Here is a 129,119-nt window from a genome sequence, read left to right as displayed (position 1 = left end):
GTCCTCCCTCACCACATCCATAAACCTCCTCTTTGGCCTTCCTCTTCTCCTCTTCCCTGGCAGCTCCCTATTCAGCATCCTTCTCCCAGTACAACCAGCATCTCTCCTCCACACATGTCCAAGCCATCTCAATCTTGTCTCTCTTGTTTTGTCTCCAAACCGTCCAACCTGAGCTGTCCCTCTAATATACTCGTTCCTAATCCTGTCCTTCTTCGTCACTCCCAGTGAAAATCTTAACATCTTCATCTCTACCACCTCCAACTCCACCTCCTGTCTCTTCATCAGTGCCACTGTCTCCAAACCATATAACATAGCTGGTCTCACAACCATCTTGTAAACTTTCCCTTTAACGCTTGCTGGTACCCTTCTGTCGCAAATCACTCCTGACACTCTTCTCCACCCACTCCACCCTGCCTGCACTCTCTTCTTCACCTCTCTCCTGCACTCCCCGTTACCTTGGACAGTTGACCCTAAGTATTTAACGTGTATTTTCCCACTTAAATACACTGTTCTCTTTGATGCACACAATGAATGTATGGAATGAAGATTTATGTCAGCCCAAAAAATGTAGGCAAACTGTAATCTGCAAATAACAAGGGGGATAAACTGCCTCTTGGTATGTTTCCCCTCTGCTGCATGGCTGTTGATTGACCGGTTAGTGTGGCAAATCAGAAATAATGCATAGCATTTTGCAAAATGTTGTTATTTTATGACAAATCAAACCCAATCAAACCCTATGATAAGACATCGTAAGTTTCATTTGTTGAATACATTGCAAACGTTAAACGAAACCTTTGCATCTTCAGCATGAATGTAATGATCATGTTCGGCAGTTATGTCCTATGGCATCAGTCAGTCAATATGGAAAAACACACACTGTCAATCACAAGAGGCCAGTGTATGTTGTGGGGGGAGTGTGACAGCAGCTTCTCACCCCTTTGAGATGCTGTAGTTCATCTAATTAAAATGTCTCAGTCTCGGCTGAGGCGGCGTGATCTCCCTCATTCGTTACCGGGTCTCTTTTGTAACTTCACGGCCTGTGTCTAATCCGTCTGTCTTCTCGGTTCCCGGACCTTATTGCTTTATCCACCCCCGCCCCATCCTGCCCTTTGCCAGGTGGAGGTGCTGATTGCCATCAGCAGCGTGACATCTCCGCTGCTCTTCTCAGCCTCGGGCTTCCTCTCCTGCAGCCTACTCAACTTTGTCGAGATCTTTCTGCATGACGTGCCCACCGAAAAGGTGAGTGCTCCCCAGATATGCACTGCAGTAATTACATGTAAGATTGCCCATGCTGTGCTACCGGAATTAAGTAATGTCCTACCATGTATGCCTTGAAATAGATAGTTGGATGAACAAATTAGCGCTGAACAATTTCTGGTTTCAGAACCGACAACGCAGTTTACACATATAGGCACGTTGCAGAAAGATGCAGTTTAAAGGCAAACTGGGCCCATCTGTCAGGTTGGGCTAAAACTCTTATTGCTCGTAAGAAAATGAAACCCAGCAAGGCCTGAGTTTTTATGACTGTTCTCAATGAAAAATAGACTTGGTGCATCTGAGAAGTAATATGGTTTAATCCGTTCTAATGACTTCTGGGATGATGGGCTTCGTTCCCCCTCTCAAATCACCTCAAATCATCGCCAGCGTGGTATTTTGCAAATGGAGCATTGACGTATGAAACCTGCATATATCTGGTGAAATTATGCAACTCCTTTTCATTATTTGATATTGCAATACCTATCAAAAAAAATATCATGCTGTTGATGTCTCTCAGCGTCACTCAGCCCTTGAATGAATAAATACATGCATGCATGCAGACATGCATATATACATATAGAAATGCATACATGTTTACATACATTCAAAAAAACAAATTTAGTGCAAAACTGAATATTTGTGTGTGTGTGTGCACATCCTAGCAATCCTATGACATCCTGCTGCTGATTCTGCTGATACTGCTGCTGGTGCAGGCAGTTCTGACTCTGGCCACTGTGGTGCACTGTGCCTCCTACAAGAGCCGGCTTCGCATGGGGGCTCCGGAGTGGGAGAACAGCCTGCACAACTCATCCCAACATTCAGAGGTACGAAGACAAAAAGATGTGATGCTCGCCACATGCACGTAAAAATGACACACACACACACACACACACACACACACACACACACACACACAGAAATAATTGGGGGAAATGCCCAATTTCCACTACATGGGCTCGACTCGACTCGCCCTTTTTTTCATTTTCCATTACTGGAAAGTACCGGCATTTTGGTAACTGTTACCACTTTTCTGGTACCACCTTTGTTGAGGTTCCCAAAAAAACTGGAGCGGGTACCAAAATCAATGCAGACCTCTGATTGGTCAGAGAAACACGTCAGTGCATCATTTTGCGTGCATGGGCTATCACCCGGCATTTTGAAATACCGACGCGGGCGAAGCGGAGATATCTTAAAAGTACATTTGGAAATTGAAAAAAATGGGGACCAGCTCCACTGAGGGGGTACTGCTAGGGTATTGTTGCGGTAATGGAAAACGACACAGAAGCCAGTCGAGTCGAGCTGAGCCGGTACCATGTAGTGGAAAAGGAGCATTACATGTTTGACCCGATCATTCGATCAGAAACAAGAAGCGATATGAATGGCTGCTTAAACTTTTCACACCATGCATCGCTCTCTTATTCTTGTCCTCTCCCTCCATTTCTCCCTTGTCTCCTCTCTTCTCTCTCCCCATCCTCCCTCCTGCAGCAGCATGCATCTGACGGAGTCATGCAAGATTTTGACAAAGACAAGGCCTGGAAGGCGGTCGTGGTCCAAATGGCTCACTGAGCGGCGCTAAGTGGAGTGACTAATGAATAAACAATTGCAGGAATTCTTTTGAAAGCAGATTGCGACGCGTCTCCGACAGTAAACATTAAAATACAGTCAAACAAAGAGTGAGGAGTTTTTCAGAGAGGTGCAGGGGGCGTAAGAGAGAGCTTGGTAGAGGAACCACAGCATGGGGTTTGCTTTCTGCTTATTTTGGGCAGATGCATCAGTAATTCTAAATGCAAATCCCCCCCCCCTTTTTTTTTTCTCCCCAATTTTTCCGGCCAATTACCCCACTCTGTCGAGACGTCCCGGTCCGGTCGCTGCTCCACCCCCTCTGCCGATCCGGGGAGGGCTGCAGACTGCCACATGCCTCCTCCGATACATGTGGAGTCGCCAGCCACTTCTTTTCACCTGACAGTGAGGAGTTTCGCCAGGGGGACATAGCACGTGGGAGGATCAAGCTACCCCCCCCCCCGCCCCAACCGATCAGAGGAGGCGCTAGTGCAGCGACCAGGACACGTACCCACATCCGGTTACTGCCAGTCTGCTATTGTGGGGTAGGAATAGATTCGCTGAACCGGAGGGCAAGTTGAGCCGCACTCTCTAGCGCTCTCTAGCTTTTAAACTGCAAACATAAATATGGAGGTAATGCCATGTACAGTAGTTACCACTGATAAAATAGCTGGGCTAAAGCAAATCAATGGTGTTCAATGCAAGCCTGCAACCCCTGCACAGGCGTGAACAAGGGATCGGTATCAAAACAGATATAACACCGCAACAACTGGTCGTCAGCTGGTCCGACTGAGTAAACAGTCGTAAGACACCGTTTTGGACTCTAGGAACTTGTAATGGGCATCTGTCGCTGTTTTTGATATTTTATAGTCGAAACGATTAATCGAACCAATAATCGATAGATACATCGATAGTGAAAATAACTGCCGGTTGCAGCCCTGTGAGCAGGTAATGACAACTTTGTACAGCTACTTCTCACCGTGCAGCAGCAGGGCGATCCAAAAATACCTTACAGCTCCAGTAACGATAGCTAATGTTCACACTGACGCTAGCACTAAATGAGCAACACCGTGCACCGTATCAATAACGTTCAGTTGATTTTGTCAACATCAAATTTATTTGTCAACAGTGGGTGGCTTGCTTTAGCATACCATAAAGGTCTTCCGTCCCGTGTATAGATGCAATACCATACCTGTATTCTGCAGCTAACATATAGGCAGAGACCACTGTATTGATTTGTATGTGCAGGTCCATAAGATGTTGTCAGGCTGGTAAAATGAAGCAGTTGGCACGGGAATATTTGACTCAACACGTTCTCGATGGAGACGTGTGCTCACACATCGTTTATGCTTCACGTCCTTGAATGCTGATAACCCCTGCACCTTGCACTAAGAGCCGAGCTATCAGGTTATTTTATTTATTCGCATCTCCTTAGATTTCTGCCTCCCAGAACATTATGAAAGTTTTAGCGTGGATGTAGTCTTCACTGCATTTTAAACTCGAGGGTAGCTGCATGTCGTCTTTGCACAGCCTCGGCTCACCTGTTAATGGCTCAAAGCACAAAGGTCTTCGGTCTTCATTTTGAGACTGCTGCATCCACAGGAAATATGCTAGGGGGGGGGGGGTTCATGGATGCCCCAAAATCCTAGAATACAAGATAAATGTTGAAACAGAAACAATGGAGCATCATGTGGGGTGACATAACCCGCTGTATTCAACCCATTCAACAGGGTGAGGGAACCCAGATAGCATCCGGATGTGGGCCACTTCAGGCAGTGATGCGGCACTGATGGCCTTCTTCTGGCCCTGGCAAAATGGATGTGAGCCTGAAGTGGCCCACATGTACAATAGCAAATATGGCCCAAATATGTCAAATCACATGTGGGCCTTTTTTGGCAAAGATGCGGTGCTCTGGGCAACATGTAATCTGGATGTGACCCTGAAGTGGCCCGTGTGGTAAATGGTGAACATGGCCCAAATATCACAAAACAAATATGGGCCACCTTTGGCAAATATGTGGCACATGCGGCATTGCTATGGCTTGGTTCTGGCCCAGATCTGACAAACAGCAGCGGACCATCCAAGTGCCATCATTCTACACGGTATGTGGACCAGATGGCGTGTTGGGTGTGGGACGGGTCCGGGCCACCGCAATTTTGCTATCTGGGAACATTTCATCTATTGTGTTATGCACGTGTGTGTGTGTGTGTGTGTGTGTGTGTGTGTGTGTGTGTGTGTGTGTGTGTGTTTGGTAGTGCAGTCCATGATCACAACAGCTTACTGTAGAATAATGGCCTAATTTCCATTTCAGATATTTACAGTGTAAAACTGTTAACCGTTTGTGCAAAAAAGAATAGCCAAAGTCTTGATGGCAGTTTCATTTCATTACATAAATGATTTTGTGTGCTATCACTTGCAAAAGTCGTGTTGTTTATGTGATTGTGTGGCTTGTGAAGTCTGCTGATTGACTGTTAAATGTTTCATACAGAATCAAAAAACATTTTTGGCTTTTTGCACCGGGGGCGACATGGCAGGGCTGTAGTCAGTACATTCAAAAGGGTGTTTTTTGTTTTGTTTGTTTGGTTTTTGGTTTTTTTCCAAGTATTAAGTGGGTCTTTTTATTGGGCCTGGCAATCGGCATGGACCTCCTGATTTCATATTGTATTTTTGCGAGGAGTTGATATACATTGCAATTTTTCAAATGTCATGATAGATATTATAAATACTGCAACCCAATATGGTTTTTAGAGGCCTTTATTTAGTATGTACAGTAAATTGTGCAAATTGTAATAATCTAAAAGAAATTGTACAACAAAATGCATGCATTTTATTTTATTGTACTACAAAAGCTTGAAACATGACTGTTATTCACTGAGGAAACAATAAACAATTCAAATTGAAACGTTCAGACATGTAGAAATCATTACAGCAAACCTCTTCACACCATCTGTTGATGATCAAGGGGAAATGCTGCAACATCGAAATCGTCACAGCTTGTCGTGATTTTGCACACTGATTTTTATTGCACAGCGGCACGGTGGTGCAGTGGTTAGCGCGGTCGCCTCAGGTCCTGGGTTTGAGCCCCGGGGGTTGTCCAACCTTGGGGGTTGTCCTCTGTGTGGAGTTTGCGTGTTCTCCCCGTGTCTGTGTGGGTTTCCTCCGGGTGCTCCGGTTTCCTCCCACAGTCCAAAGACTTGTAGGTCAGGTGAATCGCCCGTACTAAATTGTCTGTGTGTGTGTGTGTGTGTGTGTGTGTGTGTGTGTGTGTGTGTGTGTGTATGGGCCCTGTGATGGCCTGGCGGCCTGTGCAGGGTGTCTCCCCGCCCGCCACCCAATGACTGTTGGTATAAGCTCCAACACCCCCACGACCCTGAGAGCAGGATAAGTGGTTTGGATAATGGATGGATGGATGGATTTTTATTGCAAGCATAGAATTCCTTATGCAAGCCGGTGTTTGACCTTCCCTGTCGACACTGCAGCTTATAGCATACCAACACTTGTAATCCAGTGGACGAACCGCCCAATAATGGATATTTCATGCTTAAAAAGATGGTATGGTGGTGACTATGATGCTAGTTGGTTTCATTGAACACACTTTAGTTGCACTTTTTGGGGGGCTTTGAGGGAAGTTAACCCCCCCTTCTTTCTCTTGGTTACAGCCATCCATCCATTATCCGAACCGCTTATCCTGCAGTCGGGCATGGGGATGCTGGGGCCTATCCCAGCAGTCATTCGGCGGCAGGCGAGGAGACACCCTGGACAGGCCGCCAGGCCATCACAGGACTCACACACACACACACACACACATTCATACCTAGGGACAATTTTAGTAATGCGGATTCACCTGACCTACATGTCTTTGGACTGTGGGAGGAACCCGGAGCACCAGAGGAAACCCACGCAGACACGGGGAGAACATGCAAACTCCACACAGAGGACGACCCGGGACGACCCCCAAGGTTGGACTACCCCGGGGCTCGAACCCAGGACCTTCTTGCTGTGAGGTGACCGCACTAACCACTGCGCACACGCCCTCTTGGTTACAATTATGCAATATAGTGAAGAAGTTCTCATCATGGCAACACCCACTTGTCTCAGAACTGCCCTTGTGGGCTCACATTAACTGCCTCTCTGCGTTTCTTCCTGCTGCTGTGTTTGAATGCAGTCCCTGTTTTGCCAGCAGAGCTCCGTCCTCCCCCCGTTGTTTCAGAACCATGGACAGCTGAAAGTGGAAAGAGGTTCACTTTCACAGCTAAGGTGACATTTATAGCTGAGCACGCCTCGTTTAATTTATCATCATAAAGCATCTTTCTTTTCTTTTTTTAGACGACCCCTGGCAGGGAAATGTCTTCCACATAACTACAGGAAAGAGAAAAAAAGAAAAAGAGCATCACCTCTGCATGCATAGCCAGAGCGCCTTTATTTGGAAGTGTTCGTCACGAAGAGCTGCACGCTAAACCGGTGGAAACCGGCTCTCGGGATGCTGAAACGGACTCCGGTAGTTCAGTTCAGATGACGAACATCGGGAAGTCGCCACCCATGCATTTTATCTGCAGAGGTGCCGGGCAGCCATAGGTTGATGCATTTCGTATAACGCGCAGTCCAACTTGTAACGGTGCTGCAAAGTCTTCCATATTCATCTCCGCTAAACGTCACTTCTTCGCTGCCTCTGCAGTCTGCTGATGGTTTAGATGATGCAACAACAACAAAAAAGAAAGAAATGCAAATGTGGATAATGAGTGGATGCCGCGCCCATGGCTGTGTTACATGATGTGAAAGTGAGTTTGAACGATCTGAAGTGGCGCCACACACACACACACGACACGTTTTGTGGGGAGTACCTCCATAACGCGGTGTGTGAATGATGGACAGGTTCAAAAAAAGACCCATCGGCTACCGGAAATCGTGCCCGTGTCGTTGCCTGGTTAGTTAGGCTGCAGACTAAATGATCATCTAACGGGCCAACCGGCACCGTTATTCGCCCGATGGCTTGCAGCGGTCACGCGTCGTGACCGCCTCGCGTTAACGCGACACGAGTGCTACAGCCCCGCGAGCAGTGGGCCGAGTGGGGCGACTGAAACCTTGTGCGTTATCTCATCATGTGTCGCGGGGGAGAGACCGAAACGGGGAGGGGAGGGGAGGGGAGGGAGGGGGCATGGCGGTTTGGTAAAGGCGGAACAAACCGGTGCGCCCGGATGCACGCTGCACGGCTCGCCCGCACTGCAGATTAACTCCTGCAACTCCGGACACGTAAGCGGGGGACTGGTGAGTACACTATGTTATATTCTGCCCGCGTGGGCATGGTGCATGCGTTCGGTAGGGGTTTTTCTTTTCTTTTCGCTTCTTTTTTTGTTTTCTTTTCTTTTCTTGTGGCATGACAGGTTTGCACCCGGGACAGGGTGTGGGTTTTTCTCGACAAATCGCCACCACCGATGTGGACAGGTAAACATGTGGTGTGCAGATGCTGAGTATCACTGAACCCGGAGTGCGACAGGAGGGTCTCCTCCTCCGCTTTTTAACAAATCCTCCACACGCTCCACCTGGAGGTCCAGCACCTCCTCGTCTCGGAGCTACATCTATTGATTCTGGTCGTGCAACGTGCTTCATCGGCTGCAAGTCGCTGCGATGAGTCCCGTCTCCCAGAGGACTTTGAGTCTCTTTGGTTTCGACTGTCTTCCCCCCCCCCCCCGTGTCCTTGGGTGAGATCATCGTGGACTGACTAACGGATGTGTCGGTGGAAACGGTGATGTCAGACACATGCAGACGAAGAAGTTCAGCTCCGAATTGGGATTCCTTCAGTTCTGCCTCTGTCGCCAGACCGTGTTATGTACCGCTGGCCCTTCGCTAAGTGGCCCAGAGTAGCGAAGCAAGGTGGGATTCCCTCTGTAAACACTCGTGGCACAGGCTGGCCAACTGCGGGGCATAATCTGCTCCCCTGGATTAGTGCCAGTAGCCGACAGTCGCCACTTGCGCGCGGAGCTGCCTGTCTAAAATGAGAGGCTGTCCCTTTAATAGAACCACCACGACGGTCATTATGGCCGTTTGGGATTTTCAAAGTTTAATAACTTTGTGTGGGGGGGATACAGACCTGCCGCTCCCTGAATTCCCCTAAAATTGCACATATTTGCATTAAAATGAGCTTTAGATCAATCGCACAAAAAAGTTACGATAAGATCTACCTATGGCGGCACGGGACGCAGTGGTTAGCGCGGTCGCCTCACAGCAAGAAGGTCCTGGGTTCGAGCCCCGGGGTAGTCCAACCTTGGGGGTCGTCCCGGGTCGTCGTCTGTGTTGAGTTTGCATGTTCTCTCCGTGTCTGCGTGGGTTTCCTCCGGGGACTCAGGTTTCCTCCCACAGTCCAAAGACATGTAGGTCAGGTGAATCGGCCAACCTAAATTGTCCCTAAGTGTGTGTGTGTGTGTGTGTGTGTGTGTGTGTGTGTGTGTGTGTGTGTGTGTGTGTGAGAGAGAGAAAGATGGTCTGGTGGCCTGTCCAGGGTGTCTCCCCGTCTGCCGCCCAATGACTGCTGGGATAGGCTTCAGCATCCCCGCGACCCTGAGAGCAGGATAAGCGGTTCGGATAATGGATGGATGGATGGAAGATCTACCCAAAACGACCATGGACGGTCAACATGACCGTCTCGTAATTTATACGTCATTGTGTGCGTCATGTCACTATTTATGACGTGTTTTGGTCGCGTCATTTCCTTCGTGACGTTCGTTGCTCTGTCCTAGAAAAAAACGAGTGTTCTCCAGTGCAGAGTAATAGTCTAAATTTGATTTTTGATTATTGCCAACATGCCTGGTTACAGACGCGCCATGACTACCACCGACGTGTTGCAGTATTTACAGACGTTGGACAGCCGCCATTTTAATTCGTTTGAAAAATAGCATTAAAAGTTGTTAAAATGTTGATTTTGGTGTCAGTTAGTTTCATAACAGACACACTAACATATCTAATGCATTAATAGCTGAATTGGGTATTTATCTTGACAGAATATAGAGTTTAGGAAAACCGCGGCGGTCAAAATGACCGTCTATGGTCGTTCTAGTAGTTTTTAAGTTCCGGTCGTTGTTTGGGGCTGTTTTAATATTTATTTTCAGTTCTTTTTTACATTTCACGTTGTATGGGCCTTGTTACGTTCGTTAGATTAGCAATATCTGTTTTCCGTTTTGTTTTTCAGGTGATGTTTTCACCTTTTCAATTTTACTGTTCAAGTTCGACCATGTCTCTCTGAAGTTTAAATTGTTTAAAAATAGTATTATAGTTGTTAAAGGGCTAATTTGAGTGTCAGTTAGTTTCATAACAGACATAATAACATATGTAATGCAGTAATATCTCAGTTGGGTATTTATCTTGACAGAAGATAGAGTTTAAAAACTGGAGGTCATTTTGACCGCCCATGGTCGTTTTAGGTAGGAGTGAAATCCCGGTCGTTCTAGTGTTAAACGGAGACGATGACAAATTAATTTGTCCTCTGAGTTCCCCTCTAAATCACTGAGGTCTCAAACTTTGTTTTGCACCTGGCAATGAGTCGAAATGAATATTGCAAGACACGTGTTCTGCGCACCGTGAATTTCAATCTGGGCCGTTTCCTGTGTGGCAGCCAGGCTCCTCTGACTGGCCAAGACTACAAGCAGCCATCCTGCATGTTCCCTCACCCGCACATAGGGAAGGGTTTACATACGTCATAAAGCTTTTGGCATAACGAGTAAAAGCACTACGTAAGGAGAGGGAGGGAGGGATAGGAGGAGGGAGGCAGACAGAGTGGAGAATAGGGGTAGATGATGGGAAAGGGGGACTTATTAACACTCCCCCCCCAAAAAGACCTTCATCTAACTCTAAATATAAAGGAAACATGATGCATTATGGGGATTTTACCAGAGCACACTGAGCGAGAACTTCAAAACAAGTGAACATTCTCTCTCTCTCTCCCTCCCTCTCTTTCTCTCCGCTCTCTCTCTTTCTCTCTCTCCTCTCTCCCCCTTCGCTCTCTCTTTCCTCTCTCCCACTTTGCGCTCTCTCTCTCTCGCTGTCTCTCCCCTCTCCCCCTTTCGCTCTCTCGTCTTCATCTCTTTCTCTCTCTCCTCTTCTCTCCCACTTTTGCTCTTTCTCTCCTCTCCCTCTCTCTTTGCTTCTCAGTTCAATTCAAATGCCCCCCCCCGTCTCTCTCTGTCTCGCTGTCTCTCTCTGTCTCGCTGTCTCTCTCTCTCTCTCTCTCTCTCTCTCTGTCTCTCTCTCTCTCTCTCTGTCTCTCTCTCTCTGCCTGTCTGACTTCACATATTATAGAATTATTTCCAACTTGAAAGAATGTATTTGTGTTTGGGGACATGGAGGTATTCTGTGCACTGAAACGCACCAATTACTTGTTCATAACTTGTGAACGGGGAAGGTGTGTGTGTCTTTATTGTTTTTGCTGTGTATATAAAGGGGGGGGTGTATTATGTACGGGAGTATCTGTGTTAATTCTCCTGGTTTTCATGTAAAATTGGACCATTAAAGGATTGGTTAAAATTAAGGACAGGTCTTTCTGTCTGTCTGTCTGTCTCTCACTCCCTGTCTCTCTCTCTCTCCCTGTCTGTCTCTCTCCCTGTCTGTCTGTCTCTCTGTCAATTCAATTCAGTTCAGTTCAGTTGGCTTTATTGGCATGACAAATTGTTCATCTGTGTTTCCAAAGCTTTTGATACATTAAAGTGTATGTACATTGAAAAAGAAAGTAGAAATAACAATAAGTGATAGTAATTAACATTAAAGATCTGCACAGTAAATGAACATTAACACAGTAACAGATGTATTTGTGTGTGTGTGTAAATAATATAATATTAACATTAGTGACATTGATAATAAAAATAAAATAAAGAATAATCTATATAATATATATATACACAGTATAGCATCACTACAGTAATAGATATGTGTGTGTGTGTGTGTGTGTGTGTGTGTGTGTGTGTGTGTGTGTGTGTGTGTGTGTGTAAGTAAATAGGTGTGTTGTGGTGTTGTGTTCCATCACTCACTGTCCCTCAGATCGTGGCAGGCAGAAAGCAACTGTGCCGCAAGTGTAGAGCACTCTGCTCTTTCCCCCAGGAGTCATTTGGATTTTTCTGCATCAGGAAGGTGGTTGAAAATTGGGCAGAAGCGGTTGAATTTAGGGAAGTAGGTTTTTCTGATGGTTTTATATTTTTCACATGTGGTGAAGTGCAGCTCTGTCTCCACCTCCCTCAGACAGCAGTGATGACACAACCGTTCATCAACAGGTAGCCACGACTTTCGGTGGCGACCGGTTTCAATGGCCAGGCTGTGCTCACCGTCTCCTTCACTGTCACCCTGTCTGTCTATCTGTTTCACCCTGTCTGTCTGTCTCTTTCTCTCCGTCTGTCTGTCTCTCTCACCCTGTCTGTCTCCTTCTCTCCCTGTCTATCTGTCTCTCGCTCTCCGTCTGTCTGTCTGTCTCTCTGTCTGTCTGTCTGTCTGTCTGTCTGTTTGTGTCTGTCTCTCTCTGTCTGTCTGTCTCTCTTATTCTCTCACACACACACACACACACACACACACACACACACACACACACACACACTATTGACATAACATCCCACTGGTAAGTGTCTAGGTCCACCTGACATCCTTGTGTAAGCATGCTGTCTCCTCACATATATCTAAAGACCCCCTGCAGTCCTATGGGGACATGGGGATGGGAGGGGGGGGGTCCTCACAAACTCACAAGTAACTCTCAATAACGCCAAAGTGAAACCTTATTTTGCACCTGCGAAACTTTTGCGATTTTATTTTTCCTCACCGTACATGTTTTTAGCAAGGTGTTCTCGGCAGAAGGGGTGAACTTGCCCTTTAGTGATCTTTAGTGACCTTTAGTGACCTTGCTTGATCGGAGCCACATATCACTCTTAGACATGAACCAATCACACACTCCACTGACTAGTGAAGGTGCATCACGGGCACGCGGCTGCTTGGGCTGCATGACAGAGAAGGAAAGGCGGGGAACGGGGGCTTGCTGAAGCAGTCTAAATTCTCATTATGGCCGTTCAAAAGATGGCCACACTGATGTACACATGTTCTCCTTTTAGTTCCTTACAGTGTCTTACACACACCCTCCAATTTCTCTTCCCTGCAGGAATGAATTGGTCTGGGGCTGTATCGTCCGAAAGTCACAGACGAACCTATCGGCCACCTATCACAGTCCCCGAGGACCACAAGGACACCTCCTAAACTGGGCTCATTCTTCAAGCTGCCAGAGGAGTGTGTAGACTGTGGCCAGGGAGAGAGGACGGGGGCACAGAAAGCACAGGGATGCATGCAGCGGTGCTGGATCAAGGAATTCTATCCTGAACATTATGTCTTTTTCCTGCATGGAGGGGAGCCATCAGAAATCCCACAAAAATCACAGCGCTGCAGAAGACAGGCCACGTGTCCCACCCATCCTTCATGTGTGGTGACAGAGGCTGAAGTCAGCCACACATCTCTGTGTGGGTGCTTGTGGGTGTGTGTGTGCGTGCATGTGTGTGTGCGTGTGTGTGTGTGTGTGTGTGTATCGTGGAGGAGCGTTTGACAGCAGGAGGGAGCATCTGGTCTCCTCCCAACCCAGAGGGGGTCGCTGCGTGTGCTGTGCGCATCCCGGATGCAGAACATCCTTGATCAAAACTTAGACATGGCCACAGCTCTGCTCGCTGGGGAGAAGCTGAAGGAGCTGATCCTGCCGGGCTCCTCTCAGGATGAGAAGGGCGGGGCGCTGGCCGGCTTAATGGTCCAGCTGAAACTGGAGCTGCCCTTCGATCGGGTTGTCACCATAGGGACTGTCATCATCCCCATCCTGCTTGTCACCCTCGTTTTCACACGGAATTTTGCAGGTGAGGTATTCTGCCACTAGAGGGAGGTTTTAATACCAGCATGCATGGGAGACCCCCATCATTTTGCTGTGTGGCATTACCTTGAGAGGGTCCCAGGTGGGACAGCAGCTGTCTACTGTCACTTCCATCTCACTTTGGACTGATGCAAGGTTTAGACACAGTATCAATCAGTGGTACAGCTTTCTAAGGTAGTGTGAATATACACATACACTGTACTACAGTGACAGTTTCATTTTCTTCCAGCATCAGCAACAAGGACACATAGTGTCACCGATCTGAAGCGTAACTGTTGTGTGACTTTGCTGTGAACAGAATGATACGAGGTCACTGTGTTGATTTTATAACTGGAAGTAGCCTAGCCCTGGTATTGACTGTACAATTTCAACTGTTACTTATTATACGCATAACATCATAACATTGCACACTTAACACTGACATTGTGAAATACTTGCATTTTGCAAAGGTTCATAAGAGCTCGTTGGCTCATCTGAATCATATTTTTTAGCTAACCGACATCCAAGAAAAGCAAGCGCTACACGTGAGAAACACTTCAGAACGTTTATCAAAAGACTGACTTGTTTAAGCATGTTAAAGGTGATACAGCATGCCTTACCTACATCTCCGTTGATGGAGTTTCTGTGAACTCCTACCTCGACTGAAACCACATGGGCAATACCAAGTGACAGAATACGGGGTGGGGTGGGGGGGGCGAGAAAGAATAGTGGTGGAGGTGCGGAAACAAATATATGTTTCTGATTTTCTTACCAATGATGATTATAAAACTAATAAAAAATAAGCAAAATCCAAAATTTTTAACATCTTACAACAGCGTAGCTACAACTTTAGTTGCACTCACAACCCCGTGTGTTGACAATGCAGAATTTGTGTTTCTTCTGTGTAAAAACAGAGAGCGAAAAGGAGATAAGGCAGGGGAGGAAGGGAGAGAAAGATATGAAAGAGTACAATGAGAGAATATGACTGGGAGCAGGAAAGATGGAACAGAGGAAGTGGGGGGGGTCATTAGCTGGAAGAGAGCGGGGCAGAAATGCGTGGGAGGGGTTTCAGCTCATTGCTGAGTCAGGCTGTCTGCATAGCGGCACCAACCAGCTGTGACTGAGCATTTCACATGAAAAACAAGACGTTCGTCCATGTAACTGTTTTCTTTTCTTCTACTGTCTGTTATTCATGATGGATGACTCACAGCAAACATACATAGCACCTTCTGTGACTCCAATTAATTCCTATTTTTTCTGTATTATATAAAGGGCAGCGCGGTGGTTAGCACGGTCGCCTCACAGCAAGAAGGTCATGGGTTCGAGCCCCGGGGTAGTCCAACCTTGAGGGTCCTCTGTGTGGAGTTTGCATGTTCTCCTCATGTCTGTGTGGGTTTCCTCCGGGGGCTCTGGTCTCCTCCCACAGTCCAAAGACATGTAGGTCAGGTGGATCGGCCGTACTAAATTGTCCCTAGGTGTGAATGTGTGTGTATGTCAGCCCTGTGTGATGGCCTGGCGGCCTGTTCAGGGTGTCTCCCGCCTGCTGCCCAATGACTGCTGGGATAGGCTCCAGCATCCCCGCAACCCTGAGAGCAGGATAAGCAGTTCAGATAATGGATGGATGGATGGATAATTATATAAAGCCATTACCGTAAACTCTCCTCATCGGTTATAAGAGGAGAAAAAGAAAATACCCCTTAATAATGAGTATGTCAAAACTGTTGACTTGCAAATTGACATCTTATACCCAAGGTTTTGTTCCTTCTCTCTGATATCAGACCTTTATGTTGATTGCTCTGGGTTCCAAATACATTATACCGCAGGGCCCAGCTGTGACCCTAAACTGCTCAGACCTGTGCAGCTCAATGGACCCGCTCCACTGCTGCACCTAATGGGCAGAGGATTGATAGAATACAAGTTTGACTGGGAGGAGTGTGTTCACCCTCTCCATCTGAGCTAAGCAGGCACAAGCGGAGGGAATGTTTTCAAAGGGATGCAGCACTTTGTGCCGTGTGGGGGAGATCCTCATAGATAATGAATAACTCGAACCCAATAAAATAGATTACAAATACTGCAAAACAAGATTGGAAATCGTTACAAACTACACCAATAAACCATGCGAAAAATTGTGACTTTTAGAGGAAGGCTGCACATTTTAACTGGATCCACTATTCTTTCAGCTAATGCACTTAGATATCATTATGGCTCCATTATCATCCATCATGCTAAATCTCTGTCTGCTTACTTGGACCAATAATTTCCATCATTATTCTTCCCAGAGGAGTCAATATACTGTTACACGCCACACAACTTCACCAGAGACCAGGCACTGTACGCTCGAGGCTACTGCTGGACGGAGCTGCGCGACGCTCTAACTGGGGTGGAGCCCGAACTCCGACCTTCGCTGTTCGAGCACAAGTTTTTGCCCTACGCCCTCCTGGCCTTTGCCGGCATTATGTACATTCCTGCTTTGGGCTGGGAGTTCCTGGCCTCCACGCGGCTGACCTCAGAGCTCAACTTCCTGCTCCACGAGATTGACAACTGCTACCATCGCGCCGCCGAGGGACGAGCCCCTAAAATCGAGAAGCAGATACAGTCTAAAGGGCCCGGTATCACCGAGCGAGAGAGGAGGGAGATCATAGAGAACGCGGAGAAGGAGAAGAGCCCCGAGCAGAACCTCTTTGAGAAGTACCTGGAGAGACGAGGCCAGAGCAACTTCCTGGCCAAGCTTTACCTGGCACGTCACCTGGCCATCATCTGCCTCAGCTCCATCCCCATCTCCTACCTGAGCGCCTACTACGCCCGCCAACGGCAGAACGAATTCACCTGCGCCCTGGGCGAGCCCCCGGACACGAGTAGCTATACGGAACTGAAGCTCAGCGTGAACTGTAAGCTGCCTGCTGTGCAGCTTCAGCGAATCATGGCGGCGGTGGATATCGCTCTGCTCTGCACCATGAACCTCATCATCCTGGTTAATTTGCTACACCTATTCGTGGTGCGCAAGTCCAACTTTGTGTTTGACAAGCTGCATAAAGTCGGCATAAAGACGCGACGGCGCTGGCAGAAGTCTCAGTTCTGCGACATCAACATCCTGGCCATGTTCTGCAACGAGAACAGGGACCACATCAAGTCGCTCAACCGGCTGGACTTCATCACCAACGAGAGCGACCTCATGTACGACAACGTAGTGCGGCAGCTGCTGGCTGCCCTGGCCCAGTCCAACCATGACGCCACGCCCACCGTGAGGGACTCTGGGATACAGACCCTGGACCCCAACATGGACCCCTCTGTTCTGGGAGTGGGAGAGCTGGGAGGGGAGCCGCTGGTCATCAAACGGTCCCGCAAGAAGATTAAATGGATCCCAAGCTCAAATCCTCTTCCGCAACCATTTAAGGTGGGACAGCCTCCGCAAATACACAAATCTCTAACCATGCCGAGTTCTCCTCTGACGAAATATAACAAACGTCACTAGAACGACCAAGACGGCCATTATGGCTGTTTTGGCTTTTCAAAGTTTAATAACTGTGAAAGAAAAAAGATACAGACCTGCTGCCCCCTGAATTCTCCTAACAGTGCATATATTTCCTTTAAAATTAGTTTTAGATCAAAGGCACAAACAAAGTTACGATAAGATCTACCTAAAACGACCACCGGCGGTCGTCAACATGACCGTCTCGTAATTTGCGCGTGTTCGTATGCGTCATGTCACTATTTGTGACGTGTGCTGGTGGCGTCATTTCCTTCGCGAAGTTCATCGCTCTGTCCTAGCAACACAGCAGCGTTCTCCAGTGCAGAGTAATGGGCCACACTTGGTTTTTTTTAGTATTGCCAACATGTCTGGTTACAGACGCCGTTACAGACGCACCATGACTACCACCGACGTCTTGTAATATTTACAGACGTTGGGCAGCCGCCATTTTAAATTGTTTGAAATAGTATTAAAAGTTGTTAAAATGTTAATTTTGGTGTCCGTTAGTTTCATAACAGACATACTAACACATGTAATGCGTTAATATCTCAACTGGGTATTTATCTTGACAGAATATAAAGTTTAAAACCCGGCGGTCATTTTGACCGCCCATGGTCGTTTTAGGTAGGAGCGAAATCCCTGTCGTTCTAACAAACATGCTAAGCACATCGACACAGCGAATTTAACCAAATTTTAAAGACATACAATCGACAGAATAAAACAACAACACAGGTTTATGCTTAACTTTTCAGTGAGAATGTAATGCATTCTTTCCATGACACTTTCTCACACATCAGTTGGCCATCTAATGACTAGGTTTTCCTGTTATTGATACTTGGAAACGCAGCTGCTGTGAGTCAAATTAAAAGCCTTCTGTAACATTCTGTACTCACTTTGTTAATGCTTTCTGTGAGGAAATTATGCAGCACCACAAATCAAATTAAAATTTATCACGATGACTTAGCAAGGTGCTTTCAATCGATCAACCCCAGGGATTTGGGGAGGAAGATAAGCCTCTCAGCAAGGGTTGGCTCAATTTGAACCCACAAAAATACCTACCAAAAAAAAAACTGACGACACGTTCGACTTGCTCTGCTCTAATCGATATGATAATTACGGTTGATTGCCATGAGTTTTGAAAATGTGCTTGCAGCTGTGAGTCACAGACCTTTTCATGACTTTTGATGTTATCTGCATAGGAACCCCTGACTCTGGCTCGCATGGAGAATAGCACCAAGCCTGACAAACCCAAACCTCTCAGACGGAAGACAGTTGCAGACAGTTTCATTGCACCACTTGTGGACAGCAAGAGCACCCAGCATCCCCCATCAAAAGGTACACAGCACTGGGGCCAGGGACACATGACATGTTGACAAATAGTAAATAGCAATGGTCCTGTGCACATGAAATATCCACTGAGAAATATGCCATGTCTAAATGGAGACAAGTATTGAAGTGAGAAAATCCCCAATACGAGCAAAATAATCTGCCAGTGCAATTAAATATTTCAGCTTGGTAAGATTTCTTGAAGCAAGATGAAATTACTTGTTTACCTGAAAGACCAGAAATCTTGAAACAAGTTAAATTAAATTGATTTTGGGCGTCTGGATAGCGTAGTGGTCTATTCCGTTGCCTACCAACACGGGATCGCTGGTTCGAATCCTTGTGTTACCTCCGGCTTGGTCGGGTGTCCATACAGACACAATTGGCCGTGTCTGCAGGTGGGTATGTATGTGTGCGGGTGGGTATGTGTCCTGGTCGCTGCACTAATGCCTCCTCTGGTTGGTCGCGGCGCCTGTTCAGGAGGAGGGGGAACTGGGGGGAATAGCGTGAGCCTCCCATGGGCTACGTCCCCCTGGCGAAACTCCTCACTGTCAGGTGAAAAGAAGCGGCTGGTGACTCCACATGTATTGGAGGACACATGTGGTAGTCTGCAGCCCTCCCCGGATCGAGTGGTTGGAGCAGTGACTGGGACGGCTCGGAAAATAGATTAATTGGTCAAGTACAATTGGAGAGGAAAGTGGGGGGAAATCTAAAAAAAAGAAAAAAATGGATTTTGCGGTATTTGATCTAGTCTGAATCTTGGTGGCACAGTGGCCCAGTGGTTAGCACTGTTGCCTCGCAACAAGAAGATCCTGGGTTCAAACTCCAGGCCGTCCCAGGTCCTTTCTGTGTGGAGTTTGCATGTTCTCCCCGTGTCTGAGTGGGTTTCCTCCCACCATCAAAAAGACATGCATGTTAGGGTTAAGACTCCTGTCTGTGCTCCTGAGCAAGGCAATGGAAAGAAGAACTGGAGTTGGTCCCTGGGTGCTGCAGCTACCCACTGCTCCTATACAATAGGATGGGTTAAATGCAGAGAACACATTTGATTGTAACAAAAAAGAACTGTACAATGACAAAAATAAAGTGGCTTTCTTCTTCTTTCTTTCTTAACCTATTTAGTCATGCATTTATTTGTCAAAACCACTTAAAGCAGTTCTCCACAAAAAAAAAACTTTCTCGTTTTACTTCTAAAAATGCTCCTTTAAGATGGAATAACTAAGTTGGATAATGCAAGTAAAAGAAATTCTTAAATCATGATAGGTAATCTGACATCAATAATCTTGTGTCCATGTGTTTTCAAGACTGTCAGACTTGGTTCAGATGAACCATTTACTAACTTCCTCAGCGGTTGTCCTCTCTTTTTAAGATTTAAATGGGATGGAGAAGAAACATACACGCAACTTTTCTCTGGATGTCCACCCATACATGCTGACTATCCGAAAGCCCAAGGTGGAGGCCACCATCGCTGAGCCGCTGCCCACAGACCACTCGATGGATGCGGTGTTCATTGAAGGCACACACACTATTGTCCATGTGTCTACTGGAATTACAGGTAATGTCTCCACGACAGAATTAATTCCTTTACCGTTTGTTCCCTTGCACATTCATAGATACTTTAATAGTATGTACATATGCATACACTGATCAGCTAAAACATTAAAACCACTGACAGGTAAGTGAATAACATCTCGTTACAACTGCACCTGTCAAGGGGTGGGATATATTAGGCAGCAAGTGAACAGACAGTTCTTGAAGTTGATGTGTTGGAAGCAGGAAAAATGGGCAAGCGTAAGGATCTGAGCAACTTTGACAAGGGCCAAACTGTGATGGGTAGATGACTGGGTCAGAGCATCTCCAAAACAGAAGGTCTTGTGGGGTGTTCCTGGTATGCAGTGATCAGTACCTACCAAAAGTGGTCCAAGGAAGGACAACCGGTGAACCAGCAATTGGGCCATGGGCGCCCAAGGCTCACTGATGCTCGTGAGGAGTGGAACCTAGCCCGTCTGGTCTGATCCCACAGAAGAGCTACTGTAGCTCAAATTGCAAAAAAAGTTTATCCTGGCTATGATAGGCAGGTGTCAGGACACACAGTGCATCACAGCTTGTCACATATGAGACTGCATAGCCTCAGACCAGTCAGAGTGCCCATGATGACCCCTGTCCACCACCAAAAGCACCTACAATGGGCATGTGAGCATCAGAACTGGACCATGGAGCAATGGAAGAAGGTGGCCTGTTCTGATGAATCATGTCTTCTTTTATATCGTGTAGACAGGCGGGTGCATGTGCATCATTTACCTGGTGAAGAGATGGCACCAAGATGCACTATGGGAAGAAGACAAGCCGGTGGACGCAGTGTGATGCTCTGGGCAATGTTCTGCTGGGAAACCTTTGGTCCTGGCATTCATGTGGATGTTACTTTAACACGTACCACCTGCCTAAACATCATTGCAGACCAGGTACACCCCTTCATGGCAGCGATATTCCCTGCTGGCAGTGGCCTTGTGTGGCTTTAATGTTTTGGCTGATCAGTGATACGTATATTTGATAGATGCTAAAATTTTCACCTGTTTACTGTACATATGCCTTATATGCCTTAAATATACATTTTACTTTTACTCCTTATTTTGCCTTTTATGTTGGCTTTAGATTGCCTTTAAAACCTTTCGGTATACATTTGTCATGGCAATTGCTCAATCCAACTCACCAAAACAAATTCATAATACATGCAAATGTACATGGTGAATAAAGTTTGGATTCTGATTCTGATTGGGAACTTGATTCTTGGCTGCAAGACAGTATGGTCATGCCAACTTTTGCCAGAGCACGAGAAGTCCTCCTTTGCAGGTGAAATGTATGAGTTTGTATTTGAGTATAGGTCTCTCTTTTCCCTCTCTCTACTGTGTTTCATTATCCTCCTCAGAGAAAAAGGACTGCACCCCAGAGTCCACTAATGTTGCCTTCTCGACTGTGACTCTGCCCACCACCACCTATGTGAACGGTGTCAGCCCCAACCCGCCCTCCAGCGAAGACGCCCTCAGCCCCAAGCCCTCTCCTCCCGCTAATGAGCCCCTCGCCCAGCCAGAAAAGCCCGAGAGCCAGCCCCCGCCTTTAACCAGAGCCCCTGCCCATCAGCTGCTGAGTATGCACCATACTCTCTTTGAGGAAGAGGAAGAGGAGGAAAACCGCAGAGACAGACTGTCAGAGAGACCCGGGGAGCTCATCGCCGCCGGGGAATGCTGAAGAAAATGAACAGGAGGAACGAGCGTTTATTTCCCTCTGAATTTGTCCTTCTAAACACTCCGCTCTGCACATGAGACCACCACGCCAATCACCTCCTACCAACAGCCACCTCTATTTTTCGGGTAAACAGCTCACATGCTTCTGTAGTTGGGGGGGGGGGGGGATAGGCCGACGGATGAAAAAACTTGGACATGCAGATGGGCGAAGGGTATAGCTGTAACGGCTGACCAGTCAGATAAGAAAATGACCTGGGGGGGGGGGCATCTGGGTAGCGTAGCGTAGCGGTCTATTCCGTTGCCTACCAACACGGGGCTCGCCGGTTCGAATCCCCGTGTTACCTCCGGCTTGGTCGGGCATCTCTACAGACACAATTGGCCGTGTCTGCGGGTAGGAAGCTGAATGTGGGTATGTGTCCTGGTCGTTGCACCTGCGCCTCCTCTGGTCGGTCAGGGCGCCTGTTCGGGGGGGGGAGGGGGAACTGGGAGGGGGTAGCGTGATCCTTCCATATGCTACGTCCCCATGGCAAAACTCCTCACTGTCAGGTAAAAAGAAGCGGCTGGCGACTCCACATGTATCGGAGGAGACATGTGGTAGTCGGCAGCCCTCCCCGGATCAGCAGAGGGGGTGGAGCGGAGACCGGGACGGCTCGGAAGAGTGGGGTAATTGGCCGGATACAACTGGGGAGAAAAAGGGGGGGTGGGAATAACCTAGGCTCATACAAGTTCAGTGACACAGATATTATGTGGACGTCAGTGTAGTGTAGTAAGAAATGATGTCACATTCACATCTCAGGATGACTGTGTACAGCCAATCACCCTCCAATGAAACCAGCAGTGATATGATGTGCCACAGGGTGCTATACTGCAGGGCTACAGAGCTATATCTAACAGACAGAATGACAGGATTAAAGGAGGTAAGAAATGGACGACATTTCTAAAAAAAGGGGGAAAAAAAGGGATTTCAGAAATCACAACCCTCTAAGACGACTGCATTGTGGCTTCACACTTAATGTATTTTAACCGTGTATGATGATGCCTAGTCCCTTTACCCCCATAGCCAAGTAGACAGTTAGTTCACACGATACACTCGTTGAAATCTGCACAAAAAAATGAAAAGATCACAATATATTTGTGGCAATAATGTATGCGCTTAGAGCAATGTGTTCCACAGTTCACTAAGCTATATATGTAGACGCACTGAATACGACTCGGTTTGTGTGGTGTTTTAATTACGAGACACACAAGTTTCATGGATTGGTCATCGTCATCTCGCCACGAATTAGAAAGATTATCTGCTCTGGACTTTACCCCATCCATATTTAATCGCTGGCAGGGGGGAAAATGTATGTATTTCCTACTGTAAGGATGCAGAAAAAGAAAAGCAGCCTGGGCTGTGACCGTGCAAAAGAACTAGTAAGCATCGGGTATCTTTGGAGACCTGGTCAGTTGGAGGTTTCGTGTGTGGGTTTCTCTTGATGATAGCCAGAGCCGGACTCGTTGGGAAAAAGAACACAAGATGTTCGTGATTCGCTGTTTTCGTGTTGGAGTGCACTAAAGTGAAGTGATGCGTACACACAGAGTTTGTTCCTCGCTGAAAAGTCAATCATATTATGTTTTTTAATGTGCTTTACAACATATTGCAACTCCGCCCCTGTGACACTATTGTCACGACTGCTAATGAAATTCACTCTAAATCTAAATTTCATTTACTAAGTCTAACCTAACATTGCACTGACATCAGCTTGATCGCCAAGAAATAGATAGTAATTAGTTGGTATAGGTCCATAAATGTAGGTATTTAAGACATGGCAGCACCTTTCAGCGGGAATGAGCCAGTGGACAAGGGGATGGTTACCTTCTGCAACCTCCATAAAGATGTGTTGCAACACTACACAAGATCGCTACTGTGGCCACACCAACACACCAGTCTTACATATGCCACCGTATTTGACAAGGCTGTTGCCGGGGCTATATGCAGCAATTTCCCACCCTCTCCTTCTCAGATACTCAACGTTTTGCAGAAGAAAACATAAATAGTTCAATTCATTCTCATGAATGGTCTGCTCACTATCCCCTTGTTGGACTACTCAAGCACACTAAATGCATCCAAAAGCACTTTATGAAACGTAGCACAAGTATGTGTCGGAGCATGTTATATGTAGATAACACAGCTCCGCTCGATAGGTTTTTCTGTGTACTCTACCTTTATGGAATACTATGAAATAATTTGTCACAGAGGCAAATCTTCAGACGATGCAGATGTGACTAAAACGTGATGGAGGTAGTGTAGTAGGCCTATTTAAAATGTAATAATGATAATTAAAATTTTGTCTAAAAAATGAGTGGTAGAACTTTTTGTTCATGTGTACTGAATGAGTTTAATGTACAGATCCATGGTATTTCAACTCAGTGGAAAATGCATAGTAGGTAAGAACATCAGCTTTCCCGCCAGAGAACAGGGTTCAAACCTCGGTAAGGAAAAGTCTCCAGTAAGAGTCCATGGTTTAGACTCCTAATGCTATACAAGCCAACTACCTCAGACATGAGTAACACAAATAGAGTCCCCAGATAGCAAAGAATCTTTGGCCCAAATGTGGCCCACATCTGCAGTTAGTTATCCCACGGCCCACATTTGGCCTCGAATGACAGCGTTGACTCAGGTTGAGTGTGGCTGCCTCAACTCAACCACAGGTCCACCTCTGAGTTCAATTTGGGCCACATCTGACCCACATAGTATGTGCTGTAACCCAAGTCAAGCCTGGTTCATTACATTTGGGCCATGTCTGGCCCACACGACAGTTACCAGTGCCATAACTGAGCCGTAAGTGCCAAAAGTGCCCCAGATTAGCCCTAAATGTGTCTGCTATCTGGGTCTTATCAGTTCAGATGTTGCCCCGGGGTAACAAGGTCCACATCAGGTGTTGAGGACCCAGGACAACCTGATGAGAAATGGACTATGACAGAATAAGACATTCATTGACAAAGGTTGAGAACCTGAAACTGATGGAACGCTACTGGAACAGCAGACCTCAGGAGAGGTCTGCTGTTCGCTATAAGAAGCGAATGTGGGAACCTTGGACCAGTAGGAGACTGTTTATACCTGGCATTTACATGTGTCTTGGTTAATCCAATCACAAGTGGACAGCTCTATGTCAGTTCATTCATTCATTCATTATCCAAACCGCTTATCCTTACTCAGGGCCACGGGGATGCTGCAGCCTATCCCCGCAGTCATTGGGTGGCAGGCAGGGAGACACCTTGGACAGGCCGCCAGACCATCCCAGGGCTAAATAGCGTGTGAGAGAGTGTAGCTGAGAACTATGGCCCACACACCCTCTCCTAAGGCTGTGTAGGCCATAATTCATAATACATGGCCTTTCATCATGCAGTGTAGGCCATGATGAGAATTATGGCCTAAATGGCCTTTCACCAGGCCATGTAGGCCATAACTCTCATAATTCTCAGCTACACTACATAATTCTCATAATTATTATGTAGTGTATCATAATTAGCTACACTACATAATTCTCATAATAATTCATAATTCTATGCCAGTTCACACCTGGAATTAGAATGCGTCTCGAGTGATCGCTTGTGATTGATCTCACTTCCCCACTCAATATGCAAATAAACACCTGCGTCACTGTGGTAGAGGGGTGTGGTTTAGCCTCTGCCGCAAGCGGAGAGAGGGGGCGTGGCTTGTGGGAGAGCGGCGCACCGGCCGTCGAGTGAACGAATGAAAGACTTCATTAGATAAAGCCAGCGTTAACTGCCTAAAACCCAGAGCCCTACAAAGAGAGAGTTACGTCAACTCCGTAGACGTCAATGGGCCAATTATTTAACAGCAATGGCGGATCATGGGAGCCCCGGATAGTTCCAAACAGTGCGCATAGAATATGTGTCACGTTGGAATATATCTATATCTATATATAAATGTAAAAATCTGAAAATATTGGTTAGTAGTCACCAGAAATCGCGGCTAAGCAGTTCATTTAAATGACCCGCCAAGCTTCGTTTGGGACTATTCGGCGGCTACATGAACCACGTGACCCTCTCGCGTTCTGACCCCCTAATTGACGCAACTCTCTCTTTCTAGGGCTCTGCTAAAACCGTGTCTGTCTCGAACCCTCCCCGTGGCACGTGTCACAATCACGTGACTAAACACGTACAGAAACGCGAGGAGGCACTTAACAAAATGAGACATAATTTCTCCCTCGAGCCTCATTTTAATGCTCCGTCAAGTAGTGTGAAGTATTTCACATCTATAAATTATCACTGTCAATTATTCTACCAAATTATGTTGTCTTACAAAATCTGAAGTGCTCTTAAAGCAATCAAATAAATCATCCCATATCCCAACCGTACTTCTTTTCTTTTATTTCCATTCAAATTTGCTGTGAAGCCCTACGGAATTTTTAAAAAGTGCTGTGTCGATAAACGTTGTTATTCTGATGATGATGACGTAGATCTGTCTGAAAGCCGTCAGACCCCTGAGCTGTCATATCCATCCATCCACCCATCCACCCATCCATTATCCAAACCGCTTATCCTGCTCTCAGGGTCTCGGGGGAATGGTCTATTGAGGGTAAATAGTTTCACGTTATTACAATGGCATGGACGCAGCAAGCAGTTTGATGAGGGAAAGTAACTGAGGGAATTTTGAGCATCAGGCTCCGGGTTTGGTTTTGTTTTTGTTTTTTGCCTTCTTTCATTTTGTGCTCAAAATACAGAGCAAAAGTTGAAACTCGTTCTTAAAACTCGTTAGGTGGGAAAATGTAAACGTCTGCTGAACACTAGAGTTTGTGATTCTCAGCCCGAACCCTGTCAGGCTCGATCCGATCCCGTCGGTTCAGGTTATTTAATGATTCCAGCGGGTTTGTGGGGGTCGGGCTCTGAGCTGCGGAGGCTCATGAACCGGAACCTGAAGTTTAACGTGAATGTACAAGCAGGCGGGGGCTCTTCCACAGTTGTCGGTCTGATGTGTGTCAGAAATTACAGACGGGGTAAAAAACTAAAAACTAAAAACCTAAACTCAGAGAACCACAGAATGTCAGTTGATTAGGCGGTCCTTCGATGTGGCCTGGGACACGTGCGTTTCAAATTCCCTTGGACCACAATCTCCTCCTCCCTAAAATGGGAAGACAACTCCACCAGTATCCAGGAGAAATCTCACCAGAGGCTGTTCTTTCTAAGGCCGTTTAGGAAATGTGGAGAGTCCACGGTTGCAATGTTACAGTTCTGCAGAGCTGCTCACTTTCTCACTAACTATGGCAACACTACAGCCCACGAGAAAAACTGCTGAGCAGTCGTGCTCACAGCTTCAGAGATATTTGGCTACCAACTCCCCACCATTTCCGAATTATGCACTATTCATATTCAGCGGAAATGTTTTAATCTCCCCCCGCCCCCCCCTATCCTCTCCTCAGTTGAATCCGACCAATTAGCCTATTTTCCGAGCCGTCCCGGTCGCTGCTCCGCCCCCTCTGCCGATCCGGGGAGGGCTGCAGACTACCATATGCCTCCTCCGATACATGTGGAGTTGCCAGCCGCTTCTTTTCACCTGACAGTGAGGAGTTTCACCAGGGGGACGTAGCACGTCGTGGGAAGATCACGCCATAGCCCTAGAAAGAGAGAGCTACGTCAATGAGGGGTCAGAACGCGAGAGGGTCACGTGGTTCATGTAGCCGCCGAATAGTTCCAAACGAAGCTTGGCGGGTCATTTAAATTAACTGCTTAGCCGCGATTTCTGGTAACTACTAACCAATATTTTCAGATTTTTACATTATATATTGTTGTGTAGTCGGTTCATTCATTGTTCATGCATTGCAATACCACCACGACACCAGAGGGCGCAGTAGTCTAATGATTGTTGCTGAGTAGTACGGTGCTGAGGGTGATGAAGAAGTGAGATAAAAAGAAAGGAGTTGAAAAACGTACGGTGCTCGTCTCTTGCCTCGTTATTATTTTACAGCTATACTAATGTGATAAAGTCTAGTATATGTAACCAGGTTAAAATTAATGTTTTTATTTTATTTTGTTTGAGTATGAAATATCACCAAATCCTGTCTGTGTGCTGTTATTTGTGTTTACTACATTTTATTTTATGTCATTATTTACTTTTATGTGTTTTACAACGACCGTCATATACGTGTACTGTCGCTTTAAGAGAGAGGTCTTATGGGTACACGGAAGACGGAACGCGGGAGAGGCCATTTTTGTTTTGTGGGAGGAGGCTCAAGCAGCGATCGAGCCGAGCGACGCGTGTTTCTTAGGGTAGGACAGTTTTGCTGGTTGAGGAGAACGTAACCTTGAGTATCCCTGTAAGAAGATACTGCAAGCTGTGGGATAAAATACTTGTTTATCCTTTCTTACATCGGAGTCCCGTGGACGGTTTCTACTTCTAACGCACACAAGTGAAGTCCGGGCAGTGGTTGACCTTCGACCCCCACGTCCGTAAGAAACACCGCTCCCGCTGGAGGACTGGACGTTTGTCGAAGGGTTTGAAACCAAAATAAATGGCAAGGTGAGCCAAATAGAGTCCTGTGTGTCCCCGCTCCTTCCTTGATCATGATGATGATGATGATGATGAGAGACTGAGGGCCCCCCACAACACCTGGGACCCCACCGAAAATAGAACACAACGCAGAGCTGATGATGGAAGTGACGGGCGTGCAGCAGGCTGACCAGCAAAGAACAACATAGAACTGCCGCCGTTACATTGGTGCCGTGACCCTCCTGGATTCTGAGAGTGACATCAGTTGCTCGCCGCGGGAGGCTGCTGTCGTCATCAAGCCCCAGACGTCCTCAGGTATTTCTATAGACTGTACGCTCATGTTACAGTGGACTGGAGTTGAGCTGTGTGGACACTGGACAGTCATAGCTGTGGTTACCATGGACTGGGCTTGTGAACAGGACATTTGTATATACTGAAGGAAGAAAAACACACGAAAAAAAAAGGAAAAAAGGTTAATGTTGATGTGATTGAAGGACTCGTGTGAATAATCTATTGATGTAAACTACTGGATATGTGCATATGTGATTAATCTATTGGTGAATTTGTTGATTGTGTGTGATTGTTTCAATCGCTTAGTGATTTCTAGATTCAATTATTTAAATGAATTGAGCTTTTCACTTTTTTATTTTATTTTTTATTTTTTCTGAGTGTTAGAGGTAGGAACATGGCAGAGGGTGGTTCGTACGTAGGTGGGGGTAACATTGCTGATCAGGATCTTTTGGATCGCCAGTGTGCTATGGAGAGGGGGTACCAGTTAGATGTGAGTGGGGGTTTACGGCTAGGTGTAGGTAGGAGTTTTGGGCAGCTCTTAGAGGGCGGGGAACCAGACACCAGAGCACCAGGACCTAGAGACCCGACCACATTTGGCACTCCTCAGTTCACCTCCACACGCTACGTAGAACGGGCCAGGCCAGGTATCAGCGAAGGGGCTGTGCTAGGTAACAGCGAGCAGCCAGTGGGTGAGTTAGCAATGCTCATTACTCAGTTAGCAGAGAAGATAGGAGAGTCAATCACTGCTAAGCTGCAGGAAACACAAATGCTTAGAAACACACACACAGACAGTGCTAGGTCTGCTGAACAGTGTTCGGAGACAGTGCCTACTGTTAGAGTAGTAATGCAGACAGATGCTAGGGAGCCTCCTATTTTCAGGGGCGATAGCTCTGATAAGTTTACAGTTCATGAGTGGGAGAGCCTTATGACATTGTATTTGAGGAAGCGAGCCATTCCAGTTAGTGAGCAGTCACATGAGATTCTAGCTAAGCTTATGGGGAAAGCAGGGGACGTGGTGAGGATAAAGCTGCGCAACACATCTGTCGACCACATAGCGAACCCCCACATTATTTTTGATGTACTGAAGCAACACTTTAGTGACTTCACATACTCGAGCATGCCCCTGGCGGACTTTTACAGTACGCTGCCCAAGCCAGGTGAGGACGCTATGGAGTATTGGATTAGGCTTAATAAGACAGTGGAGGTGGCTGACGAATGCTTGAAGTGGCAGGGCCGTAGTATTGAAGAGCCAAGCCACGAGGTAAGCATGATGTTTATCAAACACTGTCCAGATCAGTCTCTTGCCAATGTTTTTAAGTTCAAGTCCGCAGGGAAATGGTCTGCTAGCGAGATCCAGGAGAGGCTTGATGAGCATATGCTGGAGAGGAAGTCCCGTGTTGCTGCAGGTGGACAACGTGAAGCAGGCGCGGTAGAGCATAGGTTCCATTCACAGGTTCATGTCCCTGTAGTCGACATGGCTCCCGACTTGAACACGACCGTGCCGGTGGTGCCATCTCCCGTCCCGGCTCATGCGTCATCTCCTATACCATTTTTTGCAAGGTCTCCTACACCGTCTCCCGCACCGTCTCCCGCACCTGTCTCTGGCGGTGATGACTATATGAGGAGTTTGGTGAGCTTGCTAGACCGTTTGGTCACAATGCAGACTCAGGTTCCAGTTAGCACTGCAGTCCGGACACCGACGCTGACTCAACCGCCAGCTAACGCCGTAGGGCGGGTGCCAGACACACCACAGAGGTTGTGCAGGATTTGTAAGTCTCCGGATCACTCCACATTTTCCCACTGTAGCCGGGAGAACCGATGTATAAACTGTTTGTCTCCTGGTCATTGGAAGAGGGACTGTCCTCACCCTCAGCCGCCCAACCAGCTCCGTTCTCAGCCTGGTGGAAGAGCTGGTCGTCAGTCTCATCCGTTAAACTACTAAACCCACACCTAGAGAGGGATGGTGTGGGTAAAGTAGATGTATCCCTCACTGATGTCTCCGACCTGGCTCACTTGTATGAAGACAAGTGTGCCAAAGCACCTCAGGGTTCACGTATGGTCATTCAGGCGACACAGAGGATTCAGGCTTTCAGTGACTTGTTCTATGCTCCTGTTCTTGTCAACCAGAGTGTGCAGCTTAATGGCATTTTGGATACTGGCTCTATGTCATGCAGTATCAGTGAAAATGCAGTAGAGAAGCTCCGCTCTGGGGGTGTTTTACCTGAGAAGCAGCAGCCTGAAGAGAACATTGTCTTGATTGGCTGCGGTGGTCTGGAGACTAGGCCTGATGGTTTTTATGACCTCAACATGCAGCTTTATGGTGTTTCCTTTGTCATACCCACTCTGGTCGTGCCCGGTCAGCATGATGATCTGATAGTCGGCACAAACGTCATTAAACATGTGGCCCATGTACTCAAGAGTGGTACTGAGTACTGGGACATCGCGTCCGGACAGGAACATCCGTCTAGTCCTGACGTTGAACAGTTCTTGTCCATGTTCACGAATGTAGAGCGCTGGAGGGGTGGTGCAGTTCCTGAGAAGATAGGTACTGTTAAGCTCACCCAGGCCGTGACACTCTTACCGAGGCACGAGCACTTAGTCTGGGGCAGACTTCCTGCTAAGGTGCCTATGTCAGCTGGAAGCACTGTTGTTGTGGAGCCGACAGACTCCAAGGCCATGCCACGCAGTGTACTCGTAGGTCGACTTGTCACACCGCTCTGGGGTGATAGGTGGGTACCCATGACTGTTGTCAATCCATCTGACAAAGCCATCACGCTGAAAAGGAACTGCAAGTTGGCTGATGTGTTTCCATGCTTGGCGATTGAGGACTTTAATGTTTTCCAGGGACTGCAATCAGTTGCAGGGAGGCATGAGTCCAACGCCACAGATAGTGCCTGTCCGCCTGTCCAGCCGGCTAGGAGTTTGTCAGAGCTCGGACTCAGTGACATTGACCTCAGCTCCTGTCAGGTTAGTGAGGCATGCAAGTCCCAGCTCACTCAGCTGCTCACCGAGTACCATGACATCTTATCCAGGGACTCTCTGGACTGTGGCGAGGTCACAGGATACACACATCGCATCCATCTGGTGGATGAGCGCCCCTTTCGCTTGCCCTACAGGAGGGTTCCCCCAGCCCACTATCAGAAGTTGAGACAGGTTCTCACTGATATGGAGGAGAAAGGGATTATCCGGAAGTCCTCGAGTGCATACGCTTCACCGCTGGTTATGGTGTGGAAGAAGGATGGCGGGCTTCGGATCTGCACTGATTTCAGATGGCTGAATGCTCGGACCTTGAAAGACGCTCATCCCTTGCCACACCAGTCGGACTGTCTTGCCGCGCTGGGTGGTAACTGCCTCTTTAGTACGATGGACCTCACCTCTGGCTTCTTCAACATCCCAATGCATGAAGATGACAAGAAATACACTGCTTTCACGACTCCCCTTGGGTTGCATGAATACAATCGCATGCCACAGGGCCTTTGTAATAGCCCTGCAGCCTTCATGAGAATGATGATTGGGATCTTTGGGGATCTGAACTTCACGAAGCTTTTGTGCTATCTTGATGATCTTCTTGTCTTCGCGCCGTCAGAGGTTGAGGCTCTGTCGAGGCTCCGCACTGTGTTTCAGAGGTTGAGGGAGAACAACTTGAAACTGGCTCCGAAAAAGTGTCATCTGCTGCAGAAGCGGGTGCGGTTTTTGGGCCACGTGGTTGATGGCGGAGGTGTGTCTGTCGATCCCTCCAAAGTAGAGGTCATCTTCAACATGACAGTGCAGGATCTCATGGAAGGTGATGGGTGCACGCTTTCTGTTCGTAGGATCAAATCTTTCCTTGGTATGGTATTTTACTACCAGCATTTCCTCCCGAACTGCTCCTCCGTGGCTAAGCCCCTGTTCGCCCTTACAGCTGGACAAAAGAGGAGGGGGAGGTCAGCTAAGGATAAGAAGCCCCATGGCAGCTTCCGTAAGCTTACCTCCGCAGACTGGACGGTGGAATGTGGGGAAGCATTTGATCTGTTGAAGACGATGTTACTGGAGTGTGTGGTGCTTGCCCATCCAGACTTTGAGGTGCCTTTCATTTTGTCGGTCGATGCGTCTTTGGACGGACTCGGCGCGGTGCTGTCTCAAGTGCCCCGAGGAGAGTCCAAGGCCAGACCTGTTGGTTTTGCAAGCAAGTCCCTCAGTGCCTCACAGCGGAAGTATCCAGCTCATAGACTGGAGTTCATGGCGCTGAAGTGGAGTGTTTGTGAAAAGTTCAGCCACTGGCTGAAGGGTCAAAGCTTCACCGTTTGGACAGATAATAATCCGCTGACTTATCTCCTAACGAAGCCGAAGCTTGACGCGTGTGAGATCCGCTGGGTGTCTAAGTTGGCGTCTTATACTTTCGATCTCAAACACCTGCCAGGGAAGAAAAACGTGGTGGCGGATGCCTTGAGTCGCGACCCTTTTTCCAAGCCCGTCAGTCAGAGGCTACTTAGGGAGCCCGACCCGGCCCTTGTTCAGGAAGCCGACGGGGTTGAGGGGGACTCTGTGCAGGATGTTTTCAGACTCAGTTGCCAGTCCCAAACAGTGAGTAGTGCGCGATCTGGGTTTGCTGGTGATGCAGCTGAGGTCAGGGCTTTTTGTCAAGCCAAATGTGACTGGCCTGATGCATCAGTATTCACAGCACTCAGTTTGGTCCAGCACGTTCAGCATCTGTCGGGTGGTCAGGATACACTGCCAATGTTATCCACCGAGGAGCTCAGGTTGAGTCAGGACCAGGACCCCTGCATCTCCAAGGTGTTGCCCTTTGTCGCTGTTCGGAAGCGGCCATCGAGACGTGAGAGGCATGGTGCTGACCAGAAGGTCCTCAGGCTGCTGAAACAGTGGGAGAAGTTGGAAGTCAATGATGGTGTCTTGTACAGGGTGACAAAGGACCCAGTGTCCAAGCAGAGGCGGTCTCAGTATGTTTTACCTCTGAGTCTGAAAGACAAGGCACTGTCTGGCATCCACGATCACGCTGGTCATCAGGGCCAGGACCGTACTCTCTCTCTTGCAAGGCAGCGTTTTTATTGGCCTGACATGGAGAGGGATATCAGAGCATATGTCAGATGCTGTCGGAGATGTGTGTTTGGGAAGACCCCAGAGCCAGCTGCTTGCGCGCCCCTGGAGAGCATTAAAACCTCCGCACCGATGCAGCTTGTGTGTATGGATTTCTGGTCCGCTGAGGACAGTAAGCAGCGGTCGGTCGATGTCCTAGTGGTTACTGACCACTTCACTAAGCTTGCTCACGCGTTCCCCTGCGCCAATCAGACAGCGAAGCAGGTCACCAAGAAACTCTGGGATCATGTATTCTGTGTTTACGGGTTTCCGGAGAGAATACATTCTGACCAGGGCACAAACTTTGAGAGCAACCTGATTGCAGAGCTTCTCAGGTTGGCGGGTGTAGCGAAGTCCCACACGACAGCCTACCATCCTATGGGTAATGGCGGGACAGAGCGGTTTAATCGCACGATGGAGAATATGCTCCGTTCCCTTCCGCTTCAGCAGAAGCAACAGTGGCCTCAGCAGATCCATTCTCTCACGCTCGCGTACAATGCCACTGTTCACGAGACCACGGGTTACGCGCCTTTCTTCCTGATGTATGGGCGTGTCCCAAGACTGCCGGTGGATGTTATGTTCAGGCAGGTTTTGCATGACCCTCACGTTGTTGATTATGACTCTTATGCTCAGTCTCTGCTTTCCTGTCTAAGGAGTGCAATGGAGATCGCTCAGAAGCACTCCACGGCTGAGCAGCAGCATCAGGCGCGACAGTACAACAGACATGCCAAGGGCACTGTCCTGTCTGTCGGGGATCGTGTTTTGGTTGCGAACCAGAGTGAGCGAGGGAAGAGAAAGTTGGCTGACAAATGGGAGAACGGAGTGTACACGGTTGTCGGTGTCAACCCCAATATCCACGTCTACAAGATTCAGGATGCAGAGGGGCACACCAGGGTGGTGCACAGGAACCGTTTGTTGGAGGTCAACTTCTTGCCCCTTCCTGAGTTAGATCAGGGTGAGGAGTCCAGTACAACCAGTCAGTTGCTTGACTGCGCAGGGTCCGATGAGGAGGACAGTGCAGATGGCCTGACGGTCTCAGGGGATGCAGTGGGGCTAGCAGTCTCATCACTTGGAGACTCACCTAGATCTGAGTGGGCAGAAGCGGAAGAGTTCATTCCGTCTAGTCTGGTAGTCAGTCCTGTGGGGGCCACTGCTCAGTCTCCATCCACACACACGCACCACACAACACACATGCACCACACATAGAGGCATCACACTCACTCGATGTAGGTGTTATATCTCACACTGATTCGCACACAGGGGCACCACCCTCACTCGATACAGATGTTGCAGCTCGCACTGTCTCACGCACACAAGTAGAGAGCGATGGTCGGGTTAGGACACGCACAGGGAGGGTGGTGAGGTCAGTGAACAGGTTAATAGAATCTATGGCTCAGATGCCATTTCTACGGAGTGTGAGGGTTTGAACTTTGATGGAGGTTGGAGTCATTCAAACTAGTTTAATGTGAGTTATTAGGTGTCTATCAGACAGGGTTGTTTTGGGCCAAGTGCATGGTGTGGCGTATCAGGCGTCACATTGATCTAAGGGAATTCTGAGACTTGATCAACCTCATTATTTTCTGGACCTCGTAACCGAGGTAGCTCCTAAGTTGACTGGAGGACTAGGTCCTTCTTTTCACTTGTGCCAGTAGTCAGTGATGGGCTTTTCCTTTCCTCTTTCTCTTTTTATCCTGCTGTCAGGATGTTGGTGAATTTCAGGTGGGGTGAATGTAACCAGGTTAAAATTAATGTTTTTATTTTATTTTGTTTGAGTATGAAATATCACCAAATCCTGTCTGTGTGCTGTTATTTGTGTTTACTACATTTTATTTTATGTCATTATTTACTTTTATGTGTTTTACAACGACCGTCATATACGTGTACTGTCGCTTTAAGAGAGAGGTCTTATGGGTACACGGAAGACGGAACGCGGGAGAGGCCATTTTTGTTTTGTGGGAGGAGGCTCAAGCAGCGATCGAGCCGAGCGACGCGTGTTTCTTAGGGTAGGACAGTTTTGTTGGTTGAGGAGAACGTAACCTTGAGTATCCCTGTAAGAAGATACTGCAAGCTGTGGGATAAAATACTTGTTTATCCTTCCTTACATCGGAGTCCCGTGGACGGTTTCTCCTTCTAACGCACACAAGTGAAGTCCGGGCAGTGGTTGAACTTCGACCCCCACGTCCGTAAGAAACACCGCTCCCGCTGGAGGACTGGACGTTTGTCGAAGGGTTTGAAACCAAAATAAATGGCAAGGTGAGCCAAATAGAGTCCTGTGTGTCCCCGCTCCTTCCTTGATCATGATAATGATGATGATGATGATGATGATGAGAGACTGAGGGCCCCCCACAACACCTGGGACCCCACCGAAAATAGAACACAACGCAGAGCTGATGATGGAAGTGACGGGCGTGCAGCAGGCTGACCAGCAAAGAACAACATAGAACTGCCGCCGTTACATATAGGACAAATTGGCGACGAGAAATGGCGACTGCAGCTGTGCCCTTACCTGATTTCTGCCGTGTGCCGGACAACCTACAATTCCGTTCGACATGTGCGCTAGGATGTTTGAGAACTATCTGCTAGCCATTGATGCGGATGGTGATGACTGGCCAGACACGAGGTTACGTGCACTTCTTTTACATTATCTGGGTACAGAGGGCCAGCGTGTGTTTTATACACTTGCAAATGCAGGTAGGACTTACAAAGAAGCAATGATGGCGCTGCGTGCACACTTCAACCCAGCCATAAATGTTGTGGTGGAACGTCATAAGTTCAGACAGAGAATACAGAGACCGCAGGAGTCTATTATAGAGTACGTTGCCGCGCTGCGCGAGCTTGCCACAACATGTGGGTTTGACAACAATAGAGACGAAATGATACGTGACCAGATCATCGAGCATATCCATTGTGCAAAGATACGCGAGAGACTGCTAGGACAAGCAGATGCAAATTTGACACTTGAAAAAACACTCCAGATTGCATGCCAGGGGGAAGCTGCCATCGGGTATGCGCGCACGCTAGGTTCAGAGTCCCAGGTTCCCGTGCAAGCTGTAACGGCGAAGCCTAAACGTCCATTCAAAAATAAAGGGAAATACAACCGCTCTGCAGAGCCTGCAAACGCCACTCCAAGACAGGACAGATGCTGTTTTAGGTGTGGGTCGTCTACTCATCTTGCAAATGCTCCAGACTGCCCTGCCCTGAAGATGACTTGTCGGAAATGCAATAAAGTAGGTCATTTTGCCAAAGTTTGTAAATCTTCTGAAAGGTCAGGTGAAAAGTCTACCAAAAAAGTAGGTGAAGTTGTTGTGCAAGTGCTGGGAATTAATGCAACCCAACCAGCTCAGAAAATATCATGTGAAGTGACTATTAATGCCAAGTCAACTTCTTGCCCAGTAAAGCTAGTGGTGGATACGGGCGCCGCTGTGTCCATCATTCCTGAACCCGTCTACAGAGAGCATTTCAGCGAGGTGCCCCTGAAAGAACCAGAGGTTAAGTTAGTGTCATATACAGAGTCAGACATCCCAGTAATAGGCTGTCTCTCAGCTACAGTGCAGCACGAAGATACTACAGTTCCAGCTACACTATACACTGTGAAAAAGACAGGTACCGCTGTCTTGGGGATGGACTTATTCAGGGCACTGAGACTTTCTATAGTAAATAATACTGTGCTCTCAACTGCGGCTCCAGTGACAGAGGTTAAAACTGGACCAGTGAAACTGGGCTTAGCCAAGGGTTTTGTCCACCGTGTTAGAGTGAAGGAGGGCAATGAAGCAGTACAACCCGTCCAACAGAAGCTGAGGAGACTTCCCCTCTCCGTGAGACAAGCTGTCTCCACAGAACTTGAGAGACTGTTAGAAATGGACGTGATAGAGAGGATTGATGCATCTCCATGGGTTTCACCCATCGTGGTCACGCGACGGAAGAACGGTGCGGTGAGACTGTGCGTGGACTTACGTGAGCCTAACAAGGCTATAGTGATGGACAGTTACCCACTTCCACACATGGATGACTTGTTCTCCGAGATGAGCGGTGCTACTGTATATTCTTCCATAGATCTCGCAAACGCATATCATCAAGTCCTTTTAGCGCCAGAAAGCCGGGACTTAACCGCATTCATAACGCACGACGGACTTTTCAGGTTCAAACGGGTCCCATACGGGCTGTGCTCCGCCCCAAGTGCGTTCTCCAAGATGATGTCGCTTGTACTTAAAGGCCTCAAGGGGGTCCAGTACTACTTGGACGATGTCATAGTGTATGGCAAGGTCAAGGAGGACCACGACTGCAACCTGCAGGAGGTGCTCGCCGCTATCAGGGGTGCCAGCCTCCAACTAAACGAGGAAAAATGCCAGTTTAACCGGTCCAGCCTGCGGTTCCTTGGGCACACGATCTCTGCCCAGGGCCTGCAGCCACTCACAGAGCACGTCAGAGCCATTACAGAGGCTCCAGTGCCAAGTGATGCTACAACACTTAGCTCATTTCTAGGGCTCACGGCGTGGTACCAGAAGTTCGTAAACAACTACGCGTCGCTCGTGGAGCCTATGCGAGCATGTCTGCGTGAGGACACATTTCAGTGGACTTCAGCAGCTCAGGAGAGCTTTGAGGCGGTGAAGGACCGTATTGTAAACAGCCCAGCGCTGTCCGTCTTCGACCCCAGCCTCCCCACCTATGTGTCTACGGACGCATCCGATTATGGCTTGGGGGCCGTACTGACACAACTACACCCGGATGGGACAGAACGTACAGTTGCATGTGCCTCACGCACACTTAACCCCGCTGAATGCAAGTACTCCATTGTTGAAAAGGAGGCGTTGGCCTGCGTGTGGGCCGCTGAAAAATGGAGGACCTTCTTATGGGGTACTAGGTTTACACTACGCACGGACCACCAGGCTTTGACCACACTACTTACAACAAAAGGCCTGGGCCGCGCAGGGATGCGTATTGCGCGTTGGTCTGCGAGACTACTGTGCTTTAAATACGACGTGGAGTACCGTCCTGGCTCACAAAACCAGGCGGCCGACTGCTTTTCCCGGTTGCCCCTCCCTGCAGACGAGGATACAGAGCCAGTGACCGAGCCGGAGCTTGTTGCTCTGTTGGACACAGAACTGAAAGCTCTTTCAGTAAAAGACTTTACGGAGGCATGTGAGGCGTGCCCTGAGCTCACAGCTCTTAGAGCACAGATAAACAGGGGCTGGCCTAAGACAGCTAAGTCCCTACCAGATGAGCTCAAACCATACTTCGCCACGAGAAATGAACTGTCAATACAGGATGTGATTATTTACAGGGGGCCTCACCGACGACTTGTGCCAGTTGCCCTACGGAAGCAGCTGGTGGACTTGGCACACTAGACACACCAAGGGGTGGTCCGCACCAAACAGAGGCTGCGGGACTTGTACTGGTGGCCCGGTATGGACACGTGTGCAGGAGACTATCCGCTCATGTGGATCGTGCCAGATGAATGATAAAAGTGCCAAGACGCATTCTGCTCCTCTCCAGCCCATCCCACTCCCGGATGCCCCATGGCAGAAAGTGGGGATAGACATAGTGGGACCGTTCGAGTCAGCTACTTGGGACTGTCGCTTTGCTGTGACGCTGACTGACTACTACACAAAGTGGCCAGAGGTCGCTTTCACTTCAACTATCACTATCGCTGCAATCACTACCTTCCTGTCTGCTGTGTTCTCCCGGTTTGGAAATCCTATCGAACTGGTGAGTGACAATGGAACACAATTCACCTCTACCGAGTTTGCAGACTACCTTGCAGTGAGAGACATTAAACACAGTAGAGTGTCTCTTTACTATCCACAAGCGAATGGAGCTGCGGAGCGCTGGAACCGCGTTCTCAAAGAAACACTACTCTCTGCCGAGCAGGAGAGAAGGCCATGGAAGCCATACATACAGGATTTCTTGTCCACCTACCGTGCTACCCCACATGGCACCACCGGGGTGTCACCGTATGAACTCATGTACAACCGACTGATGCGCACCAAAGTGAACATTGGCCCTGCACGAAAACCTGATCCACTGTCGGAGGAACAACTACGCAGTCGGGTTGCTGCCAAACAGGAGGCATCGAAAACCTACACTGACAAAAAAAGGGGAGCACGTGTGCCTAAGATCAAAGAGGGAAGCTTAGTCAGAGTGAGGAAACCTTTCCAGGTGAAAAAGGGACTGTCTAAGTTTCAGAGACCTACCCGAGTGATGCGCAAAGCTGGTTCAAGTGCTTATGTGCTAGAGGATGGGCATACATGGAACGCTGCCCACCTCTCTCTGGTCCCTGAAAGCGGAACAAACAGGGAATCCGATCCAGAGCCAGTTGCCAACCCTGCTCCAGTGCCAGAGTCGGCCCGACAACCTGAGCCGCCCCAACAACCAGTTGGCACTGGGGTCATGGACAGACCTGTGAGAGTAAGAAAGGAGCCTGCTTGGCTGAAGGACTATGAACACTAGTTAGTCCAATGGACGGTGAGAAATGAGAGAATAAGTGGATGTGAAAATGTGAAAAAAAGTACTGTTGATACTAAAATGTGAAAAAAACAATGCTGTGACTAAGAAAAAAAAAAGAAATGTTTGTTTTGCACTGATTTTGATTGATACCAGGTTACTGTGATTTTAGTGCCTTGTGATTGGAAGTGCCTATGTTACACTGATTAACATTTTTGGGATTACAGGTTCAAGATTTCCTGCTATATTTTATTTACAGTAATATTACACTGGAACTGTGGTTCATGGTTATTTTGGTTGATGGTTATTATAACATTTCTATTGTGGGAAGTTGTGTTGATGCTGATAGCACTTGAGTTATTGTACTACTGATGTCTGTGACATGGGACAGTATTTCATGTACGGGTAAGCTTCTTAAGAGAGGGGGAATATGTTGTGTAGTCGGTTCATTCATTGTTCATGCATTGCAATACCACCACGCCACCAGAGGGCGCAGTAGTCTAATGATTGTTGCTGAGTAGTACGGTGCTGAGGGTGATGAAGAAGTGAGATAAAAAGAAAGGAGTTGAAAAACGTACGGTGCTCGTCTCTTGCCTCGTTATTATTTTACAGCTATACTAATGTGATAAAGTCTAGTATAGGACATATATAGATATAGATATATTCCAACGTGACACATATTCTCTGCGCACTGTTTGAAACTATCCGGGGCTCCCATGATCCGCCATTGCTGTTAAATAATTGGCCCATTGACGTCTACGGAGTTGACGTAACTCTTTCTAGGGCTCTGGATCACGCTATTCCCCCAGTCCCCCCCCCGAACAGAGGAGGCGCTAGTGCGGCGACCAGAACACCTACGTCCGTCTTCCCACCCGCAGACACGACCAATTGTGTATGTAGGGACGCCCGACCAAGCCGGAGGTAACACGGGGATTCGAACCGGCGATCCCCGTGTTGGTAGGCAACGGAATAGAACGCTACGCTACCCAGATGCCCGTAGGTTTAAAAATTTAAAGCACCCCTTGCAGCAATCCGCATCCTAAATACTTCACTGATTGTACAAGTGTAAACTACTAATAAGACACGTTAGTCCCTAGCCCGCGGGTCTGACCCTTTAGCCGAGCGGTTAGTGATGTCGCCTTGTCGTGCAGTACACCCGTATCGAATCCCGCACCGGGCAAGAAAATAACCGGTTACATTGGTGGCAGCGGTGGGATCAGGAAGTGTGCAGATCCTCAGAAGTCTCTTCGGAGCGCGGGAATAACAAAGCGTGACGGCGCGCTTCCGGGGAGGGTGACGACTGTAAACTACTAATAAAACACGTTAGTCCCTAGCTAACAGGTCTGACCCTTTAGCCGAGCGGTTAGTGATGTCGCCTTGTCGTGCAGTACACTCCGTATCGAATCCCGCACCGGGCGAGAAAATAACCGGTTACACAAGTATAATCTCCTTAAGCACATGCACTTTAATTTGTCACTTTAAGGGCATGGGAGATATGGTTGCAATAACTGAATTAACTGAATAATTATATCAGTATGTTTTTGTGGACACTCATATGTATTGTGTGGTTGTATGTTTACTGTTGTTATCTTTGAGCACACCGAAACAAATTCCAAATCAGCTGTTGATATGGCAACAAATTAATGAATTTTGTGTACATTTCAAATGTAATGTGGACAAATGCATCCCAGGCCACCTCCAAAGGTGGCCTGAGCGATCGGATCTCAAGACGCATTGAGGAGACATTGGGTGCATTCACACCTGTACTTAGAGCTGTCCACTTGTGATCGGATAACCCAAGACGCATGTTAATGCCAGGTGTATACAGCCTCTAGGAGACCTGCTTCCACACTGACTCAGAAGCAGCTGGTGGCTCAATGCTCGAACATCAATAGAAGAGAGCTACTGTCACAACTTGAGATGGAGAGACTCCAACAGGATGACCATGCAATTCATCACCCTAATGGGCCGCCCAGTAGGCAGGAGATACATGAGGACAGACTACAACCAGCTGAAACAGTCCTACCAGCCATGACAGCTGACGTGAACACATCTTTATGCAATATCTCGACTGCCACCATAACAGAGACCAATGAGCTTGATTATGCCACTGCAACCACAATCATGGAGATGGCTGGGTACAGGATTAACAACAGGGCAACAACAGTACCTTCCATGAAAGAGAAGAATGGAAGCCAAGATCAAAGCAGCATGGAGAGATGTTAGCCAGTTAACGGTTAGCGGTGCAGAAAGGTGTGATGAAGATAGGCCCTTGCTGAAGAAGTACAGCAATATGTCCATAAGTGAAGCCATGGAAACTGCCAAACAAAAGCTCACGGCTCTGACCGCCAGGCTGAAGAGATACACCAGAAAAGCAGACGCCAAAAGAGTAAATGGCCTGTTCCTCAAAGAACCATCCAAAGTGTACTCCCAGCTACAGAGTAACAAGGGAACAACATCAGACCCACCTAGAGCAGAAACCGGGCGATACTGGAAGGATATATGGGAAAAGGAGGCCTCACACAACACAAAATGCCCAGTGGTTGGTGGACCTAAGAGCAGACCACAGCAATATCCCAGTTGAAATCCAACAACGAGTCTCAAGCATGAAGAGCGTAGGAGAATTTTCTTCTCGACACACTGTTTTTCAAAGTCAGTCAATCAATGTCCAATACTTACGAGTCTGGTGTGAATAGGTTTATTGTAAGTATCACAAATATAGGTACAACAATATCCCGAGTTGGTCCATGGAGCAACTGACTGACCTCCTGTTGCACACACCTTTTATGCCACGACTTAGTCCCACCTATTGTGAGGCTTAACCTTTGACCACACCTTTTTTATTTTAGAGAATAGAATCACACCATATTTATACACCATTATTTCCTTAGTTATAAATAGGTTCACCCCGAATTTATACCCCATTATATTTCATTTGTGCCTTTTAATGGTATTAATATGTAATAGTGAATTTTATTTGTGATGTTGGGCTACACAAATAAAACTGACTTGACTTACTATACTGTACTTCTTGATACCATTATTTTCTATAGGTGTTTTGTCGCCGTCCAGTGACATAGAATTATACAACACTTACCCTGCCTTGAGACACCATTATTTCAGTTGCAACATATCTAGGATTTTAATTTTTTTTACAACATATCTAAGATAAAAATAGCTGCTTTTGATTTGTAATAATCATCCATTCTACACAGGTAAACTCATACATTGTATATCTAAACTTTGTTGATCACTAACCTTATATAAAGATAAACCTAATTATTGTAAATCATCATCATCATCAGTTCCGTAACCTATGGAGGTCGTAGGAACACAACTGATGTCTCAACAAGTCTCCTCCGCCGTTTATGGTGATTGAATTTGGGTAAGTCATCATTATGTTTCAGTAGGGGGAATACCTGGTGGTCCCTATCTCCTCTCCAGGTATGGATGACCGTTAGTTTACAGAGGAACTCATCCGCCCTTTGACAGATTTTGTTTTTAGTCCTGCTGGGTGTCCACACACCCTCCTCACAACAACCCAAGAGCTGAAGTGGGGGTGCCAGTTTAGTCGCCGATGACCCGACGGTTGCAGTTTAACGTCATACCCAGGACCATGATTGTAAATACTTAAACAAATTATTTCCCACAAGAGCTGGACTGTACCAGGCCCTGACATGATTCGCGCCTACTGGCTGAAGAAGCTAACAGCACTCCATGAACACCTGATGACACAGATGAACCAGCTGGTAACATCATGTCTCACCCTGACTGGCTAACACAGGGGAGAACAATACTGATCACGAAGGATCTCCACAAGGGTACAACACCTTCAAACTACCGGCCAATAACCTGCCTCTCCACAACATGGAAGATACTGTCAGGCATCATAGCAGCTAAACTGAATAAGCACACGAGTCAATACAAGTGAAACTCAGAAGGGAATTCGGAACACCAGAGGGTCAAAGCAGCAGCTACTGGTTGATAGATCAGTCACCCAAGACTCTAAAACCAGACAGACCAACACAGCCTGGATTGACTACAAGAAAGCCAATGATTCAATGGCCCACACATGGTTACTGGGGTGCTTGGTGCTATACAAAGCCAACAGGACACAAATAGTCTTTATCAAGAACTCAGTGCAGTAGTGGAAATTAACACTAGAGGCCAACTCAAAGACAATCACACAGCTAACCATCAAATGTGGCATCTATCAAGGTGATGTACTATCCCTGCTGCTGTACTGCACAGGCCTGAACCCCTCAGTCAGATCATCACAAAGAGTGGATATGGATAAAGGTTCAGAGGTGGTTACCATCAGCCACCTCCTATATATGGTTGACATTAAGCTGTAGGCCAGGAATGAGTGAGACATTGACTCACTGAGCCACCTCACCAGGATCTAGAGCAAACATATTGGGATATCATTCGAACTGGACTAGTGCCCCTCCCCATGGTTGCCGAACAATGGCTTCCCCTTCCCCACAGGTTTATCTGCTTTACAAAACTGGCCGTTGGATGCAGAGATGAAGAAACTTGGGTCGTTTCGAATCTTGGCCTGATGTCTCACAAAGTTGGAGAAAACAGCAAACGGCAGGAATGCCACATTGAACACCTCTTTGTATCTGGACCCTCGGATTACTCATTTCTCCTGCAGACTGGGTGGGAACTTCTCCACTATCGGTTTCACCCCATGTGCCGTATTCATATATGCAACGCCAGGGAGATGGCCCTCCATCCATAGCTGCGGGAACTTATTCTGAGCAGGGGGGCTGAGAAAAAAAAGAGGGGGGTTGAGTTTTGCCAGGATTGACGTTATGACTGTGCATAGCCTAGACGCTTAAGTAAAACATTGATAAATGACTAGAATGCGAGATTAGTTGCTGCTGAAGGTCAAATAGACTCTCTCTCACTCTCTCTCTCTCTCTCTCTCACTCATTCACTCACTCACATACACACACACACACACACACACACACACACACACACACACACACACACACACACACATGGTGGTGCCTGGCCTAACGTTATGGGTGCTGCTTTTCTATGTGGAGTGCTTGTACGCTGACCGTGATGCTGAACATCAACACTCATTTATGCAGGACATATAAAAGCACATCACCACACAAATGCAGACTGCTTGGCGGCAGCATAAAAAACAAACAAACACATAAACACATGTAATGTGTATGCCTATAGCCAAAGCACAATCTCCAAAACACAACTGCAGGCTGCACGACGGCAGCATATAGCCTAAAAATCATCCTATAATGACACATGGGCCTATCAGCCACATACAATCTCCAAACACAACTGCAGGCTGCACGGCGACAGCATATAAAAATCAACCCATACACATAGACCTATCAGCCACACTCTCCAATCAAGAAATATATAGTTGTCTTGCCTTACTGCCGGCATGCATGCAGACCTCCAAACATGGCCCTTCTCTCCGGGTTGGCACTGATAAAGTCCCTCATGAGGGCATCAATGTCCAAACTGTCCAATATATCTCCATGAACATGCATCAGAGCAAGGTGGGTCAGTCTTTTTTGTACCATAGTTGTGCGTAACCATGTCTTCAGAGGGCGGAGAACGGAAAATTTCCTCTCCGATGAAGCAGCTGAGATGGGGAGACTTAGGCAGATTTTGATGAGGTTTTCAACTTCGTTGAAAAGAGGCCTTGTTTGTGGATGGAGTTTAGACATGGTTGTTGCGATGTCTTTTACTGTCTTTGAGAATCACTGCAGAGGTCTCCCATCATTTTCAGCTGGATCTCCAGTCGGGCTTTGTCAAAGTGCAAGGGAAGGTGAAGGGAATCTACTATATCCACTATTTGTTCCTTGTTGGCTGCTTTAATAAGCACCTTTTCTCTGAGCGCTGCTGTTTTCATACCATCTTGATCAAATTTCCTCTTTACTTCTGCTGTGACCAAGTCCACAGCTTCACAGAACTCTCATCTCCATGAGTGTTGCGCAACTTGTGCGTCTGCCTCTGGCTCTGCTGTGTCGATAACGGGCTGGGGTTTTTGTCACTCTGTGCTCACCTGGCATTTTAAGTCCCGCTGTGGATACAGTTTGTTGTAGCATGTTATCCACCACTGTATCATCCTGAAGGGCCTCCATGCACCTTCCAAGCAGTTCGGCACACTCAAGAGCACCCAGTGTGCTGGCTTTGGTATGTTGCAAACTCCTGGCCACCAACTCGCACGGCTTGAATATTGCTTTACAACAGAGGAGGCCATAGTAGGTTTTAGCCTTCATTGCTTGCTTGAGCAGGCCTCCGATCTTAGCTCTGGTCTCTCCCCTCACACTTTTGTCATCCTTAAGTTGGTCCAGTGTTTTGATGATTTCTCTCTAGGCACTACACACACGTTTGATGGCTATTGTTCGTATGCACCATCTTGTTGGACATATGGCCAGTATGGTAACTATCTCATTGCAGCCAAACATGGACTCATAGAGCTCCTTGCGTTTTGCTGACTCACGGATTACCACAGCTATGCCCTGAACAAAGTTCAATGAATCAGCGATGAGACCCACCTCACGCGCAGCCTCCTGAAGAACTAGGCCAAGTGAATGGTTGGCACAGTGGACGAAAAGGGACTCAGGACATGTTTCTTTTTGCTGCGCCTGAACACCCGAAAACAGTCCTGACATGTTAAAAATTCCAATAGAGACGCTCAATTGGGATGTTCAGCCTGAGAAATACATCTTTGATGCACTTGAACAGGGTCTCTCCGCTGCTGTCGGGGGCATTGTAAAATCCAATGAATTCAGAGTGAATCTCCAATTTCTCATTCACATACTGCAGTGTCAATGAGAACTGCTCTATTGTACTGGAGTCGGTGGTACCATCAGCTGTGAGTCCATAGTACGGATTATTTCTGGCACGGGATATAATCTCACATTGAATAGCGCGGGCATACTGTTAAATGACTTCATTCTGGATTGTGTCCGAGAGCCAGTTATCGCTCCTCTCAATCCAATGTCTGTCTCCTGGGAGGTTGTAAGTACGTTCAGGCATCCATTCATACAAAATGCCATCACGGGTGCTGTCACCCCGAAAAGCCACCCCCTTCTTTCCCAGGAAGAGCACTGGCCTGAACATCAGCTCCAAAACATGCCTTGCTGTGTCTTCAGTTCGGCGGGCAGCGTCGGATAAAAGGGCAGTAATTGGGGTGTTTTGTAGAGCAGCAATTTTTGAATGGCATCACTATCATCACAGTTTGTGAAGCCTCCCTTAACAAAACGGCTGTCAAACCTTACACTATCTTCATTGATGAAGCGTTTCTCCACTGCTATCACACAGCTAAAACAGACAACAGACAACGCCATCACCTTCCTCAGTATAATGCAGCCACCTCCATTTGTTGAACCAGTTTGCATTGAATGAATGAGAAAACGTCTCTTTTCCAAACTGCCTTCCAGGAAAACTGAAGTTGGTTGGTTGGTGTGGAGCGATTGCCTCGACTGAAACCACGTTAACGCTACCATGTTGTCCTGGTACTGCCGCGACGCTAGTTTGAATTAGCGCGGCTCCTGGGCCCCGGGCAGGTGTGACGGTCGCTTCGGAGGTGCTGCAGCTGCTGCTGGTAGGCCTACTCGGCTTAAGCTCCAAGTCTGCTTCCTCCTCCTCCGCTTGATCCGCCAGCTCGACGCTCAATCTCTTTTTGTCTTTTTTGGGCTTCTCAAAAAACTCAGAAATGCGTTTTTGCGCCATTTGGACAGGCGTTCAGACACTTGACCTGACTGAGTCACTGACGGGTGCCGCCACGAGACAGTTGTTGCTTGTTGTCATTGTGGCTTAGGCCATTTACTTTTTACAGTCATTAATGTTTCCAATGAATTTTAATGAATAGATGAATGAATAAAAAAAAATTCGGTTAAATTTTTTTTATTTATTTAAAAAAAAACTCCCCTGTAATATATGATGTGGTGGAAGCCACGTCTAGTCAGTCAACGACGTTTTTTATTCTGTGGTCTCAATACCAACACAGTAACACAACAGCAAAGTTACAGTGCCGCCTAGCAGTCACACTGAGTAATGCACTTCTTATTCAAATACACTACATCCCCCAAAATTTTCTTGGGCTCCACGCCAGGGGGTGCTGCAGCACCCTCAACACCCCCACTTCCCGCGGCTATGCCTCCTTCTTTGCTTGTTCCAGCTCCAGAAGAATATCACCAGCTGTCTAGAGTTTGGTGTTGTCTTTATTACTTAGCCTGGAGGAATCTTCTAGTTTCATCAGCAGCGCGTTCTCAACTAGCTGTTGTTCCATAGCATTCCTCCAGTCTTGATGCCTGCTCAATAATCCAGATAAGAAAATCAAAGAAGGTTGAATCAGTTCATCTGGATACAACTTTTATTGACAGATACGTTTCATCACTCAACTAAGTGACATCTTCAGTCTAAACTGACTGCAGGTATCCCCACCCCTTCTTTATAAGCAATACAATCCAATAGAGTGCCTAACGACCGAAACCAACGACCAGTTTCATATGCAAATATGGGTGTGGCCATTAGCTAGTTTCAAAGGTGCTATTCACAGAGGATCGGGGATTGTTGCAATCACAGCATGGTAAAATGGCGACAGGTGTACAACAACTGCAACCAACGACCACTTTCATGTGCAAATATGGGTGTGCCCATTAACTGGTTTCGATGGCCATGTGTACGAATAGAGGATTGGGGAATAGTTGCAATCACAGCATTGTAAAATGGCGACAGATGCCACCTACTGTAGGTGGCATTATAATAACAGAAATCTCAACACAAAATTAGCATTTAACAGAAAAGGCATCGCAGTCTTTATACACGCTCAATAATCCAGGTAAGGAAATCACAGAAAGTTGAATCAGTTCATCTGGACACGTTTATTGAGAGAAACGTTTCAGCACATCTAAGTGACCTCTTCAGTCTCAACTGACTGCAGGTATCCCCACCCTTATAAAGTATACAGTGGCATATCGACCGAAAACAACAATCGATTTCATATGTAAATTGCCATGGCCATTAATTAGAGTTACAATGACAATGTGTACAATTTAAGATTTTGTAATTATCAACCTAACCATTACTAAATGTCGAATTAAAAATAATGGCCATGGTTGTAACGATAGGAACTATTGTTAGGAACCATTGTTTAGTTCCTTGTTTACACAGGGGTCGTTTATGTTGTTGCACCTGGAATAGCGGACCGAGCATGATGTATAACCTTACGTGCCGAAGTTATTATTAAAGTTTATAGCCCAGTGGGGTTGAAACGAGTTGTAAAGTCTCATTAGTAGAAGGAAACAACACACTTTAACATGGTGGCAGCGGTGGACGACTCGGTTTGAAGTTTGGTGCGGGAAAGTTTCTCGGAGCGGGAGAGCAGCTAGTGTTGCTAAGCAACGTTCAGTATATGTTAGCATTAGCTGCTAGTGTGAGACTGCCGTGTGACATGGATGGGCTAAAACCACCGCAAACGTTATGTCTGGACTCAAGTAACCTTTCGAAGACATGGAAGGCCTGGAGGGACGAGTTTGCTCTGTATGTGGATTTAGCCATGGCTGACGCCGATGACAAACAGAAGGTGAAACTGTTCAGCTATCTTGTCGGGGAGAGCGGCAGGGAACTTATCGACACGTTGCTGGGCGACACACCGAAGGATGTATGGACGTTAGATGACGTTATCAAGAAGTTTGATGATCACTGCGACCCCAGCGTTAACGAGACTGCGGAATGTTATCGTTTTTGTTACAAGAAACCAGGGCACCAGTGAAAATATAGACCATTATGTCATGGAACTGAGAGTGTTGGCAAAAACATGCAACTTTGGGACAGTGGGAGACTCGCTCATTCGGGATCGGATTGTGTGTGGCGGTAACAACACAATCGTAAGAGAAAGACTGCTCCGAGAGAAAAACTTGACACTGGACACATGTTTGCAGCTGTGCAGAGCCGCTGAGCTCTCAAAGGACAATGTGAAAACCATCTCGGCATCGATGGTGGAAGAGGTACATGCAAGGAACACAGTATCGGAAACAGACGAGCAACACTGTGGAGTGCAGATATTGTGGAAAAACGCATGAGAAAAGTAAACAAAAGTGCCCAGCGTTTGGGAAGAAGTGCACAAAGTGTGGAAGAGAGAACCACTTTGCAGCAAAATGCAGAGCAAAACCGAAACTAAGGAAAAAGAAATATGTGATTAAAATAACAACTGAATCTGAGAGTGATGAATATGAAGATATTATCACCTGTGTCACTGAAACTGAGACAAAAACTGTGGATGCAGTAGAGACTGACACAGGGAAAGATGTGCATACAGAGACTGTAGAGGATGTAAAAGAAACTGAGAAAATGAAGAAAACTCAGCTTCTCTATGCTGGCATGCTTCTAGGCAAGGACATGATCAAATTCCAAATAGACTGTGGTGCCAGTTGCAATATCATCTCAATTAACCTGCTGAATCCAGATGCCAAATTAGAACACACGAAGAGTGTACTAGTAATGTACAATAAAACCAAATTAAAACCACTGGGAAAATGTAAAGTGAAAATAAGAAACCTGAGAAACAACAAGCTATATCGCTTAGCGTTCCAGGTGGTGAATGCAGCCGGTACAGTGCCTCTGCTGGGTAGGAGAGCCAGTGAGGCCATGAAATTGATAAAAGTGCAATATAAAAACATCGTGACAATAGACAGTATTGTCACAACAGAAACAACAACAGGACAGTGGACAATGGGACAAATTAAAGATGAGTATGCTGATGTGTTCATTGGCGATGGCTGCCTCGAGGGAAAATACAAAATAGAGGTGGACAGCACAGTGAAACCAGTACAGCTGCCAAAGAGGCGGGTCCCAGTCGCCATTATGAAACCACTGAAGGACGAGCTACAGGACCTACAGCAAAGAGGGATCATAACACCTGTGGAATGCAGTACAGATTGGATCAGTGCAATGGTGGTGGTACAGAAACCAAGTGGGAAACCAAGAGTGTGTATCGATCCCAAGCCTTTGAACAAAGCTCTAAAGCGCAGTCACTTCCCACTGCCAACCATTGAGGACATTTTACCGGACTTGTCAAAAGCAAAGGTGTTCACAGTGTGTGATGTCAAGAGTGGATTCTGGCATGTGCAGCTGGAGGAGGAGTCCAGCTATTTAACAACATTTGCCACTCCATTCGGACGTTACAGGTGGCTGAGGATGCCAATGGGGATAAGTCCGGCCCCAGAAATCTTTCAGAGAAAGCTCACACAAGCGCTGGATGGTCTACCGGGCTTGTACATTATAGCTGACGATGTACTGATCACAGGCCAAGGGGAAACACAGGAGGAAGCTGAGCGTGACCATGATGGAAAACTGAGACTGTTTCTTGAAAGATGCAGACAAAAGAACATCAAGCTGAACAAAGACAAATTCAAGCTGAGACAAAAGGAGACCACATACATTGGACACCGCCTGACGGCTGATGGACTCAGGGCGGATCCAGAGAAAGTGCTTGCCGTTGAGAAGATGCCGGCACCGACGGATGTGAAAGGAGTGCAAAGGCTGCTAGGTATGGTAAATTATCTAGCCAAGTTTTGTCCCCACCTCTCAGACCAGTGCATAGTGTTGAGCAGAGGTGGAAAAAGTACAAAAATATTGTACTCAAGTAAAAGTACCAATACTTTGATGAAATATTACTCAAGTAGAAGTAAAAGTACTCATCTGAAAATGTACTCAAGTAAAAGTAAAAAGTAGTTCATTTGAAATGTACTTTAAGTAAAAGTTACTTAGTTACTTTCTTTGTGTGGGGTGTGAGGGTAGTAAAAATAGGACAAAGGGTCAGAAATCCATAACTATTTTGTTTTTAATTAAAGAACAAGTGTAACAAATGTAAGCACAATAACAACAACTTCACAACAACTGAACTTCTTGTTCAGTTTAACTAGCATCTTAAAGGTAGTTGAGCTCATCCATTTAGTGGTACAACATTAAACATGCTTACTCTCACGTTTTCTCTCTCTCACTCTCTCTCACACGCACACACTCTCCCTCTCTCTCTCTCTCACACACACAGGTAAAAAGTACAAAGTAATGCCCACATGATGACGCTCATAAGTGTTGCTACAAAGTCAAACTGACATAAAGGAGCAGCAATATTCCAGAGGAGACATGCTTGTGTGTGTGTGTGTGTTTGTTAACCGTCAGAGAATGAGAATGTGTTAATGCCATCTCCACAGCTGCAAGAGCGCTATAGAGGGCATGTGTGTGTAAGTGCGATAACAACAAAGAACACCTACACAAATGTAAGTGTAATTACAACAACATACATGTCAACACCAACAGCAACAGCTGTTATACTGCAAATCAAGGCCGCTAGTTTTGTGACACCCTGAATCACCTGTAACCTAGTCTACAAACTTCTTGTTCAGTTTAAGCAGCTGCTGGTTTTCAAAGTTAATTGAGCTCATCCATTTAGTGGTAAAAAACATTAAACAGGCTTGTGCACGCCTACTTTCTCTCTCTGTCTCTCTCTCTGAGAGGTACAAAATACAAAGTAATGTCCACATGATGACGCTCACAAGTGTTACAAAATTAAAGGAACTAACATAAAAGAGCAGCAATATTCCAGAGAGGAATATTGCAAATCAAGGCCACTAGTTTTGTGACACCCTAAATCACCTATAACCTAGTCTACAAACTTCTTGTTCAGTTTAAGCAGCAGCTGATTTTCAAAGTTAGTTGAGCTCATCCTTGCTCGCTTTGCAGTGAAGAGTAATCCAGCACAACTGAAAAGCCGCTCGCAGGCAGCTGAAGCAGGCAGACCAGTGTTGAGTTTCAGAGAGTTTTTTAAAATTTGGAAAGGAGTTTAGCAGATCCATATCGTTTGGGATACAGGCTAGGTACCCTTCCAACTCCGCTGTACCTTCTGACCTTCTGGACTTCATTGAGGAGAAGAAATCCTCTTCATCTGAGGAATGTTGTCCAACTTGCTCCACTTCCACCTCTGCCATCTGGTCAAGGTGTTGTCTGACATAAGCCAGACCTGTCGAGTGACAAACAACACATTTCTGACAATTAAGACTTGATTAATTTACCAAGAGTGCACCATAATGCATAATGCCTTATAGCACTGACCACATTGTATTGAGTATAAAACAAAGTAGATCTCCAATAAACTGTTGAAAAGCAGTTTATTATAAGATGCAATCATACCTGTTTCTATGACATCAAGCTTCTCTGTCCAGGTGGTCTTGAACTTCGGTAGAAGTATTGCTGCCGCAATCAGTTCTGGGTCCATCATCATCTCACCAAAACGCTTTTGGACACCATCCTGAATGGCTTTGATGAGTGGTAGACACATCTTGGATGAGGTCTCCTGCCTTTTGAGTTTTGCTTGTAGCTGACATACCACTGGAAGAAGCCACCCTAAGTGTGTGTTGGTCTCTGACTGAAGTATGTTCAAGGCCTTTACCAGAGGTTTCATCACCGAGCAGTAATCAGTCAGGAAAGCAATTTCTGCTTGAGTCAGCCTGGCATAAATAGAATACAAACAATTGTTAGGAAATCAAGCAGGAAAAGTTAAGTTTCAAGTATGTAAACACACATTCACACTTTCATACTGTTGAAATGCAAATTAAAACTTACGTTTTCAATTTGAATTCTTCACAAATATTCCTGATTGCCTCCTCCCCTTTCTCTTGTATGATCCGTATGATTCTCTCCACAGCCATGAATGTTGAATTCCACCGCGTTTGATTTGGTCGGATGAGCTGGAGTCGGCAATGATCTTCCACAACTTCTGCTGCCATGTATGAACGACCCGTATTGTTCCACATGGCTTGACATTTCCCAAAGGCTGCACGTGATAGTCTCTTGTATGTGTCCATCTTCTTTTCTGCTATCTCAGCATCTGTTGTGGCAACTAAGTTGAGAAGATGGCATGCACACCTTTGGTGTGTAGGAAGTTGGTACTCCAGGCCATTATCTTGCTCCAGGATGCTGAATGTGTCCAGGTAGTTGGCTTTGGGCTCATCATCAATTGAATCTCTGTCCGACTCAGCATCTGATTCTGCATCCTCAGACTGGCTCTGTTCTCCGAAGACACTAAAAGCTTTAACGAAGTTTGAGCCACTATCTGTTGTGGTTCTCACCACTTTGCCCCTAATTCTATACTGACAGTGTATGTTGTCAAGTGCCCCTGCAAGGACATCAAAGGTGTGGGACCCTCTTAACCTCTTACATGCAAGCGCAGCTGATCTCCTCTCAAAGGTTTCTTCATCCACCCAATGACCCGTCACCCCAATAAAACTTTGCTGGTGTGCAGTCCAACAATCTGTAGTGGTGGCAACGTAGCTCACTTTACTGAGATGGGACATGACATTCTTCTTCGTCTGAATGGCAGATGCCTCTAATCTTGTCCGGACAGTGGGCCTGGAAATGACCTTGCATTGTGGATTTAGCGTTGTCAAAAGTTCTTTGAACGCAGGTTGTTCAACCAAACTAAATGTATGAAGGCCCTCACATATTAGCCTAATGATGATCTTGTCGATCTTGCCTTGTGGCACATGGTGGTTGCCTCCCACTGTCATGGCATCTTTTATATTTGTTTGCTTGCTTGGACTTGGTGGATTTGCTTGGTGGGTTCGTTTCCCTGGCTTTGCTTGGCTAAAAGCCAACTGTTTCGATGGATGTTTCCTCTGTGAAAAAAAAGAAAAGGGTATTATCAGTAGAGGAATCAATGTGGTGCTTATTAAACACACTGAAATTAAAACTTTGATAAATAAAAGTTTTCTATTTCTTTAGTCATCACATTTTGTCTATTACATTGTATTAAGCACAATATGCCACAATCCAGAGGGCATTACAATGCTGCACCCTTCCCAACAAAATCAATGATTTGGATTTGAATGCTAAATTTGAGATTTCAAATCAACATCAAAAGCCAATGTGTTTCTATAGCCTACCAGTATTATGATACAGAGGAAGGAGACATCAATGCATGTGTAATCATCATAGCTGCTTGCACGCACACAGAGCAACAATCGCCTACTAGTGATCTAATCCCTTGTCGTCGATATGAAGGAGTCAAAACAATCTTTTCTGGGTCTGCCTAGTAGGCGGGGAGCTACGAGGCCTTACCGTGCAGTCGTGCACCCTCCTTACAATCGAACGAAACCAACTTTTTTTGAAAGGTCTGCCCATGCTGAACATGTTAACAAATGTTAACATTGAACATTTTGGGTTGCACGTCATGTTTCAGGTACTCATTGCATTTCAATGTATTTCCCTCCATTGGCCCTCCATGAGCAAGAGGAAGGTGTAATCACATCTAGAGGACACAAGCTTTTGGAAAATGTATGGTTTCAGTGGTATTATTGGCTTTCCATAATAGTAGAGACCAAAATTTAAAGTCTTTCTAATTGATTTGCCTTGTAAATCAAGTAGAAAGACTTTACATTTTGGCCTTTATTATTTAGAGAAAGCCAATAATACCACTAAAACCATACATTTATCACTAGATGTGATTAAACTTGCAAAGACAGATGTCACACTTTCCCCTTGCTCATGGAGAGTCATGTTCCTGTAATTGTAATGCATTTCCAATGGAGGGAAATACATTGAAATGCATTGAGTACCTGAAACATGGAATGCAACCCAAAACTTTCAATGTTAACATTTGTTAACATGTTCAGCATGGTCAGACGCTTTTAAAAAAAGTTGGTTTCGTTCGATTGTAAGGAGGGTGCACGGTAAGGCCCCTTAGCTCCCCGCCTATAGTGGAGGAGCGCTGAGTGCCCTGTAATGTTGGTTAGGCAAAGTGCCTCACACTACAACCCTCTCTGTTAACACAGTTGATACATTTGATTTGACTGTAAATTCAAAGACACAATCAAATTGAAACCCGTGGCAATTTCGACGGGGTAACACCGACTATTCATAGCAGCTAAATTTAACCAAGGCTAATGTCCCCGAGTCCACTCAAGACTACTAGCAACTAACAGCTAGCCTTTACACACTCAAGTACCAGGGGCTAGCTGTTATGCAAATTTTGCCAGTGTCCTAAAGACTTAAACAGACTGCAAATATACATTACGCGTTTTGTATCTGTTTGAAGTACGATAAACATGCGGATTGTCGGCTGGAGCGAGTTCATTTGGTACTTAATGATGTGTCACGTTTGATTATGTTAGCATAGCAGCTAATTAGAATGTGCTGGCTAGCTGTGGGTTTCTTCTACTGTCAATGGTTGCAGGTGCTAGCATAAAAATGCCCACGAAATGGGGTGAGCCTGGGTTGGCTATATTAAATAAAACTACTAATGAGACAGCAGAAATACTTACCAACACATGCTTCTGCAGATGTGAAGTGGAGTTGTTGAAAGCAGACAGGTACTTCACTGCTGGGAGGCAAATCTTGCACTGCATGATGATGCTGTTGCCTTTCCTACGCTTGAAAAAAAAGAAATCTTCCAAATGTCGCCAAGGATTTTTTTCTGCATCTAGTTCTACAGACTTCGATGTTTCAGCTTGAGCTTCATCTATTATTTCTAGGTCCGGGTCTTCTGGACCGCGACCGCTGGCCGTGCCTGCTTTGTCGACCTCCATTCTAGCACTAGAAACTAAAAACTTCGCGCCCACTAACCTAGCTTGTCCGCGCGCGCCCTCTATGTTCACGCGCCAGTGCTAACACGTCATCATTTGTCACTGTTGGTTCTGGCCATTGGTTTACTGTCTATGGTTCTGGCGCGTATTTTTCCCCTGTAGGTTGAATTGTTATTTTTACTCAGTAACGGATAGGATTTATAAAGTAACTAAGTACAATACTTGAGTCAAAACGTACTCAAGTAAAATACAAAATACCGATTTTAAATTGTACTTAAAAAATACAAAATACACAAAAAAAGTATTCAATACAATAACGTGAGTAAATGTATTTCGTTACTTTCCACCTCTGGTGTTGAGAGATTTGACACACAACAACAGGGAGTGGAACTGGACAGCACAGCACGAGGAGTCTTTCCTCAAATTGAAAGAGACTATAGCAAAGGTCCCAGTACTGAAATATTACAACCCAGATGAGGAACTCACAGTGCAGTGTGACGCTTCAGACACAGGCTTAGGCGCAGCGCTCATGCAGATGGGTAAGCCAATAGCATTTGCAAGCAGAGCACTCACTCAAACAGAGCGTGGGTATGCACAAATAGAAAAGGAGTTCTTAGCAATGGTTTTTAGCATGGAAAGATTTCACCAGTACACATACGGCCGAAAAGTGACGGTGCAAAGTGATCACAAGCCGTTGGAAACAATAGTGAGAAAACCTCTACTGAGTGCACCCAAAAGGCTGCAGGGAATGATGCTGCGCATACAAAAGTATGATCTAGATGTAGTATATGTGCCAGGTAGAGACATGCTGCTAGCAGACACTCTGAGCAGAGCTTATCTTCCTGAGAGTGCACCGGATGCAGAACTAGAGACTGTCAACATGGCACAACACTTACCTATCGCAGCAGACAGGCTACATGATATACGATCTGCCACAAAAGAGGATGAAACACTGCAGCTTCTCATCAAAATGATGCAGCAAGGATGGCCTGATGATAAGTCAAAAACACCAAGGGAAATCAAGCCCTACTTCTCATTCCAAGAGGAGTTAAGCCACCAAGATGGAATAGTGTTCAGGAGTGAGCGCGCTGTCATCCCTGATGCATTGAGGAAAGACATCACTTGCCGCCTACATGCATCACATCTGGGTGTGGAAGGATGCCTACGGAGGGCTAGGGAGTGTGTCTATTGGCAGGGCATGAACGACCAAATAAAATCATATATAGCAAAGTGTGACATCTGCAGATCAATGGACATTAAGCAACAAAAAGAAACACTAATGTCACATGATGTGCCAAGCAGGCCGTGGGCAAAGGTGGGCACGGATCTGTTCATGTTTGAAAACAAAGACTACCTCATAATTGTTGATTTTTTTCTCAAATTTTGGGGAAATAGATTACCTGGCAGATACCAAGTCAACCACAGTGATACGGAAGCTGAAAGCTCATTTTGCCCGCCAAGGTATCCCAGATATTGTAATCTCAGACAATGGCCCACAGTATTCGTCACAAGAATTCCAGAAGTTCAGTCTGTGGGGATTTCAACATAAAACCTCATCACCAGGTTACCCGCAAAGCAACGGCAAAGCTGAGTCAGCCGTTAAGACAGCAAAAAGACTCTTGCTCAAAGCCAAGGCTGCTGGACAGGATCCTTATCTCGCCCTTCTGGACCACTGCAACACACCATCACAGGGTACTGATACCACACCAGCACAGCGGCTGCTCAGTCGCCGTACCAAAACACTACTGCCAACCAAGGCAAGCCTGTTACAGCCGAAAGTTGTGCAGGTGAAACAGGACTTACAAAATAACCAACAATGTCAGAGGGCATACTACAACAGGTCGGCTAAAGATTTGGACACACTTGCCCCAGGTGAATGTGTGAGAGTTCAGCCTCTCGCACCCCACACTGGCTGGAGAGTGGGCAAGTTGCTGAGGCCGGTCGATAGGAGATCCTATGAGGTCCAGCTGCACACGGGTGGTGTCATCAGGAGAAATCGCAGACACCTCAGGCATGCACCAGGAGCAATCTTCACTGACACTATGGACATGGAGATCAGCAGCCCCAGTCAGCCAGAGAGTGTTGAACCCGGACATTCAGAGAGTGTTCCTTCTCGCAGTGTCTTAGCAGGAAACAAAACCAAGGACACTGGTGACAGGGCCAACCCTGTTACCACCAGATCAGGCCGCTCTGTTGTGCAGCCGCAGTGATACAAAGACTTTGTGACCTCACACAGATGAATGGATCTGTAGCACTAATGGACTTTGGGGGGGGGGCATGAATGAAAAAAAAAGTGAATCACAAATGTTGTGTACATGTGTTCTTGTTCACCTGGTTATCTGCAAGTTCAGGTATTCATTTAAACATTGGTTATGGTAAACTGTGAAGAGAAGCATAGCACTTTGATACACAGTCGTTGATAATGTTCATTTTCATTAGGAGCTATAAGTAACTGATAAATATATGTCATTGTTAATATGAAAAACATTTTGAATGTTGATATTCGTAGACTATTAGTAGCAAAGAGTTTTGTTTATATTTTATTGTTTACAGCGATAGACAATTAAAAAAAATGTATTAAAGGTTCTAAAAAAGAAGAAACTTTGAAAAGAGAAAGGATGTAACAATAGGAACTATTGTTAGGAACAATTGTTTAGTTCCTTGTTTACACAGGGGTCGTTTATGTTGTTGCACCTGGAATAGCGGACCGAGCATGATGTATAACCTTACCTGCCGAAATTATTATTAAAGTTTATAGCCCAGTGGGGTTGAAACGAGTTGTAAAGTCTCATTAGTAGAAGGAAACAACACACTTTAACAATGGTAATATTTAAGATGAAATAAGAAGATCCTCTTGTTTTGGATTTCACCCTGGTAAAAGAACCGAATACCTCATAATTCGGTACAGGATTAAGAACACAGGTCACCAACAGTACCTTCCATGAGCAGAGTTGGGCAAGTTACTTCCAAAATGTAACATATTACATATTACTAGTTACTTTCATTTAAAATTAATGTTACACTACAATATTACTTTATGTGTAGAGTAATTAGTTACTGATTACATATTACTTTCACCAACCTAAACACCGAAACCTAGGCATTAAAAAAATCAAAGCACATACTACTTTCATGGCGAATAATTGGAAGCACAGAAGCCAAAAATCAAAGCACATACTACTTCTTTCATGGCGAATAATTGGAAGCACAGAAGCTCAGATTAACTGGAGCTGATTACAAAGAATTACATCGCAACAAACAATACATAACAAGACACAAAATATATTTTTCTATGCTTTTTTTAATTGCTTGGACTTCAACAACTTCATGTTAGAGCGTCACTAAACATACAGCCACCAGAAGGGCATTCATTTTTTCCATCCCTGAAATAGTATGGGACCAACAGCAACAAATATTAGTGCATCATTCATTAAGTATAAAATATAGTTCATTTCAGTCCTGGATGAAGAAAAAAATAATACATAACCTCAACTTCATTAAATAAACAAGTGCATAGCTTGTAGTGTAGGCTATTATTTCAACAACAAAAAAACACTACAGCCAAACAGGGTAGACCTGCAGTACAAGCAAGGGAAACATACAGCCTTATAAAGGCTGATAGTAATAATAAATAACTAAAAATAAACAATAGAAGGCAATTAGCCTTGACCTAAGGCTTTACTACATACTGCTAAAGAACTTGTTAAAACGCAGCAGGAGTAGGCGCTGAAAGCGTGCTTCACTGAGACGGTTTCTCTTTGGAGTGAGAACAAGTCCCCCAAGACTGAAAAGTCTTTCCACTGGTGCACTGGATGGTGTTGCTGTGTTATAGCGGAGTGCCACTTTTTTAATTCGTGGAAACTTGTGCAGGCTTTCCATCACAGGATCAGATTTGAGATAGTCCACCACCTCTGTTTCCACTGACATAGCTGCACTGGTTATATTGGCCTCTGCATCAAAGGAAAAGAAGTCATCCTCATTGGAGGCAGCAACAGGTGGATGAGGATTAGGCGTCAGGGCTGCTGGTTCTTCTGCAAAGGAGTGGCACTCCGTAATGAGCAGCAGCTTAATGTTGTCTTTTCTCGTTTCCTCTTTCAACCAGCGGAGCGAGACAGCAGCCAGCAAAGCCTCCTTGGAGTCAAGAGTTGTTGCAAACCGACTTTTGATTGCGGTCACAATGATGTCCGGCAGGCCACTGGTCATCTGCGATAGGCCATGTTTAATTGCGAGGGTTTTGGCCATAAGAATTTCTAATGTTGGCTAAAGAGTTCCATAAAAACAATTCTCCTCGCCCTGCAAAATGTCTAAAGCAGCTGTGAAAGGTCTCATTATAGAACAGTATTCTTTTAGAAACTGGTACTCCCTGTCGTTCATACATTTAATCTGAAGCTTTGTGCAGAGGTTATTGATGACAGTGAGGGGCATTTCTGTAAAGCGGGCATATGCCTCATAGAATGAGTTCCACCTGGTTACAGTAGGAACAATCAACTTTTTACTGCTGACCTCTTCCAGGTACTCTGATGCTATTGTAGAGCGGCTGGCCTTTGTCCATAGTGCAGAACATTTGCCTGTAGCACTATGATACACAGCCTCATCCCAGTACAAGGATGACATCACCCAGTAAGGAGAGGTTCCGCCTGAGCTGTAGGTGTTCGGGTGAAGGTACGGGTAAACGTTAGCTGAGGGTAATCCTAACTGTTTGGTAGGCGAGGCTAACCCTAAACGGTAGGAGAGGGTACTCCTACATGGTAGCGAGAGGTAACCCTACATGGTAGGTAAAGGTAACCCTAGATGGTAGGTGGGGTAATCCTATATGGCAGGTGAGGGTAACCCTAAATGGCAGGTGAGGTACCCCTACATGGTAGGTGGGGGTAATCCTATATGGCAGATGAGGGTAACCCTAAACGGTAGGTGAGGGTAACCCTCATAGAATGAGTTCCACCTGGTTACAGTAGGAACAATCAACTTTTTACTGCTGACCTCTTCCAGGTACTCTGATGCTATTGTAGAGCGGCTGGCCTTTGTCCATAGTGCAGAACATTTGCCTGTAGCACTACGATACACAGCCTTGGATTCTGAATTAGAGGACAGCCATTTATCTACCTCATTGTTTGCAATTAGATTTAGTGTATGGGCTGCACATCTAAAGTGGGGAGGCAGTTCACATGTAGTTTTCAGCATTTTCGTTGGTGGTGGAGAGCACACTGTGCAGGTCTGTAAAGGTCACCTCACCACCTTCCTCCATCTCCTCCTCATCAGACTCAGACTGTGCTTGCTGCTGTTGAAACTCCTTGAACGCCTTTACAAAATTACTCCCATTGTCTGTCACACATGCAGTCACTTTGTTGTTGGTCAGTCCATATTGGGGAAAAAATGTCCTCCAGCTCTGTTGCAATTGCATCATACGTGTGTCGGCCCCTGAATCTTCTACAAGCTATAGCTGCCTTTTCTCATTGTAAGGTACCTGTCATAAGAAACGGAGAGATAGTTGAGTTTGCTTTATCAAAATAATCCAGTCATCTTGTACACCAAACATGTGACTGCTCTCCTGAATGTCTAGTTCAGGGGTCCCCAATAGGCGGCCCGCGGGCCACGTCCGGCCCGTGACGGGTTGATTTATGGTCCGCGAGAATTTTTGGAGAAATGCCAGAAGGAAGTTTTTTTTTATTTCCCTACCAAAAAAAAAACCTAATTTTTTTTTTTTTTGGAAAAAAATTGTTTCTTCCTTCTGGTATTTCTACACATTTTGTTTGGGAACACTATTCCTAACATAATTTCAGCAATCAATCCAACAAGAAATGCTGCCTTGTAACTATCAGTTCCACCCCGCATTTCCCCTTGTGGGCCAGTGCAGCCCCCCTCACTTGCGCGTCACATGACCTTATCAGCATTACTGAAAATGCTTCAGTTAGTTTCTTTTCATTAAATATAATACACATCGGGATCTTACGAATCATCGTTCTATTGAAAACCTACAAATTCGGCACCCGGACTAAACTTTTGGCCACTACTGTATGTGAAATAATTCATTTCTTAGTAAAAGTAAGACTAGTAATATATCGAAAATAGATTAAAAATCTCTGTTTAAATTATAATACGTGCAACGTATCGACACCAAAACAAACTAACGAACAACATGCTGCTGGAGGTTGAGTGGCCCGTGGTTTTAAAAGTGACCCTAAAAGTGGCCCGCTATGAAAAGTAATTGGGGACCCCTGGTCTAGTTGAACTGACTCACATGCGTGCTGTGTATCTACATCACTATCTACAGTAGGCTATTTACCAATGAACCTGTCAATCAACATAAATATTAATAATAATATAACAACAATAATAATATGTATTTATAGAGCTCTTTTCCATCAAAAATATGCTCATACTGTACCTTCATCGATCTAGTGAAGTCACTCCCAGGAAATTCTTGTTATTGCTGCTCCATATATCAGCTGTTGCTGACACATGGTCCTGGGCCTCTAATTTATTCTTCAGCTGTGTTTTCTATCGCTGCATAGGCCTTGTCCAAAGCCTTGGCAAAGGTTTTTCGATCTGGTAGTACATGCTGAAAAATAAGAAGATGGCAACACTACACGTTACCCTTTTTGTTTGTTTCCCAAGAACTCCATGCCTTCAGCTACAGTTAGCTAGCTAACGTTGGCTAGCCTAGCACAACAAGGCTAGTTCCATCGCACGCTGTGTTGGTTGGGGCAAGTTAGCCAACTAACGTTAGCAACTTCCTCACCTCAACCCAACTCCCGCTTCTTTGGAAAGAACCTGAACGTTTGGTTACATTAGAGTAAGCTAACGTTAGCTAGCTAGCTACCGTTTTACACCAGTTTTGCAATCCCTTTAGTTTTTAGCTAGTAGTTCATCCCCTCTTCTAGCTAGCCAGCTAGGTTAGCTAACGTTAGCTAGTTGATTTGAGCCAAGTCCGAATATTAAGGGTGACGTTAGCTAGCCAGCTAGTTAGCTAAGCTAACGTTAGGCCGAATATCAAGGGTGACGTTAGCTAGCCAGCTAGTTAGCTAAGCTAACGTTAGGCTGTGTTTATTCGGACTTATTTAGCAATGCATTAGGGGGACTAGCTAGCTAACGTCACGGTTTTTACCTTGTGAGTTGATCTGACAGGGATCATGGATACAAGTTTTCGGAACGCTGGTGATTCCACCGTAGCAAGAGGCAGCATGTCCTCCACGACATACTCCGCCACCAGCCTTCGCACTTCTCCTGGGTCCACCAACTTTGACTAGGGTCTGGAAAAATCCAGCTTTAGTTGTTTCGATGTACTCGCGCCATCCTCCCGGTCACTCTGCTTGCGGTCGTTAGTAGCAAACTCTCCAGGTGCTTCTTCAGGTTGCTTGTGCTATGTCTAGCAGTAGATCGCTCCTGATCGGCAATACATAACACTTTACACTTTACACTTTACAATGACGTTCTTCTCTTTTGCTCGGACAAACTGAAAGTAGTGGGAGTATATCCATTTTGAAAAAGTCGACTCGGGCTCTGCTGTCATCGCCATTGCGCGCTTCTTCAGGAACAGTTATTCTTCAGTGACAGTAGAATTTATATCAACAAGACATGCGCGCGGCGCTATAGCGTCAGACAGCATCTCGTGCTAACTGGTGTTGACGCTGACTGCGGAAGTGGCATTTCGTTCAGAAACTCGTGAAATAAAAGATGAAATAGAAGACGGTAACGCGTTACATGGGCACGGTAACTGTAATAAAATTACCGATATTGTATCAGTAACACGTATATATTACTCCGTTACTGTCTAGATGTAACGTATTACTGCATTGTAACGCGTTACCCCCAACACTGTCCACGCGTAAGTGAGTAGGCACAAGTAGGCTATTCTGCTATGGGGTATTCAGTTATTTTACCAGGGTAAAATCCAAAACAAACAAGCAAGCAAAATGTTATTGCTATAGAAAAAGAAGAGGATCTTCATCTAGATGTTAAACTGCGGGAAGGATTTGCATCAACTCAGACTGGGTCTGGGTTATCGAATGGACAATATTGAGAATGGGACCACTTTGGGTGTACAACGTAAATAATTAGTACTGCGACGTTCTTACCTTTCACTAGGTGGCGGTAATGCAACATTTAAAGATGCCAACTGCCATAAACGCGCTTAGAAGAAGAGGAAGAAGAGGAAGGAACAGTGCTAGCAAGCTACGTAGAGAGTGCGCCAAGGACCGCACTGGCTCGCTTGGTGAGTTATTTGTTTTTATCGAACCCCCTCATAATTACGAGACTGACGATTGTGAATGAAAAACTATTCTCTTTGTCGCGTATGAGTTGACAAGTGAACACCATCTACTAACTAGCCTGCGTTAGCCGACGTCAGCTGAATTAGCTGTCCCTGATTTGGCGACCAGCTTAGCTAGTTAACTGCTAGCTCGCCGGCCAAACAGCAGTATGTAAACTATGACGTGTCTCTAGCTGCCTGTCACAAGTAGATTGTAAGGCATGCAACACCGGCAGTACTTTCACTTGTTATATTTTGGTTAGCTGGGGAAGCTCGTTAGTTGGCTAGCTAACATATTTAACTGTGTTTGATACTCTCATTCCTCTGATGTCAAGCTCGATTCCTCACTGGCGTTACTTTCATTTGTCATTAACGTTACTCTTATTCCTTGCTCATGTTACTCTCAAACCTCACTGATGTAACTTGATCATTCCTCAACTCTTGTTACTTTCATTCCTCAACGATGTTACTCTTGTTCCTTGCTGATTTTTCTCATTCATTGCCCAAGTTACTCTTATTCCTCAGGGATCTGTTTGGCTCGCCTACTAGTTAGATAGCTGGTTCAGCAAACATTCAACCATCAGGAGCATTTGAGTAAGGCCACTAAACCTTACTGCTCACATACCCTAACTACTTAATTTTAACACATTTTTGATGTTTGAATTAATATCTTTGTTTTTCATCCCACACAGCATTAAGCATTTCCAGTCATGGATCAAGACAACAACTCTGAGGTGTGTATGTTTGTTCTTGTGTGCATAAGAAAGGAAGAGGAAGATGTTTTTGACTTATATTTTCACAGATGTCCTGTTCACAGCAGGGACGTGGGGGCACACTGGGCAGCTTGTATATTCACTTAGACAACATAGCTGTGTACTAACCTGAAAATATGATTTGCAATGGTAGATTGCTTGCTCTTATACAAACTTATGTTTGTTTTTTCCATATTAAAAATTTAAGTGAAACTTCAGAAACTAGAGCAATTTATACACATCAGATGAGTTCTTTCTAACTAGTCTAAGTTTCATAGATGTGTTCAGACTCAAATAAGCTCTTAAATACAAACTGTTGCGTTAATGTTGTCTACTAAATGATTTGCTGCTCTTCCGATCAAAGAAATATTTTTTGTCTTAACATTCTGTTTTACCTTCACAGGATGACTCAGTCGGTCAATCAGAGGATCCTTCAGAAGAGGAAATGCTTAGCCTCCCTCCAGGGCTTTGTAAGTACCCAATATGTCAGTGTTTTTGTATAGTGTAGACATAAAACCTTTTTGGTGTCTATGTATTTGATTAAAAATTTTATTCCTATTTAAGTTGATAGAGCCATTTGCTTTTATCATTGTTTAATATGTAATGGACCCATACCCTGTTTTGGTTTGCCAAATGCTCGTAAATTTCACTGAGGTGACTAACCATATTTGGTAGTAGTTTCTATTATAAAAGCCACTTTGTATGATGAATTAGTCAGTAAACATTCCTGCCATGATGGCTAGCGACAAACACTTGTGAGCTAAGACCTTCTTTACCTTGTAGTGATGCCAGCTGGAGCCTGTATCCATATCTCAAGCTCACTCAGATTATAACCACCAATATTTCAAGAGTGTAGATTTTCTTGATGCAAATTGTATGTAAGAATTGTATCTTCTGGTTGATATTTTCCCTCATTGGTAGTTTTTGACTAATGGTACTCTCCTTTGTTTTACTACTCTTTCTCTTATGTTTACCTCTAAATAATACTCATCTCTGTCATCTCTTTGCAGCGGATGCTGAGGCAGTTGAGCTGCTATGGCAGGTGCGAGCTCAACGGCGTCAATCATCTCCCGATCTCCCTGAGACAGTGTCTCAGCTCACTGCTCCTGATGGTAGCCTGTTGTACCTGGTGGGCACTGCCCATTTCAGCGACAGTAGCAAGAAGGATGTGGCCATGGTTAGTCAACGACAACCTACCGTAGTTCCACCATAGGGCAACATAAAGAATTCAATTTTGGCTCTGTACATCATGATATAACATGATTAAAATTGATAGGATATGGTACTAAACATTTCGTCAGTATAACATGCAGGATATAAGTTTGAAGTTCCATACCTCGCTTCCATTTCTCATAATGTGGAAATGTTAGTGTTAACTTTGTTGTATGGCACAGGAATTACTTTCAGTATGAATGGCATAAAAATGTATAACTTTTTTTTTTTGCTCCAGTGAAGTTAACTTAAAACATGTGCATAATCTATACATGCATTAATAAATTGATTCAGCACTTATATGAACTGTTGATTCAACACTTAGATTGAACTGTAGACTGTTTAGTAAGGTATGTATACTGTGATGCCACAGTGCTTTAAAACGAAAAAACTGAGCATTCAGGTAAAAGTTCATATCACTCCCTTTTGTTTTTTAAATCTGTAGTGTACCCAAACACAGCCATAATGGTACTTAACCATGAGCTTCAAACAGATGTAGTTTTTTGATTGGGGTCATCCATGGATGGAATACGTCTTGAAACGGTGGCAGAATGATTCACACTTGCAGGCCTGAAGTTTTATGTTTAAACACAAAGAACCAAATCTTCCCTTCTGTAAATAATGGTGTTGTCAGGAAGTGATATCACCATTTGCAAAATTAGTTCTGAATGGGGGAAATAAGTCAAAACAAAACCACAGTGTATTGTTATATCTTTTTCTTATTTTTTTTTTAAAAATATTTCTCCTGACACAGTCCCATTGCATCTGGAAGTTATAGTGTTTCCTGCCTGATTTTACTCCATCCATGTTGGCATTACTTTTTTTCTTTTTAAATACAGAATCTTGTCTGCTCTGTCAAGGCTTATTTTCTCCTCATTTCCTTTTCACTTGGCATGTCTCTCTTGCTCACCCCCTTTTGTCTCAACCCAGACGATCCGCGCGGTGCAGCCAGATGTAGTGGTGGTAGAGCTGTGCCAGTACAGGGTGTCAATGTTGAAGATGGATGAAAATACGCTACTGAGAGAAGCCAAAGACATCAACTTGGAAAAGGTCCAGCAGGCCATCAAACAGGTCAGCCTTTCACTAGAGGATGTGAAGGAGTAAAGGCGGGTAGAGTGAGAGAGCAGAATGTAGAGGGGGACAAAAGAAGAGATGCTGAATGAGAATGAAAAGGTGAGGGGGGGAAAGAAGAAATTGTGAAAGAAGGTGAGGAGCATTGTCTGAATAAAGCTGTAATGGTCTTGTTTTGGAGTGAGTCCACCTCCAGTGGCCCCTATCTTGTGATTATGAGTATGTGCAGAAATCACTGTCATGAGAGGGAAAACTAAAATTGATATACAAGAAGAATTAAGTGTTTAAGACCCTTTCTGATTTTATTCATGTGTTGCCGGTTTTTTCAAGGGTTATCCTAACAATATTTATGGATATATTTTGGAAATTTTACATTTTGCAGTAAATTTCAATTCTGAAATTCACTGTATTAGCTCTGGGAACATAACTATTGAATTACAGTCTGAACAAGATTCCAATCTTTTCCATGTTTGACAGAACGGAGTGATGTCTGGCCTGATGCAGATTCTACTGCTGAAAGTTTCAGCTCACATCACAGAGCAGTTGGGCATGGCTCCTGGAGGAGAGTTCAGGGAGGCCTTCAAAGAGGTCACATGGACACACATAGATCCACATAAATACCTAAATTACTGTAAACCATACACAGCCCTTGTATGCATTTGGGTTATTCAAACTGGAAAACTTTCTATCCTTTTTCTCTTTTCTGTACAGGCTGGAAAGGTGCCCTTCTGTAAATTCCACTTAGGAGACAGACCCATCCCTGTAACATTCAAGAGAGCCATCGCTGCCCTCAGTCTGTGGCAAAAGGCCCGTCTGGCTTGGGGTCTTTGCTTCCTGTCAGACCCTATTAGGTATCAGTTAAACTCATTCACTGAATTCAGTTCCTCACGTTGACATGAGAGATTGTTTTCACCGTTGTTGGTTATCAACATTAATTTCTCCTTCTGAAATTTTGTGAAGGGTAGATATTGCAGCTGAAAGTCAATAAAATGTAAGCAGGGCTGGTATCATTCTGTTGCAACTCTTGAGTGCTCATGCAACAAAAGACTACAGCTAGTCCCCGGGTTACGAACCAGTTCCGTTTTTGAGTTTATGTCGAATTTGTATGTAAGGCAGAACAGTTACGTACAGTTCACATCTAATATCAATTAGTCAAATGTTTGTCTTAGTATATAGCATATATTTGACCTAAAACATAAATATAATAATGCAGTAATAATAATAAATCTAACCAAGTACAGTATTTATAATTGAGAGAGAAAATGTGTGTATAGGTATAAAAACTTTCTTGGGGCATTCGGGTAGTGTGGCGGTCTATTCTGTTGCCTACCAACACAGGGATCGTCGGTTCGAATCCCCATGTTACCTCCGGCTTGGTCAGGCATCCCTACAGACACAATTGGCCGTGTCTGCGATCGGGACGCTGGATGTGGGTATGTGTCCTGGTCGCTGCACTAGTGCCTCCTCTGGTCAGTCGGGGTGCCTCTTTGTGGGGGGGGGACTGGAGGGAATAGCGTGATCCTCCCTCACGCTACGTCCCCCTGGTGAAACTCCTCAATGTCAGGTGAAAAGAAGCGGCTGGCGACTCCACATGTATTGGAGGAGACATGATAGTCTTGCAGCCCTCCCCGGATTGGCAGAGGGGGTGGAGCAGTGACCGGGATGGCTCAGAAGAGTGGGGTAGTTTGGCCGGGGTACAATTGGGGAGAAAAGCGGGGAGGAAAGAAAAAGAGGAACATTTCTTACATTTCAAAATCCCAACCTGCCACTGTCGCTGGGGCAGGTTGCAACCGCCGGGGGCCGGCCGTTTGACGCCAAAAACGAGAGCCTGCTCGGGGCTCGCTTCACTGGGTAAGTGAAAAAACAATGAGCGGCGATCACCTCTCTCTGAACGCTTAATTATTTCCACTTTCGTTTCAATCATGATCGTTTTCCTTTTCTTCGATGCATCACCATCATGTGCGTCAGATTTACGCTTGAAGCCATGATTACGAGGGTAAACACAACAAAATTTTAAGTGAAAACGCACAATGTTTTCACAATCTGACTTAAAACGGTGACAACGGCGTGGCGTTGTTCTCCCTCAGGCTGACGAAGCGCCTAAAATTAGTTATGAGTGTCGCGCAAAGTAGTCAGTCTGTTCATTAGTACGAACCATTGTGTGTAACTCGATTTTTTTTTTAAATTATAAGCTTTACAGAGGTCGGTTCATAAGTACGGGCATTCGTAACCCCGGGGACTACCTGTAAATAGGTTTCGAAACCCAGCCTCTGCTATGTATCAAAATGTCTTGGTGTTCTGATAGTCGGGGTTTAAAGACGAGTTTGGACAGAAATGTGGATTATCGTGCAGTTGCAAGGTTTAGGGAAGAGTGTCATCAATTGATAAAAGTGTTTATTTGAAAACATTTGAGTTAATTTGGAATATTAAACAGTCACAAATGAATGAACCTAGCAAACATTTATATAAAATGCAAACATTCTTGAAACCCCGTTTTGCTCTTTGTTCTTTGCGCTTCAGTAAAGAAGATGTAGAGAAGTGCAAACAGAAAGACCTGTTGGAGCAGACCATGTCAGAGATGATTGGCGAGTTCCCTGCGCTCCACCAGACTATAGTTGCCGAAAGAGACATCTACCTCACGCACACGCTCCGCCAGGCTACACGCTGTGTGGAGGCCCCCTTTAACGCCCAGAGTGCGTATGACAATTGTTTCTTTAGCTCCCAATTCTTATCCGCCCTGTTTGGCGCAATGTGTCTTATGAATTTTACCCCTTTAGTGAGAACATGTCTTTCCCTCCACCTCAAAAATAGTTGACGATAATCACCTTTAGTGTGCACAAGATGAATGAGGTCAAAATTTGTGTCATATCAAAGATTTTCCACATCTTTTCTCTTAATCCGCCCAAATAAAACATGTCGGCGCCTGTTTCTATACTACGTGCTGAAAGAAATTATTGTATGGCTGTAGCAGTAAAAAAAAGCTGTCTTTCTCCAAAAGAGTTTTTGGTTTAATCCCAGATTTCATCTTCTGTTGTAGAAGTGCCTGCTGTGGTGGTGGGAGTGGTGGGGATGGGTCATGTCCCTGGCATAGAAAGAAACTGGGACAAGCAGCTTAACATTCATGAGATCATGAGGTATGTGTTTGTGTAATTTGCTTGAAATTTCAGTGTAAAAAATAGACATAATCTGACAGTACAATTTCACAGCTGGTTCTCTCTCTCTCTTCCCCAGCGTCGCACCCCCCTCACGTTTCAGCTGGGTGCTGTGTGCATTCATAAAGGGTGCTATGATGGGAATGCTGGGTTATGCCTGCTACCGTGCCGGAGGGGGTGTAGGTAGAGCCTTGCTGTCTTTACCTGCTGTTCAGTCACTACTAGAAAATCTCCGGCCACCCCCTGCTTGACCCTTGCCCTCCTCCATAACCCCCACACCTGTGACACAACCCTTGAAATAAGAAATCGATGCATCTTTCACCAATGGCCTTAATAATGACGGTGGGAGAGGCTGGAGAGGAGGGTTCAGCAACCCAGGCTATAAACTAAGAAGGACTCGAGAAGATTCTGAAGGACTGAACTTTCTCCCACAATGTATTGATGTCCCTGTCGACACAACAGGGCCGTACTGCCAAAGAAACCGTGACAGTACTACACTTATTCTGTTTTGTCCTTGTGTGCTTTGCCTGCATTTTGTCAGGTATATGAATGCCAATATTTCTTTTGCCTACATGTTATTATTCATCAGACATTCCTTTTATTTACTTCAACAGATTTTTTATGGTAACTTTTGACCTTGAGGGAGGAACACGTTTTACTTGACGTGTCAGTCACCCATTTTAATATGACAGATATTTAAGTTTTTTTTTTTTGAGGGGCGCATTTTAATGATAATGTTCCTTCCACGTGGTGGTCAGGATTTTTTTTCTTTTCTTAGTGGCCCTTTTAAATTCTAGCACTTATAATAAGAGACTGAGAGGATTGGGAGAGACTTCAACCAAATGCTGATAAAAGCAAGGTATATTTTAATACTTTAATTGTTGAAAACAAATTTTAAATGATGTAATCCCAGAATATACATTTTCAGATCCCTGGAAATGCTTCTGATCTTCATTTGGCCATTTGCTGCTGAGTGTGACCATTTGGTGAAGAACTTATCACTGGAGCCTCATACCTTTTCAATCTATTCAAAATATAGTTCATAATGTAAAAAAACTGACCACAAATTGCAAGAAATTTTTTTTTAAACTTTTTTTTTTAAATGTCAACTTCTCATAAATGGCTCTTTTTCCATATTGACAAGAGTAGCATTAAGTTGTATTAATTGGTTTCCCAAATGCACGGTCCAGCCCACAACAGCAGACAAGTGCCTCATAATACAGTTGTAAGGGCTGATGATGAGTTTTGTGGGAAAAACCCAGAAAAGGCAAAAATGTGTGCAATATGCAATTTACACATACTGTTACCAAATGGTTAATGCAAGTTCATGAGATTCAAACTATTGATATTTTGGCTGAATTGCCATAGTGTAGGCCTGTTTCAATTAATGCTATCTGTATTTTTACCTTTGTGTGTGTGTGTGTGTGTGTGTGTGTGTGTGTGTGTGTGTGTGTACGTCCCCTTCTCTATTTATTTATTTGAAATGGCACCATAGCTCCTTCATTTTTAAACCATTTATACATTCAGTGTAATGTAACATGGGATTTGCTTCAGCGTGCCTCAGGATCAGTAATGCATCAGTGAGCATTTATATATTTGATTGTACCTCCACTGAGGCACTTTCAACGGTTCATACTGGACATGATAGATATGCACCTTGACAAGAAAGCCATTTATAAAAAAAAAAAAACACATGGGGACATCTGATGTTCAGAGTAGCTTCATGCTTCTATAATATGCACATCCTAGCACTTCCTGTCTCTTTTTGTGACGTTAAACAGGAAAGGGGGATAATTGGAATCGTGCAAGATAGAACTGGTTGGTTTCACTCAAAATAGAGCTGGAGTCTGAAATGTTCTCAGTGCAACACCTAATGAAAGATGTTGTAGCTGTGGAACTGACGTATGATTTGGGAGGTAAAAGCCTTACACTACTATCTATGAATGTTACTGCCTTTGACGGGTTGCCTCCATTGCAGAGACTTGTTATCTAAACATCACCTTTCACCTATGTCCCTTTCGTCTGATACCTGTGGTAACTTATCTCGACACCAGAAAGAGTGTGCACACTCGATTATGCTCCCATAAACATTTAATGGTATACCACCAAGTGACGTTTCGAGCGTTTAAGCTCTTCTTCTGATACCTGCTTAAAACCCAAATAATCAGAAGGCTCAGGAGGCCCCGCTTTCATGATCGCTATTCATCCTGAAAATCAAATGTGTAAGACCTGATTTCATCATATTCCTGGGGCTTTGTGTATTCATTGGAAGGTTTTCCCATGATGTATTTTGATGGTTACATCAACACAGGTGTATAAATACCGTGTTAACTTCCAGGCTTAGCTCTCAATCCTGAGCTGAAGCAGTTGTGTTTATGTGGTATAACTACACTTTTAAGAAGGTTGTTATGGGAAATGTTAATCCCTGACTTGTGAAATAGACCAGTATGTTGATGGGGAACCTGAGTGAAACCAGCATTGCAATTTTAGAATGGAGTTGTGTAAAAACACTGTGCTGAAGATAACCACGCATGTACACCCCCCCCCCCCCTTGATTATATCCTTATCTTTCTTGAGTGAGGAAATGATCATCATCCCTCCTGGTTATTCAGAGGCATGTGCCTGTTTTCTACTGTTACATCAGCTAATTTCCAATGGTAATCTCTGTGACTGGGTGTTGTCAAGATAAGTGTCTGAAGGGTAACTTTAACAATCAGATTTTTCAATTTTCTCTCACAGTATTTCCATTAACATACCAAATGTTGAAGTCTAAATCCTTTACTTGGCCGTATAAGTTTTTAAATATAAACACTACACAACACTGCTGGGGTTTTTTGTTTTTGTCTTTGGGTTTTTGTTTTGCTGTTTGTTTTTTCCACCCAGGTCACTAGTCTCAAACCTCAGGTCTACATGCATTCACTTTTTAGCAGGGCATGAGTCCAATAAAACTTAAGAGATATTTAGCTGTATATTGGGTTCATATAATACAATACTGATCAATTGTTATGTTTATAATAGGGAACTGTTATGAAAAATAAAATACAGCCCCAAAGACCCCCGACAGGAAACCTCCATACTTTTCATACCCAAATAAAGGATTCTGGGTCTTACCCTGTTTGTTAGTCCAAATTTTTTTTTTTAAAAAGAGAAAAAAAGCTATATAGGGGCTTTAAAATAACTGCCTTTAACTATGCCCGGCTCCATGTTTGGAGATTGGTCTGAAATGCATATCTAGGACGGATGAGGTGGATCTTGAGCGGTTTTGAAGCTGCATTAAGAAATCACAAACAATTGTGATCATAAATTGCAGCTTATTTGCCCCCAGAGAATCTACCGGCTTGGGGGGGGGGTTACGATGGAACCTCTTCAAGAAAAGTAGGACAAATCAACAGCTCATCTAACGTATTAGGTAATATTGTAGTGGTTATAGGGCTACAATATGATATTACGTATCAAGAACATTTGAACAATTAAATGTGGTTAATTTTATAAAAATGACGACCAGAGTGGAAGCGTAGGACTGATAAAAAGACATAAGGAAAAAATAGCCCAGTGACTTGACATCTACACTAAGATTGTCGGCAAAATTATTCTTAAAAATCATTTACATGTCAAAATATAATAACCTCGTCGTAATATGTCAGTCCTGCTTATATTACTCGATATACTGTAAAAGCAGAATGAATTTCACCATAAAAGCGGGGAAAAACGATCCGGACTGTAGCAACCCGAGAGCCCCCCAAAAGACGAGGACACCGTCTAGGTCTACAGTTCCACTCTAAGCAACGTTTCCAGTCGGACGAATAATAATGTAACGCTATCCCATTCCCCAAACATCCGCTGCATGTTGTAAGCGTTACGAAAGCATGACTTGGCATCCGTAACTGCGCCATCAACTAAATAACCTCACACATGGCTGGATGTGAATGGCTAGGTTAGGACTTCGTCTGGCACGGTCGTTCATACTTCAGCCCGGTTTTGTCGCGATCAGATTACTGTCGGCTGTCGGCATGGAAGACATGGGTCTGGCAATGAGCCGTTCGCCACTCGAGCGGCTCGACTTCGACAACGTCGTCCTCAAGAAACTGCCCCTGGACGCGGCGGAGGAGCCCGGCGTGCGGACGGTGAAGGGGGCATGTTTCTCCAGGGTCAAGCCGCAACCGCTGAGCAAGCCCAGGTTCGTGGCGGTGTCGAACGAAGCCCTGGCGTTGCTCGGGCTCAGCGGGGATGAGGTGCTGGACGACGTCCTGGGTCCGGAGTATCTCAGCGGGTCGAAGGTGATGCCGGGATCCGAGCCGGCTGCGCATTGCTACTGCGGGCACCAGTTCGGTCAGTTCGCCGGGCAGCTGGGCGACGGGGCAGCCTGCTACCTGGGGGAGGTGAGGGCTCCGGCCGACCAAAGTCCCGAGCTGCTGCGCGAAAACCCGAGTCGCAGATGGGAGATTCAAGTGAAGGGAGCTGGGCTGACTCCTTATTCCAGGTGCCCTTTTTCATCCTTAAAAACAAAACAATCCCTCAACCCTATATTCCCTCAGCCGTGTGGTCCCTCAGCTATTTCCTCAGGAGATCTCACGACCCCTTTTAGTTCCTATCTTCCTTCAGTGGACTTTCCTCATTTTTTAGGCCTCTGCTCCCTCGGCACGATGGTCCCTAATTGAACAATAGATTGCACGTTTAGGTAGAGCTGGACAATATATTGATACAATGTCGATATCGTGATGTGAGACCTAATATTGTCTGGGATTGTCATAATATCGTAATAAAACGTAAATGTTGTAATTCCCTGGTCGTTAAAGGCTGCATTTCAGCAACGTGATACAAATTTCTGAGCTTATTAGACTGTTTTTTTTTTTTTTTTTTTTTTGCTGAGTGAAATTAACAATGAATGTCTCTACTTGCTTGGTCATCATGACTGACGACCATTTCTCATCATTTCCTTGTGTGTAATCATCTTATGAAAGCACCAATACTCAGTCCCAACATATTGTTGCATTATATCAGTATTGAGGTATTCTCTTAAACATTTTACATTTGATTTTTGACAATATTGCCCAGCCCTGCTTTTAGCCCCTGCATCCCATGGGCCCTATGTTCCCTCAGCCTTGTGGTCTTTTAATAAAATTTCACACATTTTAGGCCCTGCGTTCCTTCAGCCCTTATGTTCCCTCAGTGGCTTTTCCTTCGGGTTTGGGGACTGTACCCTCCACTCTATGTGCCCTCTACTCTATGTGCCCTCTGTCTTCCCCGTGCTAATTGGTAAACGGACGTCTTGTTCCCTTTCCTGTCTTCTTCATTGTTGATGACGTGCTTGTGTGTACAAGGCAAATGGGAAATGTCTGTATTGTTGTCTGTATATGTAACAGAAATTATTTGCCCATGACTAATATTTCAGACAACCAAATAAATAACGACAAAAACAGACGACAAATTAAAAAGGCACAAGAATTAAAAAAAAAGTTTAAAAAATTGACAGTGGAGCATGGTTAAAAAGAGAAGTTATGCTTATTTTAGTTTATTTAGGGTGCTTGTGGCTGAGACAACGAAGGACTTTGTGTGTGTGTGTGTGGGGGGGGGTTTCTTGGCCCAGAGGGACTTTATAAAGGCGGCCTGAGGGGAGTAACTGAAAGATGACATATGGCTGTGTGAGGATGAGTCTGGTCTGACAGGAAGAGTAGCGTCCTAAATTATACATTTTTAAGCACGAGTACGATCTTCTTGGGAAAAAAAATCCGTGTATAGACTCGTACAAAAATAATCCCTCTCAATCATCACGTATGACCCACTACACGTGTGTGGCGGTGTCTGTATCAGCAGAGACCCTGTCCTCCTCTGCTGGGCTTTTCTGGGCGTTAACTTTTTGGGCAGCGGGACTCTAAAAACGTGGTGACAGACAGGTGACAGATCGTGATCGTAAGCACGCATTCAAGAGGAAGCTATGACAATGGCGGACACAGCGCCAAAATGATGCAAATATAGTGAGGCGAAACGCCAGGCGGACAGAAGTTGTCGCGTTTGGGGTTGTCTTCCACCCGCTGGCGAGCGCTGAAGGAGGGGATGGGGATGGAGAGCGATGCGGAGTTGACCTGTACACTGGGATGTGTTCTGGCAACTGCGATCAGGGGGCGTGTCCTTCTGGTGACGTTGCGCCGGGGAGGCGGGGCCAACTTTTTTCTTTTTTTCTGCGTTAACCTCAACCGACAAATCCCACTCGTTCTACCCTTAAAGTTGAAATCCGTGATTCACCCAGCTGGTCCTCCCCTCCAGCAGCGAGCTCTACAAGCAAGATGTAGCAGCCATTGTCCACTTATGTGCCGTCAGCTAAGGCAGTAAACAGTTGCCACCCTTGTAAAAATGGCATCCTCAGACCAAAGCTAACACAGTCGAATGTATTACAAACTACATCAAACCCTATGGGAACACTATTTTGCTGTAGTGCTGATTGCAGAGTTGGTAGATTAGCTGTCAAACCGAAGCATCACCAAGTTCATCATCACATTTCATCCTTTTTCCTGTTTTAGTAGGAACGTGTTTGCCGTTGCACCACTGTTCGTCCGACCGGGTCAAAAATTTCAACAGCGGCATATGAAGAGAGTCTCCAACCATAGTAAAGATACCAGTTAGTATTATATATAACCTGATTCCGTGGTCCAGATGGATAAAATATCCATTTAATAATAAAGAAAACGATTCAGATTTCAGCTTTAAACATTGTCATGGCTAATGTAAGCATATTTGAATGTTATAAACCATACTCTGTTGTGCACTAACCCCTATCCACAGACAAGCTGATGGCCGTAAGGTCCTACGTTCCAGTATCAGGGAGTTTCTGTGCAGCGAGGCAATGTTTGGTCTGGGAGTGCCCACCACGAGAGCTGGCTCAGTAGTGACCTCTGACAGCAGGGTTATAAGAGACGTGTACTACAGCGGGAACCCCCGCCATGAGAGATGCTCGGTGGTCCTTCGCATTGCTCCCACTTTCCTGAGGTTGGTGAACATGCACTGATTGCTCTTTATCCCTCCATGGTGTAATGTCAGCTTTGTATCCACCGTCAAAGCTGCTCTTGTTCGGATGTTTGAGCCCAGAGAACAAACTGCAAATATTCTGATGTGCAATGGCTGTTTTCCTTATTCGCCTTGTCTTAAATCAATTGCCCTGTACCTGCCCACCGAGTAATTGTATTGTGTGTGTGTGTGTGTGTGTGTGTGTGTGTGTGTGTGTGTGTGTGTGCGTGCATGTTGCTAATGTTGTTTACTGGAAGAGCAGGTTTGGATCCTTTGAGATATTTAAGCCGGCTGATGAGAACACAGGAAGACAGGGTCCCAGCTATGGACGTGATGAGATTAGAGGCCAGATGATGGATTATGTCATTGAGATGTTCTACCCTGAGATCCAGCAGAATCACCCCGACAGGGTGGAGAGAAACGTGGCTTTCTTCAGAGAAGTAAGGGCTCTGATAACTTAAACGGACAACACCCACAAAATTTTGCGAAGTTTTCCAGCAATTGATTGATTACAGACACTCTGTTTGAAGCTGGACGACAAATATTTAACAAGGTCATGAGTCACGCCTCAGTTTAATCATTGGCCAAATGTTTTGGGCTTTCATTCAAATAAGCATGTATATGTGACAGGCATGGGTGCAAGTCCATGAATACTGAGGTGGTATCCAGTGCTTTACCTGTGCCCCCCGTCCATAGAGTTAGTGGTTGTGTCAAGAAGGGCATCCAGTGTAAAATTTTGCCAAATCAGTATGCGGATTGATAAGATCATACCAGATCGGTTGAGGCCCGGGTTAACAGGGGCCGCCATTGGTGCTGTGTCCTCACATGGTACCGATGGAAACTATTGCCCCTTTTCTACTACATGGTACCAGCTCGACTCGACTCGCAGAGTGTCGTTATTACCATAACAGTACCCCCTCAGTGTAGCTGGTCTGCATTGATTGTGGTACCCGCTCCAGTTTTTTTGGAACCTCGACAAAGGTGGTACCAGAAAAGTGGTAATGCCGGTACTTTTCAGTAATGGAAAACGAAAAAGTCGAGTTGAGTTGAGCCAGTACCATGTAGTGGAAAAGGGGCATATAAAATCTGCTGGAGCAACCCCTGAAAAACAGGGAGCAAGATGAAAGAAGAAGAAATACCCTTGTCCTACTCAGTGTTTGAACCATTTGTTTGGAGCCAAGAACACTCGGATCCTCTTATCTCTTTAATCTGCTGTAGAAGGTTCTCCTGCCATCTCACTTGGCCCTGACCTGACAATTTGATCAAAATAGGAAACCAACGGTACATTACAGGACATCTCGTTTTTGGGTGGAGGATGAGAAAGAAACAAGAAATAGAGAGCTCCTCTATGTGACACTCAGTGTTGTTGTTTTTTCCTTTCACATTTAGGTTTAACAGACACACAAACCCCCAATCTTCTCTAATGCGACATTCCTGTTGTCTTTTTCTGAATAGGTTGTGTTGCGTACTGCTCGACTTGTGGCCCAGTGGCAGTGTGTGGGATTTTGCCACGGAGTGCTGAACACGGATAACATGAGCATCCTGGGACTCACACTGGACTATGGACCATTCGGTTTTATGGACAGGTTAGAGAACATCATCTTACAACATTTATGGCCACACAAACCGATTAGTCAGAAAGAGTCTCTGGCTGTCATGACGGTTGTCCAGACAGAGGTGCAAAAAAGATTGCATGTTAGCTGCAGTTGTTACTCATTTTACCATTGTTTAATGTCATCACAGACACCAGAGGAGTAGGTTAATATGACACCTGAATTTCTATAGTCAATTATCTGCAGAGCTATGTGTCAACCGCATTATAGTCGTGCCTTACCTGTCTGAGCAGTCAGACTGGCACCTGGTTGTTTTGTGGTCCCCGATTTAGAACCGAGTTAAGGTAATTGCCTTAACTTGTTTCTAAATTACTCACCTGATTTTTCTAAGCGTCTTTTCTTATCTATCGTAGGTTTGATCCAGATTTCATTTGCAATGCCTCAGACAACTCTGGCCGTTACTCCTACCAGGCCCAGCCAGCTATATGCAGGTGGAACCTGGTAAAGCTAGCAGAGGCGCTAGCCCCAGAGCTGCCGCCGGACCGGGCCGAGGCTGTTATGGATGAATACCTGGACCTATATAACGGTTTCTACCTTGATACAATGAGGCGTAAGCTCGGTTTGCTGAAGAAGGAAGAGCCCGAGGACGAGATGTTGATCACTGAGCTGCTGCAGACCATGCACGACACAGGTTAAATGGGTTGGGCAGGATTACGATTTACATAACCTGCCTAGAGGATACTGGCACTGTCTGTTGATGTGAGCAGACGGTATCTCGATGACACAATATATTCTGTATATACTGTAATATAAAACACCTATTTGAAAATACAGCCGAAATATAACAATTTTTTCATGAAAAAAAAATTAGTATGGGTGGGCAGATTGATCAGAAGAAACGAGGATTTAGTATGAATATTGTGTTTTTCTCTGAACACGATTGACACCCAGCTATTTTAGGTCAATATCCGTAATCGGAAACCTCGGGTTTTATTAAGTCTTGATGATGATGATGAAACTGCATGTCCACTGTTTTGATTACCAAAACATCAGCGAGAGCCAAATACGGAAGGACATTTTATTATGTCAGCTTAGGGGGAAAATGTTCATGAGATTTTTTTTACATTTTTATTTATTTTATTTTATTTTTTGTTGCTGCCTTGCTGCGTTGGAGTGAATAAGGACCAGACATTGCACTCGTAGAATAAATAAATGTGTGTCAAATTAGCTTTCCGGATAAGCAACAGAATGATGAAACCGAATAAAAATATCAGTGATCATGCAAATAAAGACAGGCAGAAGAAGTTAAATGGAAACAGACTATATATTGGTGGAACAGAATAAAAGCCATCTGTTTCACTCCTTGCCCTGTGATGGCCTGGTGATCTGTCCAGGGTGTCTCCCTGCCTGCCGCCCAATGACTGCTGGGATAGGCTCCAGCATCCCCGCAACCCTAACAGCAGGATAAGCGGTTTGGATAATGGATGGATGTTTCACTCTCATTCAAGCAACGTAGTGGGGCACTTTTGCACAGCCACGTTACATGCAACATATGTGATAACTGAGGCCCATAACAACACACTGACCATCGTCTCACAGCAGCAGCAATTCATATTCAGACAACGTCTAGGGTTTTTTGTGCGTTTTCCCCCATTTCTGATCATGTTTAGTGGGACTTGTCTTATGGCTATGAATCTGATTCCTATTCTATCACATTAGAGCCCCAGCCTAATATTTAGACATTTCACAAACTTAAGAGCAGGGCTAAGAAGTTTCTCTTATTTTGTTTCTGTCTCACCCACATTCTACATGTTCCCATGCAGGTGCTGACTTCACCAACACCTTCCGCAGCCTGAGTCAAATCCCCTGCCCCGCCGAGGGAGATGGTAAGGGAGAGGAGGGCTTAGTCAAACAAGCCACAGACTTGCTGCTGGAGCAGTGCGCCTCCCTCGAGGAGCTCAAGGCTGCCAACAGGCCCACTATGGATCCGCGGTGAGGGAGTCTGAGACAGTCGAGTAGCACCCATACTGTTCATAGCCCATGACTCACTTCAGCGTCATTCAGAACTCAGTGTGCATTTCTCTTAGATACTTTTGTAGGAAGTGTAGGTCACTTTTATTAGGTTGATAACAACAGGCAGAATCAATGGGAGAGACACAGCACACAGCTTATTGATTCTTTTCTGCTCATCTCCGCCCTTCTCATTACCATTGTCATACAATGGCCGGTCATCACTAAAACTTAATGGCATTATTTTCTTTCATTTTCATTTGTGCTGTGGTTGCTGTCATGCAGATGAACCATATTTAAATTACATATGAATTTAATCATACTAGATTGAACAAAGTTATTGTAAATATATTTCATTATCAGCGTTCCGGACTGAGTTTTTTCAGTGCTACCAGTTAGTCACACCAGCACATGATTCGGCTGCACCCTTTATTTATTTATTTGGTACAGCATGGTATTAATTAATGACCTTGCATACTGATGAATAGTCATCTTAATTTGCATATCCTAGTTTTGCATTGATGTAAAGGTTGACGGTGACGTGTGACTTGATACTTGCAAAGTATTTTAATCTTAATAGTAAGTTTGAATTTGATATTAATATTTGAATTTTGTGAGCAGGAATTCCTCTTTTGCTATGTTAGGCAGTGTTTAACTTGATGTCCATTTTGTCGTCCTCCATTGAGTGATTACGCTCATCTAACTGCGGAAAAGGTTGTCGGGAGGGGCTCAGTGTTTCGGGTCATGCATTGTTCCCTGCGGGTTTTGTGTTCCTTACTGTCGTTGGGCAGCTTCTAAGTTTCAAGCTTAATCTGTGTTGACCCGATAACAACTTTAGAGTTGCCTGCAATAGACGGGCCACATTGCCTACAAAACACACACAGCACAGCTTTCCCCTCGTACCACCATCACCAGTACTGTGTTAGCCATTGTGGCTGAAAGTAGTACTTTTTCCTCTTTACTGGTTCAGTCGCCCCTGCCTGCACTTTCATCATCAGTGGCATCTGAGTCGAAAACCTCTTGTTGTCTCCCCCTCCCCACCAGCTTCCTCCTCTCTTCTCATTTTGCTTTTTGAAATAATCAGCTATAGACTGCTTCATTTTTGGAACATGGTAACCGCTAAATGGATTGTTGCCAGATTTTGCAGATTTTCCAGTGTAATTCACAACCAAGTGAAATTTTAACCCGCACACTCTCAACAGTCTTGGAGCCCGGTTATGATTTCTTTTCCTCCCCTTTTCCTCGGCAGTGAGCTGGCGATGCTGCTATCCATGGCTCAGAGCAATCCATCTCTGTTCCAGATGATCTCTGACAGGAGGACAATTGCCAGGCAGCTGGAGAAACTCAGCAAACTGAAAGAGCTGATGGAGAGCAGCAAAGAGGAGCTGAGGTCCAAACAAGCTGAGGACTGGACACGCTGGATAACCAGCTACAGGTAGAGAATGAGGATTAAGTGAGAGAGTGTGCTAAGAAAGTGATTATGGAGGACGGACGGTAATGAAGTCTGACCTGGAGTAGATGAGGGCCCTGGAAGGAGAGAGAAAGGGGAGGACAAGCAGTTGATATTTCGAAAGCAGAAAGAGAAACTGTGCAATAGAAAAACAGAAATGTGAGCTTGGAAGGGTTAAAGGATAGGGGGGGCGCAGCTGGGTGGAGCTGCAACTGATGAAGAGAGAGATGGAGGGATTAGGAAATGGGGTGTTTACTCTAGCTTTGTTCCATCGCTGTGGCTTGTGAGCTGCCTGACTGAGTACTTTTTGCTATCACTGCACCAGGAAGCGTCTGGCAAGAGAGCTGGAGGGGCAGAGTAACAACCAGGAAGTGCAGGAGGAGAGGGTGAGAGTGATGGACAGCACCAACCCGTGTGTGGTGCTCAGGAACTACATTGCCCAGAATGCTATTGAGGCTGCTGAGAACGGAGACTTCTCTGAGGTCAGGTTCTGGTCCATCATGTCTTCTCACTTTCATCTGACCAATAAACTGGAAACTTGAAAACAGTGGCGAAAACTTAAGAAAATAAGACCAAGGTTGTTAAAAAAAATCCTTGAAATGAATGTTATGTATTTTATGATCATTGTGCATTTGTGCAGAAAATGTTCTGAATCATACTGCTTAGCTTAGCACCTGAGCTGGAAAAGTAAAATGGAAAAGTAAAAAAAAAATCATGTTGCAAATGACACAATTACTTTTCATGAATTGCCAGAAACATTTCTGCAGTAAGCCACGTGTTAAATATCTAATTTAGCAATCCTGCCCCAGGAACTGGCAGATGATAGCATCCTGTTTGCTGTCGATAACTTGGAATCAGCTTCCGTGTCTTGGTTCAACATGATCCCTTTTCACTTTCTCCTGCTGTATATTTCCCTTTCACAGTTAATTTTTTTCACCTAGTCTTGTTTTTTTATCCCTCTGTGCGTGATAGGTCCAGCGGGTCCTGAAGCTTCTAGAAAAGCCTTTCTCTCACCAGGCTGGTCTGGAGCACTCTGCATGGGTGGGCAGAGGTGGTACAACAGAGCAAATGGAGCGAGATGAGGGAGGCGAGGAGCAGCAAGACATGGCGTCGACATCAGCCGCCAGAACTCCCATTCTTTACGCTAGCAAGCCCCCTGCTTGGGCCAATAAAATCTGTGTCACCTGATCCTCATAACGCCTTCCTGGACATTAAGCTAGCCTACCTAAATCAATAGAGAAAGTTTGTCAATCCCTCCCTCACATCTCTGTCTTTCACTGTTATCATGTCACCCCCCCACCCGCCACCCCATTCATGATACAACTCTCTCTATTGGTTTTGCAGGCAGTGTCATGGAAGGCAAAATGAGATGTGGCACTCCTAGTCTCCTAGTCTACACAGTGGTTCAGCAGAGGGGGAATTGGTCGAGGACCTGTAGCAAAATGAGAAGGAGGGAATCAAAGATGTGACATTGTCATGTCCGATGTGGATCTTTTTACCATTTGTCAAAGTCTTCAACCAGGCCTCAGACTATTCCCGCTTCTGCTTTGTGTTTAGCTGGGCATTGATGATGACTCCAAACATCCAGTCCTACAGTGACCTGTTTGAGTCGGATTAAATATGGAGTATCACCTCAACAAATACCAAATGACTGTGTGTGTGAGTGTGTGCGCATGTTGTGTATGAGAACGGAAAAGAATTATTTTACTTGAATGACTAAGCCGCAAAGGGTAAATACGCACAGTATACTCAAGTTATTCCAGTTTACCATATCCATAGCAGCACTGTTTTTTTTTCTTTTTAAAAACAAAATCAACATTTAATCCATAGATTTACTGTCTGTTAGGCTGTAACGGCTGCTTATATGGTCGGTACACCACTGCTATCACATCCTGGTTACCACACCCCTCAAAACCTTTGTCAATTGTGGTTTCCCCTTATATAACAAGGCTACCACCATGACACGAGATTGCAGCTTTTATAGTTATATTTTTGTTTAACAAATGTGAACTATATTATTTAGAGATACCTTAACCTTTACACATAAATAAAGTGGTGAGTAAAGTTGTTTACGTTGTGGTCTTTCCCCCCCTCACACGTCTTTACGCATACCTCCCGTGGCTCTCCTTGTAGGGACAGGGCTACTCATCTCTGTGTGAGTTGCATAACCTCCCTTGCGAGGGACAAACCTTCATTCACATGATGTTGGTTCAGTCAATAGTGGAGCCCGCTGGGCCTGGGAGGAAGACGTGATACTCCGGTTAGTGGAAACGTTTGTACTGTTTGCCGAGAGTTCACCGGGTCTCCACATTTGATTGTTTTTAAGCTCCAGAAAACACTGCGTTTTTATTTCCTCTCCTAGCTGCAGAGCCTCTGCGTGTGGAATGTCTTGGGGGCTTGCCGGGACACGTGTCCCGGCAAGCCCTGAGCACGGCCTCCACACATACCTGAGAGAACCTGGGCGAAGCTCGGTTCATGCTAGCATCTGATAGCACGTTGCTGCTGCAGCAGCAGCAGCAGCAGCAGACCTGTGGGGACAGGGGTCTCTCTCTTTTACAGTATTGGGAGTAAAAGACTCGTGACTTGATTGAGAGTACAAGGCTAGTGACTAGTGATGTTATATAAAATTGGCACCCTTGCATTTAGCTGAAAGCACAAAGTTGGTGGCGGTACTCTAAAGTGACTTGATGCCTCAATGAGGCAATGTTTAAAAGCGCCACACTTGAATTTCTTCTTTTCCATGAAGGTTGCAGTATTCCTAATCACTGTGTTGAAGCCAGACACCGTTGAAACACTTGGGCATCATTTTGAATTTTACAGGGTGGGGGCGGCGTGGCTCAGGAGGTAGAGCGGGTCGTCCAGTAATTGGAAGGTCCCTGGTTCAATCCCCTGCTGTTTCAGAGAGCACGCCGAAGTGTCCTTTGAGCAAGACACTTAACCCCCCCCCCCCAACTGCTCCAGATGAGCAGCTTGGCACCTGACAGCGGCAGGCTGCCTCTGCCATCGGTGTATGAATGTGAGACATGCACTGTAAAGCGCCCTGAGTGGTCGGTAGACCAGAAAGGAAGGCGCTGTATAAATGCAGTCTATTTACAGACTGAACAGATACGCCGTGTCACAGCAGACCTGGTTATCACCCACACTGTGGGCTCCGAAAAGTCAAAGAAAACAAGCAAACAAACAATTAACGTCACCCTCTGTGATCCAGTCTCGCGGTTTTCACCTTACAGTCTCCGTCTCGCCCCTCTCGTGAACAGCACGGGAGTGGTCTGGGCGAGCTCGGGCTGCGCCCTGCCTATGCCGTCGACGCGCTGCTGCGTAGTCACCGATCGCGAGCAGCCAAAGGTGGGACGATGCGAGCGAGGTGCGTAGGACGGAAGCGATAAGGAGGTAGACTGCCGAGGGACCAGGTATCGGGCGGCTTTGTTTCGGGCGACGGGAAAATGTCGGGTCGAGTCAGACCCGGCTACTGCCGCCAGGACGTCAACAAGACCACATGGGAAGTACCGGAGCGGTACCGGGAGCTGAAGCAGGTGGGGACGGGGGCGTATGGGACAGTATGGTAAGTGGAATAAGTAAGGGTGGGTGGATACGGAGTAATAACGTGGCTTAATACGAACATGATAACAAAGGAAGCCTATAAGGACAGATGGTGCTACCTGCGTGTGCGTGTGCGTGTGGGTGAGTGGGTGGGTGGCCGCTTTAGTCGTGCAAGACAAGAACAAAAGGGGGGGGGGTTGCTCGCGCCCTTTGCCACTTTTCACTTCCTCGTATGACACTTTTAATTTCAGTTTTCGTTGACTGCAGGGACCCATTTCTCCCTCTTACTCGGTGTCTTGTCTATAATAACCGGTGTGTCTGTTTTTTTGGGGGGGGGGTGAATGCGTGAGAAGCGACAGAGCGGAATGTGACCGCGGGACGTCGTTGTTTTAAAAAGGATCTGAGTTTACGACGCCTTTGAATGGTCGCGTGCGTAAACATTTCTGCGCACCGAGCGCGCAACACCTCTCAGCTCCGCCCCCCCCCCCCCCCCCCCCCCGCAGCACGAGGTCCCTTTTATTACCAACCACGAAGCGTGTGGGCGGGCGTGCGTGCCGCCTACCAAACAACACCAGCCGATTCGCCTCGAAGTTGAACCGAAAACAAGCTCGAGGCGGTTTGTAGGTCACTGCTGGGCTGCTGCTGACGTCCAGAGCCGTATCTCAAGTCGGGGGGTGGTGGGTGGTGGTGGTTGGGGGGCTGCCAGGGGTTCTTCGGATGACAGGAAGTTAATGAAAGCTTCAATCACAAAACACCGAGACCTCAGCAGCCATTCAGTGGAGTCTTGAAGGCAAAAGAAGCAATCAGGATTATTTAAACCACTTTCTGCAGATGCCACATTTGCTGTGAAGGGGCCAAGGGGAAATGAAGGACTGTTGCTGTGTACATATCTGAGAATTACTACCGCTGCAAATATCTTCACATTACTTTTATGCTTTCATCGGGTTAAATGGATTAAGATCAACTGACAGGCAGACAGATAATCATGTCTCCTGTAAAGGAATATTCCCTTTTGGACCCCCAGGGCCTTGGGGGCAAAGAGGTTGAGATGAGAACTATTGGTCTACACAAGGGGTCCCCAACCTTTTTTTTTTGCACAGCGAACCGGTTTAATATTGACAATAAATATTCTTGTGGACCGGGGGGTGGGGGTTAATCCCAAACAGAATTTAGGTTTATAAGTCAGTAGCACCGTAACATTTAAGTAACGTCTGCATATTAAACACACAGCACATATTTTCCTCGCATGAACATATTAAAAACGTTGCAACCCACCAATATCACTGAATCAGTGAGCGCCTTGGGCTTGTTTCCCTGCAATGCTCATGACATGTGAGTCATCGGTCACAGTAAAGCCATATTTTACATACAGCTCGTCCTGTTTCCTTTTGAAGGGATCTTTCTTTTTCTTTTTTGCAGTCTGGGCTTCTGCTGTCTCTGTGTTATCATCATCATTAGACCTTGTATTTCCAAAGAAACTCTCAGGTGGTGGTTGTTTTTTACTTGTGGTAGCTAGCTAGCTGCAACACACACATAGAAGTAGTTAAGTGGGTGATGCCCTCATGTGCACTACATTACTGAAGTTCAATATCAGTATCCTCATCCTGTTGACATGGTGAGGAACAGTGCAGCACAGACAGTGCCATGGTCAATGTAATTACCACACAAATAGCCTATGATGTTATATGATTGTTATCCAGATGTTTTTGTTTTTTATTTATTCATTTTGCCAAATCAGGTCCGTGGCCCGGGTGTTGGGGACCGCTGGTCTAAAGTGAGATTCTTGAATGAATATGTATATTATTGGTTTTGTATTCTGTCATATGTTCCTACTTCCAGCTCAGCTGTGGACTCCAGAACGGGGTCCAAAGTGGCAATCAAGAAGCTTCACAGGCCGTTCCAGTCAGAGCTCTTTGCCAAAAGGGCCTACAGAGAGCTGAGGCTTCTTAAACACATGAAACACGAAAATGTAAGATCAGGAATCACTTGTCACTTTGGGGATACGGGGCCACAGGTCTGCAGGCAGCATTGCCGTATTGCTTGTTATCTTTAGACCAGTGCAATGCTAACTTCACATAATCGATGGGGTTTGGGCTATTGAGTTTTCAGGTCGTTTCTAAATTAGATATAAGAAAAATGAAAATTAGAAAATCGGTAAACTACCTGGTTTATCATGAGGCATGCACCGTCACTTTTTCTACTTGCACATAATGATTACAATCAAGGTATTGGTTTTTCGTGATATTTTTGTATTAAATGTAATTTATCTATTTCTCGCCGGTGCAGGTGATAGGCCTGTTGGATGTATTCACTGCTGACCTTTCTCTGGACAGATTCCATGATTTGTGAGTACAGGCTCTGTGTGTGGCAGTGCAGCTTATCGCATACCTGAGGTTTTGATTGTTTTCTGTGCAGCGATATGCTATATCTGCAAAACTCCTGACAAAACTGCTCCAACTGTTTCATACTATTTGGCAAATAGCATGAATCTGGCTGCCTCTGTTATTTGCTTAATGCACAATTTGTACTACAAACCTTACATTAAAATGCATGTTTTTTTTTCTGCATTCAGTTATCTGGTGATGCCATTCATGGGAACAGACTTGGGGAAGCTAATGAAGCTACAGAAACTCTCAGAGGACAAAGTCCAGTACCTGGTGTACCAGATGCTGAAAGGTCTAAAGGTGGGGAACCTTTTCAAGTTTTATTCATTTAACGCAAAACAGTACCTTGGTGGCAGACATTGCTGGCAATGAAATGCTTAGGCATCAAGCTATCCTCAGAAAGCTAAAAAAAAACATGACATTGAAATTTAAAGTTAGACTAAAATCTGAAATCTGAAATTTAACAGTATGTACAGGCCAAAAAACTCAAAATTAAGCTAACGTCTCAAGTTTAAAATCTAAAATGTAACATTCAACAGTATTGTAACAGTATTTAGAGAGGTAAGCACTAAAGTAACAAGTGAGAGTAGAAATAGAAATATGTAAGTGAGAAAATGATAAATGAAGGATGAGCATCACTTCATTTTACTAAATGACTTCATCTCAATGACTCCTTGCTTTAATTTACCACAGTACATTCATTCTGCTGGAATTATTCACAGGGTAAGTCATACTTAAATCCATGACGTGTGTTTGTGTCTGCATGTTTGTTTGTGTGTGCATGTATGTGTGTGTATTTGTGTGTGTGTGTGGTGAGTGAGTGTATGTGACTTTGTGTGTGTGTGGCTGTGTATGTGTGTTTGTGTACGCGTGTTTGTGTGTGTGTGTGTGTGTGTGTGTGTGTGTGTGTGTGTGTGTGTGTGTGTGTGTGTGTGTATCTATGTTTTTGTGTGTCTGCATGTTGTGTGTGTGTGTGTGTGTTTGTGTTTGTGTATGCATGTGTGTGTGTGTGTGTGTCCATCCGCCTGTGTTTGTTGATATTAAAAAGCAAAGGTAGGGGGTAGCGGTCTATTCCGTTGCCTACCAACACAGGGGTCACCGGTTCAAATCCCTGTGTTGCCTTCGGCTTGGTAGGGCATCCCTACAGACACAATTGGCCGTGTCTGCGGGTGGGAAGCCGGATGTGGGTATGTGTCCTGTTCGCTACACTAGTGCCTCCTCTGGTCGGTCGGGGCGTCTGTTCGGGGGGGGGGGACTGGGGGGAATAGCGTGATCCTCCCACGTGCTACATCCCCCTGGTGAAACTCCTCACTGTCAGGTGAAAAGAAGCGGCTGGTGACTCCACATATATCGGAGGAGGCATGTGGTAGTCTGCAGCCCTCTGTGGATCGGCAGAGGGGGTGGAGTAACAATTGGGACAGCTGGGAAGAGTGAGGTAATTGGCCAGATACCACTTGGGAGAAAAAGGGGGGTGGGGGGGGGGCAAAGGTAATTGTGTTCACAATAAAAAGTTTACCTTTTCAGAGGGGATAGAAACTTCATTATTAATTTCATATCTGTCTGCAGGACCTAAAACCAGGAAACCTTGCCATTAACCAAGACTGTGGGCTCAAGGTTGGTAAAACACATCCTACACACACCATGTAATCAGTGTGAACATTATCAGTCACTGCTTTTGAAAATTCAGGATGTGATGTTACAGTTGGATAGTCAGTATCTATCTCTGAGACAGCACTTCCCAGTATTTTATTACCTTTTCAACCTCGCTTGTACCTAGTGGCCTCATTTTTTTTGGAACTGTTCAATATTTGTTAATTTTTATATTTTTCTTCTCCTGTATTTAATCTTGAAGTGGACATTACATTACAGTCATTTAGCCGATGCTTTTATCCAAAGCAACTAACAATAAGTATATTTAACGTAGGAAATCAGGAGAACTACTAGTCATCAGAGGTCATAAGTGCATCTTCTCTCTAAACAAGCATCTAAGAGCAAAACCAGTGCTAAAGTAAAAGCGCATGAAAGAGATTTTTTTTTTAAAATGAGTGAATACAATAAGTGCTAAGAGCAAGTAACAGGGTAGTAGTATTTAGTATTTATCCAAGAGGGAAATTCAAGCTGTTACAGCAGCTGGACAATACAGACACAGTTGGTATTTACTGCAAAAAAGCTGCCCAATATGTAGTAAATGAATATACAATATATGAATATGCAACTGTCCAGTATGTTTTATATATATATATATATGTGTGTGTGTGTGTATGTATGTATGTATGTATGTGTGTGTGTATATATATATATATATATATATATATGACAGATTTTATTTGTATAGCACTTTTCATACAAACAAATGTAACACAAAGTGCTTCACACAATAAAGCAATAAAATAAAAATAAAAGTACAGGCAAATTTTATAAAAATACAGACAAGTTTAAAGCTGAGTTAGTAAAATAAAAGAAACAAAAGTGCCATAAACACTGATTAATTAAGAGTAACAACAGAGTAGAATATATAAAAATAGCAAAATATATAAAACACTCACACAGGCACTATGAATTTAGCTGTAGGCTGTTTTGAAAAGTAAGGTTTTTAACCTGCTCTTAAATGTGTCCAGTGTGGGGGGCCTCTCTCAGGTCCTCAGGCAGGGCGTCCCATCTACTTGGGGTGTAAATAGAAAATGCAGCTTCCCCTGCTCTAGACCTAGTATGAGGGATGGTTAAAAGACCACTGCCATTGGACCTGAGAGTTCTAGCTGGTTTGTAAGGAATTAACATGTCTTTCATATAGTGTTTATATATATATATATCTATATGCCAAATACACAGGTGCAGTCTATTAACTTTAAACAAGACCAGTGCAGTTCACCAGTTCACTTTGGAGTTGGATAGCTGCAGATAGAAATAGACAGCATAATTCAGTATGGGATAACGGAACAGCACCCATGTGTCTGTCCCTGCATGCATGTGTACAGGGCGCAGACATGTTTGTCCCACAACCTGTCCAGTCTGTACAGATCCGACCCACGTGTTTGCACTACAACAAATGCGGCTAAAGGCGAGGCTTCCACATCTTACATTTCAATCAATCAATCAATCAATCAAGTTGCATTTTATATAGCGCTTTTCTAGCTGCAACAGCCACTCAAAGCGCTTTACATTTCTGGTCAAATCTGAATTTCAGACACCTGTTATAATAGAACACAAGCAGTTTTCTGTACAGTTGCTCCCTATTTCATATGCGTAAGGCCACCGAAATGTGTTGCAAAAAGATTTGACATGGGCCATTTGAGAGTATTGACATTAAGCAGACCAGTGACAGACCTTAGTCGGTATGCAGATAATGGATTGACGACAGCAGTGGAATGGTCACCACAAACTACAAAGTTATTTTCCTGCATCTAACATGACCATTTCCATTATTACCACGTGGGAATGAATCACAGCCTCTGAATAGCACACAGGCTTTGCACATTAACACGGCCGAATGGGTCTCCATGTTAACTGTTCCAATAGATTTAATAATTTCAGCACATGCCAGGCTAACCACATGCATAACAATCGGTTGTCACTCAACAAGTCAAACAGACTGACGAGTGGATGACGTTGCTGACTAGTGAGCCACTATTGCAGCAGCGTTGTCAATCAGTACTTGCTACCATCAGCGTTACCATTGGCCTGACATGATATTTAACATCCTGAGACTTAACAACTGTATCATTCATAACTGCTTGAGTTTCTAGTAACAACAGATGTGAGACGAGTATGAATCTTAACAATACGAATGGATATTTCTCCCAAATTTAGTGATTACACTGCCGCCGTATCCACGTGTCACTTTTTCTTGCGTAGTGGCTGGGCAGCTTGCCCACATACACAAACTCAACGGCCTGTGTCGTTTAAAATCACAAGGCGAAACAGCTCAATGCCACATTAGCCAATATTTTATAAAAGTTGTTAATTACTAATTATTAGTTGTTAATTACATGCATTTCGTCTGTCAATATATCTGAAGATTGTTGTGTTGTAGTGTTGTTATTCTATGTTAAGTACACCGGGAGAGCCACGAAACCGGAGTCAAAGTTTATGTGTGTGCAATAAACGTGTTTCTGATTCTGATTCAGATTCTGACATGCATTTTCCTCCTTCCTTTAACATACACAACTCACAGCTTGTATCCAACAGTGGTCAACCACAAAGCCTGCACATAAGCACACACATACACTTGGTCTTTACCCCAGCTAGTGTTTGTTCATGTTGTGCACACATACTCTTTTATATACATGAAACTAAATATATTTCATATTTATTTAGAGAAGAACACACTGAAATTGGCCTTTCTGACACCTGGAAAATGGAAATGTTTAGTTCCTACATATGTACAAGTACAGGGTCACATGCAATGTATCACCCCTGGAGCAGATTTTGGAGTTAAGTGTCAGGGGTCAGTAGATGCCAAGTTTCAAACCCATGATCTTTAGGTTGTGGGTCTGGCTTTCTACCTCTGCTGTCCTGCTGTCTATTCTGCACTATGTATATGTATATACTATCTGTTTTATGATGCGAATCTGTGATGTTTAATTGACTCGCAAGAATTGTACTTATCAGGGAATGTTTACTAGGCCCCAGCAGTCTCACACTGCCAAGACCCACATGAGTCTTGTTTCTCAAGGAAAAGGAAAAGCCTAGTTGTGAAAATGTATGCTCTCTGAGTCTCCTAATTTATGTCATTATGGCAGATCTTGGACTTTGGTCTGGCGCGGCAGGCAGACAGTGAGATGACAGGCTATGTGGTGACACGGTGGTATCGAGCCCCAGAGGTCATCTTGAGTTGGATGCACTACACTCAGACTGGTAAGGAAGCTGTTGAAATCCTACTGCACATGTGTCAAACTCAAGGGCCGCAGGCCAAATCTGGTCCCTGGCAAATTTTGATCCAGCCCACATATCAATTTAGGTTCTCAATAAATTTTGGCCTGCCTAGTTGTAGCTGTGATCTGCACAGCGATGTGCACCAAACCAAACAGACGGGTGTGCCTCCGCTGCACCCTCGCCGAGTTTGAGGATGAAAGGTGGTTATGTGACTTGGCTTTTATGTGCGACGTAACGAAGCATCTCAATGCCCTGAATATGAAACCTGAGGGACGCAAACAGCTGATGATGGATATGCGTGACGCAGTGAAAGCCTTTCGAACAAAACTGCGTTTGTGGGAGAACCAACAGCAGAAGGGAAATTATGTTCACTTTCCGACTTGTCAGTCAGTGGCAAACGCACTTACCACTGCTTTCCTGAAAGAGAGATGCGTGGACAAACTGAAGACACTCAAAGTAGAATCCGGCTTGCCTGGCTTCATACTTTTGACTCCACCTACTCCACCGAGTTGACTCCACCCACTCCACCGAGTTGACTCCACCCACTCCGCCGAGTTGACAGATTCTTTTGTTCTGGCAACATGACACGCAACAGCCGTTTCTCGGTCTCGGTTGAAAAAGTGATTATCCAATGAGCGCCGCAGGGTGGGTGTGGCGTGCTCGCCACAGGATGGGTTGATAATCTTGATTGGTTCATGATTGGTGACCTCGTCGTGGACGGGCGGTTATTGGTTATGTTAGAGCGCTTGGAGGTGTGGCTCTGGGGTTCAGGGGCTATGGCCGGTGTTATTGGTGGTTAATGCAAAATAAAGAGACAACCTTTTATTTGGTGAACCTACCGGGTGTAATTTCCTTTTTACTTAACATTTTCGGAACACATGTATGGTCTAAATCAGGGGTCAGGAACCTTTTTGACTGGGAGAGCCATAAAAGCCAAATATTTCTAAATATATTTCATTGAGAGCCATATAGTATTTTTAACGTATAATAAATTAAATATGTCTTACTTTTAATGCGACTTCTGGTGCTGCATGGCGTATCAAAGTGCCGCTTTATATTTGACCGTTTCATCGATGCAATTTTATCATTGCATATTAGACATACCGCAGATCCTGCTCTCTCCACAAATGCAAATTCCTCTGTCCACGCAGCCTGGAATGCACGGTAATCATCGTCTTTTTTTCTTTTCGCCATCTTTTCCGTTACAAGGGTTGAAGCGGATAAACTAGCTGGCTATCTGATAAAATTGATTTCTTCACCTTTACAATGACCCGGACATGCTCGCGAGCTATTGGTTCCCGACCCGACCCACGGGTGACCCGTGACCCGTGAAATTTATCTTCAAAACTAATTTCTGTTTACTTTAAAATGACACAGTATTATTAAGAAATATCACAAGTATTTTAAAATCAGTTCCAAACTGATTTTTTTTTTCAACTCAAAATTGTCTGGGAGCCATATGCCGTCACCGGAAGAGCCATATATGGCTCGCGAGCCATAGGTTCCCGACCGCTGGTCTAAATGTACAACAGTTTGGCGACTACGATGGGATTTGTTAAGTTGGAAGACACCGAGTTTGCACGTCGAGCAACTCCGCTGAGGCAGCAGTAGACTAAGAAAATTGCGTTCGGTGAGTGAAAGGACCGTCGAACCAGGCATGGCTCCAGGATTTCAGATTTGGGTGGGCCAGGCCAATTATGGTTGGGCCTGGAATTCCCTAGGGGGGTCCGGGGGCGTGCTCCCCCGGAAGAAAAATTTTCAATATTGACAATTTAAATGCATCAATTTGGTGCATTTTGAGACCAAAATCGAGCTAGATAGAATAACAAATGTAATCACAAAAAAACCCTCATAATTCATGCAACATTGACAAAATGAGCCAAAATGTTAAAGATTACTCAGTGCAAAATATATATTGCTTTAACAGCAGCGGTACCATCACTTGCCACCGTTGAAAGCCAGTGAGTGACTATTTTGAACTATAATTCTACCACTGACCGACCAATAGAGGGCGCAACAGGTCTGTGACCAAGCAACCACAGCCCAATCAAAGGCCCTGTCCCAGTACCCACCCTACGCGCTACCTAGAGTGGTGCAGTTTGGTAGTACAGCGTTGCGTAGGGCATGCAAAGTCCCCTTTGGGGAGGAGGTTTAAATGAATTGAATTGGGACGCCTGAGTAACGCGAGCAGAGCAGCGAGCCAGTACTCAGAAGTCGCCCATAACGTCATCTGTCACGTGAAGACATGCTACTAGAGTTCATTATCGATCACTATCAATCACAGTCTACACATCTCTATGATCACAAGACAATGGGCTATGCTAGATGATTTCATTAACACCGGTGTTTTTTCTGTTTCATAAAGGCGCATAGAGAAGATGCATTAAACAATGTATTGTCGTCACAGAGTAGGCATCCTGTAGTAATGAACATCGGCCTTTCTTTTTTACATGGCTCAGCCTCAGACCATCTAGCAACAAAGTCGGCTGCATTGCAAAGGCATTTCATGGTATGGCAGTTGGAACTAGCCTAGCCTAGCCTTGCCTATCCTAGCCTAGCCCATCCCGCCGGCGTCGAACACCACATCACGTGTCTCATGAACTTGCTTACGCATGAACATCAACATTTAAAATTATGTTTAGAAAAACCATTTTTAGCACAAAATCATGCGATTATTGGTTGATTTCGAATCATTTATGACTTAATGAAAATTTGTAAAAAATATTTTTTTTTTTGAGGTAGGAAAATTGTAGGGTGGGCCTGGTGAAAAGTAGGCGGTCCTAGGACCGTCAGGCCCACCCATAACGCCGTGCCTGCGTCGAACAGAAAATGGCATTGGGGAAGCCAGAAGATTCTCACTTCGAAGGAAGATTTGATTGAAATCGACAGAGACTGGCGCAATACTGTAGCGAATTCGGGGGGCAGTCCGAGATACCGTCGCCACAGCCGGGACGCGAACCCGTATCTCCTGCACCGCAAGGGCCACGTTACCATTCGACTAAAGGGTCCGGTCCGCTAGTCAAGGACCAACGTGTCTACTTATCCATGCACGTTACAATACTTTGCAGCCAATGGCTTGGACCCAAAAGCGGAGAAAACCAAGTCGGTGTTTCTCACGAGGCAAGAGGTCGCACAGCTTGGCAGTGGACTTGTGAGCGCCGGATAAGCCCTCTGAAAAAACTCACAAGCAGTTGGTGGAACTGTTACAAAAGCATTATGTTCCCAAAACCAACTTCATCGCCGAAAGATGCAAGTTTCACGGAAGGAATCAACTCGACGGGGAGTCGATAAGTGAGTACAGTGCAAGTTTGAGAAAGTTGGCTGCCACGTGCACGTTTGGGGCCTTTTTAGAGGAGGCGCTGCCGCTGCGTGATGGATCTGTCTGTCTGTCTGTCTGTCTGGAGTTCGGAGCGCGAAGCTAAGCGACCGTTTGCTCAACGCGGCTCACACTAAAGACATGCCATTGCCAGTTGCAGTCGAAATGGGGCTTACGTATGAAGTAACAAAGTGCAGAGCTCAGCAGTTCTCACAGAAAACGTGTAAGGCTAACGTGGTAGACAAGAAAGCCAACGCAAAGCACAGAGAGGTTATGGGAAAGCCTGAAGCTCGTGGGAAGCCGTGCTATCATTGTAATGTAAATGGCTGCAGACCAGGGGCCTCATGTATCAATTGTTACTATGGGCAAATTTGTTCTTACACACCCATGGGGTTTTTTTTTAGCCCTGAAGTTTGTCTCAGAGACCAGTGTAGAACCTGGGTAACCCCTGAGTTTAGACACCGATTGGCTAACACTGATGTCTTAACAGGCCTGGGTGATTGCTTGCAAGAGGTGGACAATAGATTTTTGGAGGAAGGAATTACAAATAACCATCATGCTTTGCAACTGACTCAAGGAATCTTGAGGGCTAAGAATTCCATGGGTATGTAAGAACAAATTTGACCATAGTAATGATTGATACATGAGGCCCCAGATGAGTGCAGATTCAAGGAACTGGAGTGCCGCGAGTGCAAGGAAAAAAGGGCACATCGCAAAAGCATGCCGTTCACGTAAGGTAGGAGGAAGTGACAAGCCACCACAATGGGCAAAGCATTTGGAAGCTGCACCAAGTAGATGTTGCAATGCTCCCCAGCGCGAGACGGACAGTGATTTCAACACTCCCCAGCGTGAGATGGATCGTGATTTCAACGCTCCCCAGTGCAATGACGATTGCAATACTCTCCAGCTTCAGACAGATTGAGTTTGCAACGATCCCCAGTTCCCGTTTGAGAGAAAAGACTGTGGTGTGCCGTCAAGATGTATGGCTGATGCTGCGCAGGCCATTGACACTGGTGAGACTTTGGGCTGTGGCGGGTCTGAACTTTTTGCAATGGAATTGGGTACAGGTGACATTGTGAAACCGTACAGTGTCTACTACTACTATTATTACTTTCGGCTGCTCCCGTTAGGGGTCACCACAGCGGATCATCCGTTTCCATTTCTTCCTGTCCTCTGCATCTTCCTCTGTCACACCAGCCACCTGCATGTCCTCCCTCACCACACCCATAAACCTCCTCTTTTCCTCTTCCCTGGCAGCTCCATATTCAGCATCCTTCTCCCAGTATACCCAGCATCTCTCCTCCACCGATGTCCAAGCCATCTCAACCTTTCCTCTCTTGCTTTGTCTCCAAACCGTCCAAGCTGAGCGGTCCCTCTAATATAATTGTTCCTAAGCCTGTCCCTCTTCATCACTCCCAATGAGATTCTTAGCATCTCCAACACTGCAACCTATGTGTATGTTAGGGTAAATGGTACCAGCGTGAAAATGGAAGTAGACACTGGCGCAGCGGTCTCTGTCATATCTGAAAGGCTGTATAAGCGCAGTTTTAAGTCCATGAAACTTAGCCCAGCAAAGTGGTGTGTTGAAAATGTACAGTCAAGAGTCATTGAAACTGAAAGGCAAATTCACAGCGAGGGTGAACTGCAAGGAACTCACTAAAAACCTAGAACTATTAGGAAAGGGCCCTGCATTGATGGGTAGAGATCAGATCAGCCAGTTAAAACTTGAATGGTCAAGAGTCAATAGAGTGGCTCCAGAAATAGTGGATGATATGTGTGCTAGACATGCGTCTGCGTTCAAACCTGAGCTAGGTAAGCTAAAGGGCATTGAAGCAAAGCTACATGTAGCCGTAGACGCTGTACCAAAGTCTGTAAGCCAAGAAATGTACATTATGCACTGTGAGAAGCAGTTGAGAGAGAGCTGGCAAAATTGGAAGCAGAGGGAGTTATTTCACCTATTAACTACAGGGAATGGGCTGCTCCCATAGTATGCATACCAAAAAAAAAACATGACGGTGTAAGAATATGTGGCGACTACAAAGTTGCCATAAATCCATGGATGAATGTGGAACAGTATCCTTTACCCAGAACCCAAGATATGTTTGCAAAGTTGTCGGGAGGTCAGAAGTTTACCAAACTAGACTTGTCACAGGCATATCATCATATCAAAGGGTTGTACCATTACAATTGTTTGCCATGTGGTGTCGCTTGTGCACCCGCAATCTTTCAAAAGATTATGGATCAAGTCCTTCAGGGCATGGATGGTGTCATCGTTAATTAGATGACATTTTGATAACTGGGAGGGATACAGAGAGTCACCTATGTAACTTAGAAGAGGTTATTAGGAGACTAGAAGCCCACAATCTCAGGGTGAAACGGGACAAGTGTGAATCCATGCAGAGCAGTGTATCATACTTAGGCCATGTCATAGATGCCATTGGCATCCATCCAATGAAAGAAAAGACATGCTATCCAGAAGGCTGCAGTTCTGAAAAATGTAACTGAACTCAGATCGTTCTTAGCTCTGCTAAACTACAATGGGAAGTTTATCTAATCAATTTACATTGATTCAGCCATTGACAGCATTGCTGCACAAAGATGCAAATCTGGAAGTGGTCTGAGAAATGTCAGAGTGCATTTGATAATGCTAAGAAATTCCTCCAGTCCAACAAAGTGTTAGTACATTATGACCCTGAGTTACCCGTCATTCTGGCCTGTGATGCATCCCCTTATGGAGTTGGTTCTATAATTAGCCATAAAATGAAAGATGGAAGCGAGAGACCAATTGTATTTGCATCACGAGTGTTGACAAAAACTGAACAAAATTACTCGCAAATCAAGAGGGAGGCACTCGGTCTGGTATTTGGGTTATGAAGTACCATGAACATCTTTACGGAAGGAATTTCCTCTTGTTGGCAGACCACAAGCCATTGCTGAAAATTTTAGGACCAAAAACAGGTGTGCCGACGCTGGCCGCTGCTAGAATGCAAAGATGGGCTCTAATTCTAGCAGCGTATACATACGAAATCCAATACAAGAGATCTGAGCAGCATAGCAATACTGATGCCTTATCTCGGTTACCTGTGAAGCCTAGTGAGGATGTGGTGTCAAACCCCAGGTACAGACTCGCTTACGTTGATGACTTACCTCTCCCAGCTAGAGAGATAGCTAGATAAACAGACGAGGATCCTGTTTTGAAAGTGGTAAAGCAGCTGGTAATGACAAGCTGGCCTAAACATGTACAGAATGAGTCCCTGAAGCCTTATTTTCAGAGAAAATTTGAGCTAACCATGGAGGAGGATTGGCTATTTTGGGGGTTATGTGTGGTAGTTCCTAATAAACTAAGAGACAGTATGCTATCAGAATTGCATGAGCACCACTGGGGAATGGTTAAGATGAAATGCTTGGCCAGAAGTCTCTTCTGGTGGCCCACATTAGATGAAAATATTGAACGTGAAGTGAGTGAGTGTACTATTTGCCAACAACAGCATAGTATACCTGTTACTGTACCAGTACATACATGGAAATGGGCTGGAAGTCCCTGGGAAAGAATACATTTAGATTTTGCTGAAGACGACAAGCAGGTGTTCTTGGTAGTGATGGCTGTGTATGCTAGATGGCCAGAGATAATTCACATGCACACTACCACCTCAGCTAAAGCAATAGAAGTACTGACACATTTGTTCGCTACTTACAGGTTACTAAAAGAAGTAGTAACAGACAATGGACCTCAGTTTGTATCACAAGAATGTGGGTCATCTCTAACCAAAAATGGAGTGAAACACATCAAATCGCCTGCTTACTATCCTGCAAGTAATGGTCTAGCTGAAAGATTGGTGCAAAATCTCAAGAAATCACTAGCCAAGAATTGAGCCATTGGTACTTGGGCACTGTGTGGCAAATTTAATGTTCAGTTACAGAAACACACCCCACACTAAGACAAAAAAGACCCCAGCTGAGCTATTTCAAAGAAGACAGGTGCGAACCAGGTTATACTTATCAAACCTCAGTTCTCTCAGCAAATGCAAACTGAAACAGACCAAAACCTTCCTCATGTCAGGTCTTTCACGATTGGCCAACAAGTGTTAGTGAAGAATTACAGGGGAGGGGAGAAATGTTTGAATGGAGTAATATGTGAAGTGTTGGGTCCAGTAACTTAGTGTTGAAGTGAAAGGAAACTGTGTGAAAAGACATGTAAATCAAATGCTGAATACCAAGGGAAATCAAACTCGGCGGACACAGGGAGAGGACTCTCCTTGTGTAGAAACATGTTTGGACTATGATGAGTGAAGTGCAGGCAATGAGTTGGAATGACAGTTTGTGCCACATACTGTGGAGGAAAAATCAACAGCACCACATGTTGTTGAACCGAACACTCGTCCAGTGAGAAAAAGACGTCGTCCTGAAGGACTGAATTTGTGACTGTGAGATGCAGATGTCTGATTGTAAAAAAAAAAACCCATGGAAGTATGGATTTACAGGGGAGGAGCTGTGATGTTCTCAACACAGGATGGGTTGACAGTCTTGATTGGTTCATGTTGTCCAAGCTGTTCATGATTGGTGACCTCGTCGCGGACGGACGGTTATTGGTTATGCTAGCTGCATAAAAGAGAGTGCTTGGGGTTTTGGCCCGGGGGTTCAGAGACTAGGGCCAGTGTTAATGGTGGTTAATGTTAAATAAAAAGACAACCTTTTATTTGAACCTGCCGAGTGTAACTTCCTCTTTATTTGACACATGTATGGTGTAAATATACAACAGTGGGGACTAATGATTAGCCAATCAGCACCGAAGGTGGGACTTGTCAAGCTGTTGTCAAGCGTTAGACGGCATGTCTTCTCAACATCGCCGTCATCATAGCTTGTTTTTACTTCGCTCCTCTCCATTCTTAAAACCCTCGCAAAACCAGTATATTGCCATGGCTACACATCTGTCTAGCCGGAAGAGCAGGCGTTGGATCGGCCGGGGGAGCCTGGTCTGCTGCGTCCGGTGGGCCCAGGGACCACGGCCCTGCCTGGAGCTGCGCCCGAGGAGGAAACACTGAGGGTGGTCTGACAGGACATGGAAGCGTTTGTTTTTTTGATATGTTGGATATATGTATTTTTGTAGTTTTTTGGTAGTTTGGGTATGTGTTTTTGTCTTTGTGTTGCGCTGGGGTGGGCTGGGGGAAACGATATTTTGTACAAATAAATGTTCCTGATTCCTGATCAGTGCCAACTTAAAATGATGTTAGATTCATGTGGATACATTGGTCTCTAGTGATTGGTTAAGGAGAATCGAATCCCCTCCCCCGTGGAAATCAGTTAGAGTGAAGGCATTGTCAGACTGAAGGTGGAAAATGAGTGTAACGATTTGACAATCTTGTCTGATATCAGGCAAGAATTCGGCAGGAGATTTGACGACTTTAAGACTCAGAATTCAGGTTTGAGCTTTTTACAAATCCATTTGCAGTTGATGTGGACAGTGCTCTAGAGCAGTTATAAATCTTTTCTGTGCAGAGTGTTGTGAATACTGTCAGACACCGTAAAGTTCGAACAAGTCCTGGCGCTGATAATGTTCGTAGCCATCTGCTGTCCCACTGTGCTATTGAAATAGGCCCTATTTTCAATTATATTTTTAATATGTCACTCTGCCCCCCCCCCCCGTTTTTCTCCCCAATTGTATTTGGCCAATTACCCCACTCTTCTGAGCCATCCTGGTCGCTGCTCCATCCCCTCTGCCGATCTGGGGAGGGCTGCAGACTACCACGTGTCTCCTCCGATACATGTGGAGTTGCCAGCTGCTTCTTTTCACCTGATGGTGAGGAATTTCGCCAGGGGGACGTAGCGCGTGGGAGGATCATGCTATTCCCCCCAGTTCCCCCTCCCCCTCGAACAGGCGCCTTAACCGACCAGAGGAGGCACTAGTGCAGCGACCAGGACACATATCCACATCCGACTTCCCACCCGCAGACACGGCCATTTGCATCTGTAGGGACGCCTGACCAAGCCGCAGGTAACATGGGGATTCGAACAGGCGATTCCTGTGTTGGTAGGCAACAGAATAGACTGCTACGCTACCCGGACGCCCCTATATGTCACTCAGTCATCAAAAGGTCTCCAATCTATGGAAACAATCTACAGTAGTTCCCACTGCAAAAAGAGCAATCCTAAGACCTTGAATGACTATAGGCCTGTAGCTTTAACCTCCCTTTTTATGAAGTCATTTGAAAAACTGATTAAAAGGGAACTTCTGGGTAGCATGGAGCATCTTCTCGACCCGTTACAGTTCGCATATTAAACCAACAGGGGGGTTCAGGATGCAACCATAACTCTGCTTAACTTCATTCATAGTCAATTAGCGGGTAGTAAGAACCATGACAGACTGTTGTTCGTCGACTTCTCGTCAGCCTTCAATACCATACAGCCTCACCTGCTTGTGGAACGTTTTGGGTTGGACACCAACATTGTTGGATGGAATTTGGACTTCCTCACCAACAGATCTTAGAGAGTAGAGCGAATGGACACTTTTCTGGCTTGACTTCCACATCAACTGGCTCTCCTCAGGGCTGTGTCCTCTCTCCTCTTCTGTACATCCTGTACACTAATGACTGCTGCAATGAGTTCAAAAGTCATCATATTGTGAAATTTGCAAATGACACAGTGATAGTGAGCCTGCTGAAGGAGAATGAAATGACCCATGGTCCCGTCAGACTATTTCTCCAAATGGTGTCAGGAAGCCTTTTTGGAATTAAACGTGACTAAGACCAAAGACATGTGTTGACTTTAGACATAATCCCTCACTAAGATTAATGGTCAGGAGGTTGAGATTGTTGAGTCATACAAGTACTTGGGCACTATAATTAACAACAAGCTGAACTTTGATTGTAATACCAATTTGCTCTGCAGAAAAAGCCAGCAGTACCTTTTTTGTCTGAGGAAGCTGGCTAAGTTCAGTGTCGACAGGTCCCTGATGTCTTTGTTCTACGGATCTTTTATTGAGTCGGTTATTACTTTTTCTTTTATTGGTTGGTATGCCTCTCTCAACTTTAAACAGAAAAATGCACTAACAAAGGTGAGCAAGGTCTGCAGTAGCATCACAGGTACCTGACAGAAAAGTCTGTCTGATTTATATAACAAGCGGATGGTAAGGAAAGCAGAATCCATCCTGTCTGACAGCACCCACCCCCTGCATCTAGAGCAGACTTTGTCTTCTGGTTCCCGCTTCAAATACCCAGTAGTCAAAACCAATAGATACAAACACTCCTTCATTCCCTCAGCCATTTCACTGCTAAACTCCCAACAGTCAGAGGTAATACCAGCTCCACATTGATAAACACTTAACCGTTGCATTGCTTTTCATTGGCTTTGTTCTCCTCACTACGTGTTGTATTTATTTACCTTATGTGTTCTGTGGAGTGTTGGTGTGTTTAAATGCTGCCGCTGCTACCCAACAATTGTCCTCTGGGGGCAAATAAAACCTAGGAAAATAAATAGAACTGATGGAAGTGCATTGGTGCACTTGAAGGCCAATTTTGACTCAGTTGGAGCAGGTGAGTTTGCACCATTCATCCCAAACACGATGCCACAGTTCCGCCTTCAGGCTGCCCATGCCCCGAGCATGTTCGGGAGCGCTTGTTTGTGTGAGCAAATGTTCTCTGTGATGAAGATCAACAAGTCCTCTCACAGATCCCTCCTCACATTAAACATCTGACCTCCATTCTGAAAGTGGCTACAGCTCAGGACTTTAGGCCAAGAACTGATGAACTTGCGTCAAAGAACAAACGTCAGGTGTCTGGTGGCTGGAAATAGGCCAGTCTATGTGGCTAAATAGCATGCCGACATTGATGCGTCATATTTAGGTCTATGAAATGGGCTGCATGTGAGTTTTGCTTGACTGCAAAGTTTATTTTTAATTTTTAGGGGTTTATGTGCAGCCGATTGCATGCTGGCAGGCTAGGCTGTATGGGCCATGTAAACCACATGACCATATATATTTCACTTTTTTTTTTTAATGTCATTCAGGCCTGGGAAACGGGTAGCTGTATGGTAGCACACTTGTCAAAATGTAATCAGAACACATTATTTTGCTTGACTTAACACTATGATGGATAAGCAACTGTTTTGTTGACTTTTTAGGGCTTTATGTGGACCAAATTGTATGCGAGAAGGCTATATTGGGCATGCGACCAATATAATCAATGATTTTTTATTTTTTTCAATTAAATAAAAGCAGGTCAATAAACTTTATCTGGCCCTTGATGTGTGGCCCTTGGTGACACCCCGTCCTACTGCATGAGTGGCATGGGGTCATGGTTCAATTCCTTTTTGATTTCAGCAGCGTAAAAACCTTAGTCACGGTGTTTGTGTGCATGTGTGTGTGTGTGTGTTTGTGTGTGTTTGTATACCCTCTTCTTTGAAGGAACTTGCCTCTTGCTGCACCATCTGGTGCACTCACGTCTCAAAGGGAGTGAAATATATGGAAAACCAGCGCGCTCAACACCATGTAGCAGAGTGTGTGAAGAGGCATGCTCGTAAAGCTATCCTTGCCAAACACCCCCCTCCCCACCCCCCTCAAGCACCACTTTTACATGCCTGGTCTGCTACCGCAACTGTGCATCCAGGATCGGACTACTCAGCCACCAAAGGACTCACAAATAGGGGAAGATGGTCATCATCGGATACAATGGACAACCAGCAAGCAAGCAAAGTGTGTGTATAGATAGATATGGATAGATATGTGTGTGGGGTGTCACGGTCGCCTCACAGCAAGAAGGCCCTGGGTTCGAGCCCCGGGGAAGTCCAACCTTGGGGGTTATCTCAGGTTGTCCTCTGTGTGGGGTTTGCATGTTCTCCCCATGTCTGCGTGGGTTTCCTCCCACAGTCCAAAGACATGTAGGTCAGGTGAATCGGCCGTACTAAATTGTCCCTAGGTGTGAATGTGTGTGTGTGTGGGCCCTGTGTGATGGCCTGGCAGCCTGTCCAGTGTGTCGCCCCGCCTGCCGCCCAATGACTGCTGGGATAGGCACCAGCATCCCCGCGACCCTGAGAGCAGGATAAGCGGTTTGGATAATGGATGGATAGATAGAAGAAGGAAACGGGTCGGAATCTGTGGTGCCCCTGGTAAAAACTGAACGCTACAACAGTGCATTCAGAGTTGGAACAGGAGGAGTGAGCCACTAGATGGCGCACTATCATCTGTTCTTGTGTGGCAGTTGCTGTCGAATGGGAATTTGTGCAAAGTAATTGCAACACAAATCACTGATCACAAAAGCCTTCGGATTTCAGCTGAAAGTCAGAAATGTCATTTTTGACAGCAATGTGACCTGTAGCATCTGCTGTAAATGCACTCATTCAACGAACGTCTCATTTTCAGTGGACATCTGGTCTGTGGGCTGCATCATGGCAGAGATGCTGCAAGGGAAACCTCTCTTCAAAGGCAGCGACCGTATCCTTAAAACTGCATGACCCTCGTCCGTTGGTATCACACAAACCTCTGTGTAGTTATAAGGCTCAGCAGTGTGTTATTTCTCACGATATTGTCCTCATATCCCATGTAAAAGGCAAGCATTACCACTTCATTTTAATCACAAGTCTCAATTATGGGTCTGTTATTGTTGTGTAGACTGCTGTTTTCACAATACAATACAATACAATACAATGCCATTTTCCACAACAAGCCGTTAATGGGGAAGTACCGACTTTCTGGGGTGAAAAAAAAACAACAGTTTTATTTTCATAGTCTTTTTAAAATTATGCAAGTGTTTTAACGGTCGAATAAAAGTACGATAAATGCTAATGAAATTAATTTTTAAAGCAGAAACATAGAAACATAATAGTGCAGAGTAAATTGATTTGATAAAATGCATCACATGAAAGCAAATGTATGAAATTTAAAAAAAAAGTGATTTAAAGATATTTATTTTTTTAGTATTCTTAATCTCCAGAAGCTTGTTTCCAAGCCAATGAGCCCCGATGGTCAAATGTCTGGTTATCTTTAGTTGAAAGGCAAGTCCTTGACGTGGACCAGGAGGACCCCACTGTAGAAACGGTGCCTTGTGACTTACAAAGGCTTGCTTTAGAAGAGATTCCCAAGGTCTCAAAACCAGGTCTTAATGTGATAAAAATTATAAATCACCGGGTTGGTGCCAGAACTGTAAAATCTGCATATAACCTTTGAACCTTTGAGCCTTGACCTTTACTCAGATCTTGATCAGCTGTCTGAGATCATGAAGATCACAGGAACACCCAGTCAGGAATTCATCTCAAAGCTGCAGTCTCAGGATGTGAGTTAAGAACATGTGACTGCAATCCACAGTCGAACTTGTTTTTCAAACCCCCCAAACACACACACACAGACACACACACACACACACACACACACACACACACACACACACACACGTCCATTATAAACATAATGATATGTTCCAGATGAAATGGTTTGATATTTGTTTTTCAGGCCAAGAGCTACATCAAGAGTCTCCCCAAAGTTGAACAGAAAGACCTCCAGGCGGTATTCTCCAAAGTGAACCCGCAGGGTAGGACACTGTGTCTTTTTTAATTTGATTTCTTCTAGAAGAATCCCAAGCATCTGCCCGGTCATATTCAGATCTGATTTCCCCCTTTCCACTCATTTGCTTGACTTATCCCCCCTTCCCCCTAATTCCCCCAGCCGTGTCTGTGCTGAAGCAAATGTTATTACTGGATCCGGAGAGCCGGGTCACAGCCGGCGAGGCCCTCTCCCTGCCGTACTTGAGCGAGTTCAGAGAGCCGGAGGAGGAGACGGAAGCACAGCCATACGATCACTCACTAGACAACACAGACCTGCCCTTGGCCGACTGGAAACGTAAGCATGGGCTGGTGGAGGGATGGGGAAGGCTGAGAAGGTCAGGCCTTGGGTGCAGGGCAAGCGTTCACAACCACCACAGGGGGACGCCAGAGATCGCATCTAGGCTTATGTTTCCTAATAGTCTGGTTCAAATATCCAGGAGTTGTCATTCAGATAGAAATTGTTCCAGAATCCGTGATTGTATATCATAATGTATTGTTTGCCATAAAGACCTGGATCCCGCTACCAAATACAACTAATTCAGGCAAAGAATGACCACCATTGTGTTCCAACCACGTGCGTCTCAGCCACCGTAGTGTACTTGCACTTTTCTAAACGTGCTATTTGCAGCTAAATATCAAATATTATGTCTATGAAACATAAGGACACAGGCGAAATGGGAATACGTAGAGGCCTAAATGTTAAACAATAAAATGTAATGTAATACAATGCATGTAATTTAATTTAATGTAATGCAAAACTGCATTGCAGTGATGATGAGGTGATATATGTGCTGAGTGGATTGTAAGGTTTTAATAATAATAATAATAATAATAATCTATCGGGGCGTCTGGGTAGTGTAGAGGTCTATTCCATGGCCTACCAACATGGAGATCGCTGGTTCAAATCCCCGTGCTACCTCTGGCTTGGTCGGGCATCCCTACAGACACAGTTGGCCGTGTCTGCGGTGGGAAGCCAGATGTGGGTATGTGACTTGGTCGCTGCACTAGCACCTCCTCTGATCGGTTGAGGCACCTGTTCTGGGGGGAGGGGGAACTGGGGGGAATAGCGTGATCCTCCCATGTGCTCCGTCCCCCTGGCTAAACTTCTCACTGTCAGGTGAAAACGTGTCGGAGGAGACGTGGTAGTCTGCAGCCCTCCCCGGATGGGGGTGGAGCAGCAACCGGGACGGCTCGGAAGGGTGGGGTAATTGGCCAAGTATAATTGAGAAGAAAAGAGGAGGGGGGGCCACACAAAGAATGTATCGCTTCTTTTAAGTAGGAGTTATCAGATTTAATCAGGTTTGATTGAATGGGTTCCTGACTGAAAAAGGTAGGGGACCCCTGGTGGAGGGTGACCAGATGAAAACAGTCCGAATGCAGGAAAAATGTTTAGATTTTGCAGGTCAGTGCTGGACAGATTTATAATGTCAGCTCTTGACAGATTACCATTGCTAAAAGGTCTAAAATTTGGATATAATGCGTGTCAGGCCTAATTAGAGTTTAACAACACCATTACACTCTTGCTCACTATCATCAGACAACAATATATAATATGCCATAATTACAGACGATGTAATAAACTGCTATATAGGCATGTCCATCAGTAATAATGAGTGTTCTTTATGTGCCTTGCTGGTGCATTTTGACTGAAGAGCGTGCCAATTCAACATCAGTCAAGCTCCACAATATGAGAGAGAGCGGAGACGTCTGAGCAGAGAAGGCCAGAGATTATTACTGGATGGTAACCAAAGTTAAGCGTTGACTTCTTTTTTAAATGGAAAAACGTTTACTTTTGTTGTTTTGCTTCAAAAATGCGGCACGTCATCTCAGTAAGCATCATGTGGGACAAAGGGTCAACATGTTGTGCAGTGCATCGTAAATAGGGATGTCTGCTCATCCTATTAAGTTGGCAAGGAAGCAAGGAAGGGCCTTTCATGTGTATATGTATGTACATGGAATGATGCTGGTGCTGTGGGGGACAGGATGTGGGATGCGTGGGGGAGGGGGGGTATGAGCTTTGCGTCTGGTAAATTATTGTTCATGGATGTAGTCTAACTAGGTTGTACTAATTTGACTGAAGTACTTCTCTACTTTCTTTCTCTCTCTGTGCATTATTCTTTAGGTCACACCTTCACAGAGATTTTGACTTTCAAGCCTCTGGTGCCGGACTCCAGGGAAACCTCACTATAAAACCTGCATGTTTTCACCCCACGGCGTCATATATTGATGCGTTGCCAAAGCACTGATACTATATGATGTGCAAGGCACCCTGTGGCGTCTGCATGACATGACATAGTGGGTGTCCCCTAGACTAAAGTGTGAGCCTTCCAGCCGGATACAGGACTATAGATGACATACTGGGTAGGTTTAGGTTAAGGTCAGGTAATGGCTACCGCAGTGCATCTCATGCAAACGTCTCGGGTACCTTGTCATGTATTGACCCTTTGGCAAAAGTGTCGGTATAGGACGCTGTGGCTCTTACACACAGTTTTGGTTTTCAAGACTTGGACCAAGATTTGTTCTGGATAAACATAACTTTAAAAGAGAGCTACCAAGTGATGTCTGTGAAATCATGCGAGGATATATTTTTATAAGATCCAGCTGCTCTTTTTTTACATCACTGGATTTTCCACATTTGAGCTGTAATATCGTATGTCTATTTCTCTGGTGTCTGTCTGTATGTGGTTTTTTATGCATTTTGGATTCCAAAATTGTACTTTTTTTTTCTTTATTCTTTCATTTGTCCTTTCCAATGTTTGTCAGGTTGAGGGCTCGGTTATTATATAAGTTCATTCATTCATTCATTCATTCATTCATTCATTCATTCATTCATCATCCAAACCGCTTATCCTTACTCAGGGTCGCGGGGATGCTGGAGCCCATCCCAGCAGCCATTGGGCGGCAGGCGGGGAGACACCCCTGAAAGGTCGCCAGACCATCACAAGGTCGACACACGCCGAGTGAAAATTGCGAGAGGAAATGAATGTACACAAGAGAGGCTGAGGGAGTTAAAGCACGCGAGAGGAAAAGAGTTACCACGAAAGAGTGGTTGAAGGACCGTTTAGTGAGCGACAGAAACCGAGTTACTGTGCGAGAGAGACCGAGTCATTGTGTGCGAGAGAGAGGTTATTACTGCGCGGGAGAGGAGGAGCTCCACCACGCGAGAGGGATCGATTACAGTGTGCGTACACGATCATATCGTAGCGGATTCAGGGGGCAGCCGGGAACCGCAGCAGCCAGGATGCGAGCCCGGGTCTCCTGCACCACGGGCGACTACGTTAACCAGTCGACTAAAGGGTCCGACCCGTTAGCCAAGATCTAGCGAGTCTATTTATCCATGCACGTTACACTACCCCACCCCCCTTCCTTCTGGAAGCACTTCAGTATATCGGCTCCCTTACGCTTCCAGGCGCACGCGCTTCCGATGGCCTCACGGTCTCGCCATCCCACTTCTGACACCAATGTAGTGAATTTGGGGGGCAGCCCAGGAACCGCCACAGCTGGGGCGCGAATCTGGGTCGGACCCTTTGGTTGACTGATTAACGTAGTTGCCCGTGGTGCGGGAGACGCGGGTTCGCACCCCGTCTGCGGCGGTTCCCGGGCTGCCCCCCCCCCCCCCCCAAATTCGCTACAATATGTATCGATTACAGTACAGCTGCTAAGATGACTCAATTTAACCTAAGAAAGTTAGGCTAAACGTGTTCCTTCAATGTTCACTGTAAATCACTGACGACACAGCTACTGTTGTCAGTGGTAAGCCAGTCTTTTTCTCCTCCCCTGACCTGACCACCTTCCTGCCTGAGCCCCTTGTGTATCTCAATGAGCCACAGCTGGCACTTCATGACTAGTGAAGCCCGTTTTTATCCATCCATCCATCCATCTATCCATTATCTTAACTGCTTGTCCTGCTCTCAGGATCGTGGGGATGCTGGAGCCTATCCCAGCAGTCATTGGGTGGAAGGTGGGGAGACACCCTGGACAGGCCGCCAGGCCATCACAGGGGGCACATACACACACACACACACACACACACCCCCATTAATACCTAGGGACAATTTAGTACGGACAATTCACCTGACCTACATGTCTTTGGACTGTGGGAGGAAACCGGAGCCCCCCGGAGGAAACCCTCGCAGACGCAGGGAGAACATGCAAACTCCACACAGGATGACCCGGGATGACTCACCAAGGTTAGACTACCCCGGGTCTCAAACCCAGAACCTTCTTACTGTGAGGCAACCGCGCTAACCACTGCGTCACCGTGCCGCCCCCATTTGTATCCATTCGTGTATTTTAGTAAGCATGGTTTGAAAAGTTCCAAAACACCCACTAGTTGAAAACAAATTGCTATGGTCGCTTCCAGTCCACCTGTCAACAAAGTGAAAATCAGTGAGCCCTAATGCGCGGCATTTGGCTTGAGGCAGGTTAACTGAAGATATTTAACTGGCTAAAACACTCAACAAATATGTTATTTTTCCACAAAATAGGCTAAACTTTAGCTATTTAGCTTTGAACTAGCTAGTTAGTGACGTTTTGAATGTGTTGAAATTCTGATGGACTGTGATTAGTCGAACCAGTAACACTTTATAATAACTACACAAATGAAGCATTAGTTAAGTATTAGTAACTATCGAATTCATAAGCAAGACATGCACCAATGGTTAGTGAGTGTGTTAATAGATGTTTTATAAATACTTATTAATACTGCAATTCATGACGGTAGTTACTAGTTGTTAGTTACATATTTTGTATGACCTCATCTAAAGTGAGGACTATCTATGCCTTACAAAGCATTTACACATGAGATTGAAAGGCCAGTAGTACCTTGAGACTCATAAAATTCTAAAGGATCATAAGATCCTTTAGAAAGTGTAAGTACATGAGTAACAAACTATTTAGATGTACATTTGTGCATGAATTCATCATGAATTGCAGTATTAAGTATTTATAAAACATATATTAACACTAACAATTGGTACATGTCTTGCTTGACAAATGCTTTACAAATGCTTTATAAATGCTTTACAAATGATGAGTTCAGTAGTTACTAATACTTAACTAATGTTTAATTTGGTGTTACCGTCGAACCCAGCGCGTTTCAAAAAGCAGTTATGATTTTGACTCGCACCAAAACTCAAAGATACGAAGAAAATGTGACTAAACGCAATTTAAACTCGCTAAATGATCATCTCTCTCGCTTCTCCCTCTTTCAAAACCACAACATGGCTGAACTCGGTGTTTTTTATTATGTAAGTTGCATAATAGAGCTTTGCCTTAGGCCTTAGGCAAAGCTCTATTAGGCAAAGCTCTCAATTTACCAGTCAGTCTTCGTTCCACCCCTCACCTTTGGTCATGATCTTTGAGTAGTGACCAAAAGGGTGAGATCGCGGGTACAAGTGGCTGAAATGAGTTTCCTCTGTAGGGTGTCTGGACTCAGCCTTAGAGATAGGGTGAGGAGCTCGGACATCCGGAGGGAGCTCGGAGTAGAAACGCTGCTCCTTCGCATCAAAAAGAGCCAGTTGAGGTGGTTCGGGCGTCTGAATAGGATGCCTCCTGGGCGCCTTCCTTTGGAGGTTTTCCGGGCACGTCTAACTGAGAGGAGACCCCGGGGTAGACCCAAAACTCGCTGGAGGGACTACATGTCCAATCTGGCCTGGGAACGCCTTGGGATCCCTCAGGGGGAGCTGGAGGGTGTGTGGGAGAGGGACGTCTGGAGTGCCCTACTTAGTTTGCTGTCACCGTGACCCGACCCCGGAGAAGCGGCTGATGATGACATGACATGAGATGAGATGAGATGAGATGAGATGAGATGAGTTCTGTAATAATATTTGCCTTAATAAGTAACTGGGCAATGAGAATAACTCTTAAATGGGTTATGTTAATACAGTTGCTTTTTCGAGTAAGCATATAGCTTTTAGAAATTTGTACTGTATGCCATTTTAAATATTATTTACTTGCTGCTGTCACTCCCTTCATGTTGTAATAGAGCAAAATCAAGATATATGACCCACATGCCTCATTTGGAAGAGTCACGTGAGTTCATATTTAAACAATGACTCAAAAGTTATGTAGTTATCAACATGGTACAAAAATCTCCAAACGATATGGTTGACTAGTAATATTCATAAGTCATGTATTCTTTTCATTACCTCACCAACACTGACTTGTGTTCGAAAACTTGTCTGTAACATTCTGGGGAAAAGACTGTGTGTCCTTGTGTGTATTTACACCCAATCAGCCAAAAGATTAAAACCACTGACAGTGAATAACATTGATTATCTCGTTACAATGGCACCTGTCAAGGGGTGGGATATATTGGGCAGCAAGTGACCAGTCAGTTCTTGAAGTTGATGTGTTGGAAGCAGGAAAAATGGGCAAGCGTAAGGATCTGAGGGACTCTGACAAGGGCCAAATTGTGATTGTGACTGGGTCAGAGCATCTCCAAAATGGCAGGTTTTGTGGGGTGTTCCCGGTATGCAGTGGTTAGTACCTACCAAAAGTGGTCCAAGGAAGGACAACTGGTGAGCTGGCGACAGGGTCATGGGCGCTCAAGGCTCATTGATGCGCGTGGGGAGCAAAGGCTAGCCCATCTGGTCCGATCCCACAGAAGATACTGTAGCTCAAATAACTCAAAAAGTTAATGCTGGCTATGATAGACAGGTGTCATAACACACAGTGCATCGCAGCTTGCTGTGTATGGGGCTGTGTAGATGCAGACCGGTCAGAGTGTCCATGATGACCCCTGTTCACCACTGAAAACACCTACAATGGGCACGTGAGTGTCAGAACTGGACCATGGAGCAATGGAAGAAGGTGGCCTGATCTGATGAATCATGTTTTCTTTTACATCATGTGGACGGCCAGGTGCATGTGTGTTGTTTACCTGGGGAAGAGATGGCACCAGGATGCACTACGGGAAGAAGGCAAGCCGGCGGAGGCAGTGTGATGCTCTGCGCAATATTCTGTTGGGAAACCTTGTGTCCTGGCATTCATGTGGATATTACTTTGATATCTACCACCTACCCAAACATTTTTGTAGACCAAGTACACCCCTTCATGAGACCAAGTTCACCCCTTCATGGCAACAGTATTCCCTGATGGCAGTGGCCTCTTTCAGCAGGATAATGCACCCTGCCACACTGCAAAAATTGTTCACAATTGGTTTGAGGAACATGACCAAGTGTTGCCTTGGCCTCCAAATTCCCCACATCTCAATCTGATCCAGCATCTGTGGGATGTGCTGGAAAAACAAGTCCGATCCATGGAGGCCCCACCTTGCAACTTAAAGGACTTGAAGGATCTGCTGCTAACTTCTTGGTGCCAGATACCAGAGGACACCTTCAGAGGTCTTGTGGAGTCCATGCCTCGTTTGGTCAGAGCTGTTTTGGCAGCACGAGGGGGACCTACACAATATTTGGCACGTGGTTTTAATGTTTTGGCTGATCTGTGTATCTGCGTAGTCTGTGTGACTTGTACTTGGTTTGCTGTAACCTTGTCATTCCTTCCAGTGGCCTTAATGATAACAATATATAAGAACAACACCAGTCAGCCTCAGAGCATATAAAGTCATTTAAAATGAGGTACGTGCAGACTCTTGATGGCAAACCAGAGCTGATCTGATGTAAATCAGAATTTAGTTTTTGTTTTTTGTTATTTTCTGAAGACTTGGTTGCACAAAGCACACTTTTAAGTTGACCTTGTTTAGCATTTTGCTCACATCAAATGCACATTTTTGTTGTTATCAAAGATTCTTAGTGACATTGAGAACTAATTGTGGTTACACGTTCTCTTTATTTTTCTTGCAAGAGGAAACCAGCGTTGATACGACAGTTGTTAAAATGCTGAACACCTTAGAACTGTAAATGATAGACAATGAAACGGTAGTGGTTCATTTTGTTAGTTTTCAAGTTTTATGATCATATATTATACACATGATCACACATTAAAGTGGTGAATATTAAAGTATGCTGTGTACATAGTACTTTTTGTTACACAGCAGCACAAGGTGGAAGCACAAAAAAAACAAAAAAAAAACAAGGCCCATATGGTAGTTTGTTCACTTTCTGCTCTCTTCTGGGATTTTAACCCTCATGTTCTCACCAATTAGCACCGGAGGTTCTGTTCACCAGTCAAATCCCAGATAGCAAAATTGCTGTGGCCTGAACCCGTCCCACACAGACACTTTCATCCAGCCCACATACTGCGTGGAATCATGGCACTTGGGCGGTCCGCTCCTGTTTGCCAGATCTGGGCCAGAACCAAGCCATAGCAATGCCGCATGTGCCATATACTTACCAAAGGTGGCCCATATTTGTTTTGTGATATTTGGGCCATATTCACCATTTACCACACGGGCCACTTCAGGGTCACAACCAGATTACATGTTGCCGAGAGCACCGCATCTTTGCCAAAAAAAAGGCCCACATGTGATTTGGCATATTTGGGCCATATTTCCTATTATACATGTGGGCCACTTCAGGCTCACATCCATTTTATCAGGGCCAGAAGAAGGCCATCAGTGCCGCATCATTGCCTGAAGTGGCCCACATCCGCATGCTATCTGGGATTGACTTGTGCCACCTGTGGATTTTATTGCTATACAGCTGTAAAATTTATCCAAAAATACCCAATATTAGGGGGCGTCTGGGTGGTGTGGTGGTCTATTCCATTACCTACCAACACGGAGATTGCCGGTTTGAATCCCTGTGTTACCTCCGGCTTGGTCGGGCATCCCTATGGACACAATTGGCTGTGTCTGCGGGTGGGAAGCCGGATGTGGGTATGTGTCCTTGTCACTGCACTAGCGCCTCCTCTGGTCGGTCGGGGCGCCTGTTCGGGGGGGGAATAGCGTGATCCTCCCACGTGCTACGTCCCCTTGGCGAAACGCTTCACTGTCAGGTGAAAAGAAGTGGCTGGCAACTCCACATGTATTGGAGGAGGCATGTGGTAGTCTGCAGCCCTCCCTGGATCGGCAGAGGGGGGGGATCAGCGACCGGGACGGCTTGGAAGAGTGGGGTAATTGGCCGGATACAATAGGGGAGAAAAAAAGGGGGAAATCCAAAAAAAAAATACCCAATATTTCTTATCTTCATCTCAATTATTTACAAAATTAACAATAATTGTGGATAATAGTAGTTATTCATAATGGCTCATGTTGACCAAACATTTTAAACATGTCGGCTTGATAAAAAATACAAGCAACAATTTGTTTTCAACTTGTGAAGTGTTTGTATAGTGTTTTTTATATCTATATGCATGACCATTCTGAGTTTTCTTAAGAACTATGTGTGAATGGTCTAGCCTCATTAATATTCATGAGCTGACCTTTGGGTGGCAAGTTAAATAATAGTCTGACGACATCATTAGGATCACAACAAATGATCCGCTGAGAGAAGCTAAACTACAGAGAGCTCTTCTAAAGAGAAAAAACGAATTCCTCCCTTTTGGTTGGTGCTAAACATTTTTTTGGGGGGGCGCAATTTACCTTGGTTCAGCCCACCTGACAGCTGCTTTAATGTCCACACTGTCACAGAGTTATTAAGAAGGACAATGTAGCCTATAGATTTTATCAGGGCTCGTAGACAGTGGATGATTGACAGTCGAGACGAGGCGTGGTGGTGGATGTGAACATGATTGACAGCCACGAGAACTGTCCAATCACATTAGATCAAAAAACATTAAACCAATACCAATTCACTGCCAATAAAAGTGGGAGTGTCTGGGGTGCACAGAACTGCGCCCCATGGAAAACCTGAAGAAACCAATCAGACAGCAGCCTCAGGTCACCTGCTCGCCACAAGTTCGAGGGCTTACATAAGGTATCGTTTGGCCGGCACCCCTCACCCAGGAAGTATATGTGGTCACACAGAAATCAACCAAATACCATTTGAACCAATATTTAATGGCTGCTGACAGGCGCGCACAGACTGAAAACACTTTTATTTCATAATTATTTGCATTAAACAACTAAATTATATTTAACGTGTTTCAGTAGATTTTCGTCTCTGGTGATATTTGAAGGGGGCGGCGCCCCAGCACCCTGTACTGACCCACCGCCACTGCGTGTGATGATAGAAAATATTAGCGTCTCAATTATGGTCCGGCTCTAAGGAGAAGCTGCTGCCCCCTGGGTTTCGCTGCCTCCTCCAGGCATTCTCCTCTCAGAAGTGGAGATTTTAACAGGCTTTTCTGGAGGGGCCTCCAGATCCTTGGCTCTTAAGGTCGTTCCTCCCAGAGGATGTGCTTCCTGCCCGGGCCTGATCTCCTCTAAACCCTGGGTGCAGGTTGTGTCCTCCCGCTCACCCTCCGGGATGCTGCTGGATGGTTCAACCAGAAGTCACGGCGTTCTGTTCCCCCTGCAAACAGGAAAATGGAGGAGAAAGCACATTTTTCACACCACCGCCCCTCCTCTCTAATGCACAGCAGCACGCTGACGGCCTCCCTCCCTCACACTCTCACGGGGTTCGTCAACCTTGTCGTTTATTTTCAGAGCTTGATGGATTTGAACGGCATATTTCTTAACAAACACAAGCACACAGTACACATGCACTGTTGGATGTAACACACACACACACACACACACACACACACACACACACACACACACACACACACACACACACACACAGACTCTGCTGGGAGTATGTAGGGAATGACAGCGATGCTCAAACACTGGGCTGACCCTTGTTGCTCTTGTTTCTTAAAGAGGGAATGTCACTTATAACTGTTTATTTTATGCATCTGGAGGGAGGCGCGTTACTTGGGATCTCACCATGGTGAGAGCATCAACACTGACTTAAATAGTCCTCAAAAAGACCCCCCCCACCCCCCCACCCCCCACAGGATTCCTCTAAAGTCAAGCTAGATGTTTGTTTCTTGATATCCATTATTTAAACACATTAAACCAGAGCATGTTCAGTACCCGGGCTTGCAAGATTTAATTTCCCGGTGACTCATATGAGGTGCAACATCTCTTTAATGGAGTCAGCCGTGGAACCGGCTCTGTTTGTCTCAGCAGCGGGAGCTAACGGATTAGATAAAGACGTGCCACATTCTCACCATTCCGGGGAAATCAGCTCCTAATTTATCAGTTTTAATTGTACTCCAAGGACAAAGTCCTTGATTTATCGCTGGTGCGTCTGAAGCTGATGAGATTGCTTACTCTCCAAACAATTTGGCACGTCCTGTCCTCGCCGTAGATCAAATAAACACGCTGAAGTCAAGAAGTCAGCTGAGATTAAGGGAGGGGAGGGAGGGAGGTAGGGAGGGAGGGAGGGTAGCAGGAGAGGTAAAAAAAAATATGTATGCTTGCTAAACGTCCCCATCCATCTTGCTTTGTGGACTTCACCACGGGTTTATATTTCCAGCGATACACGTGTCACGTACATGCTAGAAGTTACACAAAGCACAGTATCGGTGTAGTCGATGTTCGCCGTGTGACTGTTCACTCACTTCCAGATGCCCCCCCCCCGCCGCAACTGATGAACGTCAAAGAAATGCTCATCTCAACAACTTATTCAATCTCGCCTTTAGTCTTTTAAAACTTGTGAAAACATCTGCCTGGGGGGGGGGGGGCTCACTTGTTCTGTATCAAATCAAAGTTCTGTCAAGGATCTTATTGAGCAGAATTCTGCAGTAGGTGGAGTGACTCCCCTCACCTGAACGCTTCGAAATCAGAATTGCTCTTATTATTCAGGTAAGGTTGCACTGAGGGGGCATCTGGGTAGCGTGGGGGTCTATTCCGTAGCCTACTAAGACGGGGATCTCCGGCCGTGTTTGCGGGTGGGAACCCGGGTGTGGGTATGTGTCCTGGTCGCTGCACTAGCGCCTCCTCTGGTCGGTCGGGGTGCCTGTTCGGGGTGGGGGGACTGGGGGGAATAGCGTGATCCTCCCATGTGCTACGTCCCCCCTGATGAAACCCCTCACTGTCAGGTGAAAAGAAGCGGCTGGTGACTCCACGCGTATCGGAGGAGGCATGTGGCAGTCTGCAGCCCTCCCCGGATCGGCAGAGGGGGTGGAGCAGCGACCGGGATGGCTTGGAAAATAGGGTAATTGGCCAAGTACAATTGGGGAGAAAAAGGGGGAACAATTTTTTAAAAAAAGAAGGAAAAAATGAAGGTTGCATGTACAAGGAACTTGACTTGGTGGGTGGCTCAGACGAAACCCACAAGATGTTCCATGACATTATAAAGTAGAAAACCTGAGGTGACTACGCACGGGAAGTGAGGAATGTCGGCATTAAGTGGCCTCTTATTTACGCAGTGCGAATAGAAAACGAACTTTTACGAGCAAAAACGGGGCAAATAGCAGCTCTGTAGTACTCCCACCTGGGAATGTCACACCGGCGAGAGACATACTGGCAGGAATATATGAAGATGTGATGGCCCGAGCAGCCGATTTAACATTAAAAGAAAGAAACAAAACTTGCCAGTCCTCCTTAACCTCATGTGGACTTGGAAGGACTGGCATCTGATTGAAAGAAATCAAACTGTAGTAGGCGGCACGGGGGCGCAGTGGTTAGCGGGGTCGCCTCACAGCAAGAAGGTCCTGGGTTCGAGCCCCGGGGTAGTCCAACCTTGGGGGTCGTCCCGGGTCGTCCTCTGTGTGGAGTTTGCATGTTCTCCCCGTGTCTGTGTGGGTTTCCTCCAGGTGCTCCGGTTTCCTCCCACAGTCCAAAGACATGTAGGTCAGGTGAATCGGCCGTACTAAATTGTCCCTAGGTATGTGTGTGTGTGTGTGTGTGTGTGTGTGTGTGTGTGTGTGTGTGTGTGTGTGTGTGTGTGTGTGTGTGTGTGTGTGTGTGTGTGTCGGCCCTGTGTGATGGCCTGGCAGCTTGTCCAGGGTGTCTCCCCGCCTGCCGCCCAGTGACTGCTGGGATAGGCTGCAACATCCCCGTGACCCTGAGAGCAGGATAAGCGGTTAAGATAATGGATGGCTGGAAACTGCAGTAGGGAAACAAGCTTTTCTCACCTCGTTGGCAAATGCTTCTCTCCCACAGACAGGTAAGATTTTATGCTGCAATAGTAAATAAGTAGACTTGCCAAGATGCACGTTATTTGGCAGTGATTTGGATCCCCAAAGGCCGGGCTGTTCTGCAGCATGTGTCGGTGGGCCGCGTTTCCTCACACATGGGTACATGTGCCGCAGACGTCACTGGATGGAGCCCTGCTGATGCTCTGAGCATGTGAACGTGCACAAACCACCGAGTCATTTTCACTTATGTCTGCTTGTTCATGCTTAAGTGACTTAATACAGAGCTCGTACAAACTGTCTGCTGCCCAAAAAACCTCAGGTTTCAGATTGATTTTCCAGACTCGGAAGACGGGAAAGAATGCCTAATTATTTCCCAGGCTTGCAATGTTTATGTGTTTTCTATTCATTTGTTTCGGGGAATGAGTACTTGTGTGTGTGTGTGTGTTTATTGAACCTGTGTTTAGTTTTCCAGCCCGAACACTATTTGTTTGTGTCTGGACCCATTTGGGTGTTTGGTTGTGCGTTTGCATGCGTGTATGCGTGTGTGCACGAGTGCACATGCTCTTGTTCGTGCAGAGTTCAAGTAGATCCGCCATTAACATGAGTCATATGGCATGGCACCCCCCCTCCCTCCCACTGCCCACCCTCCCCCCCTCCCCCACCCGTCGCTATCCCATCTTGCCATTGCATTTATGCCGCTTTCTTCCCTCTTTTGGTCCTTGCACGTGCCTGTGCAGTATCTCTCCCCTGATGTCTAGATGAGATGTATACAGAGGCCCACGTGTCTGTGGACTCCTTCAGAAGGAAACCTGGACGGGCGGTGGAGAGGAAATTCCACAAACCCACATGGTGCTGGCGAGCCCATGAAGCTCCGGGGATCCTCCAGCTCCCTGACCTCTGAGGGGGTGCCAGGACTTTCAAGGATAATTCCCTCTTCTTTACAGCCTGGGTCTTATTTTCATAGTTTTTGCCATTGTGCATGTCGGTTATGATATATGCAACCTCCTCAGTTAGACCGTGTGCACGATTTCCTGTTATCCAGACAGGTAGTTATTCAGCGGGTACTACCACCCACAGTAAGTCTGGTTATCCCTGTAAGTTGAACCAGAAAGGAGCTCAGCAGTGTGACAGACCATTGCAGAAAATGGCTTGGAGACAAGTGCGCGTCTCCTCTGGGACTTGTTTTGGGTGCTCTGCCATCAGCGGATATGTGCTCATGCGAAAATAGTTGATCGGTGGTGGCATAGCAGCAGGGCTGGGCAATATATCGATATTATATCGATATCGTGATATAAGACTAGATATCGTCTGGGATTTTGGATATTGTGATATCATGATACCACACAGCTGTTGTCTTTTCATGCTTTTAAAGGCTACATTACTTGTTAGACTATTCTAGCTGTTTATCAAAATGTCAGTGTCAATATTTTATGAGAGCATCAATAGTCATCTCTAAAATGTCATCAAAATATCAATATCGGGCCATACGGGTGGTGTGGTGCTCTATTCCGTTGCCTACCAACATGAGGATCGCCGATTTGTTACCTCCGGCTTGGTCGGGTGTCCCTACAGACACAATTTGCCGTGTCTGCGGGTGGGAAGCCGAATGTGGGTTTGTGTCCTGGTCGCTGCACTAGCGCCTCCTCTAGTCGGTTGGGGCGGCTGTTCGGGGTGGGGGGACTGGGGGGAATAGCATGATCCTCCCATGTGCTACGTCCCCCTGGTGAAACTCCTCACTGTCAGGTGAAAAGAAGTGGCTGGCGACTCCACATGTATAGGAGGAGGCATGTGGTAGTCTACTGCCCTCCTCGGATCGGCAGAGGGGGTGGAGCAGCGACTGGCACGGCTCGGAAGAGTGGGGTAATTGGCCGGGGTACAATTGGAGAGAAAAAGGGGGATAAAAAAAGACAATATCGAAGTATTCGGTATGAAGTATCATGATATTTGATTTTGTCCATATTGCCCAGCAGTGTCCTTCAATAAAAAGGACAGTTTACCACAGAAGAAGTCAACTGTTGCTTTTATGTTGTTCCCCATCTCTAAATACACGGTTCAGATAGTTGAGTTAAATCGGACTTCCTAACTGATGTGCCCCGATGGCAAAAGCTACAAAAATAAAATCGGGATTATCCTTTAACGAGAGTCTGATAGACGGAAATTGAAAAAAATAAAGCAAGGGAGTTGGGAGCGGGGGCGGGGGCGGGGCGGCGGGGGGACTGGCGTTACAACACAGAAGGAAGAGAAAAGAAAATCACGGTGCGAGTATGAGAGAGGGAAACCAGCGACGAAAAGAAGAGCGAGGAGACACTCGTGGCTGAGAGCGGCGGGGGGGGGGGGGATGAAGGGAGAGCCAGAGGGAGGGAGGGCCTATCACCGCTGCAGCGGGGAGGTTTGTTTGGATTAGCTCATACATTAGCCTTCCTCCCTTTGTTTGAAGGCCTCTGTCAAGCACCGTCAGAAGTGCGTGCCACTGTGTCCCGCCGTAATCCGCGGCGGGGTCAGCCTCGGCCCACTTTCAGGACGGCTCTCTCTCCATCTGTGATGTGTTGACGTATGGGGTTATGCTATGTTATCTATGGCGGCGTTTTGCTGTTGAAGTGCTTTCACATCCCCCTGACTCATGAGCATGAAAAGCTCCTGGATTTTCCTCTGTTGATAGGGAAAGAAATACAGAGGTTTTTTTTTTAAAGTTTTCTATTTATTTATTTTATTTTTTTCGGCAGCTGAGGTCCAAAGGTGTCGGGGTTTATTGAACCACGAGGATTTAACCCCTGTCTGCCATTTCAGCTGATTTACCGTGCGAAGCGGCAGAGGACGTTGGGCCTACTTTTTTCTCGTTGTTGTTTTGTTGAAAGTTGAAATTCAGAGAACCCCTGATTTGTTCCTCTCTCCGTTTCCAGTTACGGCAAAGTATCCTCCAAATTTAAAAAAGGGGGGCTTTTCCTATGTCTTGATGCGTGCTCAGTAATCCAGGTACTCCAGGGGCACATCCTTGAGAGGGAGGAACGGGGGGGGGGGGGAGAGGCCATCTCTGTGAATAGAATAGAATAGAATACACTTTGTCATTTGTACATACATACAATGAAATTCACTCTCTGCATTTAATCCATCCTAGCTGTGTAGCTATGAGCAGTAGGCAGCTGCAGCGCCCGGGGAACCACTCCAGTTCTTCTTTCCATTGCCTTGCTCAGGGGCACAGGCAGGAGTATTAACCCTAACATGCATGTCTTTTTGATGGTGGGAGGAAACCGGCGCAGACACGGGGAGAACATGTTAAACTCCACACAGAAAGGACCTGGGACGGGCTGGGGTTCGAACCCAGGACCTTCTTGCTGTGAGGCGACAGCGCTAACCGCTGGGCCACCGAGAACGACCACCCCTGAAACACATGGCCGCTGAAACTCGACTTAATGGCCACACCCATATCTGCATATGAAACTGGTCGTTGGTTTCGGTCGTTATGCTACTGTATTGTTTATGAGGGGGGGAATACCTGCAGTCGGTTGAGATTGAAGAGGTCACCTATGCCCCTTTTTCACCACATGGTGCTGACTCAGCTCAACTCTACTCTATTCGCCTCTACTCGCTTTACTTTTTGGGATTTCGTTTTCCACTGCAGATAGTATCCCCCCACAGCGAAGCCCTGCTGGTCATTTGTGAACATGTTGACTAGTTTTTTTAATATTTATTTATATTTGAATAAATATACATATATTTACATATATTTATATTTATTTATATTATTTACTCATTTATAGTGGTATTTTCATGTCACCTTTTAGTATCGGCTCAGCTCACTTGGAACCTCGGCGGAGGTGGTGCCAAAAAAAGTACCTGGTACCAGGTCCTATCCCTAACTTTAGCCCAATGGAAAACCAAAGAAAGTGAGTAGAGTTGAGTTGAGTCGAGCCGGTACCATGCAGGGGAAAAGGGGCACTAGATGAGTGATGAAACAATTCTCTCAATAAACGTTGTGTCCAGATGAACCGATTCACCTTTTTGTGGCGACCATTCCTAACTTCTTCCTCTTCTGTTGCATGGGCCGATACTCACCACCGCACAGTAGCTAAGCCCATAGCACCTCCACTGGCCACTTGAAATAAACACGACGGAATGGGTAAAGAACATTTGTGGGATTCATATCTAAACAAGGATGCATGGTCTTGTTGAGTCAAAGCACAGCTGTTTTGTGACGTTGTTATGAGACACCCTGGACAGGCTGCCAAGCCATCACAGGGCCCTCGCCCTCACACCTAGGGACAATTTAGTACGGCCGATTCACCTGACCTACATGTCTTTGGGAGGAAACTGGAGCCCCCGGAGGAAACCCATGCAGACACGGGGAGAACATGCAAACTCCACACAGAGGACGACCCGGGACAACCCGCCATGGTTGGACTACCCCGGGGCTCGAACCCAGGACCTTCTTGCTGTGAGGTGACCGCGCTAACCACTGTGCCACTCTGCCGCCACTGCCAAACCAGACACTTAAAAACTTTAAAGATTGAATTGTGTTTAGGGCGTTAAAGGCGACAGCGTGCATCTTACCTTGAATCTCAGTCGATGGGGTTTCTGGGAATTTCTACCTCGAATTTCCAGTTTTACCCAAATTTCCAGTTTTCTTACCAATACGGATTAGATGCAAAATCTTTAATATCTTTCAGCAGCATATATTTTTAGGTGCACTCGCTCACAAACATTTTAGGAGGAGTTTCAACCCCCCCCCCCCGAAAAAAAAATTACACCGAGGGGACAGCTAAGTGTGAGACTTGGTTTCAGTATATGTGAGTTAGAAGCCAAGTTCATGAGGTGCGTCACATCTAAAAGCACCATTTGTTGTGTCTGTGTCCATCTATGAGGTGTCAGAAATCTCTGCCTTAAGGTCCCGTCCACATTTCCATCCCTGCTCATGTAACGCCGCAACCTGAGGAAAACTCCTGATTGATTTCACTGTCAGCTGGCCATGAGGCCTGATGACCTCGGTGAAGACCTCAGCTTCCTTGTGTTATCGTTCACCATGGGCGATAAACCAGACAAGACAGGGGGTCCAACAGAATCATGGGTAGGGACTAGCTCATGGGTTAGAGGTCACAATAAATTATGAGGGCCATGTTTCTCTTTTTGGATCGGGACGTGTTGATGGTGGGGCTGGGTCAAGGATTTAGAGAACTTCATGTTCTGAATGCCATCCAGCTTTCCTGCTCCGTCTCTCTCTCTCCCCTCCTCTCTCCTTCTGTTTCTCCCTCCCTCTGTCTCTCTCTCCCCTCCTCTCTCTGTCTCTCTCTCCCCTCCTCTCTCTTTCTGTTTCTCCCTCCCTCCCTCCCTCTCTGTCTCTCTCTGTCTCTCTCCGTCTATGTCTCGGTCTCTCCCATCTCTCTCTGTGTCTCTGTCTCTCTGTCTCTCTGTCTGTCTCTCTTTCTCCCCCCTCCCCCCCCCCCCCTCTCTCTCTCTATATATATATATATATTTGCAGCATGATTGTATGAATAGTTGATTGGAATTATAATCATATGTTTGGCGACCTCGAAGTTCCATCTTAACTTTTACTTACTATTAGTTGTTGAAGGTCAACATATGAGACAATGAGACATGGTATTTATTGTGTTTTTGCTGTCGTGAAAGGATGAATCCTCTTCTTTTGAGTCTTTGGTGAATCAGTTTGAAACGTTTAACTAGCCTTGTTGACAGGTGGTAAACAAAATAAACTGGAAGTTATCACACAATAGCAGACGAAAATGTACCAGGAAGCCAAAGCCCTAAAGTCAGTTACACTATAAGCCTTTTCAGTCCTCTAATTCTCCCCAGCTTGACACATTTAGGGTGGATGATTGCTTTCAGTTGTGCGGCCCTACCGGGAGGCGGAGGTGAAACAGATACGTATGCATTTTTCCCCGTATTAAACCGATCCTTGCTGAATCGAGGAAACCCGTGCTGACGCACGTGCGTCCATGGTAGGGTGCGCAACACAATGGGCCCGGGGCTCTGAGGGTTTGGTGGTGGTGTCGGCGGTGTCGGCGGTGGCAGTGAGGAATGGCAGCATCAGTGTCGGGATATTTTCTGTTTTACGGCTGTTTTCTCAGAGATGCCAGCGAGGGCTGCGGTTGAGAGCCGAGGACTGGGCTGCAGTCCCGGCCGCCATACCTCATGTCTGTCCACGTGCTCTGCAGAGAAACCCAGGGGCGCACAACGTTTGGAACAGCTCGTCACTGAAAGATAAACCAGCAGCTTGATTATAATGCCTGTGCGATGTTCTCACTTTTGCTGGAGTACTAAACAAAGCTTAACTTGGGCAAAGGGCCTGTTTCTATTCTGGTTTATGAGTCTGCACTTCTTTAAGGAGGCCTGGTCTGATGGCAGCATACTGGGTGTCTGGTTGCTCCTATGAATATCCACAGTAGAAGCCACATTTTTGTATAGGGAGTGTTTGGCATGTCATACAGTTGTTTCATAAGCAAACTTGAACGATCACGGCGCAAGATGAAGGGTTGCAGAGAAGCCGACATGTGTGGCGAGTCGATCTCTCCGAGGTTACTGTAAACACTTCCCCCGCACACATCACCGATTGTCCCGTTCTCAGCGTTAGTTTATACCGAATCGCTGACTGCTGACGTGAGGTGCCATTTTTAGCCAGCTGGATCCGTATTTCGGAGAAGGCCTGTCCGACAGAGTGGACGGGAGGTGTGCACGAGGAAAGGCTCCCCAGTGGGGAAGGCTAGCAGAGGGGAGAGGAAGGTGTGTGCGGCAGATGTGCAGGGTTATAAACCAACAGGATGTGTCTCAGGAATGCTGTGGGGTGACCCCAGTTCCCCGGAGCCCCTTCATTACAGACCTGTGATCATATGGTTAAAACATACTACACTTTCGTGGTCTCATAATTCCCTCCCCATCTTTTCTTTCTTCTCTCTATCTTGATACGGTGCATGAAATTAGACAGCAGCATGAACTAAATTAACAATGTCTTTATGCAGGCTCAGTTTGGGCTTATGCAGGCTTATTTTTAAGCTTTAGTTACTTTGTTTTTTGTTTTTTATTTTTCCCTCTTTTTCTCCCTAGTTGTATCCGGCCAATTACCCCGCTCTTCCGAGCTGTCCCGGTCGCTGCTCCACCCCCTCTGCCGATCCGAGGGGGGCTGCAGACTACCACATGCTTCCTCCGCCAGCCACTTCTTTTCACCTGACAGTGAAGAGTTTCACCAGGGGGACGTAGGACGTGGGAGGATCACGCTACTCCTCCAAGTCCCCCCCCCGAACAGGCGCCCCGACCAACCAGAGGAGGCGCAAGTACAGTGACCAGACCACATACCCACATCCAGCTTCCCACCCGCAAACACGGCCGATTGTGTCTGTAGGGACGCCTGACCAAGCCAGAGGTAACACGGGGATTCGAATCGGCGATCCCCGTGTTGGTAGGCAATGGAATAGACAGCTTCCCAGATAGCATGCGGATGTGGGCCACTTCAGGCAATGATGCGGCACTGATGGTCTTCTTCTGGCCCTGAGAAAATGGATGTGGGCCTGAAGTGGCCCACATGTGTAATAGCAAATATGGCCCAAATATGCCAAATCAAATGTGGGCCTTTTTCGGCAAAGATGGGGTGCTCTCGGCAACATGTAATCTGGATGTGACCCTGAAGTGGCCCGTGTGGTAAATGGTGAATATGGCCCAAATATCACAAAACAAATATGGGCCACCTTTAGCAAATATGTGGCACATGCGGCATTGCTATGGCTTGGTTCTGGCCCAGATCTGGCAAACAGGAGCGGACCGCCCAAGTGCCACTATTCCACGAGGTATGTGGGCCGGATGAGAGAAAGATGAAAGTTGGGTGTGGGGCGGGTCCGGGCCACAGGGATTTTGTTATCTGGGTATGCTACCTGGACGCCTCCTAGCTTTAGTTACTATGTCACATCCTTTATCTAGGATGAGCAAATCCTTTTTTTTTAATCCACATTTTCCTCTGGTTCCTTGGTCCTTCTGCATGACTGGGGTCAGGAGCAGGTTTAGGCCAAATGAATCAGGTCAGTGTAAATGGAAACTGCCTCTTATGCTGCATTATACTTTGCAACATGTATACTTATCAAGTATGTTATAAAGACAACTGTTAACAGGCATAGCATGTATGTCATGTCTGTTGTCCACTGGTGTGCTGTTTTTGATCTGCGTCCTTGTCCATTCATCCTGTGTGTTGTCTGCTGGAGTGTGGACTGGTGTGTTGTAGCACAGATAACCAGGACACATTTCAATGTATCCTTACACTGATGAGAAAAAAGTAATTCTGATTCTACAACAACACAGTTGTGTGTGTGTGTGTGTGTGTGTGTGTGTGTCATTTGTAGGCTACGCTGACCGCTGGCGTGCCCCTCTCGCTGTGTGACGCGTCCTTGTGCGCCTCCTGTGTGTTGCTCCCTGGAATGTGGATTGTTGCGTGTTGTGCAGACAACCAAGATAGATCCCCCGTGCATCCTTGGCGAATACAGTGA

At 45.6% G+C, this 129,119-nt stretch overlaps 5 protein-coding genes across 7 annotated transcripts in view; all 5 read left to right on the top strand.

Annotated features, from left to right (window-relative positions):
* Nucleotides 1–2,823, top strand: part of mlc1 (modulator of VRAC current 1) — an 8,230-nt gene extending 5,407 nt beyond the window's left edge. The window contains exons 10-12 of the mRNA XM_056282448.1: nucleotides 1,117–1,239; nucleotides 1,920–2,081; nucleotides 2,743–2,823. Coding sequence (XP_056138423.1) covers nucleotides 1,117–1,239; nucleotides 1,920–2,081; nucleotides 2,743–2,823 — 366 coding nt within the window. The remainder of the gene's footprint in view (nucleotides 1–1,116; nucleotides 1,240–1,919; nucleotides 2,082–2,742) is intronic.
* A 10,621-nt stretch (nucleotides 2,824–13,444) lies between these two features.
* On the top strand, nucleotides 13,445–21,701 carry panx2 (pannexin 2). The gene is made up of 5 exons (XM_056282623.1): nucleotides 13,445–13,673; nucleotides 15,946–17,060; nucleotides 18,335–18,470; nucleotides 19,825–20,010; nucleotides 21,382–21,701. The coding sequence occupies exons 1-5, from the start codon at nucleotides 13,445–13,447 to the stop codon at nucleotides 21,699–21,701; spliced, it is 1,986 nt and encodes a 661-aa protein (XP_056138598.1).
* A 43,027-nt stretch (nucleotides 21,702–64,728) lies between these two features.
* trabd (TraB domain containing) lies at nucleotides 64,729–72,389 on the top strand. Of its 2 annotated transcripts, none has more exons than XM_056282154.1 (10): nucleotides 64,729–64,787; nucleotides 65,516–65,557; nucleotides 65,979–66,045; nucleotides 66,586–66,752; nucleotides 67,718–67,858; nucleotides 68,336–68,446; nucleotides 68,570–68,709; nucleotides 70,379–70,551; nucleotides 70,896–70,992; nucleotides 71,090–72,389. In XM_056282154.1, exons 2-10 carry the CDS (start codon nucleotides 65,534–65,536, stop codon nucleotides 71,259–71,261), a joined length of 1,092 nt encoding a protein of 363 aa, XP_056138129.1. In that variant the 5' UTR covers nucleotides 64,729–64,787; nucleotides 65,516–65,533; the 3' UTR covers nucleotides 71,262–72,389. The 2 variants fall into 2 exon arrangements, with proteins under 2 accessions (XP_056138129.1, XP_056138128.1); XM_056282153.1 differs by lacking the exon at nucleotides 64,729–64,787 and adding an exon at nucleotides 65,348–65,417.
* Nucleotides 72,390–74,855: 2,466 nt separating this feature from the next.
* On the top strand, nucleotides 74,856–85,087 carry selenoo1 (selenoprotein O1). Of its 2 annotated transcripts, none has more exons than XM_056281556.1 (9): nucleotides 74,856–75,490; nucleotides 77,791–77,994; nucleotides 78,275–78,452; nucleotides 79,468–79,598; nucleotides 79,979–80,256; nucleotides 81,389–81,557; nucleotides 82,825–83,010; nucleotides 83,351–83,507; nucleotides 83,998–85,087. In XM_056281556.1, the coding sequence occupies exons 1-9, from the start codon at nucleotides 74,937–74,939 to the stop codon at nucleotides 84,220–84,222; spliced, it is 2,082 nt and encodes a 693-aa protein (XP_056137531.1). In that variant the 5' UTR covers nucleotides 74,856–74,936; the 3' UTR covers nucleotides 84,223–85,087. The 2 variants fall into 2 exon arrangements, with proteins under 2 accessions (XP_056137531.1, XP_056137532.1); XM_056281557.1 differs by having other exon boundaries at nucleotides 83,998–84,213.
* A 1,203-nt stretch (nucleotides 85,088–86,290) lies between these two features.
* On the top strand, nucleotides 86,291–110,461 carry mapk12a (mitogen-activated protein kinase 12a). Its single transcript, XM_056282735.1, has 12 exons — nucleotides 86,291–86,587; nucleotides 88,405–88,534; nucleotides 88,852–88,910; nucleotides 89,138–89,249; nucleotides 89,643–89,672; nucleotides 90,516–90,563; nucleotides 93,689–93,803; nucleotides 106,490–106,561; nucleotides 107,320–107,399; nucleotides 107,576–107,654; nucleotides 107,789–107,962; nucleotides 109,790–110,461. Exons 1-12 carry the CDS (start codon nucleotides 86,469–86,471, stop codon nucleotides 109,855–109,857), a joined length of 1,086 nt encoding a protein of 361 aa, XP_056138710.1. The 5' UTR covers nucleotides 86,291–86,468; the 3' UTR covers nucleotides 109,858–110,461.
* Nucleotides 110,462–129,119: the final 18,658 nt, after the last annotated feature.

The sequence above is a fragment of the Lampris incognitus genome, chromosome 6, assembly GCF_029633865.1.
Source record: "Lampris incognitus isolate fLamInc1 chromosome 6, fLamInc1.hap2, whole genome shotgun sequence".
Classification (NCBI taxonomy): domain Eukaryota; kingdom Metazoa; phylum Chordata; class Actinopteri; order Lampriformes; family Lampridae; genus Lampris; species Lampris incognitus.
This window is presented reverse-complemented; position numbering and strand designations above follow the sequence as displayed.

What these genes read in the sequence shown, in the direction of transcription:
- panx2 (XM_056282623.1), top strand. Translation starts at nt 13,445, where the DNA reads ATGCAGAACATCCTTGATCAAAACTTAGACATGGCCACAGCTCTGCTC. An exon ending in TTTCACACGGAATTTTGCAG is followed by an intron (nt 13,674 to 15,945) that starts GTGAGGTATTCT and finishes TATTCTTCCCAG; the next exon opens with AGGAGTCAATATACTGTTAC. An exon ending in CCAGCATCCCCCATCAAAAG is followed by an intron (nt 18,471 to 19,824) that starts GTACACAGCACT and finishes TCTCTTTTTAAG; the next exon opens with ATTTAAATGGGATGGAGAAG.
- trabd (XM_056282154.1), top strand. Translation starts at nt 65,534, where the DNA reads ATGGATCAAGACAACAACTCTGAG. An exon ending in GCAAGAAGGATGTGGCCATG is followed by an intron (nt 66,753 to 67,717) that starts GTTAGTCAACGA and finishes GTCTCAACCCAG; the next exon opens with ACGATCCGCGCGGTGCAGCC. An exon ending in AACATTCATGAGATCATGAG is followed by an intron (nt 70,993 to 71,089) that starts GTATGTGTTTGT and finishes TCTCTTCCCCAG; the next exon opens with CGTCGCACCCCCCTCACGTT.
- selenoo1 (XM_056281557.1), top strand. Translation starts at nt 74,937, where the DNA reads ATGGCTAGGTTAGGACTTCGTCTGGCACGGTCGTTCATACTTCAGCCC. An exon ending in ACGTGGCTTTCTTCAGAGAA is followed by an intron (nt 78,453 to 79,467) that starts GTAAGGGCTCTG and finishes TTTTCTGAATAG; the next exon opens with GTTGTGTTGCGTACTGCTCG. An exon ending in CCATTCGGTTTTATGGACAG is followed by an intron (nt 79,599 to 79,978) that starts GTTAGAGAACAT and finishes TATCTATCGTAG; the next exon opens with GTTTGATCCAGATTTCATTT.
- mapk12a (XM_056282735.1), top strand. Translation starts at nt 86,469, where the DNA reads ATGTCGGGTCGAGTCAGACCCGGCTACTGCCGCCAGGACGTCAACAAG. An exon ending in CTGCTGGAATTATTCACAGG is followed by an intron (nt 89,673 to 90,515) that starts GTAAGTCATACT and finishes ATCTGTCTGCAG; the next exon opens with GACCTAAAACCAGGAAACCT. An exon ending in CAAAGCTGCAGTCTCAGGAT is followed by an intron (nt 107,400 to 107,575) that starts GTGAGTTAAGAA and finishes TTTGTTTTTCAG; the next exon opens with GCCAAGAGCTACATCAAGAG.